The sequence below is a fragment of the Schistocerca gregaria genome, chromosome 9 (assembly GCF_023897955.1).
Source record: "Schistocerca gregaria isolate iqSchGreg1 chromosome 9, iqSchGreg1.2, whole genome shotgun sequence".
Taxonomy (NCBI): Eukaryota; Metazoa; Arthropoda; class Insecta; order Orthoptera; family Acrididae; genus Schistocerca; species Schistocerca gregaria.
Window position 1 is genome coordinate 67383732 of NC_064928.1, and position 129935 is coordinate 67513666.

The 129935-nt window shown below is 43.9% G+C and overlaps 1 protein-coding gene across 1 annotated transcript; it reads right to left on the reverse strand.

Annotated features, from left to right (window-relative positions):
• Positions 1-1073: 1073 nt before the first annotated feature.
• On the reverse strand, positions 1074-110441 carry LOC126291632 (uncharacterized). Its single transcript, XM_049985197.1, has 8 exons — positions 110351-110441; positions 77008-77352; positions 58834-58979; positions 56995-57294; positions 55087-55575; positions 37303-37441; positions 18640-18989; positions 1074-2387 (listed from the first exon to the last, which is right to left on the reverse strand). The coding sequence occupies exons 2-8, from the start codon at positions 77350-77352 to the stop codon at positions 2333-2335; spliced, it is 1824 nt and encodes a 607-aa protein (XP_049841154.1). The 5' UTR covers positions 110351-110441; the 3' UTR covers positions 1074-2332.
• Positions 110442-129935: the final 19494 nt, after the last annotated feature.

The window sequence follows — 129935 nt, forward strand, 5'->3', positions numbered from 1 at the left end:
TTGACAAAGTCAATGAGTGTGAAATAAGAAATCTTTGCTTGTGATGGAATATTGATCTGTAGCACAGCTTGAGGCCTAGATTGGGTTCAGAGATTATGGTTTGATTGTAAGTTGGTGAATTGGTATTAAAGGCTTCATTTAATCTGAACTACAAACCAAAACCTGAAGGAAGTGCCTAAAGATTGACAGATATGTGGTAAAAGGAAACTCTAATGAACAAGTTACTAAACATGGACTTTGAAAGTACCCACTGTGTCACTTGCAGTAGGTCAGTAATACAATGGAGATACATTGTAAAATGTCTACATAAAGCAAACTACATGGAATGTCTACAATTTACAGTGGTTAGCAGTAGCAGATTGGGGACGTGGTTTTTAAAATAAATGCAGTGACAAATTAAATGCACATCAGTTATGTTAGTAGGAGAGGTTTACAGGGCTTTGGAAAGTCTGCACTGGCAGATGGAATTTGTGAGCTGTACCTGGATATCTCAGTGGATACGAGGACTGCCTGTGAAGGGAAGGATCTGTATTTGAGTTCTAGCTTGATAACCAATTTTAGTTTCTCAGGAAGTTTCCAAAATAGCTCAATCTGAACTTAATTCTGCAAACATTTCCTGGGCTGTAGCTAAACCATTTTTCCCTGAGAGGAAAACATGTTTGAATTTATAAAACAAATGTAAATATACTTGCTGAGGAAAAGGGCCACAGCAACAAACTAGCTACTGTGGAGGTTGGGATGTTCGCTAGAGAGCTACTGCATAATACGGAACAGAGGGTACAGAGGTATTGGATATTTGGAGCTATGAAGGCAGATATTGAATCACTGAGCAACCATCCTCATGCGACTTTTGGTGAAAAACATGCAAAATATTGAATCACTGAGCAACCATCCTCATGCGACTTTTGGTGAAAAACATGCAAAATGTAAATCAGAGTGACAGGATGATAATTTTAGCATGTTTACTCGTGAGTACTTGTGATATTTTACTGGAAAAGAGCTGATAATTCAAAGATCTTTCTTGAACATTTTAGCTGTCGTCGTCCAGAACTGATTATCATCTCTTTCACCTATTTTCTGTATTCCCTGTCTACCCTGATGACGTTTTCAAAAAGGTTGAGGATGGAGTCGACTTTTAATTGCATATGGAAGCACTAAATGCCCCCATTGGCATGTTTTGTGACCAGCTAAGTGGATGCATTAATTATTTTCTTGAGTATTGTTTGTACATTTCCTTTCTTCCCCTCCACATGTAAAAAGTGATCTGTTCTTATAGCTTAATACTGGTGTTGGTGCATTGATAACTGGATAAATAGAGACAGAGACAGATGGAGTTGAGTCAGTGTTACATCAATCTGTATATGATTTTATGACTGTTGGTATGTTACACTGGCCAGTTTGTGTATTGGTTTTTGGTAATCCTTCACATTTGTCAGTGCAGATGGTAACAACACACAAGCATTTGAAATTTTGAGATCAACAAAAGAAAGATGATAGACATGTGGTTCACACTGAGTTGAAGCTTCCTGGCACATTAAAACTGTGTTTTGGAGTGATACTGGAACCTGTAAACTTGCCTTTCGTTTGCAATGTTTTTATCAACTGAGATGGCTGGACACCATTGATAACACAGTTTCACTACTGCCAGTAAATATGTCCTCGTTTCCAAACTTTGATAGACGATCTCATTGCAGTACCCACACTCCTGGAAGAAAGGAGAGACTGACATATCAGGTGAAATATCGATGGTAACAAATTGTGTGAGAGGAGTGGAAAGTTTAGAAGATAAGGTGAAGTGATTTGATGGTTAAATAATGCTAAACTGAGGTCCAGTGGTTGGCTGAGTGGCTGGAAAACCTGCTGCAGTCAAAGTGGTTGCATCCAGAGCCATGAAGTACCACAAGTACAAATTCCAGCACAACTGTATATTATTTGATCCTCGCTGCTTTACATAATCTACCTGAATATTTGAGATTAAACGTTTTAGGGATCATGACACATAATGAACTTACTATGATACCTAAATTCTATTTACACATGTGTGTGGGTGAAGGTGGGAAGGGACAGATACAAAACCAGGATGTTGGAGAAGTAATGCATTTAGGAACTCTATACTTAAGACAACCCAAAGAGCCTACCAACTTGAGCACGAAACTCCAAAAATGATGACTTATTTCGCTAGTGAGGACCTTCATGTTTTAGTGACATCCACTGTTTGTTAGCAGAACCCAGCTTGCCAATGACCTCTTTTGACTATAACACCACACAACGTCTCATTAACGATGGAGTTACAGCAGTGCCATTTGTTGAACACATGCAGTGGTGATAGCAGCTAGAACCTCTCCTGGTGATGTTGGTTTGGTCTCCTGGCTGATGCAGTCTGTTCCCTGCCAAAAAGAAAGAGATGTCAGCCTTTGTATCGATGTGTGTTCTCTACTTAACCTTCTTGTTTTAGTTTACTCCTCAGAAATGTTTGGCATGCTAGACGTAGGATATGTAGTTTTGTGTACATCGTTCTTTACATTGACTGAGTGTATCTTTGAATTACAATTACAAATCCATTTTTCACATATGAGTAAATAACAGAATATAAGCATAAATTTATGTAGGAATCACTGTATTGCAGTTATTGCTGTACATATTGCTCTTCATTGGGTTGTAAAGAGGTGTACTTTGTCAGATGTGTAACTCAAGCAGTCAGTGGATGGTGGAGCACTTCACAGGTGAAAAGGTAAGGGGTGGGGGGAAGAACCAACAAACATAAATATCCAAAATAATAGTTCTAAATGCTAGAAACATTTTTTCTTTTACAATTATGTTATGTGTCTATCATCATTTCTCAAAATTTCTCCTCTTGAAATTAAGTGTTGGACAATTATTTTGTCTCCTTGTAATTTTCCAATTTTCTGTTACATATAATTTATCAAATGTTCCAATGACACTGCAGATTCTAGTAAGTGAAATTTGTGATGAAATTATTTTTTAAATTTCATTCGCCAAGACAAGCAAGCACTAGATAACACAAATGATTAAACAATAATTTTGAGTTAAAACTGCACATCAAACTAGAGCTTCAACCTTGTCATATTAGCCACATTAACAGGCCTCATTTCAATTTCTCACTGGCTTTCCACCATTCATTTAAACTCCAATGGGGCATCATTCAAACTCCAGTGGGGCACCCTTCATTTCTCCATGAGGAGTAGAAAACAGTTCAACATCTGTGCAGTCCTTATGCTGTGGTTAGGTCAGAACTCTGCACAGTAGCCATTGTCTCAGAGGTGGCAACCACATAGCTTCAAGGCATAGCCTCTGTGGGGATGGAGGAATGAGGAGAGCCCAGAGGTGTGTAACATGTGCCCACACATTTCAGTAATAGAATACATCACATGAAAGGCAGGTTTTGGGATTTGAATCTGGGCTGATGAAACAGTTTTAATTTCTCCTGTCTGTTTAACAGAATAGAAATATTCCCTGTCACATCCCCAGTTGTATACACACATGAGCAATTGGACTTTGGCAACGGTTCTGTTCTTTCTTTATCTTGTTTTTCTTGTGCCCTTTGCCTACATGGTTATTAATAGATTTGGCATGGTTAAAATAAAGGGCTGTCAGAAGCCCTTCCTGTTGCCACAGGCTTCAGTTTATTCGAGAAAAGAACCTAGTAACATGTACACACCATTCATTTTTATGACAGTGTTGATGCAATGTGGCATGCACTCCACAAGACACCAAAAATGTTCAGGACTGAGTCTGATCCGCAACCGCCACTAACAACTCAGAGCTCAATTTGAGGCCTACACACTGTGCTCGATTGTGGTCTAGACATGTTCAGCAGATGACGGTCGTGTAACCTGGATGGCAATTGAGCCAAATCCCAACAGTGTTCCTCACGTAGAATTGTGGGCAGCACAAGTTTTAACCTGCCCAGCCCATGTCAGATGTACAACTATCCTGTTTAGTGAACTAAGCTGAGTGCAGCCCACCACACCACATATGCCAGGCTACAAGGACAGCCCACCAGCCTGTTGGCTTACCAGCTCACCGTTTTGTGCTCTCTGCTCACAGACTGACCGTCCCAGCATGTGCTGTGATGTGCCTTTCACCTGTCAGCAATGTCCTAAAATTTAATGACTTTTACTAGATGTCATTTGATTCTTACACAGTGACTATCAATGATTTCAATATACAAGAATACAATGCTCTGAATGCTGCTAAAGTATGCCCAGTTTGCATTATCTGGAAATTAAGAATGTATTGTGGCATTTATGTCCCATGGCAGCCCACATTTTATTAATCTCATTGTATGGTATTGTAAGGTTCACACTGTAAGCCTGCAAGCAGTTAATACTGAAGACACTGTGTGGTGTCACCGCCAAACACCTCACTTGCTAGGTGGTAGCCTTTCAATCGGCCGCGGTCCGGTTGTATAAGTCGGACCTGCGTGTCGCCACTATCAGTGATTGCAGACCGAGCGCCGCCACACGGCAGGTCTAGAGACTTCCTAGCACTCGCCCCAGTTGTACAGCCGACTTTGAAAGCGATGGTTCACTGACAAAATTGCCGAGACGATAGTTAGCATAGCCTTCAGCTACGTTATTTGCTACGACATAGCAGGGCGCCATTATCTGTTACTATTGATACTGTGAATCATGTAATGTCAAGAGCGACGTTCGTCATTAATGGATTAAAGTTAAGTATTCCACCAGCTACGTCCGTTTTTCTCAATTCTAAGTCCCTTGCCATGTTCCAGACCTCACGCCAGCCTGCGTGAGGTAAGACGCGTGCATTTCGGCCTCCTTTAGTAACACGGTGTTGGCTCTCCTGCCAACCACAACATTGGCGACGAGAATAAAAGTGTTCTTATCGATATTGCCCTGATTTTCTTGTGTAATGGCTTCACCACAATCTCCAGATATACTGTCCGAATTTTATCGCTTACAGAATCAGCAGACGCAGGCCTTAAGGGATGCCCTTGGACAGCTCAGCCAGGGTCAACGTGCGATGCAAAACGATGCGGCAGCAGCCGCTTCACCGCTAACGCAGCCACAACACGCTGTTGCACCCACTATTCGAGCTTTTGATGCTGCACTGGAAAGCTGGACGGAGTGGTCACGCCAATTTGGATTCCATCTCGCCGCCTACAGAATTCAGGGTAACGAGCGGCAGCCTTTTCTCCTTTCATCCGTCGGGGTTCAAATGTACCGTGTGATAATCAAATTATTTCCCCGACGCGAAGTAGCAACTCTGTCCTACGAAGAAATTTTGTCTGCATTAGATGCATATTTCAAAGAATCAGTCAATGTAGTTGCCAAACGGTATACCTTCTTTCGTACAAAACGTACGGCAGGTCAGACTAATCGGGAGTGGGGTGCAACCTTGCAAGGCCTTACTAGGGATTGTGCTTTTGAGTGACAATGTGGACTCCCTTATTCAGATACTATGGTACGTGATGCAATTGCACGGAACGTTTCTGATGTTCGTATAAGGGAACAGATTTTGAAACTAGTAAATCCCTCCCTTCAGCAAGTGATGGACATATTGGATCGGCAGGACACACTTGACTTTGCTCAGGAATCATTTGAAACTTCGCCAGCAGTGTGTCAGGTTAACCTGCCCGCCGGGCGAGCTGCACGGAGCAGTAAACAGCCCTCGCTCCCGGCCGCGCCGCAGTCGCCAGGCTCTCAGCCACGTGTGCCGTGCCGGCAAGCAAATGCAGTAATCAAATCATGCCCGCGGTGTGCTACTAAACATTCGCGTGAGAATTGCCCGCCACGGCAAGCTATTTGCTTTTATTGTAATAAAAAAGGACATGTTCAGAGTGTTTGCCAGAAAAAGCTTCGATCGGAAGCTCAAACCCGTTCCGGGCCCTTTGCTTCGCGCCGGAATCGGAATCGAGCCAAGGATACTCAGGCTCGCGAAACTTCGCCCATGGAAATTCATGTAGTTCATTCCACTCCGCGCAGTGCCACTCTCTCTAACAGTGACTGTGTTCGTCCCAAAAATAGTGTGCGTCGACATCGCCGGAATTCCCGTCAAGTCGCAAGTGATTATGTACCAGTGTCAGTTCACGTTGCACGAAACAGTCGCTCTTGTCGTCAGCAGGACAAAAAACCTATTGTGGACTTGGACATTAACGGCAAAGTGATACCATTCCAGCTCGACACAGGAGCTGCAGTTTCACTGATCAATCGAGACACTTACAAATTGCTGGGCACACCTCCGTTGCGTGCCGCAAATGTTAAGTTAACTAGCTATTCAGGACAAGGGATCCCTGTGATAGGACAGTGCAGCCTTCTTGCAACATACAAAGGACAAACAAAACTTGTGTCATTTTCCGTCCTTCGTTCTTCTTCTGCAGTGAACTTGTTTGGTTTCGATTTATTTCAGTTGTTTAACTTGTCTATAGTAAATCAGGTCCTATCAGTGAACCAGACTGTGCCTTCAGACAGTGTTTCTCGACTGTGTGAAGAATTTGCAGATATTTTTGCAACGGGCCTCGGTTGCGCTAAGAACTATAAAGCACATTTGGAACTGAAAGTAAACGCGCAGCCGAAATTTTTCAGAGCGCGCAATGCTCCCCACGCATTGCGTGATGAGGTCGCAAAGACATTACACGATTTGGAATCACAAGGTGTAATTGAACGTGTGCAGGCTTCTCTCTGGGCATCACCCTTAGTAATTTTGCCAAAACCTTCCGGAAAGTTGAGACTTCGTGTGGACTTCAAGGCAACAGGGAATCCACAGCTAGTGATTGCAACTTTTCCTTTATCCCGCCCGGAAGATCTTTTTAACAAACTGTGCCCGGGTAAATATTTTTCGAGGTTATACCTCGCGGATGCGTACTTGCAAATACCGGTGGACAAAGAATCCCAGCGCGTTTTGGTGGTAAACACGCATCTTGGTTTGTATCGATTGAAACGACTGCCATTCGGGTGTGCATCCGCCCCTGCATTGTTTCAGCAATATCTACAAACTATTTGTGCATCGGTCCCTACTGCAGCAAATTATCTGGACGATATTGTGATCTCCGGAAAGACGGAAGGAGAACATTCGGCCAATCTCAGAACATTATTTCAGGTCTTGCGACAAAATGGTCCTCGCTTGCAGAAGGAGTGTGCTCCCTGCCGCCGTTGGATAAGCAGGTGCCAGCAGCAAGTCGTATAACCCTAGCTTACTTATTTGTTAGATAGTTAAATTAATTTCTTTGCGTGTTTTTGGGTACTTGCATTGTTTAATTCATATATTTCGGGCGTATTATAGTATTTGACAGTTGTAGCATCGCGCTTTAGTGTTTACTTGGTAGATTCTTACTTAAATTGCGTGTGAGTTTCGTATAGGAGGTGCAATTTCGAGTTTTAGTTACTGTAATCGTAAATTCAGGCAGATGGTAGCGCAGTCATTAGGCATTTGTACAGGTTAGTTGATACATTCTTTGCGTGTTTCGCTTGCGTTATCTAGGCACGGACCCGTGTTTCAGTAACTGTTGTTCAACATCGATTAGAATGAACAAGGACTGCGATTGCTGTGTTCGGATGAGGGCTGACTTGGCATCCCTTCGCTCACAGCTGCAAGCGCCGCTGACTTCGGTCGCACAGCTTGAGGCTGTTGCCAATGGGCACCACTGTGGGGAGCCGGACTTGAGTATCAGGGGGATGTCAACCTCGTCCCGTCTGTCCCCAGATCGGTCTGCCGCTGTGGTTGCCCCGGTTGCTGCCCGCAGTGGGGCTGAGCCCTCGCCTGTGGTTGATTGGGAGGTCGTTCCAAGGCGTGGCAGGCAGCGAAAGGCGTCCCCGGAGGCTCATCAGAAAGCCTCCCCGGTGCGTCTGACAAACCGGTTTCAGGCACTGTCTCTGGCTGAGCCAGATGCAGCTGCCTGCCCTGTTTCAGAGGATCATTCTCAGCCTTCTAGGTCTGGGCAGGCGCAGAGGGTGGGCTTACTGGTAGTTGGGAGCTCCAATGTTAGGCGCGTAATGGGGTCCCTTATGGATATGGCGGCTAAGGAGGGGAAGAAATCTAGTGTGCACTCCGTGTGCATTCTGGGAGGAGTCGTTCCTGATGTGGAAAGGGTCCTTCCGGATGCCATGAAGAGCACAGGGTGCAGCCAGCTGCAGGTGGTGGCACATGTCGGCACTAATGACGTGTGTCGCTTTGGATCTGAGTAAATTCTCTCTGGATTCCAGCGGCTATCTGATTTGGTGAAGGCTGCCGGTCTTGCTTACGAGATGAAGGCAGAGCTCACCATCTGCAGCATCGTCGACAGAACTGACTGCGGACCTTTGGAGCAGAGTCGGGTGGAGGGTCTGAATCAGAGGCTCAGACGGTTTTGCGACCGTGTTGGCTGCAGATTCCTTGACTTGCGCCATATGGTGGTGGGGTTTCGGGTTCCGCTGAATAGGTCAGGAGTTCACTACACTCAGCTGGCGGCTACACGGGTAGCGGAGGCTGTGTGGCGTGGACTGGGCGGCTTTTTAGGTTAGAAGGCCTCGGGAAAGTACGGGGTGGGCTGCAATGTCAAAGGGTAAGGGTGCATGGCAAATACAGGACGTGCTTGGATCAAGGAACAGTCGGAATTATAGTTGCAAATTGTTGTAGTTGTGCTGAAAAAGTCCCTGAGCTTCAAGCGCTAATAGAAAGCACAGAAGCTGATATCGTTATAGGTACAGAAAGCTGGCTAAAGCCTGAAATAAGATCTGCAGAAATTTTTACGAAGTCTCAGACGGTGTTCAGGAAAGATAGATTAGGCAGAATTGGTGGTGTAGTGTTTGTGTCTGTCAGTAATGGTTTATCTTGTAGTGAAGTCGAAGTAGATACTCAGTGCGAATTGGTATGGGTGTAGGTTATACTTAACAGCCGAATTAAGTTAATAATTGGCTCCTTCTACCGACCCCCAGACTCCGATGATACAGTTGCGGAACAGTTCAGAGAAAGTTTGAGCCTCGTAACAAATAAATACCCAACTCATACGGTTATAGTTGGTGGGGACTTCAACCTTCCCTCGGTATGTTGGCAAAAATACTTGTTCAAAACCGGTGGTAGGCAGAAAACATCTTCCGATATTGTCCTAAATGCTTTCTCCGAAAATTATTTCGAGCAGTTAGTCCACGAACCCACGCGAATTGTAAATGGTTGCGAAAACACACTTGACCTCTTAGCCACAAAGAATCCAGAGCTGATAGAGAGCATCATGACTGATACAGGGATTAGTGATCACAAGGTCGTTGTAGCTAGATTCAATACAGTTTCTTCCAAATCCATCAGAAACAAACGCAATATAATTTTATTTAAAAAAGCGGATAAAGTGTCACTAGAAGCCTTCCTAAGAGACAATCTCCATTCCTTCCGAACTGACTGTGCAAATGTAGACGAGATGTGGCTCAAATTGAAAGATATAGTAGCAACAGCAATTGAAAGATTCATACCTCATAAATTGGTAAGAGATGGAACGGATCCCCCGTGGTACACAAAAAAGGTCCGAACGCTGTTGCAGAGGCAACGGAAAAAGCATGCGAAGTTCAGAAGAACGCGAAATCCCGAAGATTGGCTAAAATTTACAGACGCGCGAAATTTGGCACGGACTTCGATGCGAGATGCCTTTAATAGGTTCCACAACGAAACATTGTCTCGAAATTTGGTAGAAAATCCGAAGAAATTCTGGTCGTATGTAAAGTACACAAGCGGCAAGACGCAGTCAGTACCTTCGCTGCTCAGTGCCGATGGTACTGTTACCGACGACTGTGCCGCTAAAGCGGAGTTATTGAACGCAGTTTTCCGAAATTCCTTCACCAGGGAAGACGAATGGAATATTCCAGAATTTGAAACACGAACATCTGCTAGCATGAGTTTCTTAGAAGTAGATATCTTAGGGGTTGCGAAGCAACTCAAATTGCTTGATACGGGCAAGTCTTCAGGTCCAGATTGTATACCGATTAGGTTCCTTTCAGATTACGCTGATACTACAGCTCCCTACTTAGCACTCATATACAACCGCTCGCTCACCGATAGATCTGTACCTACAGATTGGAAAATTGCGCAGGTCGCACCAGTGTTTAAGAAGGTTAGCAGGAGTAATCCATCTAACTACAGATCTATATCATTGACGTCGGTTTGCAGTAGGGTTTTGGAGCATATACTGTATTCAAACATTATGAATCACCTCGAAGGGAACGATCTATTGACACGTAATCAGCATGGCTTCAGAAAACATCGCTCTTGTGCAACGCAGCTAGCTCTTTATTCGCACGAAGTAATAGCCGCTATCGACAGGGGATCTCAAGTTGATTTCGTATTTCTAGATTTCCGGAAAGCTTTTGACACCGTTCCTCACAAGCGACTTCTAATCAAGCTGCGGACCTATGGGGTATCGTCTCAGTTGTGCGACTGGATTCGTGATTTCCTGTCAGGAAGGTCGCAGTTCGTAGTAATAGACGGCAAATCATCGAGTAAAACTGAATTGATATCAGGTGTTCCCCGGTGTGGGATCCTTACTAGGTGGGATTGACGGAGGACATCGAAAGAGTGCAAAAAAGGGCAGCTCGTTTTGTATTATCACGTAATAGGGGAGAGAGTGTGGCAGATATGATACGCGAGTTGGGATGGAAGTCATTACAGCAAAGACGTTTTTCATCGCGGCGAGACCTTTTTACGAAATTTCAGTTACCAACTTTCTCTTCCGAATGCGAAAATATTTTGTTGAGCCCAACCTACATAGGTAGGAATGATCATCAAAATAAAATAAGAGAAATCAGAGCTCGAACAGAAAGGTTCAGGTGTTCGTTTTTCCCGCGCGCTGTTTGGGAGTGGAATAGTAGAGAGATAGTATGATTGTGGTTCGATGAACCCTCTGCCAAGCACTTAAATGTGAATTGCAGAGTAGTCATGTAGATGTAGATGTAGATGTAGAGGACAAATCTGTGTTTTTTGCTCGGGATTTGCCATACTTGGAACATGTACTCAATGCCCAAGGCATACATCCCTGCCCCATGCACCTTCGTGCCATACAAGACTTGCCGTCGCCGCAGAATTTGAAGCAGCTACAGAGTGTGCTGGGAAAAATAAACTATTACCGCCGCTATATGCCGCATGTCTCTTCCATTTCAGCTCCGCTTCATCGCTTACGCCGTCAGGGTGTTCCGTTCGTCTGGACGACGGAGTGCGAACGCGCCTTTCGCTGGTTGAAATCAGCGTTGCTTTCCAATACTTGGCTTACGCCATTCTGGGGATAGAAGCCCCTTTTGTTGATGGCGGATGCATTGGATTTCGGGATTGGTGCTGTGCTTGCGCACAAAGATGGATCGCACGATCGCCCTATTGTCTTTCCGTCCAAATTGCTCTCGTCTGCACAGAGAAATTATTCACAGATCGAGAAAGAAGCATTGGCTCTCGTATTTGGTGTTACAAAGTTTCATGATTTCTTGTATGGTCGTCACTTTACCATAATCACAGACCACAAACCTTTGACATCGCTTTTTCATCCGACCAAGCCTGTACCTCCACGTACAGCGCAGAAATTCATTCGCTGGTCTTTTTTCCTCTCGCAGTACCACTACAATATCTTGTATAGGTCCACTGCTAAGGACGAAAACGCCGATGCGTTGTCCCGCTTGCCTGTTGCTGAGCATAGGGCATTCGATTCCTCCGAACTTGCTTGCATCTTCATTGATGCGGAAACCGATGACGTGGTCGAATCGTTTCCGATTGATTTTCGTCGTGTAGCTACAGCCACAGCTGCCAACCCTGTCCTTGCTCCCGTTCTGCGTTTTGTTGCTACGCAATGGCCCTTGTCAAAGTCACGGATCGGGGACCCGTTGGTTCGCCGATTTTTTTGTTCACAAGGAGAGACTTTTTGTACGACGTGGTGTTTTGCTGTTGCGTTCTGATAATGATCAGTCCAGGGTCGTGGTACCACGTTCGTTACAGTCCTCTGTCTTACAGCTTCTCCACCAAGGACATTGGGGTATAGTGAGAACGAAACAACTTCCTCGTCAGCACTGTACCTGGTTCAGAATCGATGCCGCGATTACGAATATGTGCTCTTCTTGCATGGTGTGTGCCAAACAACAATCAGCACCACCGCGGAAATTCTTTGCATGGCCAAAAGCCACTTCCCCTTGGCAACACTTACACATCGATTTTGCTGGTCCATTCTGGAATGCTCGATGGTTGGTTGTGGTAGACTCATTCAGTAATTTTCCTTTTGTTGTCCGGATGTCTTCCACGACATCTGCCACCATCCAAGGGTTATCCGCTATCTTTTGCATTCAAGGTCTTCCACAGACTGTTGTTTCCGACAGTGGCCCACAATTCATGTCCGCATAATTTCAGTAATTCTGCAAGGCCAATGGTATTCAACATCTGACGTCCGCGCCGTTTTCGCTACAGTCAAACGGTGCTGAACGATTGGTCAGGACTTTCAAGTCACAGATGTTGAAGTTGAAAGAGTCACATTCTCGGGAGGACGCGTTATTGCTCTTTTTGTCCTCGTATCGCTCTCAGCCCCGAGATGGTCGCTCACCGGCTGAGTTGATCCACGGTCGCCCTCATCGAACCTTGATGTCTTTGCTACATCCACCGCATCAGGTTCCTGTGCAGCGGCAGACACCTGCTTTTGCTCCAGGCGACGTTGTCTACTATCGCCACTACCGAGGTTCACGGCGTTGGATCGAAGGGCGCATTCTTCGCTGCCTTGGCAGCACTATGTATCTGGTTTTGGGGGCGTCTGGTGAGGTGCGTCGGCATCTCAATCAGCTGCGCCTCTGTCGTCGCACGGGATCTGCTGCTCGCCGTCTGCTTTCAGCGACGGTGCCGTCGGGTCAGCGCCCCGGGGACCCAAGTGTTACCGACGCTGCCTTCCATTTTGCCCCATGGCGACGCGCCGCCGCCACCGCCGCCGCCGCCGCCTGTTCTCCCGCCAGCGACGCCCGCAGTGGACGCGTCACTGCAACCACCGGGCGCCTCCCTAGGTCACGCGCCGCTGATCGCTTCCCGTGACCAGCTGTCCTCCGACATGGAACTCTTGCCCGATCCGGACCATATGTCGTCTTCGGCCCGATGGAGGTCACCCTTGGCCCCCCCCCCCCCCCTGTCTCTCTACGGGCGCATACACCGCATGTTGGCGTGCTCCCTGGAGCAGGTTTTCAGGCGTTTCATAGCTTCCCTCGGTCCGAATGGCAGGGTGCGGGTGGCACAGCCTCGCCTCTTGTTAGGCTCCCCACCTCGTTGCATACGTCAGCATGGGGTCCTCCGCACAGCGGGCGGAAGCCTTATGCCACAACCGTATGCCGATTTGCGGGGGAGGAATGTGGTGTCACCGCCAGACACCACACTTGCTAGGTGGTAGCCTTTAAATCGGCCGCGGTCCGGTAGTATACGTCGGACCCGCGTGTCGCCACTATCAGTGATTGCAGACCGAGCGTCGCCACACAGCAGGTCTAGAGAGACTTCCTAGCACTCGCCCTAGTTGTACAGCCGACTTTGCTAGCGATGGTTCACTGAAAAAATACGCTCTCAATAGCCTTCAGCTACGTTATTTGCTATGACCTAGCAAGGCGCCATTATCTGTTACTATTGATACTGTGAATCATGTAATGTCAAGAGCGACGTTCGTCATTAATGGATTAAAGTTAAGTATTCCACCAGCTACGTCCGTTTTCCTCAATTGTAATTCCCTTGCTATGTTCCAGACCTCACGCCAGACTGCGTGAGCTAAGACGCGTGCATTTCGGCCTCCTTTAGTAACACGGTGTTGGCTCTCCTGCCAACCACAACACAGTGCCCCCCCCCCCCCCCCCCCAAGCGTCAGGTTGTCATTAAGTACAAGAACGAATGTGCAAGTAGGAGCAGTGTCATACTATAGAGTATAGAGAATGTGGTGATTCATACTGTGAGACTTAGCAGCAAGCACATCACTCTGTTTATTAACTAGACCATTGACAGTATCCAAGCTGATCAAACCGTGATTTCAGCAATACCAAAATCGAGCTCACATTTTAATTAGAATTTTATACATGGAGAACATTAATAAAACTGAGAAACTGCAGGGACAGAGCCTGGACTGGAAATGGATGAAAAAAGTCCTATGAACACGTGTCTGGAAGTTAATTGTTGACACGGTACATGGCATTGACAGATGACACTGATACATCACCTGATGCCTTTCAAAGTACAGTTCTGATTAGAATGCAGCAAATATTCTGAACAACCTGTATACTGTCTCCTGTCTTGTAATGGTTTAACCAGGAATCATACGGTGTTATGATTTACCTATTTATATGTATTTACAGCATTCACCATATAGTGGAGATGCTGAGACGCAGATAGGTACAACACAAAGATTTTCACACTTAAAACTTCAGTCACGGCCTCTGTCAACAATAGACACGCAAACGAGTCGTGTGTGTTAGTTGCGTTTGTGTGAGTGTGTGTGTGTGCCTATGCACGTCTATTGTAAACAAAGGCCATTAGCCTAAAGCCTTAAGTGTGAAAATCTTTTTGGTGTGCCTGTTTGCGACTCAGCATCTCCACTATATGGTGAGTTGTAACTTTCCTTCTCATAATATTGTTTCATTCCATCCTGGATGTTCTATTGTTTGAAATTTGCAGCATTATTAGACAAATGCATCTGCCCAGCAATTTTTCAATCAGAGGCCTTACCTTATGATTACAAATAACAACTGTGTGCACTTTTCTTCAAACGGTCAGTCTCTTTCTTGACAATCAATTGAATCAAGACACTTTTGGCCATTCGCACTTTTCTTTCATTTGTTGTCAGTCTTTGTAATCCAATAATAGGCTGGTGCAGCAGGAACCATTTTCATTGCTGTGTTTCATGACATTTTATGCACTTGATTTTGGATTATTTTTACTACTATGGATGTAAAGCTGTTCCTGGTCTATTAAATATGTCACCCATCACTTCTTCTGAGAAAGGAGAACTTATAATCCATTGCAAGAGCATAAAAATAATAAGAAAATGCTGTTGTAGCTTTGCATGAAGAAGGCACATCTTATTTGCTCTCCATCAGTTCTTTCCCCTTACCAGTCTGTGTGCAGAGTGAAGTTTATTTCCTTCATTCCTTGAAGCATTCTGTAATGATGTTAAAGATAAGATGTCACATTTACTCAAACGATTTTTCGTCCACACAGTACTTGATGATTAATGATCTGACAAAACTACATCTGTGGCTAGTCAGCTACTCTTTCAGCAGGGTTAAAAAATGTGAAGGTAAGTTCCCCATTTTCAGTGAGGAACTCGATTTAGAATGCTACACTAATCTCATAAATTTAACAGAGCTGTGAGAAACAATTTGAACTGGTAAAATTTTGATTTTCAGATAGAAATAGGGCATAATGAAGAAATTGTATCATCTGCCCAGAAGTTGAAGTGAGGAGGAAATGACAGTGTCCAAAAAAGCAGTCAGTATTTTTAAAAACTGAAGTTTCAAAAAGTAACAGCTAACCCAGTTTTCCTAAAACATAGATTTCAGTTACAAACACAAGAAGTACAGGCCAATTCAAAATGAATGTAATGTTTGCAAATGATTATAACTATTTAACAGTTGTACACCAGCAAGAATCACACAGAATGTAAAAGAAAATTTAATTTTCTTTTGCATACAGTACTTTATAAGTGTTCTATATGAGATCCCTTTGTCTCATGGGCCACATCTAAGCAGTAATACATTTCACATAATCTATTCCTAATCCAGTGCAGAGTCACCATAAGAAGGCAGCAGAAATGCACGTTTGGTGTTCTGGAATTGTTTTCAGCAAAGAAGGCACATGCAGAAGGTCTTTCAGGTAACCTTATATATCAATTGTTGTCAGCACTAGCGGATTCAGGGGGAGGAGGAGGGGGTCTAAGAGGCTCAAGGCTCCCCCCCCCCCCACCCCCACCCAAAACGCATCTGGGTCCAGATGATATTAGTCTACTGTCTTAGTAATATACTACCTACAGTGCAATTTTCATCACTTGTTAAATAATCCATTATAAATAGGTGTAATCATCATCATTATCATTATCTTGGATAGTTTTCCAGCCTCTGGCCAGGTCTGTATGGAACATAGGCCTCTCCATCATCTTCTATCTTGTTGCCATCTGTCCATCTTCACCTCAGTTCCAGTCTTCTCTTTTCTTCTGGACGCATTTCTCTACTCCTTTGAGTCGTCTGTCTGTCGGTCTTCCTCTTGGTCTCTCTCCTTCCAGTTTTATCTCATGTATCCTACTGGGTATTCTCTTCTCCTCCATTCTCTTAATGAGTCCGTACCATCTCAGTCTTGATTTCTCTATCTCTTCCTGTAATGGTTTCACCTTCATTAACTTTCCGATCCTCCCTTTTCTTAACCTGTCTATCTTTGTCACTGATGATTTGGGGGAATAAGGAGAAGGAACTACAAGAGCAGTTGAATGTATGTGAATGAACAGTACACCAATATGGGATGAAATTTAGTGTAAGTAACAGTGAGATGATTATCACAACAAGAAACAAGAAGAGAGGAACAACAATTGGTGGGGAACGATTGAGGAGAGTGGGGAGTTGGAAGTACCTAGGAAGCCTTGATACAGGAAGATCGAAAAAACGCAGAGAAATAAACGAGTTGGCATTTCGGAAGAGTGTCAGAAGGCTGATATGGAGCAAGGATGTACCCCAGATCAGAATGTTTAAACATGACGAAGAAAGAACCACTATGAAAACTTGAAATAAAATACCGGAAAATTTTTTTAGGAAAATTCTTGGCCCTATCGAAAAAAACGGAGAATTCCACCGAAGACACAACTGTGAATTATACGAACATACACAAGACATTGGTACCAGCATGAGGAAGCGGAGAATGATGTTTTTTGGTGATCTGGAAAGAATGAACCCACCAAGACTTACGCACTGCATACATTCATCAATTTCAAACACAAAATCATATTCAAAATGGAGAAGCTAAAAATGATTTACAGGAAGTTAAAAATTCATTTGATGACATTCGGGATCGAGAAGGTTTCAGAGATCAAGTCAAAATTTCTAAAAACCTTATTTCGCTTACTACGCCAGTTCCACGTCCTGCCTTCAAATGGTCAAAACAGAGAAAAGAAGCACAGTCAGCCAAAATGAAAATCTACTGGTTTGCAGGAGAGCTTCTGTAAATTTTGGAACGTAGGAGACGAGATACCGGCACAAGTAAAGCTGTGGGGATGGGGCGTAAGTCGTGCTTGGGTAGCTCAGACGGTAGTGCACTTGCCTGCGAAATGCAAAGGTCCCGAGTTCGAGTCTCGGTCTGGCACACAGTTTTAATCTGCCAGGAAGTTTCATATCAGCACACACTCCGCTGCAGAGTGAAAATCTCATTCTGAGAACAGAGCTCTGTCATGTCTAGTATGACAAATCCAATCAATTGGAATATGTTGATTTAAAAAAGTGTGAACTTCCTTACCCAAATGTGAGAGTGCTTAATCTTGATGACAAACACAATCCATGTGTTCCATATCAAGCTGTGTCATTAGCCATTGCTCAAGCACTTCCAGATAAATATTTATTGAAACATTTAGTGAAGAAAAGTAGGCTTTACAATTTTTGTGACGTCACAGAGAAGAAATTAATTTTTGATGAGTCATGTGGATGCTCACTTAAGTGTAAAGTCTTTTCTGTATCTAAGTGAATGTTGTGCCAGTACTTGTGGGGAAGGTTGCTTCATTTCAGCATTCTCATAGAATGTGGCAGCTTATAATTCACTGTGCATGCACAACAATAAAAATTTTGAACTTTCTTTTAGATTCTCTGTAATTCTTATCAAGAATTGCCCTGGAATTAATGTTTGGAAACAGAAATCTACTGTTTCATAGATTTTACATATGTCTGCACCGGTTCTTTTACCCTATGAGACAGAGAGAGTCTTTGGGTTGCCTTCACTCTAAATTCCCCAAAACACCCTTCACTGTTCCAAATACATGATAACATGGTGAGAGTATTGCAGTATGGTGTGGGGATATAGGAGTATCTAGAACTTTGATTTGTGAATAATGACAAGTGTATCAGTTTCAGTGAGGTGAACAAGAGGAGCCCTTCATGTGACAACTTTATGCAATACCAGCACAATGGATACAACTTCTGGTATTGTGCAGCCTCTGTTATCATTATAAATGGACTGATACTGCCACTGAATTCCCTGTCCATAACTTGTAGAGGGTCATAGGAGCTCTCAAGAATTATAAAACCGATACATCCCATATTCTCATAAACAGAGGACTACAGTGAATGGAATGTATTTCACTATGGACTGACATATGAGCATTTATAAGCATATTTTATTCACTCAAACTCTCCCTTAATGTGGCTACTGACATGCATTTCACAATCCTGTGTTGGTTTTACTGATGTTTTATTCCTCCTGATCACATAAATTGTGCAACTGCTCACTGTTACTGAATGTTACCCACAAGTAAATACACTGCCATCTTTTTTCAACTACCACTTTTCGTTGTAGAGGTGAATGGTCTTCTGGCATATGTCAACACCTTTGAAAAGCACGTATCAGTCCTTTATGACAGTTTGAAATTTCTGGACTGTTCCCTTTGTGTAGAACTGAGGGTTTGCCATTACTTTTTGAAATACTTCAGTAAAATTACAATGTAAAAACAGGGCAAATGCTCACCTGCTCAATGTGGTAGTGTCTGCAACAAGCAGCCAGTGTTTACCGGGATATTCCCCTCCGTAGATGCTTCTCCGCCTTCGGCGTCCGAGTGCCAGCGGTACCAACATGGCCACAGTAGCAGGTAACACCCCGGCACCTACTGCTGCCAACAGTGCACGGCCCGGATTCGGCTTGGTGCCCTTCCTACCCGGTACCACGTGCACGAGCTGCTGCTGTAGTGGGCGGGTGCCAAACTGTGATGTCAAGTTGGCTCCACTGCCAACACCTTGTAATACTGGCACAGACGCCAGAGTGGGACGTGCTGGCGAGCCGGTGAACACGGGGATGTCTTCTGCGGGCACCAGGCCATTCTGCAAGTATCGAGGAAAATGCAGAGAAGTGAGCGAAGAGGAGAATGGGGAGGTGTATTTCTTTTTCTTCAGTCATACGACATGTATGTGAATTAGAGGTGGGAAGTTATAGCACATATCTTGTGAACATTATGCCCAAAGAGGCAATAGGGTGTCACGAATAGTTGTTTGGTCTTCTGTTTGCAGTGAATATAAATTATAATTCTGCTGAATTCCTCTCTGTTTATTTGTACAGACTGGCCCTCTTTGATTTTCTTCATACTTGTGGGATAAATAAGTAAAAAAAATAAATAAATTTCAAGATCGGAACACAGATATCTGTTTCTTATAGTTGTATGGCACACTTCTAAGAAACAATAAAGAAATTGCATTCAGAGATTTCTAACCACTGTTAAGTATAAAAAATTTTGATGCATTTAATGTCAGTGATGTGGACTATCTGTCTTGTGGACTGTGAATTAGCTGGTACTGGTACCTATTGCTGTCTTCTTGTTATTATGTACACTACATTGTAAAGGTATTCTGCATCTATGTTAAAACAAATGTGTTCTTTTATTTGCAATGGACTTTGTTTTTTGGTGTGCTCTCTGCCATTCTTCTAAAGAATATTCACAGGTTATGAGACCATGATTGTTGATCCACAGCTACCATGGAGGTGTAATGAGGGGAGTTGTCATGATGTCACAAACTTGAGGCAAATGTCTGCCACCTTAGCTGCCTTAGACGTTATCTTCTGGTGGAAGTGTTTTGATAAAAGATGTCAGCTTGTGTCATTTACAGATGTACTAATCACTATCATTATAGTCTAAAATATAAAGGAATTACATTATATTCGTAAGTGGACTTGTTAAGTGATATTTTCTTTATACACATGAATTTTGGTTGTACTGCCTGCTGTTACTGTAGTGATTTTATTTTTGTCATTTGACTTTAGATTTTCTATTAGTCTAACTTGAAAAACTGTCTGGGCAATCTCGGCTTTTATTTTTGAATATGAGTATTTATGCCACTCACCCTTAAATTAATGTTCCTTTCCCCTCTAGCTCCCTGCAGACTAGTCTGTAAAATGTCCCTGTGTCTCGACTTTGCTCACATAATGCGAGAGCTGACACACTCCAGTCAAGAAGAAAAGACTGGAAACTAACCAAACATAGCAAAATATGTTCTCAGCATTTTAAGGAAGACGGCATAGACTGAACACTAATGTAGTGAGCCCATATTACGGAAAATATGATTATGAAAGCAGCATTTTCATTTCTTGGTTATTCTAAACAAATAAAAAAAGAAACTTACATTAACAAGCCAAAATATGGTGTTGTCTGGATCAAATATGCATTTAAGACCAGAAAAATGCCTGAAAAATGGGTTGCTGATGCTACATTATTTACAAAAGCACTGTTACATTTTTAAAACAACTGTTGCCTGCACACTACAGAAATTAAGAACAAAGAGTAATTGTAGTCTGCTAAGCTTTTGGGGCATCTTACACGGCACCAGGTTTGAAGCAACGTACAGTGTAAGCCTCTCCCCTTATTATACATCCATGAGACGTACACAAAGTAAGAGCACCATCTAAATAACAAGACCGGCTGGAAAAGATTGTTTTAAATGCTGAGACATTGTGAATACCAGTACTGCAAATTTTCCCATTTGTGCAGATCGTGAAGAGGATTCGTAAGTGAAAAATTTAAGAAAGGTAGAATAATATTCCAGCCTCCGTCGAAAGACTGAAGTTTTGAATAAAGATAATTATCACCACTGGTTGCAAAAAATTAAGGGAAGTCTCATTAGTAAACAGTGTTGGTGTGCGATTGACCCTAGCATGGGAACCACCCCACAGAAGGTCAACATTAAGCAAATACAAGAGGGGATGGGAATTCTGACAACTAGGGAATTCAAAAGCCGATTTTTAGGGGAAGAACAATCGTAACTGTGTGCATAGTTCTCTGGAATTGTAGTGTTGTGGTTGTTAGTCTGATTCTCACTAGAGTCATTTTTTTATTTCTATGAACTCTGCATGTATTATCAAACTGAAATGTTAATTAACAGTGAATCATAGTTCTTAATATAAAATAACATCTTTATATTTATATGTGGTAATGGAATAGAAGTGTGAGGACGGCATTCATAATAAATTCAGATGTGGTAGGTATAGTACATAAATGTGAAACATGAAACAGAAAATAAAACAATTTATTTCTAGAGATTACTAATAAATACAAAAATAATATTAAAAATAACATTATTCGTATTTTTAGTTATTTCATTTAACATCAAGAAACCTTTGTAGCAAATTTTATTTTATTGTGTATATACTCACTCTTCCATGTGATTTGTAATTAAACACACACACACACACACACACACACACACACATATATGAAACTTCCACATGGGAAATATATATATATATATATATATATATATATATATATATATATATATATATATAGAAAGAAACTTCCACATGGGAAAAATATATTAAAAACAAAGATTCCAAGACTTACCAAGTGGGAAAGCGTCGGTAGACAGGCACAATGAACAAAACACACAAACACACACACAGAATTACTAGCTTTCACAACCGATGGTTGCTTCTTCAGGAAGGAGAGGGAAAGACGAAAGGATGTGGGTTTTAAGCGAGAGGGAAAGGAGTCATTCCAATCCCGGGAGCGGAAAGACTTCCCTTAGGGGGAAAAAAAGGGACAGGTGTACACTCGCGCGCACACACACACACGCACACATATCCATTCGCACATACACAGGCACAAGCAGACATATTTAGTATGTCTGCAGTTATGCAGTATTCTTAGTTGCTCTTCGATATTTGTAAATAACTGTCACTCCAACTGCCTCGTGGCCACTGATAGCAGTTCCAATGCAGGCACGAAAGCACATCACAAACTATCTTTAATATTTGCAGAAGGTGGTGCCTCACTGCTTGCAAATATTTGCAGCAAGTCATGATTACTGGCAAGATATAATGATAAAATTTGTTTATTTAAGAACCAGCTTCAGGCCACAGACCATCATCAGATTCATAACAGGATTTACAGCATCATTTAAGGTATTACAAAATCATGGGCATCAGATTAAAAAAATCCATGAATTTGTCACTGTTGTTACATAGTAATGTTAACTACACCATTATCATAAACTGTGCCAGACTGTGCACGTATCCATGGTTGATCAGCTGTCAGCATCAGTGTTAGGAATGGAGCCATCCATATACTCAGTGATGTAGAATGTCTGCATTCCTAGGATCAACCATGGATAAGTGCACTGACTAGCACAGTTTATGATGATGGTGTAATTATCATTACTATGTAACAGCAGTGATGAATTCATGGATTCTATTAACTGATACCATTGATTTTATAGTGTCTAATATGATGTAGTAAATACTGATAATGTTCTGTATTTTGAAACTGGTTGTTAAATAAAGATATTTTATCAGTCACTCTTGGCAGTAAACCTGATGGTCTTCAAATATCTATATGATGTAGTTTTCTAAGAAAGCATTTAATATTGTCATGCAGGGTGTCTTGTCATGCCCACCACATACAAAACTGTAAGAGTTTCACAGATCAGAAATAGTTTGTGTGCTTTGCATTACTGCTTTGCAGTAATTCTTGTAGGCTTCAGAACTGAAAAGAGCGACTTGCTGCGATCAGTGGAGACACCAGAACACTGACCAACACATGTGTGCAAAGCTTCAGCGAATTTTCACTGTGGTTTCCATTTAAGGACAGATTGGACGTTACGTTCCAAGTCAGAGATGTGGGGGTTGATATGAGTCCAACATTACTGTCGAAATAATAGTAGTCCACCAAGTGACTGCACTGTCGAATTGTAAACAGGTTGAACTGTGCCACCAGCATATCCTAAAAATCGATCCAGAACCGCCGGCCGGTGGGGCCGAGCGGTTTTAGGCACTTCAGTTTGGAACCGCGCGACCGCTATGGTCGCAGGTTCGAATCCTGCCTCGGGCATGGATATGTGTGATGTCCTTAGGTTACTTAGGTTTAAGTAGTTCTAAGTTCCAGGGGACTGGTGACCTCAGATGTTCAGTTCCATAGTACTCAGAGTCATTTGAAACATTTTTTTTTATCCAGAACCCGCAACATAATCAGACTTAACGTAAAAAACCAAGAAATGTACCAATAAAAATCTCATCCTGCGTCTCGACGAAGCTTACTAAAATTCAGTAACAAGACCTCATACTACTATTTGAGCTCCAGTAACAAAATGCTAGTACTGAGCTTGCAGGAGCAGACGGAAAGCTATCACAGCCAGGCAGACACTGCGCCACAGTAGTATAGAACAAGAACCACCTGTAGAGCTGTCCATAATTGCGAATGTGTGGCCAATGGAGGATTTTTTTTTCACGTACTGACCTCTCGATTACGTCCCATAAACGTTCGATGAGATTTACGTCGGTCGATCTAGGTGACCAAATCATTAACTCGAATTGTCCACAATGTTCTTCAAACCAACTGCGGCATGGGCGTATGTGTCGTCCTTAGCGTAAGTTGGTTTAAATTAGATTAAGTAGCTTAGGGACTGGTGACCTCAGCAGTTTGGTCCCATAAGACCTTACCACATATTTCCAAAACCGATTGCGAACAATTGTGGCCCGGTGACATGGCACATTGTCATCCATAAAACTTCAAAAAATGGTTCAAATGGCTCTGAGAATTATGGGACTTAACACCTGTGATCATCAGTTACACCGAGCGACGTGGCGCAGTGGCTAGTACACTGGACTCGCATTCGGGAGGACGACGGTTCAATCCCGCGTCCAGCCATCCTGATTTAGGTTTTCCGTGATTTCACTAAATCGTCTTAGGCAAATGGTGGGATGGTTCCTTTAAAAGGGCACGGCCGACTTACTTCCCCATCCTTGAATGCTTGCAAATGGTTAGAAGTAGCATAACATAACTATTTCGAGTCAATGATCCGTTCAGTTTGGCCACAGGACGCAGTAGACACAGTCCGACCCATTATGGAGCCAGCACCAATTTGCACAGCTTCGTGTGGTCTGCGGCACACTTGAACCCTACCATCAGCTCTTACCAACTGAAATTGGGACTCATCTCACCATGCCACGGTTTTCCAGTCGTCTTGGGCTCAAATGATATGGTTAACAGTCCAGGAGAAGCGCTGCAGGCGATATGCTGTTAGCAAAGGCCCTGGCGTCGGTCTTCTGCTGCCATAGCCTCTCAATCGCATGTTTCGCCACACTGTGCTAACGGGTACGTTCGTCGTACCTCCGACGTTGCTATTTGGGGTTATTTCACCAGAATTGCTTGTCTGTTAGCACTGACAACTCTACACACATGCTGCTGCTCTCGGTCGTTAAGTGAAGGCTGTTGGCCACAGCATTGTCCGTGATGGGAGGTAATGCCTGAAATTTAGTATTCTTGGCACACGCTTGACACTGTGGATCTCTGAATATTCAATTCTCTAACGATTTCCGAAATGGAACATGCCTCTAGCTGCAACTATGGTGGGGCCATAATCATGGAGGGACCATAATCACATCAGAAACCTTTTCACATGAATCATCTGAGCACAAACGATAGCTCCGCCAATGCACTGCCCTCGTATACCTTGTGTATGCGGTACTAGCGCCACCTGTATTTGTGCATACCTCTCATGAATTTTGTTACCTCATTGTAAAGTAACTTAACTGTAACAATCTAAAAAGTACACACATCCCTCTACCCAACCATAGAAGTGAAGAAGTTAAAAAACATAAGATCAGTGGATTAAAATCAGCACACGGCTGTTGCGAAACAAATTCCCGTGGTGGGAGGATAAGTCCACCAGGTAAAATCTAAACTAATGCAACGCATTTTTTTCTTCAACAATTCTGTGTTGAAAATAATGAGAATTGCACACATGAAAGACTGGTGTTTTATCTACATGCTCTATTTTTCCACGTATTCTCCGTCCTGTTCTATGGTCTTCCTCCAGTCGAAACAAGGGCGTGTATGCCTGTCGGTACGATCAGTGTCCAGGTGGCGGAGCCACTGCTTCACTGTGTGAATCACCTCCTCATCACCCTCAAAATGTTTCCTCGAGTCGTAATGCGTCCGTCTTTGCGAATGAAAACGTCAGCTCGCTGCAACATGTCAGGTGTGACAGTCAGTTTCTACAGTTGCCGGTCAGCATTGGAAGTGCGTTTATAGTGACCGAGACTCTCGGATACTCAAAGAGATGCTCACGATGGGTTCCACGAATGCACACGTATTCAAAGAAAGACCATTTCATCTGAATTGTTGGTGCTTAAAGATTCTCTATGGGTAACAGACTTTGAAAATGGCGAGTGTCAGCAGGGAATACATGCTTTGCCACAACGTTGGCGTACGGCCATAGAACGTCATGGAGACTACGTAGAAAAATAGGACGTGGACAAGACATATTGATGTATATTGCCACCATATTCTGACTATTAACGATAAATATGCTATTAGAAAAAAAAATTGTGGGGCATTAGTTATTGAAATGGTTCAAATGGCTCTGAGCACTGTGGGACTTGACTTCTGAGGTCATCAGTCCCCTAGAACTTAGAACTACTTAAACCTAAGTAACCTAAGGACATCACACACACATCCATGCCCAAGACAGGACACGAACCTGCGACCGTAGCGGTGACGCGGTTCCAGACTGTAGCGCCTACAACCGCTCGGCCACTCCGTCCAGCCATTACTTAGTGAACGACCCTCGTAGTACCTGATGTTTTCTGCAGTCATAACCGCACCACTAAGTGAACTATACCTGTCAATATACGCTAACCGCTTTGCGTCCACGCTTCAAAATCTGACCTGCCGGCCAGGGGAAAATAATTATCAATAGCTTGCCCTCGAGGCCTAAAAACAAACTACTCGTAATAGGTATAACTATTAGTCTGTCACTCCTAAGAGCTATAATTATTAGTGTGGAAATGAAGTAAACACTGATATGATGTTGTTCAGTACACAGTCTTCCGTAACCAATAAAAATTTCTGCACTTGTACCACTAAGAGCCTGTGTGCAGAGACTAAGAGCAATTCTATCGCACTTCCCTGGGACCACTCCTGTTGATAGCCTTGTCTCTGACGATCTTTCATCAAGGAGGACGAAGTATTGCTTTTTATTATTTAACTTCGATCCACTCATACGTGGATAGCTAAACCGTATGCTTAGACGTTTGCCAACAGCGTGCCATTTATTAACACAGATTTTTACATCATCTTCCAGTACTTACAAGGACGTACATTCTACAATAGTTTGCAGTTTCTATTGGTTCAAATGGTTCAAATGGCTCTGAGCACTATGAGACTCAACATCTGAGGTCATCAGTCCCCTAGAACTTTGAACTAATTAAACCTAACTAACCTAAGGACATCACGCACATCCATGCCCGAGGCAGGATTCGAACCTGCGACTGTAGCAGTCACGCGTTTCCAGACTGAAGTGCGTTGAACCGCATTGCCACCGCGGCCGGCACTCTCTACTGTTGGGTCCAATTTGATTCCGCAGCCCAGGGCTGTGGGTCTTTAAGAAGCCCACAATACTTTCAGTGAGTACAGACATTTCCCGCTCGTGTTGTTGTTCACGGGCCGCCCCGTGGGTCTCACCGCGCTTTCCTTCACGGCAACCCCCGTACGTTCCGGCCGTGGTTACGTTTTTGGCAACGAGGTAGCCAGTGGTCTTGTTCGCACGGAGGCGAAGTTGGTCTGCCTGCTGGAGCAACAGCAGCAGCAGCAGCTCCAGTTAGATACCTTACAGCAGTCACTGCTATTGTTTACGGATAGTTGATGCTAGGGACGCACTGCCACGACAACTTCCGAGTCCTCGGGGCTCGGATGCTTTCCCACGCCCGCCGTCGTTACCTCCATTTAATGACGCTAAACAAGACTGGGAAACGTACTTAATCGACTGAAACAACATTTCGCGGCTTTTCAAGTCACGGACGCCTGCTCGCAGCGGACGTCGTTCCCGTCTCGGGCCTCCCCGGACACGTTCTTTCTGCTCCGCAAGTTGGCACCGTTGTCGGATCCTATGGCTCTCTCTTTCCAGGAAATATACCTTTTGTTGACGAACTATTATTCCCGACGCTACCACGTGGTCGCCTCTCGACTGGAGTTCCACCAGGAGGCTTCGGGCGCGGACTCCGTGGTCCGGGATGTGGTGGTTCAGCTGGCTCCCGATCCCGAGGTCCGCACTGACACGTCGAAGCTCGATAACCCCTCCTCGGAAGGGATTCTCCGCATTGCCCACTCCTTTGAAATTGCTCGAGCGGCCGCAAGTGGTGGCGATCGATGCGTTCCAGAGGGTTCTGCCCTCGCGCCGGCACCATCGGGACTCCTCTTTGCCTGACGCCGCTGTGGATTCGGCGCCTCCGGTCGCCCCTCGCCGCCTGTTGCGCGGCCCCCTTCCCCCTTTGCCCACAGTGCTTTACCGCACATTCTCGAGCCGATTGTCCCACCGCTGGAAAACGTGCACGCTGTGTCGCGAGGAGGGCCTCGTCCGATCGTTTTGTCGTAGTCGGTCGACTCGCTCCGGTCCAGCCCCTCCTGCTCCTCGAGATACCGTCCGTGCCCTGCACTCATAAGGGGAGGCAACGACGTTTGGAACGCGGATTTACTGAAAACTCCGTTCGCTCGTAGTGCTCCACGAGGACAACAAAATGTGTGAGCAGTAGCGCGTACTTCTCAAGCGTTATTCAAAAAATCGCAAGATAATATCGATCGTCAAATATATATGCCTGTGCATGGTCATTTTTACCGTGAAGTGCCGGTAGCCGAATGGTTAGCATTAAAGCCCCGTAATCGCTGGCTCTCTGGATCGAGTCGCACTTGTCAGTTTTTTTTTATTTGCAACTCACAATTTTCTCTGCTATTTATATTACAATTGATGAAATGGGAAAAATACGTGTAATCGGATGAACTTTTATTAAATTTACAATGTTATTTGGCAGTCTACAAATTTTTATTCACACACACTCACACACACACACATGACTCTGAGGACTATGGGACTTAACCTCTGAGATCATGAGTCCCCTAGAACTTAGAACTACTTAAATATAACTAACCTAAGGACATCACACACATCCATGCCCGAGGCAGGATTCGAACCTGCGAACGTAGCGGCAGCGAGTCCAGACTGTAGCGCCTAGAAACGCTCGGCCACTCTCGCCGGCAAATTTTTACTATCACAAACAATATAATATTCATAACTACCGTCTAATAAACGACCAAACGCATAAAGTGATACTGAAAATGTATCCTTGTCTGTGTCTTCGAAATTGTTCGTATTTAATGGAAAGACAACGAGAAGTTGCTTCTCGTGAAGACGCTATTAAAATACACTCGATACTGCATGACCAATGATCAGCGCCGACATTTAAAGAAGTGCTGCGTTATGCGTGGTTTGCTTCCACATTATCGGCCGAAAGAGAGGTTTTTGAAAATGTTAAAGAGGTTTGTTTTTCCACGGAACACCTCAAAATACCTTGCGTCTGCGGAAACATAGCATTTATTCAATGCAGATGGCGCCGTTAAACTTTGTTTTTCACGTTTTTACGAAAAATACCATCCTGCAACGGCTAATGTTTCATTCTACATCTTTCGAAAACCGTCTGTGCCGGTCAAAACTGGGAGGTAACAAGTGGTTTTGGGCTCCTTCCAGGTATGCACGATTTCTCAAATCACGGACAAGCATACATTTTCGGTATCACTTTATGCGTTTGGTCGTTTACTAGTCGATAGTTATGAATATTGTATTATTCGTGATATTAAAAATTCGTAGACTACCAAATAACATTGTAAATTTAATAAAAGTTCCTCCGATTACGCGTATTTTGCCAGTTTTATCAACTGTAATATAAATAGTAAAGAAAATGACTGTGATAGAAATAAAAAAAATTGAAAAGCGGGACTAGATCCAGCGACCCAGCGATTACGAGGCTTGAACGCTAACCACTTTCTTTTTATAAAAAATCTCATTCTGTTCACTTTTGTTCTTTGCATCTGCTCGGGGCTGACGTTGTAAGACATTCGTATAACTTCGTTGTTGATCCATTACCTCAGCTTTTTTATTACAGAGGGCAGCTAACCCTCTGACCGAACACGCTGAGCTACCGTGCCGGCACCACTCGGCAATACCCGCTTCATGGTTAGAATGGCCACGCACAGATATGTATATTTGACGACCGAAATTATCTTGCGATTTTCTCAGTAACGCTTGAGAAGTCCACGCTACTGCTCACACATTGTGTTGTCCTCGTGGAGTACTACGAGTGTGCGAAGTTTGCGGTAAATCCGACTTCCAAACGTCGTGACCTCGCCTTGTGAGTCGTCCCGCAGAACGACCCGTCTGCGCAGAAGCTGTTCCTCGCGCTCCACCTTTTCACTGAGAAATCAGCTCTCAGCTCGACAGTAGGGCCACCGTCTCCCTGATTAATATGGCGACATATGCCCGCCTGGGCTCTTCTCAGTTGTCACCTCCCTGTCCGCGTTTTGTCGCCTGCGCAGACAGTTCCGTTCGCCTTGTAAGTAGGCTGTTTAGCTTTTTTTTATTGGTAACGCCGCCACGTAGCGCTCTGTATGAAAATCACTGGCTGTGCCCTGTGCAGTCTGTGGCTGGTTTGCATTGTTGTCTGCCATCGTAGTGTTGGGCAGCGGCAGCTGGATGCTAACAGCGCGTAGCGTTGCGCAATTGGAGGTGAGCCGCCACCAGTGGTGGACGTGGGGAGAGAGATGGCGGAGTTTTGAAATTTGTAAGAATTGATGTCACGAACTGATATATATATATTATGACTATTAAGGTAAATACATTCTTTGTTCTCTATTAAAATTTTTCATTTGCTAACTGTGCCTATCAGTAGTTAGTGACTTCCGTAGTCTGAAACTTTTAGTTAGCTGGCAGTAGTGGCACTCGCTGTACTGCAGTAGTTCGAGTAACGAAGATTTTTGTGAGGTAAGTGATTTGTGAAAGGTATAGGTTAATGTTAGTCAGGGCCATTCTTTTGTAGGGATTATTGAAAGTCAAATTGCGTTGCGCTAAAAAATATTGTGTGTCAGTTTAAGCACAGTCGTGTATAATTTTTCTCAGTGGACGTTTCACCCTTCGAGCGCCGTTCGTCGTCCAGGCGACGTACAAGCGTCTTCCCCGGCTCCTTACCCTATTTGTCGTCGACCTTCCGTCGGCTTCGAATACTTTTGACTCGGATGCGTTTCAACTGTTTGGATTTTCAATTTTCGACGAAGTTAAGGTCGTTTCCACGGCCGATCCTTTTCGGGACTCGGACTATCTGTGCTCTGCTTTTGCGTCGTCGTTTGCTACGGATTTCGGGTGTGCTTCCGATTTTCAGGCGCACATTACATTTAGGCTCGCTTGTTTCGGGCACAGCCCCTTCCGGTGGCCTTATTTCCTGCGGTCGAGAGGGAACTCGACCGGCTCCAGGCCGCTGACGTGCTGGAACCTGCAGCGGTCGTACGGAAACCCAGTGAGTTCCTTGGGCTGCGTGGGGACTTGGGCGCTACTGTCAGTGCTCAGCACCTCCCCATTCCCTGACAGGAAAACCTTCTCGCCGAGCTAGCCGAGATCGGCCTGGCTGAGGTGTACCAGCAGTTACCCTCAGATGCCAATTTCCAGAACATCACGGTTATCGACACACCTATCGAGTTATAGAAGTGCCTTCCCTTTGGTGTCTCTTTGGCGCCGGCCATTTTCCAGCGGTTCCTGGAGCAGCTTACGCAGCCTATCCCCCGCCAGCATGAATTATCTGGATGACATCGCGGTCACCGGGTGTTTCCGCCAGGAACATTTGCAAAACCTCCATGCCCTATTACGTGCTCTGCAGTCTGCTGGTTTACGCTGTCGGCTGAGAAAGTGTTATTTTTTTCAACCGGAAGTGGAATACTTAGGTCACTGGCTTAGCAAAGATGACATTCGCCCTTCGGGTCGCAATGTCACGGCCATTGGGACCCCTCCTCGTCCCAAGGACTTATCTGACCACCAGGTGTTACTTATCACTTAAAGTTCAGGCTGCCTCCGTTGCTCAACCCCTGAATAACTTGTGTCGCAAAGGGGCGCCTTTTGATGCGACTCCTGCCTGTGACTATGCTTTTCTCCATTTAAAGCTCATGCCTAACTCCCTTCTCTCCAGACCGGCCCTCGGTTTGTGGCGGCTGATGCCTCGTCATACGGCATTGGGATCATCCTCGTGTATCGAGATGCCGATGGCTGCGAACGCCACATTGTTTATACCTCTAGGCTAGGCGGAAATTAAGACGCGTATAGCGCGTGTGGCGCGACGCAGCGCAGCGCGCGTTTTTGTAACACCACAGGTTCAAATGGGGCCACGCAAATTGCGACGCGACGCGACAGGGACGCGACACGCGCCTGCGCCAGGTCGCGAGGCGCTGTGGTTGTGAGGCTAGGAGCAAATTGAGACGCGTATAGCAAGTATGACGTGACACGACACTACAGCGCGACACGTACGTTCCGCACAGGTCGCGCGGGTGCAGCGCATATTGCGACGCGTATACCGTACTTCGCACGCGCCGTCTGGCGACTCTCTGCCCTGACAAAACCGAAGTGCGCGCAACCTGTTATCTTTCTCAAACGATTTTACACAAACTATTCACTGAAAATGTATAATTTTTGCCTTACTTGTAGCGTTACATGTCAGCTTCGTGACTAAGTGCCCATCAACTCGCTAATGACTGTTCTTATTGTGATGCACACATTTTAGTAAGACGCTACGCAAAACTCAAAACTTTTGCAACGAAAACTAGGGGTCGCTATGAATTTGCGTTTGGTGCGTATTACACCATATGTTGCTGCGTATGAAATTTAGCTAACATGCTGAATTTTTGTTTTGACTTGTGAGGAGGTCTCTATGTGCCTCCGATCTCGAGAAAATGGATCCCATATAGGGCGCTCACTTCCGGTCTCACGCCCGCGAGCAGACCCGCCTTTGTCAGCAGCAGATTTCAACAAATTAAATATATCTAATCGTAACACTCTTTTAGGATATTCCTACTTTCGTAATAATACTGACCATTGCCTTCATTTGTGTAGCCTCTTGTTGTGTAATTAGTTTATTAATGCTGATAATGTCAATATGCAACAATTGAAATGCTTTTTCTCATCACGGCAAACCAATTAAAACATTGTTCTTTGTGACTCCTTTTCGACTGTTTCTAGCTTGCAGTGGAAATATGTTGTTCAAATGCATGTAGTACAGTGTGTCGTATTACATTATTACATACATATCAGAGTAACCACAGTGAACCATCTATACTTCTGATCGTGGACGCTTTTTACCACAAGAACAAAGGGATCACACCTGTGGAGATTATCCCTTTCTAAATTTTTGTAACAGATCGTACAGATACACTAGATTACTAGGCAGCGAGAATATACCCTTGCTTTACTTTCCTGCCTTGATTCTTAATCACATGATTTTATAATACTCCTTGCTTCCTTATTCACTACCCTCTGTCCCTTCTTACGATCTGAAAACATCGCGGAGGCATAAGATACAATTCCAGTGGCCAGTGGCTCATCAGTTACTGAAGTATACGTTTTTCTTGACAGAAGAAAAACAAAACAAAACTATGCGTATATAAATAACAGAAAACTATAACGTGCTAACGAAGTAAGCTGGAGCGTTTAAATGGCGGAAAACGAAACACTACCCAAAGGCAATAAAATTCAGTACACAGTAAGGCAAAATTTATCGTATTGGCAATACTACCACTCCTGATATGCGTCGTTCCGATGTGAGCACATGGCCGGGCTACTCTTCCGCTCTCCGCCTCCAATTTCCCACGGTGCTAGCGAGGCAAGCTCGACGCGCGGCGCGAGAAACTGTGCCTCAGCCACAACGCCGAGCGACCTGGCGCAGGCGCGTGTCGCGTCCCAGTCGCGTCGCGTCGCAGTTTGCGCGGTCCCATTTGAACCTGTGACGTTACAAAAAGGCGCGCTGCGCTGCGTCGCGCCACACGCGCTGTACGCGTCTCAATTTGCGCCTAGCCTGAGGCACAGTTTCTCGCGTTCGCGTGCCTCGGTAGCACCGTGGGAAAGTTGAGGCGGGGAGCGGAAAAGTAGCCCGGCCATGTGCTCACATCGGAACGGCGCATATGAGCCATGGTAATATTGCCCATACGATAAATTTTGCCTTAATGCCTACTAAATTTTATTACCTTTGGGTAGTGTTTCTTTTTTCGCCATTTAAACGCTCCAGCTTTCTTCGATAGTACATTATACTTTTCTGTTATTTATATCTGTATAGTTTTCTTTTCTTTTGTTTTTCTTCGGTCAAGAAAAATGCATACTTCAGTAACTGATGAGCCATTGGCCGCTGGAATTGTATCTTATGCCTCCGCGACGTTTTCAGATTGCAAGAAGGGACAGAGGGTAGTGAATAAGGAAGCAAGGGATATTATAAAACCATGTGATTAAGAAGCAAAGCAGGAAAGTAAAACAACATTATCTTCCCACTGCCTAGTATGCTGGCGTATCTGTTCGATCTGTTACAAAGATTTAGAAAGGGATAATCTCCACTGATGTGATCCCTTTGTGCTCCTGGTAAAAAGCGTCCAAAATCTGAAGTATAAAAGTCTCACTGTGATTATTTGGATATGGATGTAATAATGTAATACGACACGCTGTACTATATGCATGTAAACATCACATTTCCACTGCAAGCTAGAAACAGTCTAAAAGCAGTCACAAATAACAATGTTTTAATTGGTTCGCAGTGATGAGGAAAAGCATTTCAATTGTTGCATCCACATTATCAGCATTAATAAACTAATTATACAACAGGCAACACAAATGAAAAAAGTGGTCGGTATTATTGCAAAAGTAGGAATATCCTAAAAGAGTGTCATGATTAGATATATTTAATTTGTTGAAAGCAGATCTACTTTCATGACAATGTTTTTCGAACTCGAGTTCACGAGGTACACATGGCTAGCTTGTGCATTCCTGTCGCGCGCATTATCCTCCACTACTGACAACACACTGACCATTGTGTTGTGCGACAGAACAATTGTTTATTTTCTCAATAACAACTATTTTATTCAGGCTCACACATTGTCAGTTTGGCAAGTTTAATTGTGCTTGCTTTGTCACAGAGTAATTTGCCAAACTTATCTCACAACAGGTATTACGACAGAATTCCGAAATTCCGAAACGGAGTGCCTCATTAAACAAGTAATTGGCAATCACAGAGCTCGACAGCTTACGAAAAACCTCTTTGTGTCGGTTTGGAGTGATATAAAAGAAGAAATTTAATGTTTATTTTCAAACTAGGAAGCTCTTGTTTCGCTAGCCGTCGATAACTCTTAAAAAATTAGTCACTGGAGTGAAATAAATAAAAAGGAAAGTATAAGTCTTGGTATATCGCCACAGATAAGAAAGTTCCGTGTGTTTAAGAATTGGCAAAACACTCTTCTCCTTGTGTGCTATCATTCGCCAAACTTTTGTTTCGATATCTCGAACAGTTTAGGAGATGTGAGAGATGCGAGTATTTCATTCTCGCGTGCGTGAGATCGGAAGTGAGCACGCTACATGGGTTCCATTTTCTCGAGATCGGAGGCAGATAGAGACCTCCTCACAAGTCAAAACAAAAATTCAACATGTTAGCTAAATTTCATACGCAGCAACATATGGTGTAATTCGCACCAAACGTAAAATCATAGCGACCCCTAATTTTCATTGCAAACTTTTTGGAGTTTTCCGTAGTGTCAAACTAAACTGTGTACATCACAATAAGAATGGTCATTAGCCAGGCCAGCTCTTCTTCCCACTGCCGCCCACCTCGGCAATGTGCGGGGCATCTCCGCCCCTACGCGCCAGTTTCAAGGGAGGGATCTGGTACAGCGCGCTGCGGACTTTGAATCTGTCCCAGACAGCGTGGACATCGAAGAGCCCTAGAGGTCTCCGCACGATCGCCCCGTAAGCCGTGGTGGCGTGTGCCTCTGGCCCACATTTAATGCGGCGGCACACACTGGAACACGGCGTCCCTGCCTCCCCGTTCGTGTACTCAAGCGCCTGCCTCCCGCACAGCCAATCAGTCTAACCTTGGCCTGCATCTCTCGACATCTCGCCTCACACAGGGTACTGTGTACGAGTGGACGTGATTGATTAGTTAGGTGGAAGAACATGGGGCCCCATCGAGACATCACCAACAATGCATGCCCAAACGTTCACAGAAAATCTGTGTTGATGACGTGATTGCACAATTGCGTGCGGATTCTCGTTAGCCCACAGATGTTGATTGTGAAAATTTACAATTTGGTCGCGTTGGAATGAAGCCACATCCGTAAAGAGAACATTTGCACTGAAATGAGGATTGACACATTGTTGGATGAACCATTCGCAGAAGTGTACCCGTGGAGGCCAATCAGCTGCTGACAGTGCCTGCACACGCTGTAGATGGTACGGAAACAACAGGTTTTCCCATAGCACTCTCCATACAGTGACATGTCAACGTTACCTTGTACAGCAGCAACTTCTCTGACGCTGACATTTAGATTATCGTCAATTGCACGAAGAATTGCCTCGTCCATTGCAGGTGTCCTCGTAGTTCTAGGTCTTCCCCAGTCGCGAGTCATAGGCTGGAATGTTCCGTGCTCCCTAAGACGCCGATCAATTGCTTCGAACGTCTTCCTGTCGGGACAACTTCGTTCTGGAAATCTGTCTCGATACAAACGTACCGCGCCACGGCTATTGCCCCGTACTAATCCATACATCAAATGGGCATCTGCCAACTCCGCATTTGTAAACACTGCACTGACTGCAAAACCACGTTCGTGATGAACACTAACCTATCGATGCTACTCACTGATGTGCTTGATGCTAGTACTGTAGAGCAATGAGTCGCATGTCAACACAAGCACCGAAGTCAACATTACCGTCCTTCAAGTGGGCCAACTGGCGGTTAATCGAGGAAGTACAGTACATACTGACGAAACTAAAATGAGCGCTAACATGGAAATTAAGCGTTTCCGGACACATGTCCACAAAACATCTTTTCTTTATTTGTGTATCAGGAATGTTTCCTGAAAGTTTGGCCGTACCTTTTTGTTGTTGGTTGTTTTTGGGGAAGGAGACCAGACAGCGAGGTCATCGGTCTCATCGGATTAGGGAAGGACGGAGAAGAACGTCAGCCGTGCCCTTTGAATGGAACCATCTCGGCATTTGCCTGGAGCGATTTAGGAAAATCACGGAAAACCTAAATCAGGATGGCCAGACGCTGGATTGAACCGTACCTTTCTGTAACACTCTGTATAAGAGAGCTGAATAACGGCTGTGAAGATGTCTATACGTGCATAGACGTGGAGTTGTGGAGCAACTGACCGCCCAAATGAACCACGAGGCTGCCAACAGTGCCTTCTCAATGACCGTTCAGTGAACATTGGTGTATGTGGGCCTCCAGAGCTGGTCCATAGTTCATCCACCCGTGCTCACTGTCGTGATCAGCGAAGCAGGTTGGAACTTGCACGCCAGTAGCGCAACTGTGCATCCAGTGAGTAGCGACAGGTTCCATCGTAAAGATGGCTCCTGCCATGTTTGACACGAAACGTCTGAAAGGGAATACCGTGAAACAATCGTTGGAAGGGTCCAGGCTGGACGGCATTCCCAGGGTGAGCTCGTCATTCTCGAAGGAACAATGAATCAGTACAAGTATGCATTTATCCTTGGGGACCATGCAGTTCTTTTCTCCTCGTCACGATAGCATCTATCAGCAGGACAACACAGCAGGTCACACAGCTTTCAGTGTATGTGCACGGTTCGAAGACCACCAGGGTGCGTTTACAGTGCTCCCCTGTCTACCAACTGCCACAGATTTATACCTAACCGAGAAACTGTGGGAGCACACTGATCGGCCTCTTCGCTGCACGGATCCCTAACCGAGAAACCTTGTGCGGCACTGGAGTTCGCGTGGCTTCACATCCGTGTTAGTATCATCCAGAGCCTCACTGACCCTCTTCCTGCACGCTGGCTCTGAGCACTGTGGGACTTAACATCTGAGATCATCAGTCCCCTAGAACTTAGAACTACTTAAACCTAACTAACCTAAGGACATCACACACATCCAAGCCCGAGGCAGGATTCGAACCTGCGACCGTAGCGGTCGCTCGTTCCCAGACTGAAGCGCCTAGAACCGCTTGACCACACTGGCCAGCTCCTGCACGTATAGCAGCGGTCTGCGCTGCAGAAGGTGGTTATTTGGGCTTTTGACTGGTGGTCACATTAACGAGACTGGACAGTGTAAGTGTTATCGACGATCGCGGCTTACCTGTTGGTCGTGTTCGCGGTCGTGCACGTCCTGCTCGACGCTGTTGAGGGAGCTGTGCACCTCGAGCAGGCCGCCGTGCGACGTCGACGTGTTGGTCGTGCCGCTGGGCGCAGGCAGCACGGTGAGCCGGACCGACCTCCTGCACGTCACACACACACACACACGTGCAGGACAGAGGCTGCGGCTACACAAGTAAAGTCGGCGAAACGCCGAGGGCAGGGCCCAAAACCAGAAGGGGCTGATAATATTGGAGTTTGTTTCCTTTATTCTACAAACTCGGACCCACATTTTGTTTTTGTTTTTGAGAAAAGAACAAAATAATTTTTTAAAAAAATGTCTGTATTATTTACTTTATAATGTTATGCACCACTTACGTTTTACTATCCATTACTAATAATAAATACACTCCTGGAAATTGAAATAAGAACACCGTGAATTCATTGTCCCAGGAAGGGGAAACTTTATTGACACATTCCTGGGGTCAGGTACATCACATGATCACACTGACAGAACCACAGGCACATAGACACAGGCAACAGAGCATGCACAATGTCGGCACTAGTACAGTGTATATCCACCTTTCGCAGCAATGCAGGATGCTATTCTCCCATGGAGACGATCGTAAAGATGCTGGATGTAGTCCTGTGGAACGGCTTGCCATGCCATTTCCACCTGGCGCCTCAGTTGGACCAGCGTTCGTGCTGGACGTGCAGACCGCGTGAGACGACGCTTCATCCAGTCCCAAACATGCTCAGTGGGGGACAGATCCGGAGATCTTGCTGGCCAGGGTAGTTGACTTACACCTTGTAGAGCACGTTGGGTGGCACGGGATACATGCGGACGTGCATTGTCCTGTTGGAACAGCAAGTTCCCTTGCCGGTCTAGGAATGGTAGAACGATGGGTTCGATGACGGTTTGGATGTACCGTGCACTATTCAGTGTCCCCTCGACGATCACTAGAGGTGACGGCCAGTGTAGGAGATAGCTCCCCACACCATGATGCCGGGTGTTGGCCCTGTGTGCCTCGGTCGTATGCAGTCCTGATTGTGGCGCTCACCTGCACGGCGACAAACACGCATATGACTATCATTGGCACCAAGGCAGAAGCGACTCTCATCGCTGAAGACGACACGTCTCCATTCGTCCCTCCATTCACGCCTGTCGCGACACCACTGGAGGCGGGATGCACGATGTTGGGGCGTGAGCGGAAGACGGCCTAACGGTGTGCGGGATCGTAGCCCAGCTTCATGGAGACGGTTGCGAATGGTCCTCGCCGATACCCCAGGAGCAACAGTGTCCCTAATTTGCTGGGAAGTGGCGGTGCGGTCCCCTACGGCTCTGCGTAGGATCCTACGGTCTTGGCGGGCATCCGTGCGTCGCTGCGGTCCGGTCCCAGGTCGACGGGCACGTGCACCTTCGGCCGACCACTGGCGACAACATCGATGTACTGTGGAGACCTCACGCCCCACGTGTTGAGCAATTCGGCGGTACGTCCACCCGGCCTCCCGCATGCCCACTATACGCCCTCGCTCAAAGTCCGTCAACTGCACATACGGTTCACGTCCACGCTGTCGCGGCATGCTACCAGTGTTAAAGACTGCGATGGAGCTCCGTATGCCACGGCAAACTGGCTGACACTGACGGCGGCGGTGCACAAATGCTGCGCAGCTAGCGCCATTCGACGGCCAACACCGCGGTTCCTGGTGTGTCCGCTGTGCCGTGCGTGTGATCATTGCTTATACAGCCCTCTCGCAGTGTCCGGAGCAAGTATAGTGGGTCTGACACACCGGTGTCAATGTGTTCTTTTTTCCATTTCCAGGAGTGTACATCTACGTCTACATGATTACTCTGCACTTCACATTTAAGTGCTTGGCAGAGGATTCATCAAACCCCAATCATACTATCTCTCTACCATTCCACTCCCGACCAGCACGCAGGGAAAACGAACACCTAAACCTTTCTGTTCGAGCTCTAATTTCTCTTATTTTATTTTGATGATCATTCCTACCTATGTAGGTTGGGCTCAACAAAATATTTTCGCCTTCGGAAGAGAAAGTTGGTGACTGAAATTTCGTAAATAGATCTCGCCGCAACGAAAAACGTCTTTGCTTTAATGACTTCCATCCCAACTCGCGTATCATATCTGCCACTCTCTCTCTCCTATTACGGGATAATACAAAACGAGCTGCCCTTTTTTTGCACCCTTTCGATATCCTCCGTCAATCCCACCTGGTAAGGATCCCACACCGCGCAGCAAAATTCTAACAGAGAACGAACGAGTGTAGTGTAAGCTGTCTCTTTAGTGGACTCGTTGCATCTTCTAAGACGGTAAATTACAGCATCATCTGCGAACAACCTAAGAGAACTGCTCAGATTGTCACCCAGGTCATTTATATAGACCAGGAACAGCAGAGGTCCCAGGACGCTTCCCTGAGGAATACCTGATATCACTTCAGTTTTACTCGATGATTTGCCGTCTATTACTTCGAACTGCGACCTTCGTGGCAGGAAATCACGAATCCAGCCGCACAACTGAGACGATACCCCACAGGCCCGCAGCTCCATTAGAAGTACTACTGTTTTGTCTGCTTGTATTTGAACTCGTTAATCTTCAAAACTACAAGACGAATTTTCATTGAATTTTCGCAGGTAGCTCAAGCATAGTTCGATGCAGGGTGTAGGGTTTACTTCATCAAACTCGTACCACGAAAAAGAAAGATATCGTGGTTTAAATTTTTAAACGTTCTGGTCTGTCCGCCTGAACACTCTAATTTCCAAAACTGCTACACGAATTTTCATGGGGTTTTCACAGGTAACTTGAGCATAGTTTGGGGCACTGCACAAGTTTTATTTCATCAACATCGGATCACGACACAAAGGATAGCTATACATACTATGAAACTATATGTATGTACGTATGATTCACATCTCCTCCAAAACCGTTGGACCAATTTCAATTAAACTTCGTGCGCAAAGCACTTAGTGCCTGAAAAGAATCGGTGTGAGGGTAAGAACTACTAACCTTTCAAAGGGGACGGGGGTGAAAAAGAAGTGTAGGCTACAAAGCGAGAATACCCAGATTTTATTAATCCAGTTAGAGCACTCAGTGACTTGCAAAGAACGTTAGACATAATTTCATTTCTTGGAGAAATTTTTTGTGGCTTATACCCTTAAAAAAAAGATGAAAGGAAAAAAAAGGTTATCGCTTAATTCATTTCTGCTGTTAATTTTTGCATCACCCATGAAGTTTTAATTTATAATTTCTCTACTACTAATTGGTATTTGTGATACGTTTTGCAGACAGTCTTCCCATACACCACTGAAAGTATCTGCAAAATTATATCATTGTACGACACAGGTCAGGACACCGTATAAGATGTCATAAACAGGGGATGCGTGAAAAACGGTTGCATCATGCATGACCTTTAAATTTATTATTACTAACCCAATCACACGGTTTCAATGAAAGTCGGTAAGGACATAGCTTGAACCTTGAGGAACAATAAAGACTGCTTTAGACAATATGTAGTACGAGATACGTATTGTTTTGAAGAATATTACGCGAATTACGGAAATATATATAATCTTTGAGAAAGCTATTTATTCTTTGACTTTTGAACTTGATCGTATTTGTGAAAATGCTTTTGTTGGTTGATATGTGCTACATAATACGATTGAAATTAATCAATACAATGCTCATAGACATTCAGTATTTACACTACTGGCCATTAAAATTGCTACACCACGAAGATGACGTGCTACAGACGCGAAATTTAACCGACAGCAAGAAGATGCTGTGATATGCAAATGATTAGCTTTTCAGAACATTCACACAAGTTTGGCACTGGTAGCGACACCTACAATGTGCTGACATCAGGAAAGTTTCCAACCGATTTCTCATACACAAACAGCAGTCGACACTCGTTGCCTGGTGAAAAGTTGCTGTGATGCCTCGTGTAAGAAGGAGAAATGTGTAGCATCACGTTTCCGACTTTAATAAAGGTCGGATTGTAGCCTATCGCGATTGCGGATTGTCGTATCGCGACATTGCTGCTCGCGTTGGTCAAGATCCAATGACCGGTAGCAGAATATGGAATCGGTGGGTTCACGAGGGTAATACGGAACGCCGTGCTGGGTCCCAACGGCCTCGTATCACTAGCAGTAGAGATGTCAGGCACGTTATCCGCATGGCTATAACGGATCGTGCAGCCACCTCTCGATTCCTGAGTCAACAGATGGGGACGTTTGCAAGACAACAACCATCTGCACGAACAGTTCGACGACGTTTGCAGCGGCATGGACTATCAGCTCGGAGACCATGCCTGAGGTTACCCTTGACGCTGCATCACATACGTGAACGCCTGCGATGGTGTACTCAACGACGAACCTGGGTGCACGAATGGCAAAACGTCATTTCTTCGGAAGAATCCACGTTCTGTTTACAGCATCATGATGGGCGCATCCGTGTTTGGCGACATCGCGGTGAACGCACGTTGGAAGCGTGTATTCGTCATCGCCATACTGGCGTATTACCCGGCGTGATGGTATGGATTGCCATTGGTTACACGTCTCGGTCACCTCTTGTTTGCATTGACAGCACTTTGAACAGTGGACGGTATATTTCAGATGTGTTACGACCCGTGGCTCTACCCTTCTTTCGATCCCTGCGAAACCCTACATTTCAGCAGGATAATGCACGACCGCACGTTGCAGGTCCTGTACGGGCCTTTCTGGATACAGAAAATGTTCGACTTCTGCTCTGGCCAGCACATTCTCCAGATCTCTCACCAATTGAAAACGTCTGGTCAATGGTGGCCGAGAAACTGACTCGAACAATACTCCAGTCACTACTCTTCATGAACTGTGGTATCGTGTTGAAGCTGCATGGGCAGCTGTACCAGTACACGCCATCCAAGCTCTGTTTGAGCCAATGCCCAGGCGTATCAAGGCCGTTATTACGGCCAGAGGTGGTTGTTCTGAGTACTGATTTCTCATGATCTATGCACCGAAAGTGCGTGAAAATGTAACCACATGTCAGTTCTAGTATAACATATCTGTCCAATGAATTCCCCATTATCATCTGCATTTCTTCTTGGTGTAGCAATTTTAATGGCCAGTAGTGTAATACGTATGTCCACACTGTTTTCTGCATAATGTACACATTGTATAATTTGTACCTACTTCAATAGTAAGATACATAGAGGCGCGCTGTTGCCCCTCTCCCTCTGTGTGCACTGGTCGGCAGCAATGCTTTGCATTCTGATGCATCGTGTGTTGGGACAGGTTGGGAGATGGGAGAGTGTGGAGCAGAGCATGAAATATGATTGCATTACCCAAACAGGCCGACATGTGAGGGCTGCTGCTGATATTACACCTACAGTAGCTTGGTGACGTACCATCACTCGTCGTAACAACGCTACTGGTACTCTATAACAGCCACAGTTGCTTGGTCGGTTGGTTGGGGGAGGCGATCAAACAGTGAGGTCATCAGTCACAAGGGATTAGGGAAGGGCTTGGAAGGAAGTCAGTCTTGCCCTTTCAAAGCAACCACCCTGGCATTTGCCTGTAGTGATTTAGGGAAATCACAGGAAACCTGTACCAGGATGCCTGGGTGCGGATTTGAACTGTCATCCTCCCATGAGTCCAATGTGCCAATCACTGCGCCACCTCGCTCAGTCATAGCCACAGGTAACAGCTAGTTATTACTATGAGTAAACATTATTTTCAAAAAACTTACACTTACCAGTAGCTACCAAAATCTGATCCCTTATCAAAATAAAATAACTACTACTACTACGTGATCAGGCCCAGTAAACCGCACACATCTACAAGTTTCCTCCTCCCCTGTATTCTGTCCATTGCTGTTATTCGCCATTCGCCCACATCTATTGACACTTGGTTTAAATCTTCATGGAGTCAATCCCCCCAACGCTTCTTGGGTCTCCCTGGCGGTCTCTTTCCTGTAGGTGTGAAATCCAGGATCTTCCGAGGCCATCTGTGATCCTCCATCTGGGCCACATGACCGGATCACTGCATTCGTTTGGCTTCGACAGTTCCTGCTATCTTGGGCTGCTGGTATAGTTCCTCAAGCTCTTGGTTGTATCTCATTCTCCATTCCCCTGTATATGCATACAGAACCAGATTGAAGATCTTCCGAAGCACTTTTCTAAAAAAAAAACAAGGAGCTTATTGAAGTCCTGTTTCCGAATACTCCATGTCTCACAGCCATATAAAACAACAGGCTGGATCAGGGTTTTGTGCAATCGAATCTTGAACTGTCTGGAGAGATATTTGGACCGAAGCAGTTGTGCTAGGCTGTGGTAAGATCGCTTACCTGCTTGTATTCTGGCATTGATCTCTTCTTCACATGACGAGTTCTCAGTGAAAAGTGCCCCTAGGTAATTGAATCCTTGCACTTTCTTGTAGGAACGGTCCCCAATCTGCTGTCTGCCAATGACCACGCGTCATAACGAGGTACTCTGTCTTGGCTTCGTTTATGTTTAGTTCAAATTTTCAGGCAGCCTCCTTTAGTGCTTTGGTCATTTGCTCTTTCGACGTAAACAGATGTCGTCTGCATAGGCAAAGTATGCCAGTCTGTTTCCTTCGATTTCAATCCCTTCGTTCTCTTGGAAGGTCTCGCATACGATCTTCTCTAGGGCAAAGTTGAACAGGATAGGGGACAACCCATCTCCTTGCCTGAGTCCTGTCACAATTTCAAACTCTTCAGTTACGCGATTTCCCATCTTCACCTATGCAGGTGTTTCGTTCAGACAGATCTTTATCAGATTGATGAGTTTCTCTGCTATGCCAAACGTTGAAAGAAGTTACAGTAAGCGATTAAATCAGAAGAAACATAATCTAGTTTCAATGTGTAATACACACATCAGAAAAAGTTTTGCATTAGCCTGGTTCCCAGAACTCCTGAAGATAGACATTGACTGTAGATATTGTATCGCAGACACAGTCCCTTTGACTGTTCACAGATGTCACTAAACCCACCCAAAGATGTAAACAACTATGCATGAACAGCGCCTATTAGACAGAGGAGGCCCGGCAGCCGATCAGTTCCAGTCATCTGTAGTTCAACCATGCCTAGATGGTTAATACTGCTGTTCGATCACGCCCGCATTGTTACTTTGTGTCAGGAAGGGCTCTCAACAAGGGAAGTGTTAAGGTGTCTCGGAGTGAACCGAATTGATGTTGTTCGGATATGGAGGAAATACAGAGTGACAGGAACTGTCAATGACATGCTGCCCAATGGCTACTACTGCAGCGGATGAACGCTACCTACGGATTATGGCTCGGAGGAACGTCACACTAATGCCACCATGTTGGATAATGCTTTTCGTGCAGCCTCAGGACGTCGTGTTACGACCCAATTGTGTAAAATAGGCTGCATGATGTACAACTTCACTCCTGATGTCCATAGCTAGGTCCATCTTTGCAACCACGACACCGTGCAGCACGGTACAGATTGGCCCAACAACATGCTGAATGGACCGCTCAGGATTGGCATCACGTCCTCTTCACTGATCAATGTCGGAGACGTGTTTGGAGGCAATCCGGTCAGACTGAACACCTTAGACACACTGTTTTGGGGTGGCGTTATGTAGGGACAATGTACGCTGCTGATGGTCATGGAAGGCACTGTGAATGGCTGTGCGATACGTGAATGCCATCCTCCGACCGATAGTGCAACCATATCAGCAGCATATTGGCGAGGTATTCGTCTTCATGGACGAAAATTCGCGACCCCATCGTGCATATCTTGTAAATGACTTCCTTCAGGATAACAACATAGTTCTCCAGACATGAACACTATCAAACAAGCCTGGGATATATTGTAAAGGGCTGTTTATGGACGACATGACCCACCAAGCACTCTGAGGAATCTACGCCAAATAGCCTGTCAGGAGTCTGACAATCTTGACCAACAGTACCTTGATGAACTTGAGGATAATGTGCTACGACGAATACAGGCATGCATCAATGCATGAGGGCGTGCCACTGGGTATTAGAGGTACCGGTGTGTACAGCAATCTGGACCACCACCACTGTAGGTCATGCTGTACGGTGGTACAACATGCAAAGTGTGGTTTTCATGAGCAATAAAAAGGACCGAAATGATGTTTATGTTGATATCTATTCCAGTTTTCTCTACAGGTCCCGGAACTCTCGGAATGGATATGATGCAAAACTTTTCTGATGTGTGTATAATATTTTATGGAAAATTATAAAATTTCTCTGTGTTTTCTTTGCTGAAGATAAGGGCCTTGCTGTAGGATGTCCCTGTATGCTTGGCTTCTGATTGTTTACTTTTATGACATTTAAGGAAAGGCAGAACCACTTTTCCCAGGAATTTCGTCTGTTAAAGATCAATCAGTATAATTTATCTCTGCTGTTCTTCTTAAGTCATTACCAGTAAGCCCAAAGGAAGGGTCTCTCTTAGCAAGACAGCTCTAAACCAGCGCATCTTCAAAATCTTTACCCAAAATTGCAGGTATGTCTCGTTTTGTTTTTGTTGCTCCCTCAGGTGTACCATTCTTTATATTAGACAGCCCCATAAGTGTTGCTTTTGGAACATGAAATCGTTTACTGGCCTCCTTCTAATCCGTTTTCTTTTTCTGAACTGTGTCAGTAGCTTTAACTATTTTAGATGGAATACACTTCATTTGATCAACGTTCCCCATAGTCTTCTCAGAATCCGCAAGAGTCTTCCTAGAGAATAAGTGTGTTCTAATACAGCCAGACTTTAAACATGAAAAATTATGATTTTCAGTTCAAGGAACTGAAGGGAGTCCAGTTTATGTGACTATAACCCGATAAAGTTTGAACCAAACGTCTAAATGAAACGGGTTAATCATAAACATTAATCTTAAATCTCACTATTCGAGAGCACAAGGGTTGCCTATTTGCAGAAGAAAAATAACAAAAAATGTAGCTCAATGGAATTTTTTTCCACTTTCAAAATATATAATGGAAAACTGATAAGTAACAAGTGAATTGTGCACCCTGCTACACAGTGGTAGCAGCCTAAACTACTGTTTGCACTTTGTCCCAGTAGAGTTCATGAAAATGCAGAGCCAAGAGACCAGAGAGTTTGTCTGAGGGGTGAGGGGAATCCAGTTTAAGCACTTTCCTCTGTGGGTATGGAAAGAATTACGTTTCAGTCGAACTGGAGACTCACAGTGATTGCTTGTTTTGAAAATAATGCACTGTCCGACGCAATAAATCCAGTTTTAAACTAAAATTACCATCAATGATTGAACCTGGCAATTTCGTTTTGAAAGTGGTATGATTGTGCCCAGCAATAAATTATGCTATATGATAAAAAATATCCAGATACCTATTACTGGACAATAACATGGGGTGTATCCACCCTTTGTATTTATGAGGGCTTGAACTCTGAAGGAGAAACTTTCAGTGAAATGTCTGATTGATGGATGACTATCCATTCTTCCTCAAGAGTGGAAAACAGAGGAGAGAGTGATGGTAGATGCTGGGGACTGGAGCGATGTCGTGTCCTAGCTCATCCCAAATGTGTTCCACTGAGTTCGGTCCAGACTCTGGGCAGGCCAGTCCGTTTCAGGAATTTTATTGTCCCCAGACCAGTGCCTTGCAGATGTTGCTTTATGACAAGATTGTCATGCTCATACAAATAGTTATCGTCTCCAGCAATCATTGTCTCTGAATGCTATATCTACAGAGCAAGAACCAACTCGCTATGCCAACTTATTTTCTAAGGAAACTACAATAAACTACCAACAGTAAAGCACTTTTCAAAATCAGCAAAACAATAAGGATCCCTTCTGCGGAACAAGCAAATAGCAACTAATTCCTACAATCAGACTTCCATTCGACTTTATACCTGTACAAGTGTTCCACGTTGAAGTCGGCTGTTAGCAGCTAGTAGATAGCATAACCTGACGAAAGCGACGTATACCAATCGTTGCGGATGATAATGTTTGGTTTTCTTGGGCCCTCAACTGCGCAGTCATCAACGCCCATACAAAGTCCCAGTTTTTCACACAGTCCAATTTCTTTACTCAGTACAGTTTAGCCACTGTGAAGAATGATGATGAAATGATGAGGACAACACAAACAGCCAGTCCCTGTGCAGAGAAAATCCCCAACCCAGCCGGGAAACGAACCTGGGACGCCATGATCCAGAGGCAGCAACGCTAGCCACTAGACCACAAGCTGTGGACCCAACTGTTGCGGAAGAGAAGTTGGCCGAGTTGGCACACTGATGGACCGGCCAATCTTCACCCCACTCGGCGAGTCAAGAATTGCCCGCCGAATGGCTGGGTGCCGGCTTATCTAGCCTCGGGCGGAAGGATATTTCCAGGACTATCTGTGCACACTTGATCGCCATGAAATAATTCGTAGATCGTCGCGCCCCCTTCCTTTGTTGCTGGTTGATGCCATCTGATGGACGTTGGTTACACTTACGTGTTTGTTGTCAACTGTGGTACTTGTTTGTAAACACTCTTGCGTCGACCAGACTTCGCAGCAGAGTCGGCAACCCGCATCGCTGGTCTGCCTGCTGTGTTACCACTCCAGTAGGCATCTGTGGTGACGGCAGCACTGAACGTTTTCCATACTGTACACAGTACACAGTGCTATAAGATTTGTACATATCATTACGCACTTTATGTTTTCTTAAGCTCAATACTGGTGCCAGAGCCTAACTGTGAAAAACATCCCTATACCATAACACCACCAGCTACATAGTTCACTGCTTGTACCATGCATGATGGCAGGGAACATTCTCCACTGAGAACACAATACCCGTCCTCTCGTGACATCTAGAGGTCAACTGTGCAGTACATAGGGCTGTACGGATACTTCTAATCATATAGTGTACATTGTGTGATGGTAGGAGAGATCTGGGATTAAAAATGGTGTCCTTTGCATCTTTCTTCCCTCGTTTATTACTTTCCGCTTCGTGCATAACTATGTGTGCATTCTTAGACTGGAAGATGATTTGGAGCTCATAACCTAGTATGATTATATAATCGCCGTGTACTCATTTGCCTATGCTTCCACGTACCGTTCACCTGCGACTCAGTGGTGTCTCTGTGTTTTGCGTATAGTTTCTACCCTGTAGTTTCCATTCCTATAAAAAGAAATATTGCATCTTTCCATGCAACTACAAACTGGAGTGCATCTCATAAGCAGTTGTCTCAGCGGAATTTAAATTATGTAAAGTTGCAATAAGAGCTGGGGTTGGCTGCACTAAGATCATTGCTTTTTCCTTTGCATTTTCTCGTCCTCTGCAGTAAATAAAGCGTGTGGGGAGTAAGTATAGAAATACACAGTCGACACTGTACTAACAGTGTGTGCATTAAAAATAAAAAAAAGAAACGAAAGTGGTTCATCGCTAAATACGTAGTGGAAAACGCCAGGAGCTTCATAAGCCTGTTAAAGGATGGTACTGTTGTACATGCTAAAGTCGCAATGCTTATAAGTTGTTGTGCCATACAAAGAAGATCGGCAAAAGTTCGACTGTTCGTGCACGGATTGAACATAAACAAATAATCATTAATAGCAACATGACAATTTAATAACTATGTATAAGATAAGCCATTTACTTATTGTTGTGTTCATTCTAAAATGCTAGTTACATTGTATCAATCTACACGATCCAATCAGAGAACGTGACCACCACCCATGTCTGTTATCAGCATGTAATAACCACTCGTAGCCGGCAGGTGGCAGTATAAGCAGTGGCACGGGGAGGGGGGGGGGGGGGGGGAGGGGAGGAGGACGTTTAATGCGGAAACGATGCGATTTGTCTGAAGTTCAAAAGGGCATGATCGTTGGCTTTTGGGTCTAGGTTGGAAGCAGTTCCAATACGTCTAAGTTTGTAAACTGTTAGCATGCTGCTATGCTTAAAGTATACTACACATGGCGAAGCGGGCATATGAAGCCTGTCCAAGACTGGCGGCAAGGCAATTGTGCTGCACCATGGACCACAGATGACAGGCCCAGCGTTGGCTGCAGAAATGTGTGAGGGTGAACAGGCGTGCAACTACTGAGCAACACACTGCCCAGATCACCCGAGCCTACTAACAAAGTCTCCTCAATGACCACACAGTGAATGCTGCTGTGTACGGGCCTCCTCAGCAGGCACCTGGTTCATGTGCCAAAGCTGGCTGCTGTTCACCAGCAACGAAGAGCGCAATTTGCACTTCAATATCACAAGTGGATATCCTCGGAGTGGCGACAGGTGGACTTTTTAGATGAAAAGCATTTTATGCTCCACTGGGCAGAAGGCAGATGGCATGTGCGGCATGGAACATCTCAAAGCAAAGGGTCTGGATCGGAGGAGGGAGCAGTATGGTCTGGGGGATGTTTATGTGGCATTCCCTGCGTGATCTCGTAATTCTGCCGGCCGCTGTGGCCGAGCGGTTCTAGGCGATTCAGTCTGGATCCGCGCGACCGCTACGGTCGCAGGTTCCAATCTTGCCTCGGGTATGGCTGTGTGTGACGTCCTTAGGTTAGTTAGGTTTAGGTAGTTCTACGTTCTAGGGGACTGATGACATCAGATGTTTAAGTCCCACAGTGCTCAGAGTCATTTGAACCATTGGAACCATCGTAATTCTGAAAGACACAATGGAGGAACACAAGTATGTACATGTACTTGTGGACAATGTCAGCCCCTATACGCAGTTCGTCTTTCCTCGGCACAATGGTATCTACCCGTGGACCAATACAACAAGTCGCGTGGCCCTGCAGTGTACGTGTGTGGTTCAAAGGGCTTCAAGATGAATTTATAGTACATCCCTGCCCACAAAACTACTCGAATTTAAACTCAATCTAGAATCTGCTGGACCACCTCCATTCAGCTATTCCGCCATGTACCCTCTAGCGAGAAACCTATTGCAGCTGGCTGCGACTCTGAAATTGGAATTTCGCCACATACCTGTCGATACATTTCAGAACCTCTTTGCACGTGCACACAGCAAAAGGTGATTATTCAGACTTTTGAGAGGCGGACATAATGTGACTGGACCACGTGTTGATCGTGTGTAAAATATGTGGTATCACTACTTACATGTAAATTAAAAAAAATAGTGTGACTCACTATAGTACATACAGAAGAAGTAGTTTCGGAATGTGTAAGAAAACCATAACTTGACGTTACATGTGCTTTACTTACGATGTACAGAAAACATTACTTGACCAAATTATAAATGATGTGCTGCATCAGTTAACATGAAAGTGTTTGTACTGTGCATGTCAGGGCGAGAGAAAGAAGCCAGAAGTTAAAGAGCAGCTAACTATTCATTAAAAGTTAGTAGATAACTCGGAAAACCTACTAGCTGTACGAACCCATTTAGTTAATGTATCGTAAATACACTGAAGCGAAAAAGAAATTGGTATAGGTATATGTATTCAAATACAGAGATATGTAAACATGGAGAATACGGCGCAGCGGACGGCAACGCCTATATAAGACAACAAGTGTCTGACACAATTGTTAGATTGGTTACTGCTGCTACAATGGCAGGTTAACAAGATTTAAGTGAGTTTGAAAGTGATGTAATCGGCGCATGAGCGATGGGGCGCAGCATCTCAGAGGTAGCGATAAAGTGAGGATTTTCCTGTACGACCATTTCAAAAGTGTCCTCTGAATATCAGGAATCCGGTAAAACATCAAATTCCCCACATCGCTGCGGCTGGAAAAAGATCCTGCAAGAATGGGACCAACGACGACTGAAGAGAGTCGTTCAACATGGCAGACGTGCAACCCTCTCGCAAATCGCTGCTGATTTCAATGCTGGGGCATCAACAAGTGTAAGCATGCGAACCATTCAACGGAACATCGTCGATATGGGCTTTCGTAGCCAAAGGCCCACTCGTGTACCCTTAATGACTGCATGACACAAAGCTTTACGCATTGTCTGGCTCTGAGCACGGTGGGACTTAACATCTTAGGTCATCAGTGTCCTAGAACGTAGAACTACTTAAACCTAACTAAACTAAGGACATCATACACATCCATGCCCGAGGCAGGATTCGAACCTGCGACCGTAGCGGTAGCGCGGTTCCACACTGAAGTGCCTAGAACCGCTGGGCCACTCCGGCTGGCGCCTTGCCTGGGCCCATCAACACTGACCCTGGACTGGAAATGACTGGAAAAATGTTGCCTAGTGGAACGAGTCTCGTTTTAAATATTAGAGAGTCGATGGACGTATATGGGTATGGAGACATCCTCATGAGTCCATGAACCCTGCAAATCAGCAGCGGACTGTTGAAGCTGGTGGAGGCTCTGTAAGGTGTGGAGAGTGTGCAGCTGGAGTGATATGGGTCCCTTGAAACGTCTAGATATGACATGTGATACTTACGAAAGCATCCTGTCTGATCAACTGTATCCATTCACGTCCATTGTGCATTCCGAGGGATTGGGTAATTCCAGCAGGACAATGTGACACCCCACACATCCAGAACTGATACAGAGTGACTCCAGGAACACTCTTCTCAGTCTAAACATTTCTGCTGGCCACCAAACTCTCCAGACATGAACATTATTGAGCATATCTGGGGTGCCTTGCAACGTGGCGTTCAGAAGAGATCTCCACTCCCTCGTACTCTTATGGATTTATAGATAGCTCGGCAGGATTCACGGTGTCAGTTCCCTCCAGAACTACTTCAGATATTAGTCGAGTCCACGCCACTTCATGTTGCGGTACTTCTGCATGCTCGCAGGGGTCTTACACAGTATTAGGAAGGTGTACCAGTTTCTTTGGCTCTTCAGTGTATGAATTGCATACAAACAGATCTGGCAGTCCATGAGGGTCCCTGAATACGTATGCATACATACATTACATCCATCCATCCATACATACATACATACATACATACTCTCTAACACAAAAAACACGTACCATGAAGCAATTTTCCGAATGAGTCGGAGATCTGAAGATGTGACATGCATGTACAGACGTACAAATGATTGCAGTTTCAGAAAAATTTGATGCTTTTCCCCTATGTTCGTGATGGTGCAGTTATTCTTCTTGTAATTCATTGACAGAGTTGTTGGATGCCCTCGAGAGGGATATCATGCCAAATGCTGCCCAACTGGCAATTTAACTCATCAAAATTCCGAGATGGTTAGAGGGCGCTGCCCATAATGCTTCAAACAGTCTGAATCGGGGAGAGATTTTGGGACTTTTCTGGCCAAGGAAGGGTTTGGCAAGCCCAAAGACAAGCTGTAGAGACCATCACCATGTACAGGCAGGCATTATATTGCTGAAAGGCGAGCTCAGGATAGCTTGCCACGAATGGCAACAAAACGGGGTGTATAACACCAGTGACATACTGTTGTGCTGTAAGGGTGCCACAGATGACAACCAAACGGGCTAAGATACGAAGTGAAATGACTCCTGAGACCGTCAGTCCTGGTCGTTGGGCCATATGGCCAGCGCCATTAAGGTTGATATCCTACTGCTGTCCAGGGCGTGTTCAGACACGTCTTTGCTGGTCATTGGGGCTCAGTTCGGAGTGCGACTCTTCACTGTAGACAATCCGACTCCAGTGAGTGAGATTCAGGCCGAAGACGTATTTGGAGACGCCCTGGACAGCGGTGGAATACCGGCCTGTCACCAGATGTATGATACGACAATCAGGAGCAGTGGTATCGCGTGGCTTTTCTCTTGACAGCAGGAGCCTTTTGGTTGTGATCCGTTGCACCTTTATGGCGAAACATTACGCCTACGATATTCTGTATCACGGTTTGTTGCCCTTCATGGCAAGCCAGCCTGGTCTTACATTTCAGTGAGATAATGGTACCCTAATTCTACTGCTTATCTTCGTGCTTATGGTACACTATCTTGGCCAGTAAGGTCGTCAGATCTCACCCCTCGGGTTTTTAGATATCTAAAGCACTATTTATTCATTTATTTAATATTTTGATAAATTTATATTTGAATTAATATTATATTTGTATTTCATTATATTTATATTTTAATAAATAAATACATTAATAACAAATGTAACACGATAATTGTCAGAATTTGATTCAGTATTCCTCAAGAGAACATTCAACACTCCAAGCTGAATAATTGCTTGCATAAGGGCCAGAGGTGGATGAATGCATTATTGACTTGCTCAGCTTGTGAAGCTCTTTCTCTTGTCTAAATCATCCAACTTTTCTGAAATTGCAACAGTTTGTTTGTCTGTACACTTACTTCACTTAATTCAGATATTACTTTGTGGTTCATCCTTTTTTTTTTTTATCTTAGCGTGTATTTAGATCCACTAAATCGTACTGAAAATTAGTCTTCAGCGCCATTGGGAATTGCACCAATTTTAACTTGATACATAATTTGATGCTTTGTAATTCTGAGATGGGGCTCGTTTGTAGGCACGGGAAGGTGTCACGAGGCACTGCAATAAAAGAAGCCACATCAGCTGAAGGTTGAGGACAGTTATGGTGAGTTAGGCCAGTTACTGGCAGAGTGATTCTTAAGATTCAATTCATGTAAATAGTTTGGTGGCAACACTGATTGCACCATACTGAAGTGGAGCAAAATGTATGTTTTGTGCTGAGCTAAACTAATATTGCGGATAGTTTTCCTTTGACTTTCACCCATTTAAAATCACCTCAAACACTGTCTGAAGCCATGGATGTGGAACCTTAGACAAACCAACTGTCACAAGGTAAATAAATCTATGGAACTCGTGGATTTGAGAATCTACTGTAGACTCGATTTTTATAATCAAAGAAACCAAATATAGGTAGTTGTCAATAGCAGTGGAGTTCCTCCAGCATTAATAAAATTCAGACAAAAGGTGAAATCACTACAAGTAATAGCAGAGAAAGTAGGTGTTAGAATATCATGTGAAAAAACGGAGATTATGCTAACTGATCCGAGAACATGAAATCAAAATTGTTGATAAATTTAAATATTTAGGCAAAATAATAACATACAATCTAAATGAGAAGCCATCATGGCGGAATAGAATTAAAAAAAAACTGAACTATGCAAACTACATTACCAAAACTAAATACAACAAAAAAGCCTATCTATAGATGCAAAGTTAAAACACTATAAAACAGTTACACAACCAGAAATAACGTATGCAGCTGAAAGTATCTTCAAAACAAATGATACAGTAGAAATTGACAGAATGCTAAAAATAGAAAGAATAATAATTAAGACATGTATAAATAAATAGTATAAAATAAATGGACATTGGAGAATAGCATCAAATGAAACAGTGTATAAGAAAATAGAACCAGTCATAAGCATGGTCAGGAAGAAATGCGTCTCATTCTTTTGACATCTGATGAGAACTCCAGAAAACAGAATTAGTAAAAAAAGTAATACAAAGTTGTGGAATGGTAAGAGCGACATGAAATGGATCACAGAAATTAAGGAAGATCTAAAAGAACTCCAATTTACAGTAGATGACCTAAAAAACAAGACAGAGAAAACCAGAATACTGTAAGACCTGCAAACCACACTACAAATGACAATCAATAAATTGGAGTACAAGAAGAGTGGTCTCAGATGAAGAAAGAAAGAAAACATCTGAAAGAATGAAGAAATATTGGGCAGACAGAAGAGCAAAACACCTTTCATTTAAGAATAGACTCTAATAATTACACTACCTAAATATCATATTAAGTTATTGTTGAGGCAAATTGTATCCCTGTGTAACAACTTGTTTACAACTTTGTATTTCTGACTAGAGTGGTCCAATGAAGGCCATAAAATAAATAATAATAATAATAATTCAGACAAAAGATGTGAAGCTGTTGTAGCTGGTTACCTGGAGGTGATGGGTCTTGCGCTGAAGGAGACGGCGCGCTGGTGCAGGCGGCGGTGTGGCGGCAGGGAGTAGCCCTTGGTGCTGGACAGCAGCACCCACTCACCGTCCGCCTCACCCGGGTAGCTGAGAGGGTGGTGCGGCTGGTGGTGGTGGGGCTGGTGAAGCGAGTCCATCCCCGGGGGCTCTGCTGGGAAAGTGTAGCCGGGTCTGGCAGGTCGGTGCTGCTGGTGGTGGGAGTGAGAGAGGCCGTACACACTGCCACCGCCACCCTCTCCGATCTCGGCACTGCCGAGAGGGGGCGCCCAGGGGGGCCGGTGTAGGGGGCGCTCGTCAGTGACGATATCGGCGTGGTGGTGCGCCAGGTATTCGTCAGGGTCCGCCGGCAGTGACGGCTCCACAGCCGGGGGGCGCTCCACGGCGGGTCGGTGCCAGACGGAAGTCGGTTGAGGCCGGTCCCAGCGGTCGTGGGGGCGACCGCTCTGCTGGCCCCTGCAAACCACCATGGCCGCACTGGGCTAGCTAGTCTTGCCTTGTTTTTACTGGATTTTTGCCAGAAAAAAATGTAGCTATTCACAATTCAAAGTTAGCTTCCATATTAACATTATACTGTTATTCACAATTAAAAATGAACGTATCTAGAATGAGATTTTCACTCTACAGCGGAGAGTGCGCTGATATGAAACGCCCCGTCTTCACAGCTTTAATTCCACCGGTACCTCGCCTCCTACCTGGCGGAATTAAAGCTGTGAGTCATGCTTGGGTAGCTCAGTTGGTAGAACAATTGCCTGCGAAAGGCAAAGGTCCTGAGTTCGAGTCCGCTGTAGAGTAAAAATCTCATTCTAGAAACCTCCCCCAGGCTGTGGCTAAGCCATGTCTCCGCAATATCCTTTCTTCCAGGAGTGCTAGTTCTGCAAGGTTCGCAGGAGAGCTTCTGTGAAGTTTGGAATGTAGGAGGCGAGGTACTGGCGAAATTAAAGCTATGAGGACGGGTGCTTGGGTAGATCAGTTGGTAGAGCACTTTCCCGCGAAAGGCAAAGGTTCGGAGTTCGACTCTCAGTCCGGCACACAGTTTTAATCTGCCAGGGAGCTTAAAAAATGATCGTGTATCATCAATTACTATCACTGAAATAGTATTTTACAAACACGAGAAAACACTGATAGCAGCAATAAATCGAAAAATTCTGCTGCAACACATGGCTGTTTCCTGATGATGCTGTGGTGTACATTTAGTGACCATAGGAAGATACAGGGTGGTGTGACGAATAGCAGCCTACACTGTAGAAAAATGTAAGTTAATGTTCTAACATAGTACCAGTAGATACTGCTTGACACAGTCACCTCTATTGAATTGAAATGAAATGTCGTGTGGCTAGGGCCTCCCGTCAGGTAGACCGCTCGCCTGGTGCAAGTCTTTCGAGTTGACGCCACTTCGGCGACCTGCGCGTTGATGGGGATGAAATGATGATGATTAGGACAACACAACACCCAGTCCCTGAGCGGAAAAAATTTCCGACCCAGCCGGAAATCGAACCCGGGCCCTTAGGATCGACATTCTGTCGTCCTGACCACTCAGCTACCACCTCTATTAAATACCTAGGATTAATGTTGCAGACGAAATGGAACAAGCATGTAACGATGGTATGGCGAAAGCAACCTTTGTGGTGTGCTATTTCAGCAACTACCATATCAAATGCAATTTTTACTATTATATGAGGGAATTATGAAGTATCTCATCTGTAGCTAGGTTGATGCACGATTCAGGGTCCCTGCAGCCCCAGGTTGTGTTCCTATCGGTGACATCGTTTGTGCTCGAGGTCACGAACCACTAACGTCACACACCCGTTGTGGTGTTCTTTGTTGTGTGTTCCAGTTGTAGTTATTATCGGACAGAACTGAGCAGTATCTCACCCGTAGCTGTTCTGCAGCGTGACCCAGGGTGGTCGCCGGCCAGGGTTGGGCTTCCATTTGGCGACCTTGGCAGCGGCCCAGGGCACTGCCTCCAGCGTCACCCAGCCGTCACGGTCGTCGTAGGGATGACGGTGCCTTTTGGACTCCAGCAGACTCCAGCTCTGCTCGCTGGAGCCCAGCTCGCCGTCGCCTTCACCGGAACCCTCGACAGGCCCCGTGTCTCTCTCACTGGACTCACTGCTGCTGCTGCCGCTGCTTTTGTCAGCAGCCTCCTCATTGTCCAGGTACAGGCTCGCCAACCTGCGACACACACAATCTGGCTGCCTTCCAAAGGATTCTCTGTGATGTGGATGAAATGAACTGAGCAGAAACTTCTTCTGTATCTGTACTCGGCGAGCTAGTATAAGATGTGCAGTGGAGAGTGGAAACTGCAAAGTACCATCCCCCACCCCCTCTTACACTTGCTTTTGGACGCTTAAGAGCAATCGAGGCTGTTGGTTCCTCTTAGTATGACGCTGGATTTCCTTAACTTCAGCACTGTATTCTTTAACGAGATATACACGGTGTAGCTATTCTGAGGTCTTGGCATGCCCTAATGAGAGCAGCACTGTTTATGAGGGGCGTTCAGTAAGTAATGCAACACCCTCTTCTGTCGAAAGGATACGAAATTTGTTGTAGGACATCGTAGAATACATGTATTCCCCCTTCAGTTCCTATAGTTTGATGAAGTTCCGATAGGTGATGACATCGTACATAGCCCTCAAAATGCAAGTGCAACGGAGGCGCGTTCCTAGCTCAGAGCTGTCTCTGAGTTTCTTTTTGCGCAAAACTAGAACTTCACAAATATTCATAGGTGCTTCCAGAATGTCTACGGAGATCTAGCAGTGAACAAAAGTACAGTGAGTCGTTGGGCTAGGCGCCTGTCGATTAACAAACATTTGCAACGGCTAGAAAAGTTTAAATAACTTCCGTATACTGTTGTTTTCGTCAATTTGTGAACAGTTTTTTGATACTGAGACACACACTTCTAGAAATACATTTAACTGTAAATAAACTCGAACGCTGTCTATGTCCCTAGTACAAACGCTACACGCTTATCTTTATACAGTGTGACTGAGCTGCCCCTACAAATGGATTTATACAACCCGCAACACAGTCAAATACCACACGCACACGCCGAAAGCGCGAAGCCCACAACTGCAGCCTATGCAGTCAGAATTCACCCGTATTGTACGGGATTTTTTAATTATTTGTTTCTTTATGGCTCTGGGCAGCAAAGACCCTACAGACGAGAGTAGTTACTCAAATGTTCAAATGTGTGTGAATTTCTAAGGGACCAAACTGCTCGGCTCATCGGTCCCTAGACTTATACACTACTTAAACTAACTTATGCTTAGAACCAGACACCCATCCCCGAGGGATGACTCGAACCTCCGATGGCAGTGGCCACAGTAGTCACAAAGGTGCCATATTAACATAACTGCAATTTCCAAACTAGATCAACAAAAAGCATTCATTGTATAAATGTAAGCTCTTGATGTAAAATAAATACACTAAAACTGAACACCAAACAGCCAGCTGGGACGTCTTTGCTTCTCTTACCATATACCTCCATTCACATCAGCTTCTCCTATTAATTGTGATACACTATGTATGTGTATATTTACTTGTACACGCAATGTTTAATTCATTCGATCTATTCTGAACAATAGAGTTTACCGAGATGATAATCAGTGGAACACGTAACTAACTAGTGGATGTAAAGAATTGACATACGCAGTGATCTGGAAAAGGTTTAAGTTTTTGGCAAAAAGAGTTGATAGGAAAATTTGACGTCACCTGTTGGTGGGTTCCTCAGTCGATGGCCGCAGTCGATTCCCCGGGTCGATCTTGTTGTCATGGTCCCTGATTGGTGTAGCAACCAGTGCTGGTGGTCGATCGCGCGTAGATGCTGCCAATTCCTTCAGAAACTTCTCGATCAGCTCCTACAGCGAAACGATGGTAATGTATTCATGAACGCAATATGATGCTCCTTTTTTAAACTGTTGTGAAAAGAGTGTAATGTAAATTGGCGATACACTAGGCGAGTTGCGTAAGACGTACATTGAAAGCCAAAGAAACTGGTACAGGCATGCGTATTCAAACACAGAGATATGTACACAGGCAGAGTACGGCACTGCGATAGGGCACCGAGAGTCTGGTGCAGTTATTAGATCAGTTATTTCTGCTAGAATGGCAGGTTATCAAGATTTAAGTGAGTTTGAACATGGTGTTATAGTCGGCGCACGAGCTATGGGACAGATATCTCCGAGGTACTGATGAAGTGCGGATTATCCTGTACGACCATTTCACGAGTGCACCGTGAGTATAAGGAATCCGGTAAAACAGCAAATCTCCTACATCGCTGCGGTCGAAAAAAGATGCTGCACGAACGGGACCTACGACGAGTGAAGAGAATTGTTCAACGTGACGGAAGTGCAACCCTTCCGCAAATTGCTTGGAGATTTCAATACTGAACCCTCAACGAAACACCATCGATATGGGCTTTCGGATCCGAAGACCCACTCGTGTTCCCTTTATGGGTGCATGACACAAAGCCTTACGCCTCGACTGGCCCCATCAATACTGTCGATGATTGGAAATATGTTGCCCGGTCGGACGAGTCTCATTTCAAATTCTATCGAGCGGACGAACTTGTACGGGTATGGAGAGAACCTCATGAATCCATGGACCCTGTATGTCAGCTGGGGACTGTTCAAGCTGGTGGCGGCTCTGTAATTGTGGGGGGCGTGTGCCGTTGGAGTGACATGGGACCCTTGATACGTCTAGATACGACTCTGCCAGGTGACACGTACGTAATCATCCTATCTGATCACCTACGTCCATTCATGTCCATTGTGCGTTCCGACGGAGTTAGGGAATTCCGGCAGGACAATTCGACAACTCACACGTCCAGAATTGCTGCCGAGTGGCTCCAGGAACACTCTTCTGAGTTTAAACACTTCCGCTGGCCACCAAACTCCCCAGACATGAACATATCTGGGATACCTTGCGACGTGCTGTTCAGAAGATATCTGCTCTGAATAAATTTACGTACGCTATCTGACTCTTTGAGAAAATGAGTCTTTGTTAAATTTTGGCCTTGAATGTTGCGCATCTTTGTTAGTTTAGAAAATAATTGCTGTATTATCGTTATTACAGTTCTAATGACCACTGAATAAAACACATCTGACTTTATAGCGCTGTCATACAATATTTCACTCGCATTAAAGAAAGCTCACTGAGTCTGACTCTGAATATGAACTACAATGAAAATGAAATTATGGCTTATCTCCGCGCAATGGGCCCTTCGTCTGCTCTGCATTTTTGTTTTTTACGACTGTCATAATTAAGGTTTGCGATTTGCAATTCGAGACGGGATTTCATCAATCCTCAAAAATGTCACTCAGCACACAACTCGCGATGTGCAACGTAGCGTGCATTCAAATAAAACCATGAATGCAAATGAAAAATCGCGTAGTAATCTCATCGACAAAGAAATTACTGAATCGACACTTCTAGTTTTAAATGAGCTTTCTTAAGTCATAGGAACTATTCAACTTGGTACACTTCTCACTCAAGAACTAATCTGCAAAATGTCTCTTTAGCTTTTATCGCTGTAGTGAAAGACAGAATCACATAGAAAACTCTAAACTGCTCCCAAACAGGCCATGAAGGCCCAGCGGTACGGACCGGCCATCGTGTCGTCCTCCGCCCATATGCGTCACTGGCTGCGGCTATGGATGGGCACACCACTGCCCCAGGCGTATGTCAGTGTACGAGACCGGAGCCGCTACCGCTCAACCAAGCAGCTCCTCAGCTTGCAGAATAAAGCGCTGAGTGCACCCCGCTCGGCAGACCGGATGGTCACCCATCCAAGTACTAGCCCAGCCCGACAGCGCTGACCGGTGTTACCACTGCGGCAAGGCCGCTGGCGCAGAAGCACATAACTTCACTATAAAAACTTTACACAAAATCTGAAACGTAAGCATTTTTATAACAATCAGCATTTTACGTAATTGCAAATTAACAAACCACGTTACCTTTGAATGTTACCTTTTCTTTTCATACAGTATAATAATCCTTCTGCTTAACATCTCTGTTTAAATAGCAAATTACAAAAATTGCTCCAAATAATGCTGCCTCCGCTCCAGGCCATGCCAGTTTCCGTCCATTTCAAACCAGGTATGTACCAAACAGTTGCTATTAACACACTGTCACTTTACTCTGACGAAGTAAAGCTGACCTCTCTGACAACGTCTGTGGTTTCCAACATGGTTCCAAGTATTTAATTATAAAGACAATGTTAAATCGATATAGGAAGGCTTGAGAACATTTAATAGATTTACAAATTAACTCATATTTATGGCCCATGTAATACTCAGAATTATCAAAGCAAATAAGACAGCCGCCGTTCAAGTATGTCTCTATTTTACACTAAAGAGCCAAAGAAAGTGGTACACCTGCCTAATGTCGTGTAGGGCCTATGCGAGAACGCAGAAAAGCCACAACACGATGTGGCACGGACTCGACTAGTCTGAAGTTGTGCTGGAATCAAATGACGTCATGAATCCCGCAGAGCTGTCCATAAATCCGAAAGAGTACAAGGGGATGGAGATCTCTCCTGAACAGCACGTTGCAAGGTATCCCAGGTATTCCCAATAATGCTCATGTCTGGGGAGTTTGGTGGCCAGCGGAAGTGTTTAAACTCAGAAGAGTGTTCCTCTGTAGCAATTCTGGACGTGGAAGGTGTCGCATTGTCCTGCTGGAATTGCCCAAGTCCGTCGGAATGCACAAAGAACATGAATGGATGCAGGTGATCAGACAGGATGTTTACGTGTGTGTTATCTGTGAGAGTCGTATCTACATGTATCAGTGGTCCCATATCACCCCTAACTGCACACGCCCGATGCCATTACAGAGCCTCCACCAGTCTGAACAGTCCTGTACTACCATGCAGGGTCCATGGGTTCACGAGGTTGTCTCCATACGCACAGACGTCCATCCGATCGATAAAATTTGAAACGAGACTCGTCCGACCACGCAACATGTTTCCAGTCATCAACAGTACACTGTCAGTGTTGACGGGCCCACGCGAGGCGTAGAACTTTGTGTCGTGCAGTCATCAAGAGTACACGAGTGGACCTTCGGCTCCCACATCGCTGATTTTTCATTGAGTGGTTCGCACTCTGATACTTGTTGATGGTCCAGCATTGAATTCATGCAGCATTTTGCGTGGGGGGTTGCACTTCTGTTACGTAGAACGATTCTCTTCAGTCGTCGTTGGTCCCAGTATTGCAGGATCTTTTTCCGACAGTATATATGCAGGAGATTTGGTGTTTTACTGGATTCGTGATATTCCCGACACGCTCGTGAAATGGTATTGTTCTTGTGTTGTTCAGTCCCGAGACTGGTTTGATGCAGCTCTCCATGCTACTCTATCCTGTGCAAGCTACTTCATCTCCTAGTACCTACTGCAACCTACATCCTTCTGATTCTGTTTAGTGTATTCATCTCTTGGTCTCCCTCTACGATTTTTACCCTCCATGCTGCACTCCAATAATAAACTGGTGATCCCTTGATGTCTCAGAACATGTCCTACCAACCGATCCCTTCTTCTAGTCAAGTTGTGCCACAAACTCCTCTTCTCCCCAATCCTAGTCAATACCTCCTAATTAGTTATGTGATCTACCCATCTAATCTCCAGCATTCTTCTGTAGCACCACAGTTCGAAAGCTTCTATTCTCTTCTTGTCCAAACTATTTATCGTTCATGTTTCACTTCCATATTTGGCTACACCCCATACAAACACTTTCAGAAACGACTTCCTGACACTTAAATCTATACTCGAAGTTAACAAATTTCTCTTCTTCAGAAACGCTTTCCTTGCCATTGCCAGTCTACATTTTATATCCTCTCTACTTCGATCATCATCAGTTATTTTGCTCCCCAAATAGCAAAACTCCTTTACTACTTTAAGTGTCTCTTTTCCTAATGTAATTCCCTCAGCATCATCCGGCTTAATATGTCTACATTCCATTATCCTCGTTTTGCTTTTGTTGATGTTCATCTTATACCCTCCTTTCATGACACTGTCCATTCCGTTCAACTGCTCTTCCAAGTCCTTTGCTGTCTCTGACAGAATTACAATGTCATCGCCGAACCTCAAAGTTTTTATTTCTTCTCCATGTATTTTAATACCTACTCCGAATTTTTCTTTTGTTTCCTTCACTGCTTGCTCAATATACAGATTGAATAACATCGGGGATAGGCTACAACGTGAAATGGTTGTACGAGAAAATCCTCACTTCATTGCTACCTCGGAGATGCTGTGTCCCATAGCTCGTACGTCGACTATAACGGCACGTTCAAACTCCCTAAAATCTTGGTAACCTAGCATTGTAACAGCAGTAACCGATCTAACAACTGCGACACACTTGTTGTCTTATGTAGGCGTTGCCGACCGGAGCGTTGTACTCTGCCTGTTTACACATCTTTGCATTTGAATACAGATGCCTACAACCAGCTTCTTTGGCATGTCAGTGTATAATCACTGCAATCACATACATCCCTCTGAACCAGTGATGTTCCATTTTCTTTCCAGCTTTCCTTCTGGTTCTCGTTTCAGTGTGTTATAAGGGGACGCAAACCGTACTATAGAAAACACATTTCTTGTTTGAAGTTTTTGTGGCTGCAGATTAGATAGCCTGCAGTTTAAATGCGGGACTGTCTTTCATCGTTAAACGAATAAAAGATGCATTTCCTTATTTGCCACCTGCTAAGATTATCCTCGCCCGTCCTTGTGGAGAGCAGTTAGATGTGCAAAGACTATCTCGCTTCCTGCCGAGCCGCACACAATAGTGTACTGTTCGAACAGTCGTGCTTGTGTGTGTGGACAGGAGAGAGTTACGGCAGAGGCAAGGCAGTCGGCAGCCGCAGCCTCCTTTCTGCTGGTTGCGCAGTTGAAGGTCACCCCGGCCAGCTCAGTCAAAGACCTGCCGCTGGGCCGGCTGCACGCGCGCCTCTTTCCGGGCGAAGCTAAAAGCGGACGAGTCCGGAAACACGTGGCGAGGCAGCACAGGCAGCTCACACGACGGCAAATCGAACTCCTGTCAGTCACTACGAAACATTCACGTCTACATATTTGCAACCTTAACTAAGGACAGGACCAGCAATTTGGACAACATGCACTGAAGCGCCAAAGAAACTGATATAGGCACGCGTATATAAATACAGAGATATATGAACAGGCAGAATAATACACATTATAAATCATTGAATAGATGCCTCTCAATGAGATTTGTTAAATAGAGCTAATTAGCCAAAATTAATACACATTGAAGCTCCAAAGAAACTAGTATAGGCATGCATATTCAAATACAGAGATATGTAAATAAGCGGAATACGGCGCTACGGTCGGCAACGCCTATATAAACAACAAGCGTGTGGTGCAGTTGTTGGATCAGTTACTGCTGCTGCATTCAACATTTAAACGAGTTTGAAAGTGGTGTTACAGTCGGCGCACGAGCGATGGTTCACGGCATTTCCGAGGTAGCGATGAAGTGGGAATTTTCCCGTACGACAATTTCACGAGTGTATCGTGAATATCACGAATCCGGTAAAACATCAACTCTATGACATCGCTGCGGCTGGAAAAAGATCCTGCAAGAACGGGACCAGCGGTGACTGAAGAGAGTCATTGAGTGTGACAGTAGTGCAAACCTTCCGCAAATGACTGCCAATTTCAGTGCTGGACCATCAACAAGTGTCAGCGTGCTACGGTCGCAGGTTCGAATGCTGCCTCGGGCATGGATGTGTGTGATGTCCTTAAGGTTAAAGTAGTTCTAAGTGTAGGTGACTGACGACATCAGATGTTAAGTCCCATACTGCTTAGAGCCATTTGAACCATTTTGAACCATTCAACATATCATCGATACGTTCTTTCAGAGCCGAAGGTTCTCTCCTGTACGCTTCATGCCTCAGTTGGGCCCGTCAACAGCGACATTAAACTGTTGATGACTATGTTGCGTTGTCGGACGAGTCACGTTTCCGATTGTATCGAGTGGATGGACGTGTACAGGTATGGAGACAACCTTTTGAATGCGCGGACCCTGCATGTCATCCGGTGACTGTTCAAGCTGATGGAGGCTCTGTAATATTGTGGGGCGTGTGCAGCTGAAGTGATATGGGACCCCTGATACGTCTAGATACGATTCTGACAAGTGACACGTACGTAAACATCCTGTCTGATCACCTGCATCCATTCATGTCCATTGAGCATTCCGATTTACTTGAGCAATTCCAGCAGGACTATGCGACAGGCCATACGTCCAGAAATTCTGCAGAGTGGCTCCAGGAACACTCTTCTAAGTTTAAAGACTTCCCCTGGCGATCAAACTCCCCAGAATGAATATTATGGAGGGTACCTGGGATGCCTTGCAACGTGCTCTTCAGAAGAGATGTCCTCCCGCCTAGACAGCCCTGCAGGATTCGTGGTGTCAGTTCCCTGCAGCACTGCTTCAGATGTTAGTCGAGTCCCTGCCAAGTCGGGTTGCGGCACTTCTGCGTGCTCACAGGGACCCTACGCGATATTAGGCAGGTGTAGCAGTTTATTTGGCTGTTCAATGTAAATTCTGCAGATTAATTTCTCCACTATTTCGTTTTATTGCGCTGGTGACGTGTTACGAACTGCCGAGTTCATTTTCAAGCCAGGGCTATTAAAGCTGCCCTAATTCTGCTTGTTTAGACGACAGTCAACTCACACATATTTAATACACATAAAGTACACGCTTTCAATTGCACTCCGTGAATACGTGACGTTGTGAAACTGATGTGACATTCGACTGTGACTATGTATTATATGTGTATTACCTATGTGTGAATTGAGTGTTGCCTAACCAAGCACTAACTGCAGCTCCAATGGGCCTGACTTGAAAAGTACTTTGGCAGTTCGAAGCTAATCGCCCGCTTAATAAAACGCAACTATGATGGGATTACAATAAAGAATGTATATTGGACATATTACTCAACCTGCTATTGTTTTAAGAAAGGTATTACACAAGTGGTTTTCTTATTTCATTTCCATAAACATGTGTATTAATTGTAGCTCCTTATTTTCTGTACGTGATTATTCCTTCTTGTTCGAAGCAATTGGAGACGCTTTTTGTCGTATGGGTTTGTGAGTGAAATTTTGTGTGGTGTATCCCGAGTGTCTCTCTTAAGAGTCGCTGGCACATTTTCTCTAATTTTTGGAAAGGTGTTCGCAATTTCGTTTTTGCATTGTGTTGCTGGAGTGAGTCCAAACAAATGCTGCTCATCACGTCTTTAAAGCGACACTCAGAGTCGACGGAAAGAGTCGGTTCGATTCCCGTTACAGGCCACTTGTTATTCCCCCTAAACTAGAACAACTATGCTGAGGTTCTCCAGTTGTATTGGAAGAGCACTGCAGCACCGAACGAAACGGGGGATGGTGCCTGACGCCCAGGTATAGGTGCTTTAATCAAATGAAACCTTTTCAAGAGACCTTCCCAAGTCTCTAAATCTATGATGTAGATTAGCAGCCTGGAGCGACGAATGAACCCAGATCTAGGAGATCTACGCCGCCCTGGTACAGTGGCACGGACTACCCTAGCACTCCTTCCTCCTCAGTCCAACTTACCACTCACTCTTCACCTGATCTGCTATTTCCACTAAACCCCAACAGCATTGCAGACGAGGAAGGCGTACGTGTGTAAGTGCGCCAGGGTGGCGTATTGGTTAGCGCGTGAGCAGGAGATCCTGGTTTGAATGCCGACCTAGGGGCAAATTTAAACACTGCACTCGCATTCGGGAGGACGATGGTACAATCCGGCGTCCGGCCACCGTGTTTTCGGTGCTGCAGAGCCAGAATGCGACCCCCAAAGTGCTCCTCCAGGACATCAAACACCCTCCTGCTTCGAAGGGGTCGAGTTCCGTCTTGCACGAACCACATCTTGTCGAAATCGGGGTCACTTTGGATAATGGGGATGAAATAATCTTCCAAAATCTACGCGTACTGTTCGGTAGTCACCATGCCATCAAGGAATATCACGATTATTCCGTGACCGGACATTGCACACCACACAGTCAACCATTGAGGATGAAGAGACTTCTCGATGGCAAAATGCGGATTCTCAGGCTCCCAAAAGTGCCAGCTTTGCTTATTGATGAACCCATCCAAATGAAAGTGGGCTTAGTCACTAAACCAAACTATACTAATTCCCATCATTCACTGTGGCCAACCGTGCGGGTTGAACGTCCTAATGCAAACCGTTCAGAAGTTATGACGGATTTATTTCATATTGTTCAATAACTGTCACCCTCTGTACTTCATAGGTGTCTGAGGCTCGAAAAGGTCTCTGGAACACCAAGTTTCATTTGATTAAAACAATTTTTGTAATGGGATTTTACGTGCTCGTTCGATAGAGTGGTCCCAACTAGTCTAGTGCGATATTAGTTCCATGGCAATGAATTAACAGACAGAACAACACGAAGAATTACCAGTACCCAACACAGACAACACCGTCTTGAACAAACCGACTGCTACTGCCATGTACCAGCGCCGCACAGTCGTTGCTGCAGTACTGGTTACTCTTCATGCGTTACTGTCGCTGTCAATATACGTCGATAAAACGAATACTGTACTAGTCTGATGTGGGACTGTTCTGACGAATGGCACGTAAAATGCAAGTTTCAATCATTCTACAGTGTACAGTCACATTAGTGTGATCACCTGTCATAAGATTGAATTTCCAGCGTGGACTGCTGCGAAACGTTCGGGAAGAGAGTCAGTAGGTTCTTCAAGGTACCGCCAGGGATGTAGACCCTTGCCAACTCTGGCGTTGTGGCCAGCTGCGCTACGTTTCTCAGTTGAGGATCCATTCCACATGCAGCCCGTTCAAGGGGCTCCTACAGATCCTCGATAGGGGTTACATCCAGGGAGTCTGATAACCAGGGGAGTATGGTAAACTCATCCTGGTGCTCTTCGAACCATGCACGTTCTTTGTGAGATGTTCGACATTTTGCATTGTCCTGCTGGTAGATGCCATCACAATGAGGAGAAGCGAACTGCATGTAAGGGTGGGCAAGGTCCGCCCAGTTAACCGAGTGGTCTAAAGCACAGCTTTCCGGAGCGGGAAAGCGCGCCCGATCCCCGGCACGAGTCCTGTGTGGAGGTCCAGTGAGCTGGACAGTCTGTGGATGGTTTTTACGCGGTTTTACGTCTGCCTCGGTGAATGCAGGCTGGTTCCCCTTATTCTGCCTCAGTTACACTATGTCAGCAATTGCTGCGCAACCGGCCGGAGTAGCCGAGCGGTTCTAGGCGCTACAGTCTGTAACCGCGCGACCGCTACAGCTGCAGGTTCGAATCCTGCCTTGGGCATGGGTGTGTGTGATGTATGTTAGTTAGGTTTAAGTAGTTCTAAGTTCTCGGGGACTGATGACCTCAGAAGTTAAGCCCCATAGTGCTCAGAGCCATTTGAACCATTTTTGAATTGATGCACAAACAAGTTCTCTGCATACTCTGCCGTGCAAACATAGGGGTTACATTCGTCTAGTATGAGACATTTCCTGGGGGGGGGGGGGGGGGGAGAAGGGAGGTGTCCACGTGGGGCGAACCGCACAATAACCCTGGGTTCGGTGTGGGGTGAAGTGGACTGTGGCAGTCGTTGTGGGATTGTGGACCACTGCGGCTGCGACGGGGACAGAGCCTCTCCGTCGTTTCTAGGACCCCGGTTAACATACAACATACAACAAGGGTGAACGAGGCCCCCAACGATAGATGCCTACTTGTACTGATCTGTTGTGCCTTCCAAAATGATGGGATTACCCACAGAATGCCACAAAAACGTTCTCCAGATCATAACACTCCCTCCTGTGGCCTGGAACCTTCCGACGGTTATTGCGGGTTTTTTGCTTTCAGACATTTCACACCGTACACGCCAACAGCCATCTGTCGGATCGAGCACAACACGTCACTCATTTGAAAAGACCACCTCTCGCCACATAACTGACGCGTAGTTGTGGTATTGGCTTGCAAAAGCCAGTGTTCGTTGTTGATGAATAGCAGTAAGTGTGGGTACTGCAGGGGTTCCATATGCAGCAATGTTCGTCAAACGATCATTAAGGAGACACTGTTGATAGGATCTTGCTTCATTTGGGTGGTTAGCTGCTCAACAATTGCACGTCTATTCGCCCGCACACACCTCCACAGCCGCCGTTCACCCCTGTGATCTGTGGCCTGTGGTGCACCACAGTTGAGTTGGCATCAGTTTTGGATCACGGTTGAAATGGTTCAAATGGCTCCAAGCACTATGTGAATTAACATCTGGGGCCATCAGTCCCCTAGACTTAGAACTAAATAAAGCTAAGGATATCACACAAATCCATGCCCGAGGCAGGACTCGAACCTGCGAGTGTAGTACCTGTGTGGTTCCAGACTGAAGTGCTTAAAACCTCTCGGCTACAGCGGCCAGCTTTGGATCGTGCCATTTTGCCATGCACGGTATGCTTTAAGCCATGGCGGCGGAAGATCAGTTTATACACTTGGCCGCTTCCATCCACGCCGCGAGAGCCAACGATCGTGCCCCTTTGGTCGGCAGATAAATCACTGCTTCCATGTTGTGACAACGATTTCGCTGTTTGCCGTGTCTCCCCCACACGTTGTAAATACTTTCCGCTGCTAGTGCTGACATCTGCCGCCTGTGAGAGGTTACTGCATGTCGACGTCGAACATAAGGGGTAGTCACATTAATGTGGTTGCCCCGTTTACTTATAACTGCATTAAAGACGTGGTGAGCTGTATATGTTTGGGTTGTCTCCTCTACAAATTACAAATATTTGCCGAAACACCAGAGGGAGTGCGCATGGCGAGTCTTAGGAGGGACACCTTCTATATCAGTGAGAGTGAAGTTTTGTCGATCAGTATGCAAGCGACAGGATACGTATCTAATATGTTCCACAATGGTGCGCATGAAAACGTGATTTCCCGGTACTTATACCTTTGGTTCTATTGGTGACTCAAAGGTTGGGTCAAGTGATTTGGACAGCCCTTGGGCTAGGGACCATTTGTGTAGCCAGCAGTGGGATGGCCTTAGTGCCAATCTCCTACAGTATAGAGTCGAAGTATAAATATTACACACTTCTCCCTGCTTAGGCAAATGGGTCAAATCGGTTGGTTCTTTTTGGATTTAATGTGGTCTATGGTGGGCTTTATGGGAGTTCCTCGGAAAACTACATTTTTGCGCTCACCAGCAGACCAATCTGCAGCCGAGGATTCCAAGACAGCTGGGCACAATAAATGGCTGCAATCTCTATGATACATTCCTAAGATACCGTTGTCAAACAATATTGAAATTTTTTTCATATCTTTATTCGTTTCTGAAACATAGAGTTATCCCACGCATAAAACACGCACTTAAAATCCGAGGCGCAACGCAAACTGTTTTGTAATACGATGGAACATGGATAAACATGCTGTAAGGTGACATCATTGAATAAAGTCTTATCGGTTTTCAAGCCATGACAACCCTAATATAATTGTCCAGCTTTTGATGGATAGGTCCACCATTGTCATCAGTAGTAAAACTAGTGACTGTTTTTTTTTCCTTTATCGTAATTTGATTCTCCTGCCCCATGGAGCAGGGGAAATCTGGCAGCAGCGCAGCCAAATGGTTTTATAAAATATATCAAACGGGAAATGGGAACGATTACAGAAATAGGTGGAATAAAAGGGAGACATAAAAACACACTAAATGGAGGTGGTGGGAGTTAAAATATACACTAATACAGGGTCATGCACAGGAGGACAGTTAAAAATTCGACATAAAGTTAAAAGAACAAATCTGGCAATTCGTGAGCACTTAAAATCACAGGAGTCAAACATGGGTTAAAAGTCCGCCACAGTATAAAAATAACACAGAGCGAGACACTTAAACAACAAAACCACTCGAACGACGGGAGCACTCACAAAGAATAAAAACCGCTGATAGGGACCTGCCGAGGGACTGGAGGTTAAAGAGGACGGGGGAAGGGGGTGGGAGGGAGAGGAATAGGGGCCCGAGCGGAGCACAAAAGAGGCAGGAGACGGGCATGGGGGAAGACAAGGCAGGAGGGAGAGCAGAGGCACAGGAGGGGCACGGGAGTGGGTGGTGGTGGAGGGGGAGGAGAGGCAGCACTGAGCAGGAGTGAGGAGGAAGGTGGGATTGTAGTTGATAGGAGGGGTGGACGTCAGGGCGAAGGGGTAGGAGCTGGAAGTTGCATCGGGAAAGAAGGTGGAGGTTGCGGAGATGGGCGACACGGTAAAGGCGCAGCAACGGGCTGGGGGGTGGAGAGGAAGGGGGACACCAGGGGGTGTGGGGGATCGCGTCGGCGGACAATATAGAGGGAAAAGGAGAAGGTGGGCGAAGGGGACGAGGTCGTAGAGGATGCGCGTGGGGGACGGAAGGCGGATGCGGAAGGTGAGGCGTAGCACGTGGCGTTCTCTTTCCAGCTTATATATATCTATGACTGCAGCTTCTGGCACCAATCAGAGAGGGCCGAACCGTCGCGTGCGCTGACGGTGAGACGGGCAGCTCGTAGCAGCTCCGGCCCGCCACCATGCCCTATTCAGTGGGCACCTCTAGTCTCTCTTGAAATTGTTGCTCTTCATTCTAATCTCAGCCGCCTGTTTTATAATGGAGTCGCAGTGTGTTGACACATGAGCCAAATTCCTGTGTTCGCAAACTGTATTTTGTGACCGTTTTTGAGGCCTTGCTCGGCTATGTCCAGGTTGTCGGGCTACCTGCTTTATACGTTTCTTCTATTCCGCACAAACCTCTGCAATTGTGCTAATTGTCTGGCCTGTACAGATGCTGCCGCACTCGCAACGTACACTGTACACACCTGGCACACGTCGTCTTTAACAGGGTGGGACGTATCTCGTATCTTGGGGGCAGGCCGAAACAATGGTCTCAATCCATGCCTTCGCAGTAGACGTCCTAACTTGCTGCTCCTTGCCACACTGTCTGGCGGGAAAGCCACCGGCTTGGCTTCTTCTCCCAATTCACAAGGTGTCCTTCGACATTGACACCTGAAATTTTTTGAAATGTTTTGCTGTATCCATACTCCCTGAACACGTGTCTCAAGTTCTGCAATTCAGACTGTAGGTGGCCGTTTTCGTAAGAAACAACTTTGTATATTAACGTGTTGCTGGCCGGTGTGGCCGAGCTGTTCTAGGCGCTTCAGTCTGGAACCGCGCCACCGCTACGGTCGCAGGTTCGAATTCTGCCTCGGGCATGCATGTGTGTGATGTCTTTAGGTTAGTTAGGTTTAAGTTGTTCTAAGTTCTAGGGGACTCATGACCTCATAAGTTAAGTCCCATAGTGCTCAGAGCCATTAACGTGTTCAGGACCGGTTTCTTGTGTACAGGGTGGTGAAAATCACCAGCGTTCGATTATCGGTCAGTGTGCGTCGGTTTCCTGTTCAATGAATGACGGAGGCCGGCCTCCTGCCTTCCGCTCAACATCTGACAACGGTAGCTTCTCCACCTCGATGGTAAATTTAATGTTGGGATGGATACCATAATATGATCCACGAGCTGCTACAGTGTATTTTCACGGTGAGGCCATATCAGAAAGGTGTCATCGACGTACCTGAGGAAGCAAGACGACGTAACAGTGCAGAGTTCAGAGCCTGCTCCTCGAAGAGCTCCACGAAGAAATTGGCGACTGGGGGAAGCCAGTGGTGAGCCCATCATAATATTCGTCGCGGTACAAGAAAGACTCCGAGAACGCAAGTGACTCCGTTATCATCTAGGAACACCATGTGTAGTACTGAAGCATATACAAATTTTTTGCACTTAAAATTCGACCATAGATCTAAAATTTGTTTTACGTTATTGGCGTCCGTTGCGAGTGCGGCATCATCTATACAGGCCAGACAATTAGCACAATTGCAGAGCGCCGTGCCGAACACAAGAAACATGTTCAGCACAGGGAGCTCGCAACCTCGACATAGCTGAGAATTGTCTCAAAAACGGTCACAAAATACATTTTGAGAACACTAGTATCTTGGCTCATGCGTCAACATACTGGGACTCCATTGTAAAAGAGGTGGCTGAGATTAGATTTCAATATCACATAAGTAAACTATCTAAATTTTGCTGTGCAATACTTTTCTTCTCAAATGCTCGCAGGTCCTGCTACAGCAGGGAAGAATGCTCCTTTTTGCAGCACAAGAAGTGCGAATAGGTTCCTGTCTGAAAAGTGGGGTAGTAGCTGCCCCATTGTACCTTTCTCGGCACCTAAAAAGTTTCTCAAAAATTTTGGCATATGAACAAATTAGCGCAGTTTTATTCTGAGAGAGAAGAAGACAGTAGCAGTGGCAAAGAGACTTAAAGTAATAAATACTGGATGGTAGTTGACAGTGGTTGCGTTATACAAAGACCGAATGACAGTAAGATAGAAAGAGAGGGAGACAGTGGTGGTGGAACAGTGGTGACAGAACAGTGCTAGGAAAAGAAAAATGGAGGCAGTGCCAGGAGGGGAGGAATAAAGAGAAAGGCGAAGTGATAATCAGAAACAGAGTGTATGACAATGGCAACGGGGAAGAGAGAGATAGTGACAGTGAGAAGAGATAGTAGCAGTGGGTAGGAATAAATGAGATGTTACCGGTAAGAGAGACAGCAAGAGGGAGATACTGACAGTGAAGGAAGACAGTAGTGTAGGACAGAACGAAGGGTACTGTGACGGTGACACAGGAGACAGTGACAGAGAAATTTTGGAAATTTGTGGTAAGGTCTTATGGGACGAAACTGCTAAGGTCATCGGTCCCTAAGCTTACACACTACTTAATCTAACTTACGCTCAGGACGACACACACTCAATCATGCCCGAAAAAAAAAATTGTGGTAAGGTCTTATGGGACCAAACTGCTGAGGTCATCGTTCCCTAAGCTACTTAATCTAACGTAAACTAACTTACGCTAAGGACCACACACACACACACACACACACACACACACACACACACACACACACATTTCCGAGGGAGGACTCGAACGTCCGACGGGGGAAGTGACAGAGAGATACAATGACTGAGGTAGACTGAATGAGTGAATGAGACAGGCCAACTGGGAGTCGATGGGTATGAGCTACTTATAGCGATGGACTGGTGAGTGTGAATGAGTCGCAGTTAGGATGATGATGTGATGATCTTGATGTTTGGTTTTGGGGCGCTCAACTGCGCGGTTATCAGCGCCCATACAAATTTCCAATCTTTGCTCAGTCGAAACTCGCCACTTTCACGAATGAAAAAAAAAAAAAAAAGGTTCAAATGGCTCTGAGCACTATGGGACTTAACATCTGTGGTCATCAGTCCCCTAGAACTTAGAATTACTTAAACCTAACTAACCTAAGAACATCACACACATCCATGCCCGAGGCAGGATTCGAACCTGCGACCGTAGCAGTCGCGTGGTTCCGGACTGAGTGCATAGAACTGCGAGACCACCGCGGCCGGCTTCACGAATGATGATGAATATGCTTCTCCAGTCTGGTACAGGTCATCTCATGCCAGACAAGTAGACATTGCTCTCAACGAAACCTGCAGGTTGATCACAGGTTGCTTAAGACCTACCCCAACTGATAAGCTCTACTGCCTGGCTGGAATAGCGCCTCCATGGTATGCAGAACAGTGGCTGCCAACAAGGAGAGACTGGAAGTGGAACAGGACAGTGCCCATGCACTGCACGGACATAATCCACCACAGCAACAGCTGAGATCGTGAAAGAGCTTCCTGAGAACATCCAAGAAGCTCACCATTTAACCAGAGAAGGCAAGGCTGGAGTTATGGAAGAAGTCGACACCTCACCTGCAGACGGCAGAAGCTGAAGAACTGCCACCTGGACACAGTGAGAGCAGGCTGGTGTGGAAATCTTTAAACAGATTGCGATCAGGACTTGGACAATCCAGAGACACCCTGAAGAGATGGGGCTTCATAACACAAGATACACCCTGTGATTGTGGACAAGAACAAACCACAAGCCACTTGCTCCAGTGCCTTTTGTGTCCTCCATCTTGCACGAAGATTGATCTCCTGCAAGCTACTCCAAGCGCCTTGGATGTTGCAAAGTACTGGGCACATGTAATATACACTGCTGGAAATGGAAAAAAGAACACATTGACACCGCTGTGTCAGAACCACCATACTTGCTCCGGACACTGCGAGAGGGCTGTACAAGCAATGATCACACGCACGACACAGCGGACACACCAGGAGCCGCGGTGTTGGCCGTCGAATGGCGCTAGCTGCGCAGCATTTGTGCACCGCCGCCGTCAGTGTCAGCCAGTTTGCCGTGGCATACGGAGCTCCATCGCAGTCTTTAACACTGGTAGCATGCCTCGACAGCGTGGACGTGAACCGTATGTGCAGTTGACGGACTTTGAGCGAGGGCGTATAATGGGCATGCGGGAGGCCGGGTGGACGTACCGCCGAATTGCTCAACACGTGGGGCGTGAGGTCTCCACAGTACATCGATGTTGTCGCCAGTGGTCGGCGGAAGGTGCACGTGCCCGTCGACCTGGGACCGGACCGAAGCGACGCACGGATGCACGCCAATACCGTAGGATCCTACGCAGTGCCGTAGGGGACCGCACCGCCACTTCCCAGCAAATTAGGGACACTGTTGCTCCTGGGGTATCGGCGAGGACCATTCGCAACCGTCTCCATGAAGCTGGGCTACGGTCCCGCACACCGTTAGGCCGTCTTCCGCTCACGCCCCAACATCGTGCAGCCCGCCTCCAGTGGTGTCGCGACAGGCGTCAATGGAGGGACGAATGGAGACGTGTCGTCTTCAGCGATGAGAGTCGCTTCTGCCTTGGTGCCAATGATGGTCGTATGCGTGTTTGGCGCCGTGCAGGTGAGCGCCACAATCAGGACTGCATATGACCGATGCACTCAGGGCCAACACCCGGCATCTTGGTGTGGGGAGCGATCTCCTACACTGGCCGTACATCTCTGGTGATCGTCGAGGGGACACTGAATAGTGCACGGTACATCCAAACCGTCATCGAACCCATCGTTCTACCATTCCTAGACCGGCAAGGGAACTTGATGTTCCAGCAGGACAATGCACGTCCGCATGTATCCCGTGCCACCCAACGTGCTCTAGTAGGTGTAAGTCAACTACCCTGGCCAGCAAGATCTCCGGATCTGTCCCCCATTGAGCATGTTTGGGACTGGATGAAGGGTCGTCTCACGCGGTCTGCACGTCCAGCACGAACGCTGGTCCAACTGAGGCGCCAGGTGGAAATGGCATGGCAAACCATTCCACAGGACTGCATGCAGCATCTCTACGATCGTCTCCATGGGAGAATAGCAGCCTGCATTGCTGCGAAAGGTGGATATACACTGTATTAGTGCCGACATTGTGCATGCTCTGTTGCCTGTGTATATGTTCCTGTGGTTCTGTCAGTGTGATCATGTGATGTATCTGACCCCAGGAATGTGTCAATAAAGTTTCCCCTTCCTGGGACAATGAATTCACGGTGTTCTTATTTCAATTTCCAGGAGTGTAAATACAATTTGTGTATATATATGTACATATTTATTGATGTGTATGGCTAATGTAAAATTGTACGTTTCTGATTCGAGAATAATAATAATGAAATGATGAGGACAACACAAATACCCAGTCATCTCGAGGCAGGTGATCACAGTTGGGGAATGTTGTAGGAGGAGGAAGTCAGTTGCATGTTAAAAATTTCTGGGAGATTTTTAAAGGTAATGGGGCATGTAGAATGATGCAGCTGGTACTCGACTTTTCAGTCAGAGTCTTTTGAATGAACAGAAACTTATTCACGTTTATTGGGCTCCGAAAGGAGTATTTTGCCGCTGGTTAGTGGCTACCTGATATTGGTAGAGGAGGACTGGTGGGAATGTATGGTAGAGGTGAGTGGAGCAGTGCTCTAGTTGTTCCTACCTGCGTGTGCTGCGGCGTGGTGTCGCACTTCTCGCCCTGGCGGCAGCCGCCCCCGGTCAGCAGCTGCGCCGCCGTGGCCCCGCCGCCACCGTCCCGCCTGCGCTCCGCCTCCGGAGGCGGCGGCGCTACGTCTTGTGCAGCCTCTGGACGGATGTGCACCAGCGGCCGGTAAGGCGTGGGGATGCGGAAGGCGCGGAGGCCGCGACGCCCGTCGGCGGGCTCGAGGGAGGGGGCGTGGCCCGAGGGGGAGTGGTCCGAAGGGGCGTGGTCCGAGGGGGCGCGGTCTGCTCCCGACATCGACGCGCCCACTGTGGCCAACACAAACAGTGCCAGCACCGCTACCATCTGCAACACAGACCACATTGCGTTATAACATGTATACAGCCCCACAATTGAGCTTATTTACAAATTGGCGTTACATCGTTCTGTCTCACTAAAAGGATTCAGGGGTCCAATAAAGAGTTATGCCGTATTGTAGGGAAAGTTGAGGAATATTCTCTGTCGATCGGTGTGGCTTTTGGAAAGGTAAAGGCGCCAGAGAGGCGGAGCTGACACTGTACTTGGACACCTTGTTATTTGGGGAGCAAAATAACTGATGATGGTCGAAGTAGAGAGGTTATAAAATGTAGACTGGCAATGGCAAGGAAAGCGTTTCTGAAGAAGAGAAATCTGCTAACATCGAGTATAGATTTAAGTGTCACGAAGTAGCTACTGAAAGTATTTGTATGGAGTGTAGCCATGTATGGAAGTAAAACATGGGCGATAAATAGTTTGGACAAGAATAGAATAGAAGAATGGTGAAGATTAGATGGGTAGATCACATAACTAATGAGGAGGTATTGAATAGAATTGGGGAGAAGAGGAGCCTGTGGCACAACTTGACAAGAAGAAGAGATCGGTTGATAGGACATATTGTGAGGCATCAGGGGATCACAAATTTAGCATTGGAGGGCAGCGTGGAAGGTAAAAATCGTAGAGCGAGACCAAGAGATGAATACACTAAGCAGATTCAGACGGATGTAGGTTGCAGTAAATACTGGGAGATGGAGAAGGTTGCACAGGATAGAATAGCATGGAGAGCTGCATCAAACCGGTCTCAGGACTGAAGACCACAACAACAATAACAACAAGAAAATTGGAGTCACTTTCATAGAATTTGTCGACGTAAAATGTTTGGCAATGTATGAGGGGCGATCAAGAAGTTTCCGTTCATAGGCAGTACAATTCAGAATCGGTATGCCACTCAGGTAAAATCGCCGTGAGGACTGAGCCAATCACCCCACCAGCTTGAAAATAGGGATTTGGTGAAATACCGTGGCCGATCTTTGAAGGCCCTAAGGCACCAAAGGCGATGACTGGCATACAGCATTAGTTGTGCCCTGCTTGAAACAGTCGTATCTTTTAAATATCTGAGAGCAATGTTGCAAAGAGATTGGAATGAAACGAGCGTGTGAGGACTATGGTAGGCAACGCGAACGGTCGACTTAGGTTTATTGAGAGTATTTGTGGCTCACCTGTAAAGGAGGCCACACATAGGAGGCCAGTGCGGCCTGTTCTTCTGACCGAGTGTTAGGGATCCGCACCGCTTTGGATTAAAGAAAGACATCGAAGCAATTTGGAGGCAGCTTGATACAGCAACTCGCAAGTGTTGCGGACATACTTCGAGAAATCAAAGGTGATCAGTGGAGGGAAGGTGGCGTTCTTTTCGAGGATCACTATTGAGAAAATTTAGGGAACCGGTATTTGAGGCTGACTGCAGAACGATTCTATCACCAGCATACATTCCGGGTAAGGACCACCTAGATAAGGCAAGGGAAATATGGTCTGGTACAGAGGCATACAGATAGTTGTTTTTTCCTTGCTCCGCCTGCGAGTGGAACTGGAAAGGAAACGAGTAGCAGTGGGACAAGGTACCCTCCGCCACGCACCGTACTGTGACTTGCGGAGTATATATGTAGATGTAGATATAGATGCCTGATGATGCGGAAAAACGACTGTATGAACGCCGCAGTACGAGCTCTAATTTCCCTTATCTTTGAATGGTGATCACGACGCGATTTTGAAGTTGGTGATAATAATATATGCTCTACATCTTCGGCGAAGATCGGATTTCGGAACTTAGTGACCACCTCCTTCCGTTTAGCGCGCCGTCTATCTGCAAGTGTGTGCCACTTCAAACTTTCTATGAGATCTGTAACGCTATCGCGATGGCTAAATGTACCAACCACGAATCTTGCCGCTCTTCTGTGGACCTTTTCTATCTCTTGAATTAGACCCAACTGGTAAGGGTCCCATACAGACGAACAATACTCTAAGACTGGACAAACTAACGTATTGTAAGTAATTTCCTTTGTTGTAGGACTGCATCGCTTCAGGATCGCAATCTAGAGGTCGCTTTGCCCGATACTTGTGTAATTTGATCACTCCATTTGACATCTATTCGAATAGTCACACCCAGATATTTGACGGATGTTGCCGCTTCCAAAGGCTGGGCATTTATTTTGTACTCGTACATTAATGGGGATTTTCGCCTTGTTATACCCTGTAGGTTACACTTACTAATATTAAGAGATAACTGCCAGTCACTACACCACGCATTTATTTTCTGCAAATCCTCTTTGATTTGTTCACAACTTTCGTGTGATACTACTTTCCTGTAGACTACAGCATCATCGGCAAACAGTCTAATGCCACTGTCAATACCATCAACCAGACCGTTTATGTAAATCGTAAAAAGCAGCGGACCTATCACACTGCTGCGGGGCACACCTGATGTTCGCTTGTTTCTGTTGAATTCTCCCCATTCAGGACGACATACTGCTCCCTGTCTGTTAGAAAACTTTCTACCCAACCGCACAGTCATCGGATAGACCGTAAGCGCGTACTTTTTGGAGCAAGCGACAGTGCGGAACTGAGTCGAACGCCTTTCGGAAGTCGAGGAATATGGCATCAACCTGGGAGCCGGTATCTAGAGCAGCCTGTTGTGTATCACGCACAAAGAGGGCCAGTTGTGTCTCGCATGACCGCTGTTTCCTAAAACCGTGCTGGTTTCTGCAGATGAGCTTCTCAGAGTCTAGCAGTCTCATTATATCTGAACACAAAATATATTCCATGATTCTACAACAAATCGATGTCAGTGAAACTGGCCGGTAATTATGTGCATCCGATTTTCTCCCCTTTTTATAGATTGCTGTGACCTGCGCCTTCTTCCATTCCCGTGGAACTATCCGCTGTTCCAGTGATCTCTGATAGATGATGGATAAGAATCGTGGTAGAATTTTAGCATAGTCAACACAAAATCTTACGGAGATACCGTCTGGACCAGATGCCTTCCTAGCGTCTAGCGATCTTAACTGTTTTGCAATACCATAGGGCGGGTGCTCCAGTGGCTCCCATTTGAGTTGGTTGTCTTCCGCGCGAAGCCTTCCGTTATCATGAAGCAGCACCAGTCGCTGTCACACATAGTTCCCAAACGCTTCGCCTTAGTTGCACACCGTAATTTCTCCAGCGTTGCGCACAACAGTTCCCAGTGAAGCAGACACCAGGTTCCTAGAGATCAGTAAGGAATATGTGGTGTCACCGCCAGACACCACACTTGCTAGGTGGTAGCCTTTAAATCGGCCGCGGTCCGGTAGTATACGTCGGACCTGCGTGTCACCACTATCAGCGATTGCAGGCCGAGCGCCGCCACACGACACGTCTAGAGAGACTTCCTAGCACTCGCCCCAGTTGTACAGCCGACTTTGCTAGCGATAGTTCACTGTCTACATACGCGCTCATTTGCAGAGACGACAGTTTAGGATAGCCTTCAGCTACGTTATTTGCTACGACCTAGCAAGCCGCCATATTCAGTTACTATTATACTGAACAGATAATATTGTGATTCATGCACCGACAAGAGCGACGTTCATCATTAATGGATTAAAGTTAAGTATCAAACTAATTCCGTCCGCTTTCTGAATTCTAAATCCTTGTCATGTTCCAGACCTCACGTCAGTATAGTTCTTCACTACTCACGCCAGCCTGCGTGAGCTAAAACGCGTGCATTTCGGCCTCCACTAGTAACACGGTGCTGGCTCCTCTGCCAACACAACAGAACAATCCTCGGTAATCAAACAACACGGTGACGAGATGGCTGGTCGTGAGCTTGCACCTTCCACATCTATTCCCAGGGGTGGCACCAGCTTTTGTCGTCTGCAACAATCTGCTCAAGGAAGATGTTCCTTCCAACACTGAAACGCTTCAGATTTGTCAGGGAAATAGCCATCCACTTTTTGTTGCCCATTCAACATCTGCGGTATCCATTGGCTGTAGACCTTACGGAAGATGTGAGATCTGGGCTGTACGGTAGATGAGGAAGAACAGTCCAATGAAGTTTTGTGAGATCCTCCCGGGCGCGTAGACTTGTCTGGGGCCTTGTCAAGGAGAAGGAAAAATTGGTTACGTTTTTGTGGCGACGAACACACTGAAGTCGTTTCTTCAATTTTCTAGGAGAGCACTCCGTCTTCAGGCCACGAGTGGCCCGTCGGGTCCATCCGACCGCCGTGTCATCCTCAGATGAGGTTGCGGGTAGGAGGGGCAGGGGGGCAGCACACCGCTCTCCTGGCCGTTATGATGGTTTTCTGTGACCGGAGCCGCTACTATTCGGTCGTAGCTCCTCAGTTGGCATCACGAGGTTGAGGGCACCCCGAAAAAAGGCAACGGCACATGGCGTCCCAGATGGTCACCTGTCCAAATGTCGGCTACACCCGACAGTGCTTAACTTCGCTGATCTGACAGGAACTGGTGTGTCCATTTCCTGAGGGAAGCACAGTACAAGTCTGAGGTGATCGTTGCACCGTAAGGGAGGAATTCAAACAAAATAACGCCTCGAGAGCCATAAAAGACGGTCGCAATGACATAACCGGCAAAGTGTGCAGCTCTGAACTTTTTCTTCGGAAGTGAGATGGTGCAGCGTCATTCCAGAGATTGCCGTTTTGTTTCCGGTTCGAAGTGATGAACCCATGTTCCATCGCCTTTGACGTTGTTCGACAAAAAATTGTCACAATCGGCCTCGTAACGCGCAAGTAATTCCACACATATAGTTCTTCGTTGCTCGTTATGGTCTTCCGTTAGGCAGCGAGGAACCGATGGGGCACACACATATGAGTAACCCAACTGGTGGACGAGTGTGCCAGCACTACATACAGAGACGTACAGATGCGCCACCGAGGTGTCTAATTGTGTTCCGTCGATCACGTTGCACGAGTCACAGCTGTGTACGGCCGGCCGGCCCGCGGGAGATGGGACAGGTTTGCGCGACCTCGTTGCCACGATGACACACTCCTCGCACGACGACTCATCGTGCTTTTGTTCACTACCAGGCGTCCGTAAATATTCTGCAACCGCCTACGAATAACTGCGATGCTCTCGTTTTCCTCCAAAAGAAACTCAGTGACAGCTGTCTGCTTGGAACGCGCCTCTCGTACAGACGCCATTTTGAAGGTTGAGAAAAGTATGAGTTGCAAAGCTTAATGGACGCCCTTGTAATGTGGATAAAGACGAGAACTTCCGACGTCTACAAAGAAATAGATAGTATCACTAAAACCGTACGGAATACGAACTTGAAATTATTTATTCCATGGCCAATTTGTAGCACGGGCAGCCAAAGAATCATAAAAAACTGCTCAACACGATTAATTTGGAAGGTCGAAATCAGATGGTTAGGAGAAAGTGGCGAAGATCTAAGAGACGTAAACATCAGCAAAGAAATCACTATAAACTATCTAGCCTTTAGAACACTGGTAACGAAGTAGAGATTTATGGTGAAGCTTCAACAGAAAACTGTCAAGAAATCCTCTGCAGAACGGAAGGAAAAACATAATACGTTCATAAAGAGATGCTAAGGGTGATAATAACGTGCAACTCAAGCCAACTACCAGTTCTAGATTCACTTCTTAACTAGTTAAAATTAAGAAAGGTAAAAGAATTGGGACAATAGAGCCACGTGATAACTGGAATACAAATGAAATGATGCCGTAGTTCATATTCGCAGAAAACCAGAGGAAATACCATATGCATATATGAATTTTGCTGCATATGACAGTCGCTTTCTACCACGACGCTGACCTGTTTCGTAGAAAGTTTTGGAGAGTGGACGAAAGTCTACAGCGTCCGTCCGAGGATTAGCGCGTGTTCATTAGCGGTTCCGCTGCTTCGAAGGAGGCCGGATGTCCGGTGGACTTGGTCCCAGAGGAGGTGAAGTGGAGCCTTCTGCTGCCGCAGTGCCTGGCAGACACAGCACGCGAGAGAAGTCGAGCGACATGAAATTACAGCGTCATTGGAAGATGCACAGAAACAGGCGGAGCTGTGGCATTCGATCACTGATCACCATTTGAATAACTTGTTTGTTTGTGAAAATATTTATCTAAATGTGGCAGCTTTTTAAGTGATTTCTTTCACATCTTTACCAGAAATTCATGTCCCACAATATAGAGCTTACTCATGTTTACAGAAGTTGTTTAAACAAAAAAAAAAAAAGATTCAAATGGCTCTGAGCACTATGGGACTTAACTTCTGAGGTCATCAATCCCCTACAACCTAGAACTACTTAAACCTAACTAACCTAAGGACATCACGCACATCCATGCCCGAGGCAGGATTCGAACCTGCGACCGAAGCGGTCGCGCGTTTCCAAACTGAGGCGCCTAGAACCGCACAGCCACACGGCCGGCCTACAGATGTTGTATAAACATTTCTGTATAATATGCGCTCCTTAGGAACGAACTTTCGCAGTTATCAGATGTAAGTGTTTAAAACAACAATCTGAAATGAAACTTCCTGGCAGATTAAAACTGTGTGCCCGACCGAGACTCGAACTCGGGACCTTTGCCTTTCGCGGGCAAGTGCTCTACCATCTGAGCTACCGAAGCACGACTCACGCCCGGTACTCACAGCTTTACTTCTGCCAGTATCCGTCTCCTACCTTCCAAACTTTACAGAAGCTCTCCTGCGAACCTTGCAAGGCATGAACGATAAATAGTTTAGACAAGAAGAGGATAGAAGCTTTCGAAATGTCGTGTTACAGAAGAATCTTGAAGATGGGTAGATCACATAACTAACGAGGAGGTATTGAACAGAACTGGGGAGGAGAAGAGTTTGTGGCACAACTTGACTAGAAGAAGGAATCGATTGGTAGGACATGTTCTAAGGCATCAAGGGATCACTTATTTAGTATTGGATGGCAGCGTGGAGGGTAAAAATCGTAGAGGGAGACCAAGAGATGAATACACTAAGCAGATTCAGAAGGATGTAGGCTGCAGTAGGTACTGGGAGATGAAGAATCTTGCACAGGATAGAGTAGCATGGAGAGCTGCATCAAACGAGGTTCAGGACTGAAGAGCACAACAACAACAACAATGTACTATGGACTTTCCTGAACATTTTAGTATATAATACATTAATATCATACAAATGTGAGACCTTCAAGTAATATTTTGAATGTTGACGTGTGACTGTCAAATTTCTCGGCCACGCGTATGCTGCCACTGTTGAGCATCCATATCTTGGGAACAACACAGTCTAGAAGGCTTGAATTGCTTTGTTTTGTGTCCACTGCTACGTCTCAGAAATTGGCGTTACGAATAAACAAATCAGTCCTTTGTTTCTGATACTAGTTTTTTTAAAAATAGTGTGATTTTCTGCTATTTTTGTAGTAAGGTTACTTCTATTGATTTTTATTCGTAAATGAAATGAGTAAGCGTAAAAGTAATTTCAAGAAACGCAAATTTATAGGTAACAGCTGTGTGAGACTTTCTTTCATCGAATATCAACCGATGAAAAGCCATGTCATGCTTTGTGTCCACCTCCACGAAACACTTCGTGTAAAACTGAATTTTCTGACACCCTGCATGAATTTGCACTTAAACATTCTCTTTCTTTGGCAGTAATAGAGGCAATCAAATCTACTTGCAGAAATTTGGAAAATCCTGAGCTACTAAACAAGTGGGAAGACCCAGAATGTGAATGAGTCCTTCAATAATGTTGTATGGTGCCGTGTGCCTAAAAATGTATTTGTTGGCCTAATGACTCTAAAGTTAGTAGTGTCTAATGTTATAATAACTGTTAAGGTTCTGGATAAGTTAGGGGTAAGGTTTGGACAGAACACAGCTAAAGGACTGCAGGAACTGGATGAGCTTCGTGTACGTGAAGCAGAGTTGGCTGCTCAGCAAATGACAAAAAAAAGCAAGAAAGGAAAGGAGGAGGCAAGCACTGGGCTGTTGTGACGCTGAGGAAGACACAGGCTGTGGACCAGGGCGATTCTGGTGCATAAAAGACGCAGAAATGTAAGTCTGTATAAGAATTTGTAATAAAAAAAGGTTTAAACCTCAAAATCTATGAACTACATTTCTGCAATAAATGATCCGTTTTCTAAAAGTACTGATGGTAGAGACAGGACGTTTTCACAGCATGCAAAGTGTGATATTCAACACATATGGAACTAGAATAATTAAAATATCCTTAGTTGTTTTGTTTTTTTGTTCATTTATTTACAAAAATTCTGTCAAAAATTGAGTGTTTGAAAAGGAAAGATAATGTGCCCCACAATACAATTTTAGTAATAATTTTAGTTCAATGTATCTAGGAAGGTGCATTCAATAATTATGGAAAATTGTAAGTTGGTGTCCTAAAAACTTTCCAAGATAATGGGTCACAAAATTCGGTAATTTAACATTGGCGGCGTAGGGAATACAATGTCCCCTTAACACGATATAACACTGCGGGGCCGACGAACGCAATGCTTACATCTCTTTTTTTTCCTTGTAACACGAGTCAATGAACGCACAACAAAAAAAGATCTCGCTTCTCGGACGAACGAGTATAGCAGCTTTCTGCAGTCACGACATGTTCCAGTTTTATAGATGACATGTCTTCGTCAGTGCGAACAGTGTTCACAACGTAATAATAGGAGGTGGTAGGAATAACCCACTAAATTTCAGGACCATACCGTTAACATCTATATGCAGCAGGATTTTGGAGCATATATTGTGTTCGAACATTATGAATTACCTCGAAGAAGACCGTCTATTAACAGACACTCAACATGGATTTCAAAAACATCGCTCTTGTGAAACACAACAAACTCTTTATTCGCATGAACTGTTGAGTGCTATTGACAAGGGATTTGAGATCGAATCCATATTTCTCGATTTCCAGAACACTTTTGACACTGTACCAACAAGCGGCTTGAAGTGAAATTGGAATATCTTGTCAGTTATGTGACTGGATTCGTGTTTTCCTGTCAGAGAGGTCACAGTTCGTAGTAACTGACGGAAAGTCATCGAGTAAAACGGAAGTGATTTCTGGCGTTCCCCAATGTAGTCTTATAGGCCCTTTTCTTTCTGTATCTATACAAATGATTTGGGAGACAATCTGAGCAGCTCTCTTAGACTGTTTTCAGATGACGCTGTCGTTTATCGACTAATAAAGTCGTCGGAATATCAAAACAAATTGTAACACGATTTAGAAAAGATATCTGTATGGTGCGAAAATTGGAAATTGACCCTAAATAACGAAAAGTGTGAGGTCATCCACATGAGTGCTAAAAGGAATCCGTTAAACATCGGTTACACGATAAATCAGTCAAATTTAAAGGCCGTAAATTTAACTAAATACCTAGGAATTACAATTCCGAACAACTTAAATTGCAAAGAACACACTGAAAATGTTGTGCGGAAGGCGAACCAAAGACAGTGTTTTATTGGCGGAACACTAACAAAATGTGACATATCTACTAAGGAGACTGCCTCTTTTAGAATACTGTTGCACGGTGTGGGATTCTTACCAGGTAGGATTCTCGGAGTACATCGAAGGAGTTCAAAGAAGGTTAGCACATTTTCTATTATCTCGAAATAGAGGAGAGAGCGTCACTGAAGTGATACAGGATTTGGAGTGGACATCATTAAAACAAAGGAGTTACTCGTTGCGGCAGAATCTTCTCACGAAGTTTCAATCACCAACTTCCTCCTCTGAATGCGAAAATATTTTGTTGACACTGACCTACACAGAAAGACTATCACAAACATAAAATAAGGCAAATCAGAGCTGTTACGGAAATATACAGGTGTTCGTTCTTTCCGAGCGCTGTATGAGATTGGAACACTAGAGAATTGTGAGGTGGTTCGATGAACCCTCTGGCAGGCACTTAAATGTGATTTGCAAAGTATCCATGTAAATGTAGGTGTAGATGTGGATGTAAAACATGCTTTCTGTTCCTGCTGTGTTGTCGTTAGTCTTTCGTTGCTGCAACTCTCAAAAACTTCTGCCAGGCTTCGAATACGTGACACGTGCGTCGAAATCAGTGAATTTTGTGTTAAAACTGTTTCGAGTTTTTATTTTTTTAGACAAGTGACCTTTAATTTTTCTTTGTATGCAATGACAGAGAAATCGAGAATGTTTCTACATCACTGCATTGTGGTGCAGTATCAATGGATTAATTTTTTTCGCTCGATGATGACGTGAGTTGGGCGCCGATCGTGACAGACTAACGCATGTTGGAGATCGTTCAAACCTCAACACATCGATCAATGTAGACGAGTACGAACGGATTTGGCAATGAAATCAAAATTGCGGATTCTGTCGCCACCACATTATAAAAGCGAAACATCATAGCTCAGATTTGCATTGCAGTAGCGAGATGAGAATCTTTGGACTAAATCGAACAAATAGTCGGACCTTCGATAATGAAGAGACACTACAAAAAACAACAACAGATTTTTCTGCCTGCCTGTATACGCACGGGTAACAAAATGGCTCAAATGGCTCTGAGCACTATAGGACTCAACTTCTCAGGTCACCAGTCCCCTACAACTTAGAATTACTTAAACCTAACGAACCTAAGGGCATCACACACATCCATGCGCGAGGCAGGATTCGAACCTGCGACCGCAGCGGTCGCGCGGTTGCAGACTGTAGCGCCGAGAACCGCTCGGCCACTCCAACCGGCCCACGGGTAACAGTAAGTATGTTTACATACCACGACCCGTCTTAGCGGTAACAAATTACGCACACAAACTTTGCTGTGAACCGGCCTATTAATTAATGAAAGTCATATCAGAATTCCTACTGTAGTTCCTGAGATTAAGTTTCATATACAGACATAAATTGTAGCAGGGAACTTTAATCTACAATATGTATAGAAGGTAAAATTGTTGTTTCGTAATAACATTTCGATGTACTATTTAAATATTCCTTTCCCCTCGACTTCGTGTTAAACGTTCTTAGCGATAAATGTCGCGTGACTAGGGCCTCCCCTTGGGTAGACTGCTCGCCGGGTGCAAGTCCTTCGGTTTGACGCCGCTTCGGCGAATTGCGCGTCGATGGGGGTGAAATGATGATGATTGGGACAACACAACACACAGTGTCTGAGCGGAGAAAATCTCCGACCCAGCGGGGAATCGAACCCGGGCCCTTAGGATTGACATTCTGTCGCGCTGACCACTCAGCTACCGGAGGTGGACGTTTTTTTGTCGTGTACGAAATGAACTAAATGTTTTGAAATGAAGTGAATAGATCGCTGGGAAATGAAGAGCGATGACATGTAATGATGTCAGTGCAAACCTTCCACATATGCTAATCTGCAATGTAATGAGTATGTAGCACCAGATGAAAATTTGCTCCAGACCAGGACTCAGAGAAGCGGAGGGATTCAAACCCTGAGCTTCTGTTCATTGTGAGAAGTGTCCTTAATATTATTGTTTATTATTATTACTAGCTGACAAATCTGGCATCACGCGGATTTTCGTCTTGCCGATTTTCCATTACAAACGGAAAAATAAATTGTGTTTATAGCGTAATATAAAAAAATGTCATTGCTGTAAATTCGTGAAAGCATCTTTGAAATTACGAAACACTCCTATATAGATCTCTGGCAGTTTTGCACGATGGGCGCAGCTGCTTCGAGTGTCTAAAGCGCGATCTTGTGAACGAATATTTGGCAACTCCTCCTCGTAGTTCTATACACAGCTGTTGTTTTCGCCTACAGCCCTTTATACCTTGCAGTTAAAGGCGGTCAAAACCTCTGCCACTTATTAGGGATTTCTTTAGGTCGACTCGACTGTCGGAGTGTCTTAGTAGTAAAGAATAAATGTATTAAAACTTCATGCATGAACGGCATTTTTTCACTCATCTCAGTGTGTATGTATGTATGGTACAATGATATGTTTATGTGGTTGCATCCAGCGGCACATGTGGATAGTGTCTGCGAAATATGTTGCGAATAAAGTTAGTAGAAAGTAAGTAATAAATTTTTAAACGTCATTCACGAAGCGGCAGTTTTTCACGCATCTTATTGTTCACGACGTCGTATTTCTTGAACTGTGATAGGTACGTTGTTAATAAGGGGTAGTAAGGGATATGTGTACCGAGTTCGGTTGAAATCGGTCCAGTGGTTTAGGAGGAGATGAGGAACATAAGCACATACATACATCCATTTTTATATTATGTACATTATGGACTATTATTATTGTTATTAGGCTGGGGAGCTCTTTCACCCGGTTCAGATCCTCTTTACACTCGCCAAAAAACGATCTTCGGTTGAAGTTTAGTATTTCTAGCTGATTCTCTTGTCGGAATTTTTCCTTGCAGAATGAATCAGTAGGAAGAAAAAAAATCTCTGAGAACTAAAGATCTTCTGCGAAAGTAATTCTCCTTGGGCCGAAGATTCTTGGTGGAAATTCGCTCTCTCGTGCCATTTTCGATTCTTTGATTTCTTTCATAGATTTTTTTGCCTATCTTGGGTTTTGAGATCCTGTAGTGAAAATAAATTTTTGTGGTCAGCTAAAGTATTCTGCAGGGAAATAGCAGTATGCTTCTTAACATGTTATTTTAATATATCGGCTTATTTCGGATTTATTGCTTTCATCAGTACATCTCCAAACAATCACATTTATTTATAATTTATATAATATATAATTTATAAAAGGTTTTTTTTACATTTGATGTTATACGCACGTCCTGACGTTGTAGATGGACATACGACAACTTTGAGTAAACCATTATTGCTGTCTGTAATTGTTGGTTGTAATATTATTTTCAGCAACGTTTTAAAGTTGTTCTATAATCTGCTGTCGCACATGAATTACAATAAGTTTTTTACTATGTAACAGTTGTAGGAATTCCAGTTTGACAGCTAAGTGTCTACTCAAAGCCATTTATCTTGTTGTGGGTCGTGTATGTACGGAACTCGTATTGATGGACTCGTAATTTCTGGTGTTTTGGTTATCCATTGTTCTATAAAAAATGTCAATAACATTTTTTAAAAACTGTATGTACATTAAATCGGCTTGTTCATTAAGTATATCGTAGGCATAATCCTTGTCGTGTATGTATATTTCAAATTCCTCTAAAATATTCATGATCTGACATTTTGCAATTTGTATAGGAGTTTTAGTGCCTTTTCAATATTATTAACTTAGTGCTTTTCACTTTTGAGGTGTGTAAAGAAGGTGGGTTGGTTGAAAATGCGATTGTTTGCAGAGGTACTGATGAAGGCAATAAAGCCGAAATAAGCTTATACAGGGTGTCCCATTTATCTTGACCACCCTAAATAACTGTTTGTCCAAACGCAAAATATTACAAAATGTTTCATGCAAATGTTCTTTAGCTGTCAGGTGGACATCAAACAGCATGATTGCCTTTGTTGTAGCTTTGTTTTTCACAAAGATATGAACAGAGGTACGATTTTTTTTAAATGGCACCCTGTATTTTTTATTCGGAAATGTATCACAGTTACCATTCACTGTAACACAAATTTATTAATTACAGAACACAACACTGAGCCTGGGATCAATAACTCGTCCACTCGCTGGAGTTGTCAGAAAACGAATGAGAACCAAGTAAAAACATAACACTAAACTGACTTTGACTCTCTTGTATCATCGCCCAGGAGGAGAAATTCAAAGGTGCTCCAAGTGGTGACCCTGGACACCGATAGAATGCTGCACTCGTCGAATGAAAGAATTATTTACTGCTTACAGTGTTGCCTGCAGAAGAGAATTACAAGCAAGCACGATACGTTCCTGCATGTCCTCTGGAGTTGTTGAAATATAGCGATAGACAACGTCTTTAAAGCATGCCCAAAGATAAAAGACAAGAGGATTTAAATCAGGAGACCCAGCAGGCCAAGTAACTGTTCCTCCTCGACCAATCCGTCTGTCGGGATACCTTCGGTACCTTCGGTTCAGAACACGACGTGCACGCAAGGCGATGTGCTGGACGTCCATCGTGTTGGTACCACATAAGCATTCTGATTCTTTGCAGCACTTCATCCAGAAGAGGAGGAAGAATTCGTCTGAGGAAGTGAGGAATCTGGCATACGCTGTGCCATTTAGACTAACATTCATGAAATAAGGGCCAATAATTGTAGTACCAAGCATCCCACACCAGACGTTAACTCTCCATTGATGATGATGTTCCGCCTATCTAAGCCATCGTGGGTTGTCGCTGGACCAATAATGCATGTTCCTTGTATTCACTCGTGAATAGAACATTGGAGAAGAAGTTCGGGTTGGCGAGGATTTGCTATACACGATTCTGGAAATCATTCCCATGCAGCTTTTGATGTAGGTGTACATGGTAAGGATGGAACCGGTGACGTGTAAGAATACGATGTACACTGGTTTTAGGAATGCCAATCTCTTGTTCAAGCTGTCGTGTGGTCACATGCGGATTCATAGCAACGGAAGCGAGAACAGTAACTTCGGCAGCTTCGTCTGTGCGAGTGCTACGACGATTGCGTTGTCGTGAGTTGAAACTTCTTCTTTACTGAAGTGTCGCACCAAGACGAGAAAACGTTCGTCGGGAAGGTGGGTTCTTCTAAGAATATCGTTCTCTGTACTGTTCCGCTGCATGCATAGCATTTCGGCTACCTTCAACAACAACAACAACAACAATAAGAGAAACGTTATATCTATGTAGTTTCTAGGAAGGACAGCCTTTACTGTATGCCTACTCTACAGAACAGTATTTAAAACGACTAAACTATTGTACTAAATGTACCAGTACATAAGAAAACAGTATTGCAGTTACTGTTCTGCTAACTTACATTCTCCATAGACGAGTATCATTTCCACCTTCTTTTCGTTGGTGTACATTCTGCTCACACAACTCTTCAACTGACGATGGTTGACGGAATGACGGGTGTGCACTCTACTTATGTTTACCTTTGTCCTCTGTCAACGTCAGCGCGTGGATGTGTTCCATTACCCCGAGTACCTGCACTTACGTGCTGGGAGCGTCAACGTCAATGTTGTGTTATGTAATTAATAACGTTGTGTTTCAGTGAATGGTACACTGAGACACATATTTCAATAGATCTTTAGGAGAGGAATGAATTACCGAATAAAAAGTTCAGTGTGCCACTTAAAAAGGTCATACCGATGTTCATATCTTTGTAAAAAAGCAAAGCTACAACGAAGGCAATCATACTGATTGATGTCCTCCTGACGGCTAAAGAACATTTATTTGCAACATTTTGTAATTTGCATCTGGCCAAATAGTTATTTAGGGTGGTCAAGATAAATAGGACACTCTGTATATATATCCTAGGAGCGCGGTTCCTATTCACATGTATCCTGTTTTATTAACTTTAATACGCCTATTTTCTTGCAGTATAATATTTGTTTTCTAGATGCGTTTTGCATTTTATATTAAAGTCATCTTCAGTAGATGATGTCTGAAAACTACAGTTTCGATTTACTTGTAGACTCGAAACAGTTTAAAATACAATTTTTTACATGATTAAAATGGAACTATCTTGCGTTTCTTTTCAACTGTTCATAGAATAGAGAGCGCATTTCCAACACACTAGTACGGAATGTGAGTTGAGATAAATGAAGATGAAAGTGAAGAATAGTTGTGGAAACTAGGGAAAGGTACAATGCGTGAAATGAAATAATTCTGTTTTGTTGGATGCAAAAAGTGAGTGACGCACCAAAGAAATCTATCTCAGTATATAAAACAAAATGTTCTGACTGGCTGATTCATCGTCACACAGCCCAAACCGCTGCGGATAGAAACTTGAAATTTTGTTTCTTGGTCAGAAATAAGTAAATACTTGTTTCGGCATTTTAGAAAATTTAGCCCCTGTGGGGCCGAATTGTGGCTGAAAGTTATTTTAAATAAACCGTTGTTAAAGAACTACTAAAGTATTTTAAAGATACATCTACGAAAAACGCTATTTGACTTCTCGGTTAAAAATTTAAAAAATACATGTGTCAGTGTTTTTAGAAATCCGAAGTCCAAGGGGGTGAAAAAGGGTTGAAATTATTTATGAAAACATTTCATTATGAAAGCATGTTTGAAACTAAATCTCTGTAAATTTGTATATGGCTTCTCATCTGGAAATAAAAATTACGCTTTTTATGCTTTTTCGAAATACAACCCCTAAGGGATTGAAGTAGAGGATCAAAATTGTTATGAAAATTGTCGTCATATTAAACCATCTTTAAAACTAAATCTATGAAAACTGGTATTTGACTTCTAAAGAATTATGTGTTAGAGGTGAAAGCTCCTATCGTAATATCACCACTAGAACTCAAAAGGCTGGACTGACGAAAAGGTGTAACTCTAGCTACCAGAATCGATTTTTGGTCAGAAGTGCATTATTAGATGTTTACATCTGTGAACGACACAAAAATACGATTAAAGAAAAAAAAACATACTTACATATCACACCATTTACCGAATAAAGCAGCGACCCATAATCTAGTCTGCATTAAAAGGACAACATTGTAATTCTATTGAGTAGTGACACAATATCAAGGAAGAAGTTTGTGGAGCTATGCGCTGGGACACAGTACCGCGTGGAAGGGAACTGGGACGCTGAGACAGATGTGACGCACTGCTGACGGAAACGTGTCCGCGGGACTTGTTTTCGCCAAACCTGTTTCGGGCGGGCACCCATCTCCAGAAGCTTACTCTCTGCAACATTTCACGTGAGTAGTCATTTACGATCCTAACTAAATCGTACCACCACACGAACATGTCGTTCTACCCCCTCCCCCCCCCCCCCCCCCGACTCCACGATACCAAGTACATAATACATAAAAGTATGGTAGAGCACTTGTGATGTTACACTGTATATGGGTGATAGACTTCAGAAAAGAAAACAGTGGTTAGGGCAATTCAGTTATATGAAGCCACTGAGACCAGAATTAACATAGAAATTTGAATTTATTAATGAACGATTTCCTGAGCGAGGAGAGTACTCCCACACCTTTAATTGACCACTAGATGTCACTAACCGCGGACCAGCCGGTACATATAAAAGGAGGCACGGAGTATTGCGTTGGCAGTAGGGAAGCGGAGTGGGTGGGTCAGCGAAGCTCTGCCACTTCGAACGTAGGCTACTCACAGTCGTCACGCGAGTAAAGAATGCATCAGGTGCATTCAGCTGTCAACTGTTGGTTATGTGATTATGAAGTGGAAGCACGAAGAGACACTCATATCTAAATCGGGACCAGGCAGACCTGATGTACTGGCGGAGACAATCCATCGAACATTGCGGGTGATAGTTGTGAAAATACCGCACGCAATCAGCGGACGGAATTCTCGTCATTCCGTAAGTGCTATCAGAACTCCACCTAGAACAATTACGATATTTAGGGAATTAAAGAGATTCAGCTTCTCATGAGCTACGCATTTCTGTAGTCAGTGCTAAGCGATGTTTGAGGTTTGAAAATGATTGCAACAGTCTAGATGAAGGCGACAACCGTTCATCCAGCGTGCCGACGGTACCTGACTTCACTGGATAAAACGAAGGTAACAGGAGACGTTTCTGAGCTCCTGTTGGTCTTGCTAGAGCTACGAGAAACTTTGAAACCTGACAATGGATCTTATGCAGCACACTTCGTGTGTGGTGAACTACTCACACGTGGCCACCCACCTTAAGAAGCTTCCTTACCACTTCAGCAAGTCAAGAGCTCCATCTCTAAGTTTCGCCCGTCGCCGGCATCCCGACATACGGAGTTGAATAACATTGTACCCTAGGACCTACGACTTGTTCTCGAGTCATGTTGCGTACGGACTCTGCCAAATCACCGTGACGGGTGCCATACACGGCCCCTTGTCCCGTACGTAATTCATTCGGGGACACACTCACATTTCCAGGCTTCTCTTGAAGAAATTGATTCTGAATTGTGTGGACTGGCTCATCACATTGCTGTGAGGTGCCTCAAAAGCGGTAAAGTCCTCTTTCGTTCTGACAATCTCCGAAACAAATGTTTTTCTCACCGAAAAAGGCAGCCGATACACTGCAGTCAAAGTTGTCATTGTTGATCGACATCACGTCCCACCTGAATGAACTGAACTTGAACTTCAGCCAATGGCTAACCTCGCCTGCGATCTCTACAAGATGAGCAAAACATTTCGGAGCGAGCTATTGTAGTTTGGAACACAAAGTCGCCAAAGCTGTCAATTTCAATTTCCGAAAAATTTATTCGTGACTTCAAGAAGTATTTTTACGAAAGATTTTCCGATCTTGACAGAACTGAGAGTGATATTCCTCTCTTCCAGATTCCGAATGGTTGTAACTTTGATGATGTGCCTATCGAGGTACTGCTGGAACTCATTGTTCAGCAAGAAAATGACTTATTGAAAGAGAAGCATAGAGAATGAAAATTACTTGAATATTATCGCTGCTTACCTGATGCCGAGTTTCTGAAACTGAAATTTGCCGCTGCTATAGCATCAGTGTTTGAAACAGCTTATGCCTGCGAGCAAACATTTTCAAGAATAAAGCATAACGAACGAGATTGACTGATGGACATTTGAAAGCAATTCTGTTGATTATATCCAGCAACTCCAAACGAAACACTGATAATATTCTGAAAGCCAAACGTCAGTGTCACAAATCTCACCAATCTGTTTTGCTGTTTCCTTTGTGTGTTTCGGATATGTAACTCTCTTTGCTAACATCGGCTTTGATAACTTTTCTAGTAAGTACATATGTTGGCTGTCGTTTTTTATGCGTTGCATGCCACTCAGTCATGATTAACACGGAATTCTGAACTTGGTTCCTCGTTTTTTACCCCAGAACTTTAGTAATGACTTTCAAGTATTGCACAGAATGAAGACGCGGTCTGCTCCCATCATTTTGTCACTTATGCTACCCACTGTGAAGAAAGTTTGGTGACCTCTCTTGTATCTATTAATACTAGAGCTATTCGGAAAGTAAGTTCCGATTGATCGCGAAATGGAAACCACAGTGGAAATCAGAAATATTTTATCTGCAACGGTTAGCGACAGCTTCTAAGCACTGCTCTACGTAGTCAACACATTTGTCGTAGCGTTGTACCAACTTTCCAATACCCTCGTCATACTGTGCTTCCCGCCAATTCTCTACGTTCATCTATTGCTCGTTCTCTCTGCGAAAATGTTGTCTTCATGGCCAGTGGTTAATTTGAGCAGAGATGAAACAGAGAGGCAGCCAATTACGGGCTGTAGTGCGGGTGATCAAACACATCCCATCGAAAACGATGCAGGAGCATTTTCATTGCCTCTGGAGATAGCGGCTGAGATTTGTCACGAAGTAGGAACCGTATGACAGTTCTGTAATGTGGGCTGCATAGCATCAGGCGCAATCTCTCACCAGGACCTCGTACTTGCGGCAGACACTTTATCCTACACAACTTCATGTTCTCGCCATGCGCTCATGACTAAAAACAGCGAAGTGATGCAACCGACAGTCATACTAGGGACACTGTCGAACACATATTAGCAAAGCTTTATTAGATTTTCACAGTGGTTGCATTTCTTGACAGATCGGAACTTACTTTCCGAATATCCCTTATATTTTGGTTCTCACTGCCGTGGCCCCTACGAGTTCCCGTTTAGGCTACCTGCAGCGCTGTCTTGTCATGCTGGTGGGTTATGAGCCCCGACACAGCAACTAGTTTTTGAGCGAATGGTTGCTGTGCGCTAAACAGATTACAGGTAGTAATCCATCGCGTATAAAATAATTTCTGCTTTGTTCATGTTCCCACTTATGGCAAATTACCACTCGTACATGTCTAGTACTATATTTCAGTGATTTATCACTCATTAACATATAAGTGAAACATGGACGATAAATAGTTTACACAAGAAGATAATAGAAGCTTTCGAAATGTGGTGCTACAGAAGAATGCTGAAGATTAGATGGGTAGATAGCATAACTAATGAGGAGGTATTGAATAGAATTGGGGATAAGAGGAGTTTGGGGCACAACTTGACTAGAAGAAGGGAACGGTTGGTAGGACATGTTCTGAGGCATCAAGGGATCACAAATTTAGTACTGGAGGGCAGCATGGAGGGTAAAAATCGTAGAGGGAGACCAAGAGATGAATACACTAAGCAGATTCAAAATGATGTAGGTTGCAGTAGGGACTGGGAAATGAAGCAGCTTGCACAGGATAGAGTAGCATGGAGAGCTGCATCAAACCAGTCTGACGACTGAAGACCACAACAACAACAACATATAAGGGCGCCCATGCCATACAGGGATGACAATTATCGTTAAAATAACCTTTTTCAGGCTGTACTGGTTTGTTTCATCTCAAGTTTGAGCTGACTGTTAAAACTGCTCAAAATAACCGGTTACTGAAATCACCGATTTTCTCTTTTTTATCGCCATTAGTTCCAAAAATAATCGAACAAAGATTGAAAAATGCTAAGACTCGCTTATACTTTTCCATTGTACGTTACAAGGTGCTTAGAATCAAAGTATCAAATAAAATAGTAAATATTAAAAAAATTAGTCCATCTCCTGTTGGCCCCCTTACTCGAAAACTAGTGAGGGTTTGGATGATATAAAAAAATGCCCCAATATTGTCTTACTGATTCTAAGTTTTTTTATTCCGTGCTCAAAAAGCATATTGTAGTTGAGGCTTATATTGCTATTTGGACTTCACAATAGTCAGTGCTAAATAGTGAAAACTGAGGTTGCAGAACTTTATTTCTTGTACTACGTTTGCCGTGTAGGCAGATGCAGCAAATCAGGTACTTTCTGTTTTTGTAAACTACGAATGAATTGTGAAGTTTTTAATTTCTGCATCTACATGTATACTCCGCTAGCCACCAAGCGGTGTGTGGCTGAGGGCACTATTGACACCAAAGTCATAGTTCCCCCTCCCCTCCCCCCCCCCCCCCCCCACCCCCCCTCTGTTCCACTCGCGGATCGCGCGAGGGAAAAACGACTGTCTGAAAGCCTCAATACGAGCTCTCATTTCCCTTATCTTTGAATGGTGATCATTGTGCGACATGAAAGTTGGTGGTAATAATATATACTCTACAGCCTCGGCGAAGATCGTATTTCTGTACTTAGTGAGCAGCCCCTTCCATTTAGCGCGCCGTCTATCTGCAAGTGTGTCCCACTTCGGAGTTTCTATGAGATTTGTAACGCTCTCGCGATGGCTAAGTGTACCAGTCACGAATCTTGCCGCTTTTCTTTGGAACTTATCAATCTCTTGAATGAGACCCTACTCGCAAGGGTCCCATAAAGACGAACAATATTCTAAGACTGGACAAACTAACGTATTGTAAGCAATTTCCTTTGTTGAAGGACTGCACCGCTTCAGGATTCTACCAATAAACCGCAATCTAGAGTTCGCTTTGCCCGTTACTTGTGTAATCTGATCACTCCATTTGAGATCATTTCGAATAGTCACACCCAGATACTGGACGGATGTCACCGCTTCCAAAGTCTGGGCATTTATTTTGTACTCGTATATTAATGGGGATATTCGCCTTGTTATACGCAGTTGGTTACACTTACTAATATTGAGAGATAACTGCCAGTCATTACACCACGCATTTATTTTCTGCAAATCTTCATTTATTTGTTCACAACTTTCGTGTGATACTACTTTCCTGTAGACTACAGCATCAACGGCAAACAGTCTAAGGTTACTGCCAATACCATCAACCAGATCGTTTATGTATATCGTCAAAAGCAGCGGACCTATCACACTGCTCCGGGGCACACCTTATGTTCGCTTGTTTCTGTTGAAGTCTCCCCATTCAGGACGACATACTGCTCTCTGTCTGTTAGAAAACTCTCAATCCAACCGCATATGTCATTGGATAGACCGTAAGCGCGCTCATTCTTGAGCAAGCGACAGTGCGGAACTGAGTTGAACGCCTTTCGAAAGTCGAGGAATATGGCATCAACCTGGGAGCCGGTACCTAGAGCCCGTTGTATATCATGCACATGCATAATTTGTTACTATTGCCATAACTTCCTTCCTCTGTACTTATTTGATAGAAATGAGAGACAAATAAGTGTTGTGTGAAATTGGTAGCATTTTAATTATTTCGAATGAATAACCTGTTTTTAGGCAAACTTTTTCGAAGGAATTTGAGTACAATTGATTTTGAAAAAAAACAAGAAATGCTTTTTAAAAAAACTGAAATGAACAATTTAGATAGTAGACAAAACATAACATTTACCAGGGACAAATACGTCACAATAGTTATAATTTCAGTAATGAGTTAATCCACTTGTCAATGTTTGTGGTACAATCTGTTCATAAATACGTGTTTTATAATGTGTTGATCCGCAAGTTGAGTCCTTTCACGAATATCGTTCAAAGACAATACCAATCTTTCAGAAGCTACAGACCTACGTACAAAAGCCATTTCGTGAAAATGTTTTAGCACCACTGCTGTGCCAAATTGATATATCATTTTTATACCCATTTGTCGGTAAAAAAATGAAGGCACCTGTTATAAATGAACCAAACAAGTACCAAGAAAATACCGATTATTCATAACTAAAATAGCGGCATCGGTTTTTCCTATCCCTAATACAATAGTTCGCAGGGGGGGGGGGTTAGACCTACAGATAGTCTATTTTTAATATTTTGGAAGACGATTGGAGACTTGTAAATAGTCATAAAAATGATGATTACCTGACTATGTCTGCTGTAGTGGAGGTGATCTCAGAATCAAACACGATTGTTCGTATTACAGAAGTTTATTCCCACAGATTGCAGAAAATTGCACTATATTTACCTGTTTCAACGAAATTAAATCGCCATCTTTAGATCATTTGTATAGAGAAAATTTTTACGGGGCCAATCCATTCCGTCGGCTGTTCACATTGATTGGACACAACTGTAATGCATGTAAAGGTACGATTATCGAAAATTCGAACGACTGACCACCATAAAATATATGTATACCTGCAAAGAGGTGATAATACCAACTTTGTCTACCACAGGTGAAGTTAAGGCAGTAGAGGATATTGTGCTTACACTAAGGATTTTTACGTACAACCACAATAGAGGCTTCACACTCACTTACGCAGGACCTCATTGTGTGTCACGTTAAACCTAGACCTCTACCTACGCTGCAAACAATGGAACTCTTCGTTCCTACTACACCGAGTAAGGTGGCATACTGGTTAGCACATCCGACTCGCATTCGGGAGGACGACGATTCAAACCCGCTTTCGCCCATCCTGATTTATGTTCCCCGAGATTTCCCTAAACCACTTCAGGCAAATGCCGGGATGGTTTCTTTGAAAGGGCACGGCTCCTTCCCTAATCAGAGCTTGTGCTCCGCCTCTAATGACCTCGTTGTCGACGGGACGTTAAACACTAATTTCTTCTACGTCACATGAGATAAAGATAGTACAGTTTGTGAAATGGTAACATTGCTTGTAACTTTTATTATTTTTCATATGCTACGAAATTGAGCTTTCATTGATATTAATGCCATTTGATAAATGGTACTGTAAGCTTTGTAATGCTTCTCTATGTACTGCATGATAGCTTTTTATATATTTTTATCTGTTCGTTGTTATACGTGATATTACGCTGGAAGGTGCTGCAATAGATTTCGATAAAACTACATGCCCCCTCTGGTGTTTATGTCGTAAGCTAGACCATGACTGACATAAGAGACCTTGACCTACACCTCGAGCTACTCAGCACGCATCAGCTCATAATTAAGAGTACATTATTATACGAGACTAAGACCGCGTGTAGAAAAATCACACAACACAGTTTTCATCCTGTATTTGTAATTTCTATATGCCAAGTGTTTGTTACCACTTTATGTATCTGGTAACGATGACCACAATACGATGTAAGATACAGCAACGACAGTTTTGTAATAATTATATTTGGAAAACCAGGCCTATGATCCTTTTATATGTATATAATTCCTTATATTGTATTTCGTAGACATAATCTTTTGTTATAAAAGACTGCTGCCGTCACACGATGCATTCCGTTAACTGCTTTACAGCCGTTTCTTCTGAGATGTTAACGAAAACGTAAAATGAAAACATTTTACATACGTCTTACGTATTTTATTTGTAACTATTTGCGCTGTTTTCACAGCTATTCTCTTATTGTATAATGAGAGACGGTCCTATCGAACGTCTCAGTAAGGCATGTTTACTTTGAATTTGTATTCATTTTATGTTGGTTTGACATTAGAATTTTCCATTACTGCATCTTCATTTACAATACAGTTGTGTCCATTTAATGTGAACAGTCGACAAAATGGATTGGCCCTGTACAAAATTTTTCTATACAAACGACCTCAAGATGGTGATTTAATTTCGCTGAAACTATTACTCATCGTGCATTGTTATGCCATCTGGGCGAATAAACTCGTGTGATAAGAAGAACAACCGTGTTTACTCATAAAAATGTTCTTGTTACAACCCTTTTAAAATTTCGTTTATGCCGTAAATGGAAAAATTCACTGACGAAAATCACTCTGACAAAGGAGAGGTCCTTATGGTCAGTTACCTGGGGACAGGAATAGTTATATATTAGTGTTTCTGTTCCACTTTTATATATGAAAATTTCGACCATATGGGTGAAAAGACCGACGAAATACCATGAAATATCTATAAAAATAAGCTTTTTCTTTTTAATGTCGTGAACCACGGTTTATGAAGGAAAAACAAAGAACTTGCACAGAAAAAATAGCAAAACGTTTCCACCGGATGTTCTGGACTACTATTTACCACAACTCATCAAAATCTTCAAATCCAAACAAAAATCCGCAGTAAATCAAAGAAAAACCCGTATGAAAAGAAGATTTTTGCCAAAACGAGAAATTTTTCCCAAAAATGATGAAAAAACAATGTTAATCGAGAAAAAATTACACAATTTCTAATACGTTTTATCTTGCTTCACAATTGGAGTTTCGTCATCATTATCATCATCATTGGCTGCTGACCTTTTTCAACTATTTTTGTCAACATCAATAGAATTTATCTCATATTCTTCTTCTTCTATGGATTTAAAGGTTATCTCACACTATCTATCCATAGCCCCAATCCATTTATCTCGATCATTACCAAACATGGATTTGAATCACCTATCTATTTACTCAAATCTTCTGTCCTGATCATTTGATACATTTGTATGTCTTCATCTACCACCATTGTCTCACCATCTATCATCATCTTCTCATCATCTATCATCATCTTTTCATCATATTTTCCGAGCTCATTTATAAAGAGGAAATTTTCAAAAGAATAATTTTTTCATCACCCAACTATTGTGTGAGTCATCAAAACCCAACTATTTCACATAGATTTTGTCACCTTTCTTCCTCAAGGCTTTCGCAACGAACGCACATTAGGTTAATTAGTTCCCTGTAGTTTCTGTTCATAAAAATTTCCTTTCACTTCTTCACCATCCCAAACTTTCCTCTTGTACGTAACTGAATTAGAAAGAACGACACGGTGATTATCAAAAATTTCTCTTGAAGACTTGGGTGTGCAACCTTTTTCGAAAATTCCTTAAGTTTGCTGATCCTCACCTTAGCGTTCACCTTAGATTTGACATCTTCAACGTAAATCGTCTTCAACACCTAATTCTTCTTTTCTTGCTCACATCCTTTGTCTTCATCTTTACCATTGAATGCACTGTGCTGTAATCATGAAGCAACTTCAGTCCATTTGTACTTACGCAGAAGAGCAAACTTTTCCCACATTTTTTCCTTCAGTGTTCTGTTGAATCTTTCAACAATGGATGCCTTCATCTCACTCAATGCTGAGTAACGATTCATGACGCGTTTCTAGATCAGCTCACGAAATTATTTTCTCATGAACTCTCTTCCATTATTGTCTGTAGATTTCTCGGTGTCCTCTGCTGCAGCAGTTTTTCAAAGGCATCAACTACATTTATGCCTAGTTTATCCTTAACTGGTATCGATGACATTCAACAAATGCTTGTGTGCTTTGTTCTTCGAGATTTTCTCGTTCCAGTTGTCGATTTATACTAGATCATAGCTCGTCTTTACCAAGAGTAATAATATATCTTCCTTTTAAAAAAATTCTCATTGGTTTATGTAATTCGTTAATGATTTCTTCACGAGTGTCTACAATTTTTTTCACCAAATTTTGTTTTCTTTGTGTTACGTACAATACAAAGACCTTCAGTCCTTTGTCTTCAATTTTGTGCTGTCGTTCATTGAGGATGACGTGTTTCAGTAATTTTTTTGTGCTTCCGGCACCAGATATGACGTTCTTGGAGGAGTGGATCGATCATTAATAACGGAAAAAATCACGACTAATGCAGTTTTCATAAGGATGTGTTGATGCCTGTAATAAGACGATGTACGTTAGTATCTAGCACATTAACTCTATCTAACGCATGCATCATCTTTCTGCGGTATATGGTACCACCGGAAAGCACTTCTTTTATGAATATATGTGAGAATGTAGACATAGTTGTTGAACTGTGTGAGAATACACGTAGATTCGGTCTCCGCGTTAAGATTTTTTATGTGATGTGGAACGAGTCACTTCACAGGACACATATTAATCATTGGTATTAACATCAATGAACACACTTAAAAATTATCTGATGTTGGAAAAATGTTGAAAAACGTTTGTTGCTGCACATTGAATCCTTCTGAGCCATGGACAACAACATTAATGAGTAATGGACGTTACTTTTCCCTCTAGTGTTGTAGTCATGGGCATCACTATTCTTCTTAAATTGTAATTGATTATTTGTGATGGATTTCATTAGGGAATATATATATATATATATATATATATATATATATATATATATATATTGCGAAGGTGCAGTTAAAATGCTCAACTCCTTGAAGAGGTAGCTACATAGCGACCGCTGATGAACACTATATATTATTCTTACTGCTAGGTTTTGTGTACTCAACTTTTTTTCTGAGTGATGAGTTACTCCAGAAAATTATTCTATAAGATGCAAAATATGTCAAGAAGTTAATTCGTTTCTTTCAGAGACTAGGAGTTATACAAAGAGAAAAGTAGCCGAACTTAATTGTTTGAGATGCAAAATAATATACGAATTGCAGTTCATGTTTTCACAGATATGTATACCCATAAAATTGGGAGCATTCTACTGTAGTTACTGGCTCCTGCTCAAGAACTGCATTAATCATTGCTATAAAGGACGGAACACAGTGTGTTTTCTCAAAATTTAAGGATTTTTTTTTTGTAAAACAGCAATAACAATTGTCTTTAAAGGGAGTTATCACTACACTAGTATCGACTGGAAAACGTACCAACTCCGCCTGATGAATGTTAAGTGGGAGGTTATTCACGTACACAGGGTGATTCCGTGATGATGATACAAACTTTCAGGAACAATGGAGAAGCATAAATATGTCAATTTGAGGTAATGGTTCCTGTTCCAGACGCGACTGAGCCAAAAGTTGTAAGCGAAAAAGGTTCTGAAACCTCTTACAGTGGAATACATGTACTGGCTAAGATTTCAGGGAAAGCAATGGTGTCAAAAGAAGAAAAAAAAGTGCAGTAAACATGTGGTTTGAATTGCATTCCTTAAGAGCTATGATCACTTGATCGTCTTCGCTACTATGAAACGGGGATGGCGATCCATTCTTCGACGCCAGTTTAAACTGAGTGTTAAAGCCGCCTAAAATAACATGTTTCGGAAATAGCAAATTTCCGGTTATAAATGTAGCAGTTAACAAGGAATGAAAAATTTTGACTCTCTCAGTTTCAAGATACCTTGTCAAATGGTTCAAATGGCTCTGAGCACTATGGGACTTAACATCTGAGGTAATCAGTCCCGTAGAACTCACAACTACTTAAACCTAACTAACCTAAGGACATCACATACGTCCATGCTCGAGGTAGGATTAGAACCTGCGACCGTAGCAGTCGCGCGGTTCCGGACTGAAGCGCCTAGAACCACTCGGCCACAGCGGCTGGCGATACCTTGCCAGAAAGGAAGTCACAACATCGAAAAATAATTAACGTAGAGTAATGAAATTTCTGGAATACATTTGTTACTGAAAGTGTGAGACGAGCTATTGCAAATATAAAATGCTGGTACATAAATAACCGGTTTGACCGCCAGAATGTTGAATGCAATCATGCAAACTTGCATGCATTGAGTTTTACAGGTGCCGGATGTCAGTCTGTGGAATGGAGTTCCGTGTATGTTGCACTTGGTCGGCCAATAGAAAGACGGTTGAAGCTGGTTGTGGATGACGCAGGAGCTGTTGTCCAAAGATGTCCCATATGTGCTCGGTTGGAGACAGATCTGGCGATCGAGTAGGCCAAAGCAACATGTCGACGCTCTGTAGAGGATGTTGGGTTACAACAGTGGTGTATGTGGGCGAGCGTTAACGTGTTGGAAAACACCCCCTGGAGTGTTGTTCGTGAATGGCAACACTACGGGTCGAACATCAGATTGACGCAGGAATTTGCAGTCAGAGTGCGTGGGATAACCTCGAGAGTGCTCCTGCTATCTCACCGCAGACCGTAACTCCAGGTGGAGGTCCAGTGTGTCCAGCATGCAGCCAGGGTGCTTATACGGCCTCAGCTGCTCTCCTTCTAGCCAACACACGGTCATCACTGGCAGCTTTCATCCGAAAACACAACACTCTGAAAGATGTTCTTGGCTAACATAAACTCATCATGTCTAATCCCAAAGGTAATTAACGCTACCAACGCCACTCTTATGTGACTGGTGCGAAATTGTAATAGAAATCATCTTCTAGGTGTAGGAAGACGCCTAGCAACCTTTCGTCACGCAATTCCTTCTTGGTGTTGTGATCTTCTACCGCCAGCGTACATATAATCAAAGTATTAAATGAAATAGACAAATGAAAGAAAACTTAGTCCGTTCACCGTTTTCCTTTAAAGGCGATACGTTTCACCAGGTGCGACATAGTCGTGTCTATTAACAGTGATTCATTATTGGCAAATGTTTTTTATTGCAGTCTTTGATCACAATATCAATTCTTTTGACGATGACCGGTTTCAGTCAGTAATGACTATCCTCAGATCTACAATATAAAAATATGTACACCTAGTGAGCGGTGTGTCTTTCAACATAATACAGCATTACGTATCACAGTATACTACCATACAATCAGAGAAGTGTACAGATAAAATACGGTAAGACGTATCTTTTCTACACCATTTCCTACACAGGGCAGAGAAGGGTCGCGCTCTCGACTTGTAGGAGGAATGGGAGATTTACAATACCCAAAAAGAATCAGCCCACTAGGGAACGCAAATTCTACTTTGCTTTTTTTGATAACGTACTACGATAACCAAATAATGCCTCTCATATTTATACCTATCTTTGCTTGATGATTTATGTTGAGAACAGTAAGCAATTCCATACAGTCATCGCTGTAATTCTGTAACTGATTATGTCGTACCTATTCATGGACTGTATGGCCAGAGTAGATAATTTTATTTGTTGACTGTTAATACGTTTTTTACAGTTCTCCTGTGGGAGAAATTTCACGACGTATGTACAGCCCTCTAGTGGTTAAGTTCTTACGATCGGTGCGCCCCTACATAGCGTCCTGGCGGCCTGCTTCTTCTTCAGCTGTCATATAGACATTTTATATTTCATAGGTAATTTATAGGTTGCTACAGGCAATGTATTGGGTATATTAATTTTTGACCGTAAATTCACCATGAAAGTGTGAGACCTATTATCTTTATATGTTTCCTTTTAATAATTTTATAAGGGTAACTGTATTCATCTTTTACTGTATCATAATTGGTTTCTATAATAGTTAACAATATTTAAAAGTCTGCTACATGTATTTTACCCAACGTGTTTTTTATCAGATTATGTTTATTACGTAAATGATGGCTACATATAAGCCCACAGTAGCGACATCTATGTAGGATGTAGGAAAACATATTTCTTGTAGCTACTGTACTTCAGTTTCCAGTTGCAAAGATGAATGTGTGGACGATGTAGCCTATTCTACATCTTATTTTAGATCTATGTGACGATGCTCTGCTGAGTATATGTATATGTTTTGACGATGCCATTACGGCCTTATCACTTTAGGACATGGTGTAGAAAAGGTACGTTTTACCGTATTTTTTCTGTACATTTCCCTGGTTGCATGATAGTATATTGTGATACGTAATACTGTATTGTGTTGGAAGACACACTGCTCACTAGGTGTATATATTTTTATATTGTAAATCTGAGGATGGTCATTACTGACTGAAACCGGTCATCGTCAAAGGAATTGATATTGTGATAAAAGACCGTAATAAAAACATTTAAGGTGATAAGTGGTTGAATACTACGAAAAAATCACGTTTTCTCTTATTGATTCCTATTTTTGAAACTGTGCTCAAAAAATAATGTTCTAATAGGGGACCATACCACTTTTTGGGCATTGTGAATAATCAGTGTTAAAGGGTGCAAACAGAGGTTGAAGAATTCTACGTTATAAGCTTGTTTGTCCGTTTTCAAGGGCTACAGTCAGAAAAAGGCATATTATGTAGACACAGCCGTCAGATCAGCTAGTATCTGTTTTTATTTTGTCCTATGAATGAATTGTTGCTAAGCTTTTAATTTTTTACTGTTACTATAATTTCCTTAATCTTTTATTATTTTATAGAAATGGCAGACAAATCTTTAATCTATTAAAGCAAATGAAGTATTGCGCTTAATTGCTACGTCATATCATAAAAATATCTCCAGACTAGGGTTGGTGCCACTCTGCAATACATCGCATTTCGAGCGACAGCGAGAAACCACCATACAGACCAGTCTCACTCACGACAAACAGCAACAGGGACCTTATTGTCTCAGCACTCCTGTACAAGTTCCTATGCCACGTGCCTGTTGGTGTTGTTGATGACAGAGTACTTATCGCTTTTCTCGTCTTATACAATAATGCAATATTTCAAACCTATTCAGGTTTTGCGAATAAAAATCACTCTTTTCTTTTAAAAAATGTGTGTTTAAAAAAGAGAAGCTTTACCACGGCAGTTATGGCTAATTGATATTTCGGTCTTTTCACTCGCTTGTTAGTAAAAAATAGAAAAAATACCTGTTATAATCGAGACCAAAGAAATAAAGGAAAATACCGGTTATTCAGAACTAAAATACCGGTATCAGTTTTAATCGCTGCTATGGAACACATCTCTTATACTGAATAAGTGTCCATAGCTCTTAAGATACGAATTTTAGAGCCCATATTTAGTGGACATATTTTCCTTATTTTGGTACATACTAACTACTCCAAAAAATACGGAAACCAAAGTGTTTGCATTAGAAGAGATCTGTTTCACAGTATGAAAGATGAAGAAGTGCCTATACCTATTAAGAAGTGCATGACAGAGCCCACGCTTACGAGATGTTTTTCATGTTTGGTCCATACTACCACCTCTGGAAGTTTGCTACCCTAAAATCTAAGCAACAACAGTATCGCTACACGTATTACACTGTTAGAGCTGCTGGAGCTATTTCCGCATAGAAAAGTCAGCTGTCGTTTCTGGACCAGGATCCCTTACTTCGGACTGATACGCTTACCCTTGTCGATCAGCTTCGAAAGCTTGCAGTATGATCACGGAGACATCGTGTGTAAGGAGGAGGAGTGGGCACAAAACTGAAACCTGTCAGACCACATTTGTCATTTCTCCCCAGTCACTATTAATTTTAACTTTCCAACAAGGCTTGCACTCGTCTGAATTACATCTACATCAATACTCCGCAAGCCACCTGGCGGTGTGTGGCGGATGGTACCTTGAGTACCTCTATCGGTTCTCTCTTCTATTCCAGTCTCGTATTGTTCGGGGAAAGAAGGATTGTCGGTACGTTTCTGTGTTGGCTCTAATCTCTCTGATTTTATCCTCACGGTCTCTTCGCGAGATATACGTAGGAGGGAGCAATATACTGCTTGACTCTTCGGTGAAGGTATGTTCTCGAAACTTCGACAAAAGCCCGTATCGAGCTACTGAGCGTCTCTCCTGCAGAGTCTTCCAGTGGAGTTTATCCATCATCTCCGTAACGCTTTCGAGATTACTAAATGATCCTGTAACGAAGCGCGCTGCTCTCCGTTGGATCTTTCTATCTCTTCTATCAACCCTATCTGGTACGGATCCCACATTCCTGAGCAGTATTCAGGCAGTGGGCGAACAAGCCTACTGTAACCTACTTAGTCCGCAGCTTGTGGTCGTGTGGTAGCGTTCTCGCTTCCCGCGCCCGGGTTCCGGGGTTCGATTGCCGGCGGTGTCAGGAATTTTCTGTGCCTTGTGATGACTGGGTGTTGTGTGATGTCCTTAGGTTTGTTATTTAGTTAGGTTTAAGTAGTTCTAAGTTCTAGGGGACTGATGACCATAGATGTTAAGTCACATAGTGCTCAGAGCCATTTGAACCATTTTTGTAACCTACTTCCTTTGTTTTCGGATTGCATTTCCTTAGGATTCTTCCAATGAATCTCAGTCTGGCATCTGCTTTACCAACGATCAACTTTACATGATCATTCCATTTTAAATCACTCCTAATGCGTACTCCCAGATAATTTATGGAATTAACTTCTTCCAGTTGCTGACCTGCTATTTTGTAGCTAAATGATAAGGGATGTATCTTTCTATGTATTCGCAGCACATTACACTTGTCTACATTGAGATTCAATTGCCATTCCCTGCACCATGCGTCAATTCGCTGCAGATCCTCCTGCATTTCACTACAATTTTCTATTGTTTCAGCCTCTCGATATGCCACAGCATCATCCGCAAAAAGCCTCAGTGAATTTCCGATGTCATCCACAAGGTTATTTATGTATATTGTGAATGGTAAAGGTCCTACCACACTCCCCTGCGGCACACCTGAAATCACTCTCACTTCGGAAGACTTCTCTCCATTGAGAATGACATGCTGCGTTCCGTTACCTAGGAACTCTTCAATCCAATCACACAATTGATCTAATAGTCCATATGCTCTTACTTTGTTCATTAAACGTCTGTGGGGAACTGTATCGAACAAAAGATTATTGCTCGCCGGCATAGACTGTCAGTCGACCGAAGAACCGGTGAGGCACGCCTAGCGTGTAGGCAGCTCCGCCTTACCTCTTGGCGTTGCAGACGCGAGCGGACGGAAGACGGATGAGATGCCGTGTTGCTGAGCTGAGCTGCGACCTGCTTCTGCCCGAGCAGACTCACGTCTGAGCGCAGGCGGGCGCGCTCTTAACAAGTGTCTGCCGCGCTCCCCTCCAGCGCCTCCAGGACTGGCCGACTTCCTCCCAGCTGGACGCCACCGGACCGCAACCGCTTCCAGCTCCACTCTCCAAACGTACGTCTACACGGGCCGCACGTTGCGGCAACATGGCCGCTATGGCGTCGCCGTCAACAATGCTGTGATGTGTCTGCGGCGAATGCCTGAAAACGCTGCAGAACTTGCAGGCAGTTCTCGTTGTAGTATCGATAGGTTGCCGGTGTTGTGTAAGTTGATTTTTATGTCATCGATATGCCACTCAGAGAAAGAGAGAGCAAGTTACGCTTCGATCATAGATACTAGTAGACTGGCCTTGCTGTGCAGAATCTATAGGGCTGGTGTGGCTCCAACTTAAACCACGTGACTGTTGGAAAAACGTGGCGGGATTTCAAATCAGCCATCCTATGTTTGTATCGTATTTTCCCCACATTTCTCAATTGACTGCCAAGCGCTTCCAATAAAAATTACTTTTATGTCAGAACTACATTTGACCTGGATTTGTTCACAGTGCCATTTAAAAAATCTAACAAATACATCGAACGCCCCTCTGGTGGGCAGCGGGACGAAATGACTATAAACTATCAATTAAAGTAAAATGTCGTTAAAATTCTTTTAAACAGTAAGAGTGGGGTCGTGTCAAAACTTTAAACATTGGATTCGCAGCGTTTTGAGCTCTAATCACTTATAAAAGAAAATGGGATATGGGAATTATGTCAACTATAGGTGACAAAGTTGTCGCCTTTAGTAGCAGGTCCATTTTAGATTTCAAAGGTTCAGTTCCTATTATTTTTACAAAATTTTAAACAATCAGCTTAAAAAAATGCTATTTTAGATGAAAGGTGAGACTTTGAAGTTTCAGAAAATAATTTTAGATCCTACATTTATTTAATAGTATTAGAAGGTAGAAAAAAATTCTCTTCATGTGTGAGTAGGCTGTTTAGGTTCTTATGTTGGTAACGCCGCCGCCACATAGCGCTCTGTATGAAAATCGTAGTGTTGGGCAGCGGCAGCTGGATGTGAACAGCGCGTAGCATTGCACAGTTGGAGGTGAGCCGCTAGCAGTGGTGGACGTGGGGAGAGAGATGGCGGAGTTTTGAAATTTGTAAGACTGGATGTCATGAACTGCTATATATATTATGACTATTAAGGTAAATACATTGTTTTTTCTCTATCAAAATCTTTCATTTGCTAACTATACCTATCAGTAGTTAGTGCCTTCAGTAGTTTGAATCTTTTATTTAGCTGGCAATAGTGGCGCTCGCTGTATTGCAGTAGTTCGAGTAACCAAGAGTTTTGTGAGGTAAGCGATTTGTGAAACGTATAGGTTAATGTTAGTCAGGGCCTTTCTTTTGTAGGGATTTTTGAAAGTCAGATTGCGTTGCGCTAAAAATATTGTGTGTCAGTTTAAGCACACTTATGTATAATTTTTCTAAGAGGACGTTTCACATGTGTCGACAGTAGGTGCTCTTACCTTATTATAATCTAACTTGTATATCCAAAAGGCGCGTATGTGCAGATGGCTTAAAGTTTTTCCGTTTCAGGGCCTGTATCAAAAACTGCCTTCGGTTTTCATCCTTAGAGAACCTATGAGAAGAAACGAGAAACTGTTATACTTACTTCTGTAACCGAACTATCACCGATACTTTCCAAAATGTATTATGAGTCTGACTTTACAGGCATCGCTTTCAACACTTTTATTTACGTGATACTCTATTTCAAGTGTAAAAAACATATAAAATCAGCAGATTTCAATAAACGCATCTGCACTATCATAGAAACACTTACCCGTGAAATGTAATGCCATTTCCCGCGAGAAAACGCTGAGTACAGCCATAAGCGCAACACGAAACAACCATGTTTTGCCAACATTCACGTAACTTTAGCCCAGAGTTGTTGGAGCCACGAAAATGATGTCAGGGCCAGTCTATTATATTTATAGTCGAAGAAGTTACGTCACTGTTAAGCAATTTTTGGTCTTACCACAGGACAGTCTTTGCCTCTACTCAGTCTGATACATTCTTAGTGAAAGTGTGGTATGTGATGGACGTATTCACTAGTGCTGTGTTGACTTGTGATTGTATCTGTTAGATAAAGAATACGGTAAAGAACAGCAAGGATGAGTATGATGTATATATTGAAATATAAAAGACTTTTTTTTGGGTTATCAGTTTTCTCACTGGTTTAATGCAGCCGCCACGAATTCCTGTGCCAACCTCTTCATCTCACAGTAGCATTTGCGACCCACCTCCTCAATTATTTGCTGGATGTATTGCAATCTCTGCAATCCTCTACAGTTTTTGCCCTCTACATCTCCACTAGTACCATGAAAGCCATTCCCTCATGTCTTAACCGACGTCCTATCATCCTCTCCCTTCTCCTTATCAGTATTTCCTACACATTCCTTTCCTCCCCGATTCTGCGCAGAACCTCCTCATTCCTTACCTCATCAGTTCACCTAATTGTCAACATTCGTCTGTAGCACCACATCTGAAATGTTTCGATTCTCTTCTGTTCCAGTTTTCCCACAGTCCACGTTTCACTGCCATACAATGATGTACTCCAGACGTACGTTCTCAGAAATTTCTTCCTCTAACTAAGGCCGCTATTTGATATTTTTAGACTTTCATTGGCAAGAAATACCTTTTTTGCCATAGCTAGTCTGCGTTTGATGTGCTCCTTGTTCCGTCCGTCATGGGTTATTTTGCTACCTAAGTAGCAGAATTCCTCAACCGCATCTACTTCGTGACCATCAATCGAGATGTTAAGTTCCTCGCTATTCTCATTTCTGCTACTTCTCATTAGTTTTATTTTTCTTCGATTTACTCTCAATCTATATTCTGCACTCATTAGACTGTTCATTCCATTCAGGAGATCATGCAATTCTTCTTCATTTTCACTCATGATCATCAGCGAATCGTATCATTGATACCCTTTCACTTTGAATTTTAATTCACTCTTGAACCTTTCTTTTATTTCCATCATTACTTCTTCGTTATACAGATTGAACAGTAGAGGCGAAAGACTACATCCCTGTCATACACCCCTTTTAATCTGAGCATTTCGTTGTTGGTCGTCCACTCGTATTATTCCCTGTTGGTTCTTGCACATTTTATATATTACCCGTCTCTCCCTATAGCTTACCCTTGTTTTTCTCAGAATTTAGAACATCTTGCATCATTTTACATTGTCGAATGCTTTTTCCATGTCGAAAAATCCTACGAATGTGTCTTCATTTTTCTTTACTCTTGCTTCCATTATTAACCGCAACTCCGAACTGCCTCTCTCGTGCCTTTACCTTTTCTAAAGCCAAACTGATCGTCATCTAGCACATCCTCAATTTTCTTTTCCATTCTTCTGTGTATTATTCTTGTCAGCAACTTTCATGCATTAGCTGTTAAGCTGATTGCGCGATAATTCTCGCATTTTTCAGCTCTTGCAGTCTTCGAAATTGTGTGGCTGATATTTTTCCGAAAGTCAAATACTATACCACCTGACTCATAAATTCTACACAGCAACGTGAATAGTCGCAGTGTTGCCACTTCTGTCAATGATTTTAGAAATTCTGATGGAATGTCATTTGTCCACTCTGCCTTATTTGATCTTAAGTCTTCCTAAGCTCTTTTAAATTCTGATTCTAATATCGGATCCCCTATCTCTTCTAAATCGACTCCTGTTTCTTCTTCTATCTCACCAGACATACCCCCCCCCCCCCCCCTCCATAGAGGCTTTCAATGTATTCTTTCCTATCCGCTCTCTCCTCTCCATTTAACAGTGGAGTTCCTGTTGAACTCTTAATGTCACTGGCTTTCAATGTCACTGAAGGTTGTTTTGACTCTCCTATATGCTGAGCTTGTCCTTCCGACAGTCATTTCTTTTTCGATTTCTTCATATTTTTCATGCAGCCATTTCGTCTTAGCTTCCCTGCACTTCCTATTTATTTCCTTCCTCAGCGACTTGTTTCTCTGTATTTTTAATTGCCCGGAACAAATTTGTATTTCCTCCTTTCATCGATCAACTGAAGTATTTCTTCTTTTACCCGTGGTTTCTTCGCTGCTACCTTCTTTGTACCAAAGTTTTTCTTTCCAACTTCTGGGATCGCCCTTTTTAGAGATGTCCGTTCCTCTTCAACTGTAATGCCTACTGAACTGTTCCTTATTGCTGTATCTATAGCCTTAGATATCTTCAAGCGTACCTCTCGTTCCTTAGTACTTCCATATCCCACTTCTTTGCGTATTGATTCTTCCTGACTAATGTATTATACTTCAGCCTACTCTTCACGACTACTATACTGTTATCTGAGTCTATACCTGCTCGTAGGTACGCAAATTACGTTACCGTTAAACAACTTTTGGTCTTATACCAGGTGGTTACAACTAAATTTTCCATATTTAGCACGTTATAACACGGAAACTAATTACCGTGCGAGTACCAAGCTTGGTAGCATTAATGTCAAGGACATGAGGAAGAGAAATCACGCAGATGAAGTTCAGGAGACACGCTTTTAGAACGTTCCAAACGGGATACTAGCAGTAAAAGGCAGCCCGTGTGACTCACTAGTGAGGTAAGGATATCTTGTAGAGCAAAGCGGGAATTATATCAAAATGTTAGGGGTAATTACAATCAAGCTACAGTAGCCAATTACAAACAGTACTGTATGTTATTAGGAAGGCAAAGAGTATGCAGTATGCAAATAGAACAGCTAATTTACAGGATAAAGTTAAAACCATATGGTCAGTTGTGGAGGAAGTGTCTGGTCAGCAGCACAAAGTCGACGATATAAAGTCAGCTCGTAGTAAAAATATTTCTGTTACTGATTAATCAGATATACGTACAGTATTTAACAATCATTTTCTGAGCATTGCTGGTGAATTAAACGTGGGCTTTCCACGACAGTTTATTATCTATCTGAACACTAAGAAATTTGAACTGTTCAGTTTTACTAATCGTATGCCCATTCTGTGAAATTAAAACGTCAGGTTTTGTGGAATTGTGTGTTAGAAACTGTAAAAAATGAGTCTTACTGTGATTTAGCGTTAGTTCACTTTCTACAAGCCATGAACTGCACTATTTGCAACAGAGCCAATGTCGCACACAAAATACTTTACTGTCATCAGCAAACAGAAATATTTTAAGGTTACCCGTAATACCAGAGGGCCATATTGTTAAAGTGACAATTATAGTAATTGACTGAGGCTGAAATATTTCATTTGATGCTGTTCTTGTGTGTCATTTATACACATAAGGAGCAGAAGTGGGCCCAACGCTGGTCCCTGGGGCACGCCCACTTGACCGTACGCCACTCAGATCCCACATCACAGCCATTCTCAACATTCTGAATAATGACCTTTTGCTGTCTGTTTCTAAAGTAAGAGATGAACCAATTAGCTACTCCCCGTATTCCGTAATGGTCGAACTTCCGGAGCAATATTTTGTGATCAACACAGTCAAACGCCAGTACCTCACAGTGAAATGAGAATATAGCATTTTCAGTTGTTAAACGACTTCTAAAGCTAAACTGTACATTTGATAGCAAATCGTGTGATATAAAATGATCAATTATCCTTACATACATACCCTTTTCAATAATTTTAGCAAATATTAATGGCATATAAATAGATCTAAAGTTGTCTTCATTATCACTTTTTCCCTTTTTATAAAGCGGCTTTACTACTGAGTACTTTAATCGTTCGGGAAACTGACCATTCCTAAAGGAGAAATTGCAAATATGCCTAAATACAGGGCTAACATGTGCAGCACAGTACTTTAATATTCTGCTAGGCACCCCTTCATATCGATGAGAGTCTTCAATGATTTAATTACTGATTCAATCTCTCTCTTGTCTTTATTACAGAGGAGTATTCAGACATCAATCACGGAAAGGCATTTGGTAGTCATAGTTGGAACTGGGGCAGTGGCGCTGTGACGCATCGAGATAATCTACATCTACATCTACATCTACATGTTTACTCTGCTACTCACTACAAAGTGCCTGGCAGAGGGTTCAATGAACCACCTTCAAGCTGTCTCTTTACCGTTCCACTCTCGAACGGCGCGAGGGAAAAATGAGCACTTAATTTTTTCTGTGCGAGTCTGATTTCTCTTATTTTATCGTGATGATCTTTTCTCCCTATGTAGGTGGGTACCAACAGAATGTTTTCGTAATCGGAGGAGAAAACTGGTGATTGAAATTTCATAAGAAGATTTCGTCGCAACGAGAAACGCCTTTGTTTTATTGATAGCCGCTCCACGTATCATGTGTGTGACACTACCTCCCTTATTTCGCGATAATACAAAATGAGCGGCCTTTCTTTGTATTATTTCGCTGTCATCCGTCAGTCCCACTTGATGCAGATCCCACACCGCACAGCAATACTCCAGATTAGGGCGGACAAGTGTAGTGTAAACAGTCTCTTTAGTAGACCTGTTGTGTTCTGCCAATGAACCGCAGTCTTTGGGCTGCGCTACTCACAACACTGTCTATGTGATCGTTCCAATTTAGGTTATTTGTAATCACAATCCCTAAGTATTTAGTTGAATCGACAGCTTTCAAATTTGTGTGACTTATCGCGTAATCGAAATTTAGCGCATTTCTTTTAGTACTCTTGCGAATAACTTCATACTTTCTTTATTCAGGGTCAATTGCCACTTTTCGCACCATACAGATATCTTGTGTAAATCATTTTGCAATTCGTTTTGATCATCTGATGACTTTACAAGACGGTAAATGACAGCATCATTTGCAAGCAATCTAAGACGGCTACTAAGACAGTATCCTGTGTCGTTAATATATATCAGGAGCAATAGAGGGCACACAAAATTTCATTGAGGAACGCCGGATTTTACTTCTGTTTTACTCAATGTCTTTCCGTCTATTACTAGGAACTGTGACATTTCTGACAGGAAATCATGAATCCAGTCGCACAAATGAGGCGATATTCCATAGGCACGCAGTTTAGTTAGAAGACACTTGTGAGGAACGGTGTCGAAAGCCTTCTGGAAATCTAAAAATATGGATCAATTAGACATTTCCTGTCGACAGCACTCATTACTTCATGAGTATAAAGAGCCAGCTGTGTTCCGCAAGAACGATATTTTCTGAATCCGTGCTGACTATGGTTCAAATGGCTCTGAGCACTATGGGACTTAACATCTGAGGTCATCAGTCCCCTAGAACTTAGAACTACTTAAAGCTAACTAACGTAAGGACATCACACACATCCATGCCCGAGGTAGGATTCGAACCTGCGACCGCAGCGGTCGCGCGGTTCCAGACTGAAGTGCCTAGAACTCCACGGCCACTCTGGCTGACTATGTGTCAATAAATTGTTTTCTTCGAGGTACTTCATAATGTTCGAACACAGTATATGTTCTAAAACCCTACTGCAAATGGACGTTAGTGATATGGGCCTGTAATTGAACGGATTACTTTTCGGGTATTGGCGTGACTTCAGAAATTTTCAAGTCTTTAGGTAGGGATCTTTCTGTAAGCGACTGTTTGTATATAATTGCTAAATATGGAGTTATTGTGTCAGCATACTCTGAATGGAACCTGACTGATACACAATCTGAACCGGGGGCCTTGCATTTATTAAGTGATTTTAGCTGTTTTGCTATACCGAGGAGATCTACTTCTATGTTTCTCATCTTGGCAGTTGTTCTTGATTGGAATTTAGGAATATTTACTTCTTATTCTTTGGTGAAGGAGTTTCGGAAAACCGTGTTTAATAACTTTGCTTTAGTGGCACTGTCATCAGTGACTTAAGCGATGTTATCACGCAGTCTTGCCACTGGTGTGCTTTATGTATGACCAGAATCTCTTTGGGTTTTCTGCGAGATTTCGAGACAGAGTTCCGTTATGGAAATTATTAAAAGCATCTCGCACTGAAGTACGCGCTATATTTCAAAGTTCTGTAAAAGTTTGACAGTCTTGGGGATTTTGCGCACTTTTAAATCTGGTATGCTTTTGTGGTTGTTTCCGCCAGTACCTCGTCCCCCTACCTTGCAAACTTCACAGAAGCTCTCCTGCGAACCTTGCAGCACTAGCACTCCTGGAAGAAAGGATATATGCGGAGGCATGGCTTAGCCACAGACTGGGGGATGTTAAAGCTGTGAGGACGGGGCGTGAGTCGTGCTTGGGTAGCCCAGTCGGCAGAGCACTTGCCCGCGAAAGGCAAAGGTTCCGAGTTCGAGTCTCGGTCCGGCACACATTGTTAATCTGCCAGGAACTTTCAAATTTCAGCTAGTTAATTAACTCAGAGATGGAATAAAGACCCACTCACTTCCCTGAATCATGCATTGACATATTTATTGATTAAGCTGTTTGATTTCTATAGAAATTCTCTAATAACATTGTACTCTCTTTTAAGTCATTGTTCACTTTGCTAAACATAATATTGTTCAGATCCATGTTATATGTGATGATGATGTGAAGTCCTTATATATATATATATATATATATATATATATATATATATATATATATATATATATATATATATAATTGTAAAATCGCTGTCTAGGAATATCATTTCATATGAATAGTTACTCTCCCCACCTCACTATTTATAACTACGCATCACCATATGCAACAGTTTGAACATGTATTTAGAAACAGAAATCTAGCTTAGCCGCTGCCTGCATGCTGACGTTGCGGTTAATAATGTAGACAAGACTAAAGAAAGATTAAGGCACGTTCATAGGATTTATCGATCTGGAAACAGGGTTAGAGAACGTAAAATGGTGCAGCATCTACGAAATTCTGAAAAAAAGTATAGGTAAGCTATAAGGAGAGACGGGTAATATACGATATGTACAAGAACCAAGTGGGAATAGTGAGAGTGGACGACCAAGAAAGAAGTGCTTGTATTGAAAAGAGTGTAAGTCAGGGATGTAGTTTTTCGCCTCTACCGTTCAATCTGTACGTCAAAGAATCAATGATGAAAATACGAGAAAGGTTGAGAAGTGGAATTAAGATTCAAGGTGAGAGGACATCAGTGATTCGATTCGCTGATGACATTACTATTATAAGTGAAAATGAAGAAGAATTACATCATCTGCTGAAAGGAATGAATGAGTAGAGAATATGGATTGAGAGTAAATCGAAGAAAGACGAAAGTAATGAGGAAAAGCACAAATGAGAACAGCGAGAAACTAAACATCAGGACTGATAGTCACGCAGTAGATGAAGTTAGGAAATACTTTTACCTAGGCAGTAAAATAACCACTGACAGACGGAGGAAGAAGGAAATAAAAAGCAGACTAGCAGAAGCAAAAAAAGTATTTCTGGTAAAGAAAGGTCTACTAGTATCAAACATGGGCCTTAATTTAAGGAAGAAATTTCTGAGGATATATGTTTGGAGCACAGAATTGTATGTTAGTGAAACATGGACTGTGGGAAAACCGGAAACAGAAGAGAATAGAAGCATTTTAGATCTGCTGCTACAGACGAATGTTGAAAATTAGGTTGACCGATAAAGTAAGGAATGATGAGGTTCTGTGCAGAATCGGATAGGAAAGGAATATGTGGAAAACATCGACAAGAAGAAGGGACAGGATAATAGGACATATGTTAAGACTTCAGGGACTGACTTCCATGGTACCAGAGGGAGCTGTAGAGGGCTAAAGCTGTAGAGCAGGGCAGAATTGCAGTACATCCAACAAATAATTGAGGACGTAGGTTGTAAGTGCTACTCTGAGATGTAGGGGCTGGCACAGGGGAGAAACTCGTGGCGGGACGCATTAGACCAGTCGGAAGACTGATGGCTAACATAATAAACCACATAAAACCATTTTCAAGGTTGCTGGCGGAAGGATTCGAATCACCTCGCCTCCTGAATGAAGGGACTGTTATCTAAGCGCCTCAAAGAGCAGAGCTATCCCTTTTGGTGGAGAATTCGGAAAAAATGGTCATTGTGCAGCACCTTCTAATAACATAAAATACATTACAACACAAGATTGTGTTCTGATATTGCATGTTTTTCACTTAATTGTACATGCTTCGTCATTTCATAGTGCATGAGTACATGCATATTTTCAGGTTCAGTTGTGCGGGGAATTGGTGGTTCCAGTTATCATAGCTTAAACGCATTTTACACAATGGAGGGATGGCGGCGGAGATGCAGGCCATGTGGCACAAATGAAAGCAGCCCGCAGAATTTTTTTTTAAAAAAACGAACGAGCTATAGAATGTAATGTCATCACGTACCCCTTCCGCTCTTCCAACCCCCCACCCCCTCCCCCCTCCACCGTATTGGAACCAGTTTTCATGACTGAGTTCCGCTCGGGTGACTGGACTGGGTGGTATCTACATCTACATTCATACTCCGCAAGCCACCCAACGGTGTGTGGCGGAGGGCACTTTACGTGCCACTGTCATTACCTCTCGTTTCTGTTCCAGTGGCGCATGGTTCGCGGGAAGAACGACTGTCTGAAAGCCTCCGTGCGCGCTCGAATCTCTCTAATTTTACATTCGTGATCTCCTCGGGAGGTATACGTAGGGGGAAGCAGGATATTCGATACCTCATCCAGAAACGCACTTCTCGGAACCTGGCAAGCAAGCTACACCGCGATGCAGAGCGCCTCTCTTGCAGAGTCTGCCACTTGAGTTTGCTAAACATCTCCGTAACGCTATCACGGTTACCAAATAACCCTGTGACGAAACGCGCCGCTCTTCTTTGGATCTTCTCTATCTCCTCTGTCAACCCGATCTGGTACGGATCCCACACTGATGAGCAATACTCAAGTATAGGTCGAACGAGTGTTTTGTAAGCCACCTCCTTTGTTGATGGACTACATTTTCTAAGGACTCTCCCAATGAATCTCAACCTGGTACCCGCCTTATATTTTGCCGTTTGGATTAATAATAATGGAGTTTTGAGCAACTGTTTGAAAGAAATGCAATCGTCGTTTGGACCACATTTTTGTTCATCAACGCGACTTTTCGGTGTCGCAGGCAAATCCAAGTGTATTTTTGTGCACTGATTTTAATTTCATGCTGTTCGAAATGATCCTTACTACTTCGTTGCCTTGTGAAATCTTGAAATATTGCAGTTCCAAAGTTCTAGCAGCCTCCAAATGACTACTCCACTACAAAGAGTAAACTGCTATAGCCATGTGACTAGGATATTATAGCAGTGCGTGCACATTTTTAAATTATCGTAACGCTAGTAGACGAATCAGAATCGGTTTTCAACGTCTTTCTTGTTACAAACTTATTATAAACTATCAGAACAGGACACACAACAAAAACAATAATCGGCAAATTCAGATGCAAGTAAGAACTAAACGGATTAACAAACCAGTGAGGCCAACAATGTACGAGAGTTGGTCTTGGGTAAAGTAGGGATCGGCGACAGCAGTTATGCTGTCGATATATCGGTAGTTTAAGCCTATCGATGGTCTCGTCGACTGTCGACGGCGCATGTCCTTTTCTCGTCTCGTGATTGGAAATCGGAATATAACGGGCGACGCTACAGTCTGGAACCGCGTGACCGCTACGGTCGCAGGTTCGAATCCTGTCTCGGGCATGGATGTGTGTGCTGTCCTTAGGTTAGTTAGATTTAAGTAGTTCTAAGTTCTAGGGGACGACCTCAGATGCTAAGTCCCATAGTGCTTAGAGACATTTGAACCATTTGAACTTATTTGATGCAATACATTTTTACTGGAATTACAATCTATTCAAAGTACGTAGCTTGCCATATCCATAAGGTAAGTAAACGTTAGCCTGATGTTACGTTAATTATTGTCATAACAAAAGAGCCACCTCCAGTAAATCAATTACTCTGCAATTCCGAGCGTAAATGCGATTTTTCAAAGTAACCTATCTGAGTATTAACGATATAAGACAGTTGGTTTTTTTATCGTAACGTCTTTTGTGGTCAGAAACGGTTGTAAATCTTCTGTTGCCCCACTTATAGCCAAACGGTTACATATCCGTTGGCGTCCGCATTATTGACCAGATATTGGACAGAAAGTGCCGAATTGGGCTGGCAAACGTATTAATTAATTTCTGTATTATTATAATTAGATTTGTTGTGGTGTCTTTGAGTCATGTGGTACCCCTTTTCGTTTCGTATTTTATGTGAGTGATGGCATTGATTTAAGTATTATACATAACCCATGTAAGTAGAAAATATAGGAGCAGAATAGGTTGTACTTTAGAACGACTTGTTGTATACTGCTCTTCACTAAACGGTCAAAATTTATTAGGACACTGTAGCCTCATCCAAAGTTAAATTTATTAGGCATACCCGATCACGCTCATTTTATCTCATTAACCGATTAGTTAGAAGGAGGTTAAAATAGGGGTTGGTCATCGGGGGAGAAGTTGGGATGGAAGAAGCCACACTGATCGACGAGTAGGAGATGGTGTTCGTTCAGATGACGATGGACGTGTCAGGAAGGGACGGATCCGAAGACCTTGCTAAACACTGAGGTGAGACTGATGGGGCAGAGAGAGCAGATATCAGTAGCAAGTTTGAAGAAAATTAGGGCTTTTTGAGATAACCTATGGAGATGATAGAGCTTTACATTGTTGCAGGGGTTACTAGAAAGGAAAGGTCGCATTCTTTTTGGTGTCTATAGATATTGATATTTTATGGAGTATTTGCTGTAAGTCATGTCAAGTGATTGGTATATTTAATTCTGCTTGTGGCATGTTGTCCAAGTACAGAGAGCTGGGAGCCAGGGGTTAGACATTGTGTTTGGGCGTTCATGGACAGCAGGGAACAGAGGGTACTCAAAATGCGAGTCGTGAGGAACTGAGAAGACGTCAGAGAGTTTGCTTTGTTCGAGTTGTCAGGTGAGGGATGGATGTTATGCAGGAAGGGGTAATGAGAGATGGGTACCGCCAGTGAGCAGAGGGAATGCTTTTCATGTATTTGTTTGTGGCGTGTGAGTCACAGACACGAGAAGAATATGGCACGGTGGATATCGTCATGTTGCTGACAGGGTAAGTGGGTGGCTTCCAATCTGTTTGTCATGAATTCCTGGGAGGCAGTCCAGTTGCTGCAAGAGTGGTCTTGGATAATTATTGGACTGAGATTGTCATGGGATGCATGCTGATGAGGTAGGATATACGGAATGATAATGAAAGCAGGTAGGTGGTAACTTCATAATACATCGAAGACTTCTGCAGTGAGGCATTCAAGGAGGCTGGAAGATGCCAGTTCGACGTCTGAAGTAGTGTTGCTTTTGGATGCGTGTCCTGTGGTATGGGCACATGTTTCCTTGCAGGGAGTCTGTAAACTGACGCCACCACTGGAGATCTGTAGGTGATCTACTATGGACTTGAAGTCAGTGGCAATGAAATTTGTGGAAATGGTACAGTTGATCTGGGTGAGTAAGTCATAAAGAAATGTGGCGGTTAGTTTTAGATGGTGGCACAGTTAATGGTTACAGTTTTGAAGAAGATGGTAAGGATAAGGCTGTGGTAGTACTGTATAAAGACTTTGGCCAGACAGGGATGTTCTTGTGGTGGGAGTACTGTATGAGGACTGTGGCCAGACAGGGATGTTCTTGTGGTGGGAGTATTGTATAAGGACTGTGGCCAGACAGGGATGTTCTTGTGGTGGGAATATTGTATAAGGACTGTGGCCAGATGGGGATGTTCTTGTGGTAGGGATATTGCATAAGGACTGTGGCCAGACAGGGATGTTCTTGTGGTAGGAGTATTGCATAAGGACTGTGGCCAGACAGGGATGTTCTTGTGGTGGCCAGCGGCAACTGTGCCTGTGCCCAGGGAAGGGGATTATTTGTGCAGTGGTGGATATAGGGAGACGTTCGGTGTGATGGGGTTGGAGGAACTTTTTGTTGAGGATGAGGGTATGGACATTGTGTTGGGACAGGATATGCTTTAAAAGGAGCAGGGAGGGGATGTTGTGCTGCTGTTATATCTTGATTAGAAGTTAGGGAATGAACTGTGTGGGTGAGACGTGGAGAGGATTTAAACAAAGGTGTCGAGACGGGTGGATATCAAGTGTTCTTAGTTTTGGGAGCAAGTGGCTTGGGTACTGAAGTGGAACACAGAGTGACAGGGGACGTTTTTTGGAAGACTTACAGCAGTTCGAAGTGGTGGCTATCGTTATGGACGTTACAGATGGGCAGGGAGGAGGAAGTGGAAGTGAGGACAGGTGGGTAGATTTTAGCGGTCAGAAGTGAGATGGTCAATATAAATGAGGTAATTTTGGTAGCAGTGTGACTGGGGAAGGTAATTGGAGGGTTGTACTTTGATGTGGTGACCGTAAATCAGGGCTGCCTCTATAAGGAGATGATCGATGATGGAAGCAGACTTGGTTAAAACTTGTGTGAGGCAGATGAGGCCTATTCCATTGTAGATGCCAATGCCTAAGCAAATTTGTATGGTAGGATGGGAATTGAGTTTGGAGACCACATCCTTTATCACGGTCTCACAACAAACATTCATTGTGACAGCAGTGAGGGTGGGAGATGGCGAGGAGGCTGCAGTAGTTTGAGGCTGGTGATGGAGGTCTGAGGACCGAAGACGACGTGTAGGATTTTGAGGAGTAAGTCTGTGTCGAAACTGGAATTCAAATATTTGATAAGGACTGAATCTTTGTGGGGTATGATTTGGGTGATAGGATGTAAAGGATGTAATAGGATGTAAAGGATGTACATGCTGTTTTCCAAATTGAGAAATTTGAAATTTAAGATGAAAGTGTGAATTGCCAGGGAAGAAGGTGCAGAGGAGGCAGCGGTGTCTGCATATTCAATGGTTTAGTGTTTCTTTTTTTTGTTTCAGTGTTGGTAGTGGTGTGTTAGGACGCTTCTGCGGTTTTGTGAGGAGAGGGATGGAGTGGTCGTTCGGGAACTGAAGAAGTAAGATACGTCATGGTGCAGGTCTTCACATACGGCCTTAGTTCTACTTATTGGTGGGGAAGAAGTCGTGGAAAGGTTAGGGTAGGCAAAGGAAGTGACTGGGGATGGGAACCAGACGGGCTCCACACAGTGACAGTCGGAACAGGGGTAGGTGAGGTACGAATGAGTGAGTCAGTTAGTGTCCATCGTGAGACAAAGGGACTCGGAACAGTTAGAAGATTACGAATACTGGTGACCAAGTATTGCTGTGACAGCAGTGACGTCTGGGATGATATGGTACTAATGGCAGCATGTTGGCGGTGATGTCAGTGAAGATGGAGGGTTCGAGACGTAGACAACTATGTCAGCGACGTCGAGGTGGAGAAGGTCAGGTGACTGCTGCGGTGGCGACAAGAGGGCAGTGGCGACAATGGCGACGATCCACTGCGTTGGCCGTGGTGAGAGGTAACACCCGAAATGTGTGGCATTCTTTGCATACTCTAGACACTGTTGTTCTTGAAGTATCGAATTCCCTAGCGTTTTCCGAAACTGAATGTCCCATGCGTCTAGTGTCAGCTACCGTTCGGCGTTGAAAGCCTGTCAATTCCTGTCGTGCGACCTAATCACGTGGGAGACCTTTTCACATGAATCACCTGAGTACAAATGGCGGCTTTGCCAATGTACTGCCCTATTACAGGGTGCCCGAAAGTCTTTCCCTGATTACATCAATTGATAGCTCAGGCTAGAAGTAAGATACAAATATGAAACTGGTGTCTAATTGTTTACAAACTATCAAAGTTTTTTTCACACATCAGTAAACTTCCACATGAACACCCTTGGTAGCACATAACATGTCTAGGTGATTTTCAGTTTCCGTCCACACATTAGCCAACATCACTGGAGGGATCGATTCAACGACTGTGGTTATCTGTTGCCGCAGTGTTTCAAGATCTGGTACACGTGTTCGGTAGACCTCGTCCTTGAGATAACCCTGTAAAAAGAAGTCTAATGGAGTTCTGTCAGGAGAGCGTGGAGGCCAAACCGTTGGCCCATCACCACCAATGCATCGCCCAGGAAAGGTCATATCGAGATAGGCACGGACGTCCAAGCCTCAATGAGGCGGTGAACCGTCTTGCTGAAACAAGACATCGGGCTGATACTGAAGCATCTGAGGAACAGCGTACAGTTGCAACATGTCCAGATACACTGCAAATGTGATGGTAGCCTCAGCGAAGAAGAATGGCCCGATAATTCGATCGTGCAATAGCGGGAACCAAACGTTCACCTTTGCACTGCCTCTGGTGCACTCCATGACCCCGCCAGGGGGTTGTGAACCCCAAATGCGTACATTTGGCGATTCACTACTCCACTGACAAAAAAGGTCGCTTCGTCGGAAAAGGCAGTTCGTCTGAGATAACCATCATCGTCCTAAATACATGGTAGCATTTCGGCCGCAAAGTCATGTCGACGTGTTCTGTCATTGGGCAACAAGGCCTGAACGATTTACACTTTGTATGGCCGAAACAATAGAAGTTTGTGTAAAATGTCATGGAGAGAGCTTTTTGGCATCTGTAATTCACTTGAGGCCCTGCGCACCGATTTCTTCGGACTTCGCAGAAAGGGCTGCCTTACAGCTTCCACCCTGTCTGCTGAGGTTCTTGGTCGACGAGACCTCGGAATGTCAGCAACCGATCCTGTTCTCTTGAACCTCTCATAACAGGCTTTAATGCTCTTGACATCAGGTGGATTCCTTCCAAATGTTGTCTGGAAGTGTCTCTGCACTGTGTCATGGTACCACAGGACACACTGTGCCTTCTCCTGATTGGTTAACATGGCTTCTTTGGCAGTGCACCTAATCTAGTACTTACGTAATGCGAACTTAAAAGAGAAAAGAAATCTTTGATAGTTGTAAACAATTCTTCACAAGTTTCATATCTGTATCTTACTTCTAGCCTGAGTTATGAATTTATGTAATCAGGGTAATCAGGGAAAGTCTTTTCGGATACCCTGTATATCTTGTGTACGTTATGCTACCACAATCTGTATACGTGTATGTCGCTATCATTCGATTTCTGTCACTTATCACATTTTGTAGCCACACAACCGTTTCTATCTAACTGCAAGTTTTTACTAAATTGCATTCTGCGTAATTGTTTATTGGGCAAATGTACACTGAGGTGACAAAAGTTATCGATTTACACAGGTATAAAAGAGCAGTGCATCGGTAGAGCTGTTACTTGTACTCAGGCGAGTCACGCGAAAAGATTATGGCCGCACGAAGAGAATTAACAGGCTTTGAATGCAGAGTGGTAGTTGGAGCTAGACACGTGCGCTACTCTATTTCGGAAATCGTTAGAGAATTTTATACTCCGAGATCCACAATATGAAGACTAAGCCGAGGAAACTAAATTTCAGCCATTACCCTTCACCATGGACAATGGCCTTCACTTAACGATCGACAGCACCGATGTTTACCTAGATCTGTCAGTGCGAACAGACAATCACAGTGCGTGAAATAAGCGCAGAAATCAATGTGGGACGTACGACGAACGTATCCGTTAGGACATTGCGGCGAAATGTGGCGTTAATAGGCTACGGGAGCAGACGACCGAAGCTAATGCCTTTTCTAGCAACACGACATCCCCTGCAGCGCCTCTCTTCGGTTTGTGACCATATCGGTTGGAGCCTAGGCTACTGGAAAACCTTAGCCTGGTCAGATGAGTCGCTACTTAGTGTGAGCTGATGGCAGGATTTGTGTGTGGCGCACACCCCGCGGGGCGATGGACTCAAGTTGTGTACAAGGCACTGTGCAAGCTGCTGGTGGCTCCATAACGGCGTGGGCTGTGTTCACGTGGGATGGACTGGATGCTTTGGTGCATCTGAGCCGATTATTGACTGAAAATAGTTATTTTAGGCTACTTCTAGACCATTTGCAGCCATTCGTGGAATTCACGTTTCCAAGCAACGATACGCCTGCCACCACGTCGCACGTGTTCGCGGTTGGTTTGAAAAACATTCTGGACAGCTTGAGTGATTTCACCACCCAGATAGCCCGACATGAAGTCCATTGAACACTCTGCACCGGCAATACTTTTACAATTATGGACAGCTGTAGAGGCAGCATGGCTCAATATTACTTCAGAGAATATCAACGTCTTGTCCAGACCGTTCCACGCTAGTTCGTGAACTACGCCGGGCAAAGGGACATCCGACACGATATTAGGAAGTATCCCATGACCTTTCTCACCTTAGTGTATGTGCGGTAGCAGCAACTGACGAGTTTGTGACATAAATATATTTTTGTGGCAGCTGGTCCCCAGTTCGTCATGAACAGAAGCGCCATTCACATAATGGCTGCCGACACTGTGGCCTAGTTTGCATCACTTGTTTAGCTTTGTTCGACGATGCGTAGCTGACTTTATTTGCATCTCTCGCCGATGCCACCCTAACATTTTTATATTAGGATATGTTTAGTCGGGTATGGTTCGTCACATATTTAAGTTCATCTGTTCCATTTCTATGAAAGCAATACTTTTTTATGTCATAATTTATTGTTTATACTTGTTCGTTTTCTCCTTGCGTTACAGCCCCTGTAGCTCCTTCATGGATTGCATTTTCTTCTTCCTCTTTTTCCACTTTCCACTTTCTGTTCTTCTCTCCCACTCCTCAGTATCCTCCCCTTGTCTGCTCTACTTGTGACACCATCTTTTTCCTATATTCTTCTCTGTCGTCGATTTCCAGCATTTTGGACGGTGTGTACTTGCTTCCCCCATTTTCATTTCCTTCCACCTTCAATCCCAATTTCTACAGATCGTTCCAGAGATCATCGACCCACTTGATCCTCGTCTTTCCTCCCTGCTGTTCCCCATACTCTTTTCGGTATTCTATGCGTATTCATCTTTATCACATGTCCGGCAAACTGTCCCATTTTCAGTCTGTTTTCTCCTGATATTGTTCTCGTGCTCTTCCCTACGCCTTCGCATCCATCTGTCACCACATCTTTTCGAGCCTAGTGTTTTCATGGGTATTTTCCTCTTTTCTTTCCCTACTTATTTTATACCATTTCCTCCCAGTGCTATCATCTCAGCTGCATATACAATAGCACTACACTCCTCGCCGTTGCCTTGTAGTGTCTGATTTCGCGTCTGTAGACATTTTATTGTATGTATATTTGGTCATGTGGAACACTGACCTCATCTTCTTTATCCTCTGTGCTGTTCCTTCTTTTCGCCTGTTTCTTCCTGTTACAATTCTCCCAGGTATTTAAATTTGTCTATCTTCTGTACGAAGCCTGCTGGTGTTTCCCAACCCCAGCGGCATTCGGTGGCCTTGTCTTGTGCAAGGCGATCCTCAGTCACACCAGTCTGGGTCTTTTGCTTAGCCCGACGACTTGTGTCTTCGCGCGCCCCTTTCATCTCTTCGTCTAGTACTATGTTGATAACAATTGGTGGCGATGTTCATAATGAAATGCGATTTAGGGAATTAAACGTCGAGGTAAATACATAAAGACGAGGGTTGGAAGATCTGCTGAAAATAACAGTATATTTTAAAACCAAATTGTATCAACAAAAAACAATTTAAAGTACAACGCTGACATTTGGAAATGCGTAAAAGACCTACCATAAA

Bases quoted from the DNA above. Each gene is read 5' to 3' on its own strand.
- LOC126291632 (XM_049985197.1), bottom strand. From the start codon at position 77,352: ATGGTAGCGGTGCTGGCACTGTTTGTGTTGGCCACAGTGGGCGCGTCG. The intron at 18,990-37,302 runs GTAAGCCGCGAT...CGATACTTGCAG, and splicing joins ACCGCGAACACGACCAACAG to AATGGCCTGGTGCCCGCAGA. The intron at 2,388-18,639 runs GTGAGCATTTGC...TCTTTTTGGCAG, and splicing joins GACACTACCACATTGAGCAG to GGAACAGACTGCATCAGCCA.